At 41.3% G+C, this 144179-nt stretch overlaps 1 long non-coding RNA gene across 1 annotated transcript; it reads left to right on the top strand.

Moving 5' to 3' along the window:
* Positions 1–60051: 60051 nt before the first annotated feature.
* LOC106019368 (uncharacterized) lies at positions 60052–135039 on the top strand. The gene is made up of 4 exons (XR_005263832.2): positions 60052–60550; positions 62886–63036; positions 131465–131527; positions 133828–135039. It is a non-coding gene; the product is annotated as an uncharacterized lncRNA (long non-coding RNA).
* Positions 135040–144179: the final 9140 nt, after the last annotated feature.

Raw genomic sequence — 144179 nt, 5'->3', positions numbered from 1 at the left:
AGCAAACTTCACTTCAGATATCCTCTGGGCCTCGGCCTTCTACAGCTGTAGAAGGAAGTCTTTGTCTTTCCCCACCAGAAGAACTTTTATTAGGAGAAATAAACTTGGGGCAGTTCCCTCCACTAACTGAGGTAATTGAACCTGACTGCCACAGAGTAGGTGAGGCATACTCTGCCAAGTGCCAAATAAAAGGGAAGATGTTGCTTCCTGAACCTTTGTGCCGGGTTTCTCTGTGTGTTTTGCCATATGTGGTCAAGATACATCTTGAAGTAAATAATTTCTAGCTGCTGAGTGCTGTTTTCTTTACCTCATGTATGATTTTACTAAACATGTAACTAACATCATGTGTTAAAGGGGGCACCAGCACAAGCAGAACCAACCTCCTTATTTTCTCCAGGTATTTTTTCATACCTGAGATGCTCTTTTCCCATACATAGGCAGAGGTGCCTTCAGCAGGATAGAAGCCCAGTCTGTCTCTGTACATGATGAGAGACAGAAATAATGCTCTACCTGGCATTATTTCCTCCTCTGTGAGCAAGAAGTCAGGCAAGTCCCAGGTTTAAAGCTAGCATCTCAAGTGCCACCTGGAAACCACTGCTATTACCTGCTCTTGAAAGAATCACAGAACCACAGGATGGTTTGGGTTGGAAGGGACCTTAAAGCCCACCCACTTTCAACCCCCTGCTGTGGGCAGGGAGACCTCCCTGCAGCCCAGGTTGCCCAAAGCCCCATCCAGCCTGGCCTTGAGCACCTCCAGGGATGGGGCAGCCACAGCTTCTCTGGGCAATGGTCATGTTCCCCGTCACACCCTGGCTCAATGGCAGGGTTTCTCAGAAGGTCGATGCCTCACCATGACGGAAGGCATGAACAGACAAAAGTAAGGGCTTGTGAAGAAACAGCTTGCTAAACGGGGCAGGGGAAACTCATGGGGATGGAAATAGACCTTTGCCTTCTCTAACAGGGATTCCAACTCAATGAGGTCTAATCACACTAATGTGTGACTAATGTTGTCCGCTTGTATTTTGACAGAGTGTGCTTTCTTGCTCCACTGCTTTTTAATCTGTTTGGTCCCCCATTAATTTTGAAGACCTCTTTGTAGGCTTGAAGTAAATTGTGCCCTTTAGTGTCTGCTGAACTGGGGACACGCAGCACCTTCCTGCTCTGGGCATTAACATGGAGCTGAAACAGGTGGTAAATGGTGAAATGCAGACATTGTCCCAGCCCTTCCGAGTTTTGCATTATCATGATGTCTGCCTATTTCTACCAGCCACATGCAAAGGAATGCATTTGTCATTCGACTTATTCTTTGCATCTCGGTGTAGGAAATTGTTTCTCGGAAGTAAGCTTCCCACAGAAGATTGCATTTGATGGATTTACTCCAGAAATTTGGCCAAGATAAATTTTGAAAGTGAAGTCATAATTTATACATAAAGTTTCAGGTACAGAACCCTTTTTCAAAGCTTCATTGCCATTTAAAACTTAAGTAAAGTTTTGTGCTTATTTAATTTAGCTTTGATGATTGACTTAAAGGTATTTCTCTTTCTGGCTGTTTTGGGTTGAGCAGTGAGAAAAATGATTGAGGTGGAATGTCTAACTGTGACGTGTGTGTTTATTTGAGGGGGGCGTGTGTGTGTAGGGGAAGACACATTTAGGACTAAACCCAAAACCAATAATAAGACACGTGAGACATGTTTGGAGGGAGATTTTGTCCCATCAGCCTGCCAGAGTGCATCATTCCCCATGTGGAATAAGCTGGTTGAACAGTCTGCAGGTCCTGCAGGTTTCCTGAGAGACCAAGGAAAAATATATACAGAGTGATTCGCTGCCAGGAGGATTGGCACCAGAGAGCCCTTCGTAAGAAGGGGGCTCAAGCTCTGGGAGAGGCAGCACGTGTGGTTTGCTTGGATGACCCTGGTGCAGCTCCGTGCTCTCCTCCAGACCTCTACAGCAAGGCAGGGCACAGAGATGTGAGGAGGTTGCTGTACAGCAAGCAGTGATGGTGCATCCTCTGATGTCTGCAGGTCTCATCTCCCAGCCCACCACTGGAGCAAGGCAGAGAGCAGCGTGGCCTCTGCACTGGCACCAGTTTCCCACTGGGCAGTGTAGCGGTCTCCCTGATCTGGAGATTGGAAATTCAATCCCTTTCCGAGGGATTTAACCCTCTTACATTATTTTTGAGATTTGAGGACCCTTAGATAAAGCTCTGAATGAGTTGGAGAGTTGCAGCACGCACATGGGCACCAGAATACAATCAACTTAGCTGTCTAACTATGCTTTTTCCTTTCAGCTGTTGCACTTTTACCTCTTGCTAGGCAGAAGCACAAATTCCAACATGAAGCATCTCCACAAGTGTGTCAACACAAATCACTCATGAATTATAGTGGAAAACACAGCTGTGTCCATCAGCAAAATTTCTCCAGTGGGTCTCTGTTAAGACAAGGAAAGGAGCAATGTGCCTGACTCCTGGTTTCCTAACGCTGCCTTAGGTGAAGCCTTGTGCCCAAGAGGTGAGACTGCTGTGTTAAAAGCACCTGAAGATGCTTTCTCCTGCAGGCAGGCACAGTCCTTTCTCTTGTTTTTTAGGACATGAAACCAGTAAAGTGCAGGTTGTTTGATTTCAGGGGATCCAACCAGCTGCTGTGGTAGATGTGCAGATCAGGAGGATATTGCCACCAGAATAATTTCCCTTCTTCCACTGTTTTCAGCCAACCTTTGAAAACTTTTTTTTTTTCCCGAATTCATGCCTTCTGAGTATTGACTTGCTAAATAGAAAAACAACGGGGGAATATATTTCACATAATTAATGGGAAACTAACACAGGAGTAACAAACATCACATTTTTTTCTGTGCTTTCTGTTACTGTAAAATGGGACTGGATGGGAATCCTGAGGACAGTTTAATATTTCCCAGATACTAATAGCAAGTGATCCAGCAGCCTGTGGTTCTTAAGGTTGCAGGAAAAGCAACAAAAGACTGATTTCTTCTGATCCACACCAACGTGACCACAAACCACCCATCTCCTAAAAAGTGGTGCATCCAGAAAACCTACTAGATGGCTTCATGAAGGACTCATTATTTTTCAAAACAAAATGAATGTGGAAAGAACTCTTTTTGGCAAATAGTTACAACTGTAATGGAAAACATACTGCCTCATTAAACTGCACTCTTAATCTTCCTCACTTATTTATCAGCTTTTGATGGAGCAGAGACTGGGATTTATATTCTGTCCCATGTCCCACAGAACTTTTGTCCAGTAAAAAGGTCATCTGTAAATCTTACATAGGCAAGTGTAACATTTTCCTACCATAACATCATCTTAAAAAAGGGGGAAAAAAAAGACACGGTATTAAAAGTTAAAAGCTGCCGTAAACCTAAGAAAATACATTTGTTCAGCTGAGCCCACATTAAGCTTGATTTGCTTCATTTGGAAACAGCTGAAACTGGGTAATCTAGAGCTTGCAGTGAGAAATATCAATTTAACATGTATTTGGTGTGCTAAAGGCTGCCCTGCTCTAATTAAAAATCCACTGTGTTTTTATGGCGGTATTCTGGAGGCTGTCTTGATTTGCTGATGAATGCTGACAGGACTATTAAAGCTGTGAAACAACATCACTTGAACGTGGCACAAAATGAAAGGAAAAGCACTGCCATGCTGCTCTTGGGTGTTATTATCCTGATTAAAATTGGAGCCAAAGTGAAAATCATCCCTGGGCTATGCACGTTATTTATTTATTTATTTATCCACCTAAAATGACTTCACGGTATTGGTAGCTGTGTTTCCCCACAGCCACCCCTCAGGCACTGTGATTAAGTGAAGGAACGTTTCATGTTAACCCCTCCTGCTTGTGCCTGGCAGCAGGGATGAAGAAGGGCACGGTGTGCTCTGCCTCAGTATGAATATGCCATGTGGGCAGCTGGACAGGGACCCCCGCCGCCAATGTCTCCTGACGTTGCTGGTTATCAAAAGTCCTTTTCTTGTTGCAGTTTTCAGACGTGTGTTAGCACCCTTTTGAAATTCCATGATAAAATAGTCACCTGGATAGAATATGGCCTTTAACTTGTTCCTTCAAATTACCTATGATGAGCAGACAATGTCTATTTTCCCATTGTTAGCCATGTTTTCAAAAATTTAGAGTTTTGCAAATAACGACTGGCTCCACAGACAAAGCAGCCAAGCAGGCTAGTTAGGAAATTCCTTTGAGTCATCCCAGCTTGGGGTTTGAGGCCACATCAAAAAGTTCTTACTCCTTTCTTCATGAGATGGGGAAGCAGGGAGTTTGCAAACATAACAAACTTCAACACACCAAGCCCTCAGAAAACTTTTATTTTATATGCATACAGATTGTAGGGTGATTTCAGAAAACCTTTTTCCTGTGGGTGCTGCCCCTAACCTGCAGGACATGTGGCACTGTGAGGAACTGGGGGCACAGAGGGACACCAGAGACACCAGCTGGGGATGGTGCTGCCCCCAGGAGTGGGGGCATCCCTCCCAAACTTGTAAGGGCAGCAGATCCGCCTGATAACCAGGGCAGAAGTAGGAACAAACAAATGCGTGTTTTCAGCTAGTCAATATATCAAGATAAAATTCATCAAGGCACAAAGAGATATGAGGAGAAAGAGTGTTTAATTGTCCATACAACAGTGCTCTAAACCAGGTAATAAATCTGTCTGCCTTGCCATCACTGGATGCTGCCCGTGGAATGCAAAAATCTCTGAATGCAACCTATTTAGGAAGAGTCAAGAGGGGAAAGGGAATGGTAAGATACAGAAGACAGGCTGTTATCTCTCTCTGAGTCACTGGATATCCCTCTTCTCCTCCTATGTTCGTACTCCAGTTTTGGGGGAGTTGTGGTCAGAGGACGTGGTGCCATGGAGAAAACGATGAAGGGAGCAGAGCATGACGGCACAGATTGGCCCTGGCAGCTGGCGGTTCCCCTGCTGCATGCACTCCATGCTTGTACAACACAAAATGTCCTTCTCCCAGATACTGACATCTGATAAGATACTGTCCAAGCAGATGGGAGCTCCTGGCTGACACAGCTGGTGGGAGCTGGGCTCGACATTTCTGCACTGTGGAGAAGCGATGGGTGGATGGATGGATGATGGATGGATGGATGGATGGATGGATGGATGGATGGATGGATGGATGGATGACATTTTTATCCTTAACAGCTATGGAAACTTTCAGAAAGGATCTTGTGTGTGTTGCTTGTCATTGTACATTCATATGTAGAAGAGTGGCATTGATGGGCATATGGCATCCAGCTCTGATGCTCATCATCAGAAAGGGATGTTGAAGCCTGGAGAGGAGATAGAGAAAATCCATTTAAATCATTCGAGTGTTGTAAGAAAATGCCTTACATTAATAGAAGTAAAAATCTGAGCCTGCCAAGGTATTTTGTGATGTGGATGCACATGGGAAAGAGTCTGGGTATGTCTCTTGCAGTCCTGCATTCTTGCTGTGGTTCACATGAGGTCATGAAAACAGCATTGAATGCTTTTCTGAGAGAAAACACGAGATGCTTCTAATTAGTTTTCAAAAGAAATCACAAAATCACAATAGTGAGTTTCTTCAGTGCATATTGTGTATGAAGCGTACTGTGTGTTGGAACGAAAAAGTCCTGTAAATTGCTGGAAATTTCAGTCTGAATGATAAACTGTCTGTCTCATTCTGTCTACATTAAAATATTGTACACTTTTCAAGAGGCACTGAATTTTAAATGATTTATCATTTTTGGAACTGAATAGTAAATCAGATTTAATATTATTGAATAGAAAATAAATAGTCACACACCATGATTAGATCACAAGTGTCTTATAACCAGATTATGATTTGGAGACAGAATAAACTCTAAAATTCTTATACTATAGTGTACAAACAGGCTTGATTTTAAGTAAGAAATAAGAAGTCTGAAAGCTTGGTAATAGGAATAAAAATCACAAGAATAAATCAATGTTTGCAACCACCAAAGACAATAAGAACAAGTTTTGGAATCTGAGAAACAAAAAGAATATTGGCTATTGAAAGAAGAAATGGAAGAAGTGTCAATTATAATGGAGAAATAACACAAGTGTTAAGTAAATACTTCTGTTATGTGTTTGGGAAAAAGCCATATGAATTAGTCATATTACATGCTGATCCTGATACTGAAACACTTTCCAGTCCAGCAGTTACTTGGAGGATGTTAAACAGCAGCTACTAAAACTAGACAATTTAAAATCAGGCGGTGTAGATAATTTGCATCTGAGAGTTTTATAAGAGCTTGCCGAAGAGCTCTCTGGCTGATTAATGGTACTTTTCAGTAAGTCTTGGAACAGTGCGAGGTTTTAGAGGACAGAGCAAAAATTAAAGTTACACCATACTAAAAGGGGCAATGTTGAAACCCAGGTAATTTTAAGCCTGTTACCTTTACACTAATCATGTGAAAAAAATGAACTGTTGATGAAAAGCTCAACTAGTGAAGAATGAAGGAAGTTAATATAATTAATCTCCAAAACATAGTTGTTATTTTGGGAAAAAATAAATGAAACTAAGATTTATTAATATTATTACTATATATATATATTTAGAATGACTTATGAGTTGGTTGAAAAAACAAGTCTTGTAAAATGTTTGATTTAGTACCATGTAACATTTTAATAAAGGACAATGTAATTCCATCCCAGAAGTATTCTTGCTAGATTAGATGCCATAATGTCAAAATGAACAGATAATCATAAATAATCGTAACAGAATATCTATATTTTTATTGGCATCTTGTAGTTCTTGGTATTGATTTTTTCCCCACAGTTTTTCTAATTGAAGACAGGAAAGGAAATCATTCCTGGGTAGGTTTGCAACCACTGCAGAGACTGGGGAGGAGTAAGTAACAAAGGCAAGTGGCTAATGAAGACAAGTCATCTGACTCAAGTGTGTTGGTAAAAGTAACGTCACACTTCTATTAACACAGAGAATGAGCCTTGCTTGTGAGATAGGTAGCTCTGACTTGTCAGAAGTAACTCTCCAAAGGATGCTGTCAGGCAACACATTCTACTAAAAAGGCTGATCAGATCCTTCAATGTGCAGTGTAGGTGGCTACAGGGAGACCAGAGTGGGTGAAAGACCACATATCAGAGGACGTGCTCAGAAAGAACATGTTGATGAAAGAACATGTCCTCTGTTGAAAGACTCAGAGGGGTCAATATGATTATTTTAATCAAAGGAGAAGTTAGATTTAAAGGGGAGGAAAATCTTTAAAGTACTCTTGCTACTTAGCATTGGTGGTTATGTTGGATGAAGGTTCCAGTTAACGAATGCTGAGGTAGTGCTCTGGTTTGGTATGGCACAAAAAAAAAAACAAAAAAAGAAAAAAAAAAGTGATGCAATCCAAGGCCTGAGAGTTGCAGCTTGAAAATTTCAACCAGAAATTGGGACAAATATTTTGAGAGAGTGCTGTTAACCATTTGAGCCACATAACACACTTGTGGCACATTTCCTTCAATGGACACTTAGGATTATTTCTAAAAATTAGGATTTTTAGAAAAAGATGTTGTCCTTATTCAAATAATTATTGCAGTGAAATTTTATGTGTTATTTTATAGAGAAGATCAAAGCAGAAGAACATAACAATCCCTAATGGTGTAATAAATGTATAAATCTATTGGATGAATAGTTGAGGTTAAAACACTGTTTGGGAGGCTAGGATTGATGGGGAAGGATTTGGGGACTGGGACAAAAAACTAGGGAATCTAGAGGAGCAACAGGAGCATATCTGTTTTGAGCTGAAGAGAGAGACTGGACAAAACATGTTGGGTCAAATGAGGTTATGCTGGGTGCTGGTGACCACCAGAGTATGCTGTGAAGCTATGAATTGACCTGTGCTTTACACAGTTTTCTCACCATTCCCTGCTGAGGGAAAAAAAAACAAACACCTGTGAAGTGTGGTAGTCATTCCTGGTTGCATTTTGGTGTTATCCTAGTGGAACAGGTACATCTGATTCTTGATCTGGTTTGTTATCCTTCATGTCAAGAGGTAGAGAACTTGCTCTGAAGCTTTCATTCATAGATGGTAGCCATTAAGACTATTGATACCATGCTATTTATCTTTTTCTCTCCCTTGAAAATTCAGGCTGGCAAACAACCGGTCAGTCATCCATGTCCCATCCTGTCCCTTCAATTTCTCAACCAAGTGTTGCTGAAGTAACTTCACCTAACACTTAAAAACCAATCACTCCAAATCTTGGAAGTACTAGGAATGATTTGCCTCCTTTGAATCTACATGAACGGAATCAACCTATATTAATGTATTGTTTCCCACAGAACACTGCAGTGGTCAGGACACGGTATTGTCATGCCCTTGATATGGATTGGGGTTGTTCAGGGAAGGGTTCTCTACTCTGTAGGGCACCAGTTTCTCTGTATGAAGAAGTTAGAAGTTGTAGGGTAAAGGCTACAGATAATTGCAGGAAGAGAAAGGATAGTTCTTTGATGAACACAGCTGAGTGCTGTTCTGAATAACTGCTTTCTACCTTTCGTTTTCTGTGGGAGACTTTCTAACTTAAGTCTTTTGCAATCATCATCCAACTTCAATGGAGTTCTGGTGCATGATGGTTCATAATCTACACTGGAATACAGCAAGAAGAAATAGAGTGATTCTCAGCCAAGCATCAGGCAGATATCTATGAAACAAGTTAAGCTGCAGAATTGCATCTGTAGGGAAGCAGTTGAAGATTGTCGCTTGGTTGAAGATTTCCTCTTGAGACTGCTGTGACAGTCAACCAATTAGTGGACAAAAAGCTCTGTCGTAGGAGAATCTTCTTCTGTCAACAAGATAGAGCAGATGAATTAATAGCCCTTTCTGTGTATAGTGATTTGATTTTTTTTTTTCCCCTGTGACATGGAGTGGCTCTCCTCACGTATGGATGAAGATACAATTGTATATGAAGAGGATGTGTTAAAGAGCACTTTAATTTACAGCTCTTGGCATCCCTGGGAAACCAGCCATGTCATTGGCAACACTTTGAACGTGTGGGTGAGAAAAATGGAAATTAGCTGCTAGGGACATATATTTGGATATTAATGAGGGAAAAATGGAAGCCTCGGGCTGAGGTGCCTTTATACTTCCACTAGGCCTATGATATTGTTTTTCACTAGGATGCCTCAGGCTTCAACAAGATGTAATTTAATCCTATAAATAATAGATTTGTTAATGGTGTCTCCTTCCTTCCCTTTGTGGTAGAGTGTTCAAATTTTATCCAAGCCATTCAAAATAGGTTGCTTATATATTTCTATACCTTAGACGTTTTTCCTTTGATCACTGCACAAACATGGAACAATAATTTAAGAGTCTTTTGGCTTTCTTCTAGTGTGAGCTCCTTTCCTCCCCTATATCTTTCACAGAAAAATATTCTCAGTGGATCCTATTCATGGTGAGGGCACAGCAGTGCATCCTGGGAGCCATTCTGCCATCCCAGGAGATGAGGTCTTGCCAAGAAATGCAGCCACAGATGAAAGTGAAGACAGGAAACAATTTGCCTACAGCTCCCATGAGACCCTGTCACAACAGTTCAAAGTGCTTTTAATATATATTTTATATGTAATAAATTTGTTAATTTTCTTTGTTTTGACTCAGTGTCCTCCTGACCACCTCTTTTTCTAATGCATTTTTTCTATGATTAAAATGCCCTTATTCACATAAATGTGAATGCTCTTTTAGACACAACCCCCAGACTTTCTACCAAAATCAGTTGCCCATTTGTGAAAGAGAGGGGAATGCTGAAAAGGCTAGACTGTAGAATGTTATTACAAAACTATGAGCCTGGAACAGTAATTAAAAAATATCTTCCCTGGGCTTCTCAGGCCACTCATGCTCTCTTCTGGCTTGTGTACCAATTTCTCACCCCACAGCCTTGTCCATCAGTGTAGGGTCAGAGGAGCATCTGCTACTATGTCCTATCATGCAGTCAGGGTGGGCATTGGGTTACATTCCTCAGGAAATGGGACATGCTCCCAGGTGCCACGCAACTGATGTGTTGAAGTTTCATGCCAGTGGATAAAGAGGTGCTCAGAAAGTAGAGCAGAAGGTCCCATGAAAGTGCACCGACACCACCAGTAATCAGCAAAGTGAAACTGCCTTTGGAGATTATTTAGACAGGTCTGTGCTGTGCCCTGCAGTACTGAGTTTACACAAGGGCCCAGCCAGAAAAGCACTCTACACCCAGATATCATAACAAAAGTGACACCCAGGGTAGTAAAATAAATATTTAATTTCTTCATCTTCCCATATCCACCCCAGACATCCAACTAACTCTAATAATACTTTGCACTACAATACTTCACTAATACGAGTATGCTAAATTAATGTAAGTGTTTTGATAGATACTTGTGAGTTCATTTTTCACTCTCTGCCCTCTGACGGTTTTCCAGCTACAGGACAAAGTATGGGGAGATGGCTTTTTTTTTGCACGCTGCAGATGTATCAAGCCTAAAAGCCAAAGTAGCTTTTGAAACACTAATAATATCACTCAGTGCTTATATTACTCTTTACATCTTCAGAGTCTTTTACAAACAACCATCAATGAAGTATGGTAATAGCTTTATTGTATAGTAAACCTGCCTTGATATTTCTCCAGCTGCTTCAGCAAGTCTGGTCTTGGTGCCTGTGAGAATAACACGGGGATGCTCCAGATGGCTAACCACTGAGACTGAGCTGCAGGCACTTGTGGGTTTCCCTGTGTCTCCCCCAAGAGCAGATTAGACATTGTGTAATAAAATTTTGGAAAGAAGGCTCACTGTGACTCTGTGGTGACTCTGAGAGTGGATGGGTGCTCGGTGCAGTGAGGTGCTGCATCCTTATGGGGCCATGGCTGTCCCCAGGCACCCCCGGTCCCCTCCTAAACCCAGTCACCTCCACTTGGACTATGAGGTCTTTGGGTGCTGATCAGTGTCTTCCAGCTTGCTAGTGTCCAGGGCTGTCTTGGCCAATGGTCAGGAGCTCCTGGGAGTGTGAATGTGAGTTACTGTAAATTGCTGTCATTGAAGATTTTCCTAGGTGTTAATAGCAGCAAAAAATCATAGTGTTTTATACTGTGGGGGATACTCATATGATTTGACCCCGTTTTGGGGCTCAGCTGCTCACAGACATACCTGTCAGTGGAGGTCTCCCACTGTCCTGCTGTCTGAGTAATGAATGGCGAAGGGCAGCTGGGGCTGGGGAAAGGCAACCGGGGTGGGAAGTGAGCAGCACCCCCCCCAATTCCCCAACACTCCCTTCCTGAAGGTGAGGCTGAGCTGCATCTTCCAGCGCTGTTCCATGGGCTATGTCCTCCTCCCAGCCACAGGAGAAGCATCTACTCACATGGGATGGAAACCAATCTCAACTGCTTCCTCCTCCTGAGGTCCACAGGCACCCTGAGGATGTGGCCCCATGGGCACTGCTCCTTTGTGACAGCCTTGTCCCCGTAGGGCCACTGAGCGACCTGCCCCATGTCTCCCCATGTCCTGGGGCCATCGTGTGGCCTGCCCCAGGAGGGCCATGCTCCATAGCGGCTGCTGAGCTGCTCTGTGCCTCGTGAGCACGGCGTTTGTATCCCGACAGAAAACTGGATGTCAGATACATTTCCCATCTGGCATCTATTAAAATAATGTGTGCGCGCGAACGCCTGTGTGTGTATATAAAACGTGGATGCACTCTCTGATTTCAAATACGGAACAAAATATGTGTTTTAAACGATGCTTTCATTTTGTCTTTTTTCTTAACTGGAAAGGTCCTTTATTTTAGAGTTTGTGCAAACTATTTTACTTAACATATTATCTGTAACAGATTGCATAAGCATGACTGTTATCTGCATTAGTCATCACTTTAGACCATGGGATATAACTCATGGCAGTCTGGATTTAATGAATGTTTGAATTAACCTATACCTAATTTCTTGTGTTTTAAAACCTAAATCTCATTGAAAGCTGAGCTTTGTTTACTTCCCAAAATTGATCTGAGGGCCATTTGGAACACTTAGTGTATTCTAAAATGTGATCGTATCAACAATACACGGTCTAGTTTGTTTTAAAGTGAGTTTTTCTTTCTTAGTTTACATAAATCATTTTAAAAAATCGTTCACTTTTTTGGATCATAATGTACTCACTTGGCTTTTAGACCTACACAGCTTGCAGGCCAATTTTTCAAACAGGATTCTAAAGCTATTTGTGGATTACTTTCTGTTTGCTACTTGTAATCTGCATTCCTGAGGTAAGCATGTTAAAAAGACTGAGGATTTTCATCGAGCTAAGTGATTATACTAAATAGGGCAATTTTGGGTGTTGCTAGCTTCTGTGTTTAAAAATACAATGCAGAAGAAACCAACACCACATTTTCTGTTAAACCACAGAGGGCACTGTTTGTTCTTCATATGAAATGACCCCATTACATAGACTGTTGTTGCTCTTCATTAAGCAATTACCGTAAGAGCTTAAAATTAGCATTATTTTGATTTTGATTTAAAAATTAACCAGGTGCATTATACTTATGTACACTCTCATGTTCTTTCCGAGCTTGGTACCAACTTTTCTGTATGATTCAGAACTTCCCCCTTTTCTTCCCAGATGTTGTGTTGAGTCAGATAGTTTCCTTCATAACTGTGGATCTTGAGATGTAGTGCAAGTAACTGCCTTATGATTGTTTCATGCTTAATTAGTACTCTAAACATTAATTTTCTCCTTTTGGTTAAGATATTAGCCAAAATTCACATAAGAAGAAAATTATTTAAGAAAAAAAAATGCATAAGAAGAAAGGGAGACAAGACAGCACTGGCAACAACTGAAGTCCTCAAGCTTCCTTGAAATTTTTCCTCTGGCACTTTCAACCAGGATGCAGTAGAAGAAATACAGCTATGTGATGCTTAAAGTCAGCTGGCTTTGCGAGTTTTGCTATTATTGTTTATTTATCCACTAGAGTTACTTGGAATATTTTCAAAACATATTTCCATCAAAAATAGGATTTTGATGACATTTTCAATTTTCTCAAAAGAAAAAAAGATCTTCCCCAAACTTTTTGACACAGAAAAAACAATAGCAAAATTTAGTTAAAAAAAAAAAAAAAAAGCATTCTTAAATTCCATAATCATGACCTTGTTTCTATTAAAAATGCTGAAAAAAGTCCTGATTTCCTCTCTCCCTCTTAAGAGTGATCCCTATAGACCTTATTGGCCATTTGCTGAGGTTGCTCTATATGATCAGTGTCTTTCCTGTACTGGGGGAGTGGGACAAAACTGGACACAGTATTCCAGATGTGGTCCAAGAAGTGCTTAGTAGAGGGGGATAATCACTGCCACAATCTGCTGACTCCTGTTAATGCAGCCCAGAACATTGTTGTCCCAGGACAGATCCCTGAGGATGTCTTGTCACTAGCTACTATGTAGGGTACTACTCAGTAATCTCTACCCTTTGACTGATAATCCAGCCAGTTTTTCACCAATTTTGTAGTCCATCCATCAGGACAATGTCTCGTCTCGGATATAAAGATGCTACAGGATATTGCACCGAAAGCCTTGCTAAAGGAAATGTTTCCTCCATTGGGAAATAACTCACTGGTGAGGTGCTGTTCTTGGGGCTACACTTAAGAGGACAAATTGTAAGACGACTACTGGAAATTGTACAGAGAAATGGAAATTCCTCTGCGGCTTCCTAGGGCTTTTCCTTTCAAAAACGAGATGGTGTTTTGAAATTCCCTTTGGGGAGCAGTTCAGTGTGTAGCTGCTAGTTGGGAATATGTGACCACATGAAAGAACAGGGAAATATTTCAGGCTACTTCTGCCTCTAAATCTCTGTCCTGAAGATGTGCAGTGCCATGGAGTGTCCTATCTATGGAAGACATCACTCACAGAATCATTCTGGGGCAGTAAGGGGGGGGGGAGGATCTCCACCTTCTGCTTCTTCTGCTTCTGTATGTGGGTCTTTCAAAGTTGCATGCCAAATCTTCAACTTAATCCTCTGTTAACTGGTTTTAACACTTCTAATACTCAGACACAGCCTTTGATTAAATTTATCAACTCATCCCTTGCAATACAAGGTGAAAGGTGATATATATTTTTTTTAATTTATTTTTTTAAATATACAGTAGTAAAGGCTTGAACTCTTGCTAAAGCAGCCTGAATCTGAGATCACCCATACCATCAAACAGGCAACCAGCAAACAAGCAAACTCTTCCACACAACTGGAGAGTTATTTTCTGTGAAGGCACTGCTAGAGACAATGGCATCATCCTGGAGTTGAGGTTGCCTGTTTGTGTATGCATTTTAGGACTGGGTCTGCATTTATCGCAAGATAGTTATAAAAACATATAAATAGTTTTGCAGAAGAATTTGATTTCTCAAAATGTAGTCCTTGCCTGTCTGATTTTCAAAACTGGAAATATAATCTGGGAAATAGGGCCACAAAGTCATTACAAAAGCCCTGCACAGCACAACTCTTGCTGTTTTTGGCTTTTCTTTCACCTCCATATGCCAATTCATTCCTAGCTATGCTTATCAAGGGATCATAAGCATTTTCCATCTCATTTAGTTTTTGAATCCAGAGTTCAGTATTCTGCAACATAGACTATTGTAAATGCTTAGTTTAGGCATATCTTGAATATCTAAATATCATTAAACATAAGGTTCCTTTGATTTTTCCTTTTAAGTGACATAGAATGAATTTTGTAGAAGAGAAAGCAGTACTTAAGTTATCCATAATGCATCTGTTTATGTTTCCAACTGGTGTACTTTATCACCAAGTCATTGGTTTATATTATAAAATGATGGTTGTGTAATAAGTAGTTAGCAGAAACCACAGGAACGTCTTTGAAATAACACTAATGGCCATTTTTGATGAAATATATGAGACTTTGTGAAAATGATTTGATGAAGAAATGTATTTTCTTTACTTCCTGTTAACAGTGAGCATGTCAAAGCCCTTTAATCTCTGCTACACAACTAAACTTTTTTTTTTCTTATTTGAGATTAGTTTGAACTAGCAAGCACCATTTAATAATCAAGGAGCTTTAAAGCAAGTGAATTTGATCAGGAAAGCACTAATTAACAGTACAAAATAATAACAAAAAAAGTCTATATGTAATGGTTTCAAATAAAAACACAATTAACTGGTAACCTTGGGAATTAGTGATTCTGCCTCTTTCTATACTCATCTAGTTTATATTACTAAGGATCTATCTAGTTTATATTACTAAGGATCTTTTGTTGCTAGCTGAGCTTGTATATATAAGAATCAACAAATAATAGTAAATGATAAAGCATGCTGGAAGGCCCAAGCATGATGACATTTTTAAGACTAAGTTTTGCTCTTTGGGGATTAAATCTCTGGTTTTATATGAAAGGTGCAGCCAGTCCTTAGCAATTTACAACACTATGCATTGGATAAGTTTTCTGGCATTTCACAAGTAAATCCTGCAACCAGTTTCAAAACTAAAATTAGATTTAAGTTGGATCTGTATTTAAAGATGTGATCTTTGGACAAGTTTAGCATTTATGTCTGTTAAATGCTTTTGCTTAAAAAAGATACTTCCTCTATAGGTCAGCTGTAATGCATTGTGCAAGATGATATTTTGCACAGGATACATTTGAAGAAACAATTTATGATTAAGTTTTTATGCACTGTTACATTTAACTGCTATTACAGGCCATGCTGTTGATGCTACATACTTTCAATCTTGTTCCCAGAAAATTTTGCTAAACTTTGACTCCTTTTTCATATTTTTCTTTCTTTTTTTTTCTTTTTTTTTTTTTCCTCCCTACTGAAGCGAAGATTACTTGCATAATGTATGGAAATGGTTGTCTTACCAAGTTGTTTTGCTGCTTTAAGAAATCAGTTCATAAATTTATTGTTCATATTTTTGATATTTTGGGAAAAAAAAAGTAAAAAGATACAACAACAACCTTAAGTCAAAGTCCCACCAGGCTTCAGTATCATGATTTGAAATTTGGCCTTTGTTTCATGACTGCACATTTGATTATCTTCATGACAAAATTTGTTTATATTACCAAGTTTTGAGAAATCACAGGTTTGTATATCCGTAGTTATGATGAGAGACTTCTTTGACACGAGCAGCTAAAAATCATTTTTGACTGAAGATACATTGTCGTTATCTGCTTCCCACAAGCAGAAACAAGATGTTTCTGCTGAGCCTGAGACCATGGTCTGTGTCATCTCTCTGGTCACGGATAAAAGTGGTGAGAAGGTTCTTCCCCTCCATCGCTGTCCCCAGCATGGGGATGGGAGGCTGGGGTGGCTGGAATTAGGACAGGGAGTTTGGGTAAAGATTTGGCCAACAGAACCTGAGGTGGTCAGGACATGTGGACAGGAGCTGTGAGCAGGGCAAGAGACTGGGGCAAGAGGACAGGTGGGAAATGATGGTGGAGCATGAGCGGAGTGCTGGGGCTGAAAGGAGAAGCCAAAAAGTGAGAGATTGGGATGTATGTTGAAAAAAGGAAAGAAGATTCAAGGGTGGAGAAGAGCCAGAAGCAAGCCAGGGCAGCTCTGAGGGAGCAGAGGAGGATGAGACAAGCCTGGAAGTTCAGGACAGAGAAATTTACACCAGATAAAATCCTACTATGGGAGCCAAAATAGAGGCAAGAACCTCAGGAGTCCTGTGTTATTTTGCCATGAGTTTTTCCATATGTAGTCTTATATGATTTATTTTTTTTAAAAAGGAATTCTTAGAGGACCATTATCAAGACCATAAAATGAAGCATTGAATAGCCAGTATTAAATACCAATATTAAGGGCTCTTACCCTTCATTTGCCCCCCACTTTTTTTCCCATATACAGGTCCAAATTTCTTGTTCAAATGATCCATCTTCTGCCTCCTTCTGTGCACACAGTAAGTGCAAGCTCTTAATTGCTGAGCAGTCAATAGCATTGCTACATCCCTTCATTGCTCTGCAAGTGGCCCCACACCTGATTTATTGCACCCCATTCCACCTCAGCTCTGATGGCAGGCAGGTCCATTTCTGCAGAGATGTTTTCTAGGGGTAGCGATGGGCATGAAACAGATGTATTTCTTCGTATTAATCCATGCATCATTAAAGCAGTGGATTCTGTGGTATGAAGGGGATATTGGCCCCGTTGTAGAAGTGGGATAGTGAAATCCATAGGAGCAGAGACCAGAAGTGATTATTTATTTTGGTTGCCCTTCCTGAGGAGGCAAGGGTCTGCAGAGAAATGTAATGTTAGATGGACTTACTCAGCTTCCAGGGACTTGTATCTGGGAATGCTTAGAAGTCAAGTGCCAGATCTTCTGCCAGGCATTCAACAAATGAAGTCTTCACAATTAGTGACCACATGTGAAATGTCTGGCTGTGAGCTAGAGGCTGCAGGCATGAACTTCTTTCTCCTTCTGCAGTTCCCTGCCTCATTCCTTTTCCGAATTCTGCAAGGAAGGAGGGAGAAGCAGATAACAGTCTTCCTTTCGTAATCCAGATCCATTTCTAAAGCATGCCTGCCCTGTGAATTGAATGGGATAAGGGTCCTGCGGGAAAATACCTGTACCAAAACCAAACCAAAACAAAATGAAGCAAAACAAAACAGTGAAAAGCTAGTTAAATATCAGTTATGTAAACAAGCATTTTGTATGTTTCCTGACTATTGAATGCTTCATTATTTTAAGCCAAATTAACCAGATTTAGTAGAAATAACAACTTCGCCACTGTTGCACACCTATAAGCTCTGTGAAGATGTTTGACTTGAAATGGGTGGCTCAGATGGGTGCTGCTGCAGGAGGAAAACCTGAAGACCTGCTCAAGCAGCATGTGCAGCCAGCCCCAAGAGCCAGCCCCTGCTGCTCCTCGCTTGCTGGGGTGTCCCGCACAGCAGAGAGGGAGGCTGAGATTATTGTGGTGAGGAGGAAGGGGACACAAAGGACACAAGTCTGTAGAAAACCAGACTTGTTGATTCTCTTGGCAGTGGAGTAGTGTGTGTTAAGCGAGGACTTAAGCTACAAAATCCTCAGGGTCTTAGAGGTGACGCTGCCATTCACAGCCTTTAATCTGCAGATAACGTGGGTACAGTACCTCTGGGAGGGAGATGGCCAGGGGTTTCTCTTGCTTGAACCACACCATCCCACAGTCAGAGAGCTGCTGCAGGAGCACAGCCAGAAGTTTGGATGCTGAGATTCTGGCCTCTTCAGCCTATCACACACTCTATTTACAATAATAAGGTTCAATTTACAATAAGTTTCTGTTTACAATAATAAGATTCAAAATTACCAGCAAACTCTGGCCCCTTTACTCATCAGGTGTAACCAATAAAAGGCCACATCAACTTTTTGGCTAGCTCATGAAGTTCTGTGTGCTTTTAATGCAGCTATTTTTCTATTTCTTTATTTACTATTTTTTAATCTGAGAATCCAGACCCATCTTTCTGCTGTCAAGGAATAACATGGGAGTAAGATTCTGTTCATTAACAGGAGCTCTAGGAAAAGAGAGATTTAGGATTTGTTGGATCTTATTATGGATCAGGAAATAATAGGAATAACAAAAGCAACATGGATGCTATTTTTACACAGGGATGCACAGACAACATTTCCATATGTAGCCTTTGGACTATATGATCTGCTCAGCATGGCTTAATGGCAACAGGAGTTTTGCTATTTGACTTCCTTGTGGCCAGGGATTTTGGCCTATGTAATGAAGTGTTTGTTACCCAAAACTACTGCATTAGTGCCAAAATTGACACAGAGGAGTTATAGGGAGCTCCCTTCAGAAAGCTGCCACTGGTGATGTGGGCGCTGAATATCCTCGGGGGAAAGAGATTCGCTTTGAGGGAGTCTTGTCCGTGAGAATACAATGCAGGCGCTCCCCGGGGTCTGTGTGCTCGCATGAATAGGAAGGATTAAAGGTTCAGGCTTATAGTCTATTTGTCATGAAATCCTCTAATGATGACAGAAACTGTAGCCCGGCCTCATATAGAATATCTGTAAAGAGCAGAGTGAAAAGGATATAGTGAGGCAATGGTGCATGGCCCTAATTTTAGAAGCATTGAAAGTGGGAGAACTGGGGGAGTTTACGACAGTAACAGAATATTTGGGTTCAGTTTCCCTTCCTCCTGCAACTGCAAAACCCTAGGCTGTGTCTTGAAAAGCCAGTATGAGCATCTGGATATACTCACCCTCCATCTGCATCCCCAGCACCCTCTAGGAAACACAAAAATGTTAGTAAAAAAAAAAAAAGAAAGTTTCTGAAAAGCTGCAATATGTAGCAGGGAGAATGCAGCAGAATGCTGATGCCACGCAGCAGCTGGGATGCAGGCGGTGAGAGCTCAGTGCTGCTCATGTCCCTTCACCTTCGCCAGGATGGGGAGCAGTGCCAGGGGTGGCCGAGATGCTCGCTGAGTGTTGACAGTCCTGGATCAATGGACTGCATTGACAGTCCTGGATCAATGCCAAGGCTTGGGGCTTCTTGGATAGTCCAGGACTGGTGTGGCCAGCTGCTCTGCTTGGTTTCAGATGGAAATGTTTTGATTTTCCCTCCTTGAAAAAAAAAAAAAAAGTTGGAAAATCAAAATTTTGTGCTGTGGCCCCAACTCAACTGCAGAATTTCCTGCAAAATGGAAATTCCCAGTCTTTGTCTGGTTGTAATCTGATGGACTTTTGGGGAGTTGCAAAAAGGAGTTGTAGATTGATCTTCAGCAGAGAAAATGAGTGTGAGGCTCTTCTGTACAAATAGAGGTGTATTTCCCAATCTGAGCATTGTTATAGCCAGCAAAATCATGCTCTTTGCATCTTTTTGCTGAACACCTGGATTTTTTTCACAGGGGATATCTGTACCAACCGGATTTAGTTCCAAGTCTTCAAAACACCAATGGCAGCAGGGGCGAGGAAAGGAAAGTCAGGTGTTTCAGGACACAAAGCAGCCCTCCAGGATGCCTGTTTAAACTGTAGGATAATCTTTTTTTTTTTTTTTTTTTTTTTTTCCTGGATGCACTGTGGTGTCCAGTGTGCTGCTAGATATCAGTAATAATCTTTGCCTGCCAGGCCCAGCTTTTTCACCCCATTCTTTTTTCTTGTGAAATCCTAGCGTGGAGTTACATGCCTCTACCCTGCAGCTGCAGAGGGAGTGTGGTTGCACGGCTTGGCTGTTACTAACATGCAGTGGCTATGGGAGCAATGTGAGCAGTACCCCCGTGAGAATCAGTCTGGCAAAAAAAAGAAAAAAACAAAAAACCTCCACCGATTTGCCAAGAAGATTGAGCACAATGGCTGAGACAGGACTCGTGGGTATTTATCAGATTATTTACTGTGACAGGAGGCATACCTCACTTCTCGTGTTCTCAGATAACTCACATGTTCTTGAAATTATGACCCTTCAGGTACGGAAATTTTTAAGTGCCCGCTTTAAAAATGATCTGAAGGAAGTTCCAGAACAGAAAGTGTAAAGTGTTTATTCTGTAGTTTTCCCTGTTTCTCTTAACAGATGCCTTGTTGTTTCCGAAATCTCCGAATAGGAAATGCCTCCATTAACTTAATTCAGATAGCTCAATTTCAGTGGTACCCGCTGCACTTTGCACTTAGGAAGCAACATCTGGACTTGTCCCAGTGCAAATGGGATTTCCTGCTGTTAATACATTTATTGTATTTCCTTATATAAATATTGCTTTTTTAATAGAAAGAAATCACGTTATTAATCTTCGCAGTGTGTCTGGACTGTTGATTCAGGCATGGAAAACAGGGCCACTTCCCAGCGCTGGAGGTGCCTGAGCCCAGAATTTGCTGCTAAGTGGCATTGAGGCATTGGCTCTGAGCAACCTACAGCCTGTGTATGTTCACAAGTCAGCAGCTCTTTTGGACGGGAGAGAGCTTAGAGCACAATACCTCAACCCGATATTTGACATCTCTCAGAATCTCAGTCTTTATGGTTTACCATTAAAATATTGTATCTGCGGGTTTGCTGATTATAAAAATGGATAATTACTGAAATGCGAGTATTTGAAATCATGTTGCTTGTATGATTGTTAACCAAATTTTCTTAAGCAGATCACCAGTGCTGACCATGAGCAGAGGGTTATTTAAGCAGCTATCCTGCCTGATTTGGGGGACTGGATGTGATGCATCTCTAAGGTTTGTTGTGCAATGTAACCTATGCCGTTGTGCAGTCCTCAAAAATTGTGCTTTTTTTACAGCCACAGCCGATTAGAGCTGACCTGGCAAGGGACCAGAAAGCCTTTGGGAGGATTAATGCCTATTAGTGTCATTGCCTCTCCTACTGTAAAACCAGCAGCGACATTACGAGCGGCCGACCAGGCGTCTGTTGCCCGTGCACACCTCGCCCTCTGCCAGGATCCGCGTTGCACTTTTGGCCTCGCTCCCTAATTGCAAGAGAGAGCCGGTGCCTGGCGGTGCAGCCAGCAGAGCCCTTTCCCATCGTGTGGCCAACATCCCGACGGGGTGGCCGCAGGAGCCGGCCCGTCACTCATCGCCCCGCTCTGCAGCGCTTTGTCTCCTTTCCTCCCCTTCCCGCTCCGCTCGCTGCAGCGCAGAGCGGGCTGGCGCTGAACTTTTTACCTTCTTCTGCTGGAGACAATGGCCATTAAAATGATTTGTGAAATAAATACTATCACCAGGCAGGTGTTGGACCTGTAAACAGTTAATTACCGGGGCTCTGCAGATGCCGACTGTTTCTTTGGAGATGTCTGCCAGCTAATATTATCTGATAGCAGCTCGTTCAGCTGATGAGTCTGTCGTTTTGTAGGTCAGCTACCAGGATGTGTGCAATGTCGATAAGCTTGCATGCCTGCATTTGGAGGAGCTTCACAGCCTGCAATCATCTCAAGACATTTGAGCTATAATGCAATTAGCACTTTACTGTCATCCTGACAAGGAAAAAACAGCAGAAAAATCATAACAGGTTAGTTTTCTACACCTTTGAGCCTCATGCCAAACTTGTTTTTACGTCATTGTAAGGAAAAAAAGAGCCTGGGCCAGCCCAAGGGTCAGCAAACAGCGGAAGATGGGGCACATTGTTCAGAGATTTAGCCAGTCCTTGTTTGTAGAAACTTGGTGAAATCATATTTGTGCTCAACATCTGTGTCCATACCTTTCCAGCTGGTTCGTGCTGTGGTAATTATTGCAGAGGTTTGCTGCAGGTAAACAAACCATGCTCTAAAAGACACACCTGATAATCAAAAGTGAACCCGGGGTTAACTATTAGAAGAAAGAGGGGCATGTGTTTGAAATGGACAGGATTCCTGCCTCCTTTTGTACTGATTTTGAACTGTTCAAATTAAAACCATTTTCCAACTGCAAAGCAAAGCAATACTTGTGAGCTGGTCCACGGAACACACTTTTCTCCGTTTATCACATTCAAGTAGATCTCAACACCCTCCATAACCATTTCAGCTATGTCTACTATTTTTGCTATTTGGTAGCACAAAAGATGATTTGTACCTGCAGACAGTCCCTTTAATCCATGAACCTAGAAAGTGTTTCAATGGGAAGTTATCTCTATGAACACAGGCAAAGAGAGAGAGGAAATAGCTTTGTTTCAGAAAAATATTAGCATCAAGGATTTTTTTTCTTTCTGGTAGAATTGCATTTGGAATTGCATCTTTTAGAGAAAGCCCCCACTAAAGCAGATAAGTGATTTTCTGTGCAGTCGGGCTGCTCAGGTTTCCCCCTTGATGTTGGGGCTGTGGGGACCCTCCTGCAGGACTTTGTTGCTCTTGGTGGCTGTGGCCGCCCCATGGATGAATGGGGAGGAGTGGCAGGAGGGTAAATGGGGGAGCTTTGTGTTTTTAGACAGTTCTTTCGCTTCTCAGAAAGTTAATTAGGAAGTGAAACCTTAAGCAGTTGACAGTGCGCATTGTTGGCTGCTAGTGCTCTGTGACAAATACCACTGAAAGGTACTTCACTTTCTTTTGTAAACAGAAAGGTAAGGAATTTGCACAAAAATGTATTGGTGAAGATCTGCTTTTCATCATGGCCTAACCACATAGTAAACAACAGGAATAACTTGTTTTAATAAAGTATGGTGTTGAAACATTTATCAGCAAGCTCTTTCTCTCCATTTCAAAGGTATGTTTAGGTAAGAGGAACTGTTGCCTTGAAGAAACCCAATCTGAAATTTTGTTATAACATTTTCTTCAGGTCAAGGTCAGGAAACTTAAGGAAAAGTTTGACTTTTGGGCCATCATACAATTACGCCTGAGTTGATTAATACAGTATGCTGAAACAGCCATCTAGGAATTCCTTACCATTTCAAATGTATCCCAAATAGTAGTTACTCATGTAAAGTTATTCTAGTAGTTACATTATAAAAACCATGACTTCATTTTTATCATCAGTTTTTGCATGTAGCCATGCGCAGTTATGAGGCAAGTGTAATAAGCCATGCATTTTAATGTAACAATAAAAAGATTAACATACCTTTCTCTTATGGGCTAGGTTACCTTGACTGGCACTAATATAGGTCTCTGGAGAATTAATAAACCAAGCCTGGGGACTTCAGAGTTAAAACATGTTAAAACAGCCCTATGTAGTACTTTGACTGAACCAGACTCTCACAGGGTACCTGTGAAACTGGATGGAGAACAGTAAGGAGGCAGCTGAAATGCACAATAGGTGACCATTTCAGAATAAAGGCAGCTGTATTTTGCCCTAGTGCTTCCAGCCCTCTGCAGGTGGAGCAGCTTGGCACAGTTTTTTTTCTCCTGAGCTTTTGCAGAGTGAGCCACACAGAGTGACATGGGAGAACACTGATTGTGTGAAGACTCCATAAAGGGCACAGCGTTTGTGGAAGTCAGGTTTGCAACCCAACTAGTAGTCACAGATCCTGCTCCAAGGGGCTGGAGAACATCAAGGAGGGGATGGCATTGAGCCTTTATGTATGAGAAACGTGCATTCAGGTTGATGCCAATACCTGTTTATACCGCAAGTGGTGCTAAATGTATTTTCTAAACAAGCCCTGGGTTCTTGCAGCCTGGGGCAGAGATCTGTCTCTGCATCTTCCAACTTATCCACACTGTCCCTTTCCAATCTACATTCAACTCAGTCCTCGTGGTAATGCCACAGTTTCCTCAGCCACACAGATTTTTTACAATGACTTTCCCTTTTGCCAGTTTTCCCTGCAGAAAGGCAGAATTCAGCTCTCTGTTTACACATTCCCATGAAGTGATGCTTTATTTGTTTTTACAAGGCTCTGTAATACCATTTAGATGTAGTTCACAGAGTATTTTTGAAGATACTCAGACCATCATTCTAAATATTGAATTATTCAGAAGCTTCCAGATTTTTCCATAGAAACTCCCCAAATATTATTATATTTAACATTTTGAGTTGCTTTTAGAGATGAAGGAGAAGGATTTTTGAAAGTCCTCAGTGCTGACCTGAATTTCTCCCTGCTCCTTCCTAATGCTCTTAAGGGTGCAAATCCATTATAGTACACCCTTAAAAATTACACTGACTTAATAATAATTATATTGTATTTTCTGCCATGCATGGTTAATTTATCTGCAGCAAAGCCTCCAAGGCATTTGTGCCACCTCCGGGACATGTGGGTATGCAGAGTAACTATGGAGTAAAGGGCCTTGAGTAAAATTAAGTTATTTTATATCAGAACATCTCCTCAGGCTCTACAAGTGACACCAGGGCTGGGTGACACAAGGCTGAGGATGTGAACCTAGTGTCCCCGTGGTTTTTCCTGCTCCATGCCCATTGCTGAGCATGGGTAGGGTTGGAAACAGGCTTCCCACCTGTGGGCAGAGTGGGGTTGGGGAGGAAGATTCCAGCGTTATCAATGCATCATGAGATCATTCCTCATTTCTTGATCAGAGAGGAATGTTTATTCAGCTGACATGGTTTCTGGAAAAGTGGCTAGAAGGAGACACCACTGTGGCAGTCTTCCTCATCACCCACAGGGGTGACATACCATGCAACAAGTATGGTATGGGAACGGATGGGATGGGGAAGCATGGACAGCTAGAAGGGCTGGACCAGGGAAAATGAAGTGTTTAATGCACATGGGATTATTACCTTGTTTTTCTGCATCTACAGCAGTTTTAATCTGAATTTAGCCTACAAAACTAATCAAAATAACCTTTTTTTTTTTTTTTTTTTCATTTGAGCACTTGATTACCTCCCAAAGGCTCCATCTTTCAGTGAGTTTAAGCAAATTCAAATAATATGTGTGGAGCATGTGGTGCTGATCTACACCAGAGCATCTGTTAATAGCGGTGTCATCGGGTGAGAGCATGGGGAAGGGCTGGGAGCACACCATGAGCCCTGAGCCCAGCATCAGACCATCAGGGGACAGCTGAAAGCACAGGACTGCCTTCATGCTCCCAAATCCTTGCTGTGATTGCTAAGTGCTTCTGAGCCATCTGAGTGACTTTGCATGGGAGCAAGAGGATCTGGCAGGACATGGTTAGCTTGGTGGGAGGGTTGTACAAGGCTTGGTGCAAGCTGAGGAGCAGCCCCTTGTCTGATTCCTTCTGCCGGCTGCTTCTCCCTCCCCAACTGCAGCCCTCCTTGCTGCACCTCCTGAGCCTTTGCAGGCGTCTGTATCTGTGAAAGGATCAGTGGCCTTCGGCTGCATCTCCTTATGGAAATTGCTTTGACCTTTATTTTCATTTGCTGGCCTGACCGCTATCCTGTCCCCAAAGCGGAGTGTGGTTACACCTTTCTGCTTAAGCTGGCATGTTTAGTGTAAAAACAGAAGAAATTAGAACTGCTCAGCTTTCTAGAAATAACTTTTCTCCTCTTTTTATCACCTACAGAATGCCTGGAGAGTTTCAAACTAATAACAAGGTTATGTAAGAGAATAGGAAATAAAAACATACATATATTTTACTTCTGCAGAAACACCCCTGTTGCATTTACTCTTCCAACACAGTAAATGAGCCTTCTGTATACTTTGGCACTACAAAGCATTTCAAAGATACTTCTGGTAAACACCAATACCGTATCTATCCTTCGAAACCTCAGCCTTCAGGAATGTATATATTGTACAAGTGGAACAAAAAAGTCAACTTCAACATTTTGAGCAATCAGTTTGATTCTGGTCACGGCAATTACTCTTTCTGTCAGCAGGAGTAAAATTTACAATCGGGAAATCAAAAAGTCAAATGTATTCCCGTATAACGCAGCATAAGCGGCACATAAATTAGATCACCTCGCTGGAAAACCTGCTTCCTCTTATTTGCCTGAGCAGAGCTGTGCAGCCCCGGCATGCCGTGAAGGAGCAGGCAGGTCAGTCCTGCTGGTCGGTGGAAGGAGCAGGAGTTACTGGGCTGGGGCTGATGCAGATGCCCATGGGCTCTCTAACCTCTAAACACTGATGCATTTTCCCCAGGAAGAAAGATGCTGCTTGGCTTGGCTGCCAAGGGAGAGCTAGAAGGAGCATGAGTGCCTTGTCTGGGCATTTGTGAGCCCTTGTTTGAGGTCTGTCTGGCTTGACTTCCCAATTACAAATATGGGGAAAAAATATCCTACATGGTCTGGGTTGTTGGTTTTTCCCCAGCTGCAAACACCAGTTTAAGCAGATGGGCTTTAAGAAAACAAAATTATTGGGATGAAGGAACTGAGGCACTCCAGAAAACTCCTCTTGTTCTCCTGCAGATGCCAACCAAGCACTCCTACCTCTGCAAAAATAAATCTGTGCCAATATCCATCTCTCTTCAAAGTGGGATTGTGCTCTGTAGTGCAGAGCCACAGGGCTCAGAGGACTAAAGACTGGGTGAGGAGGTGGCCAGAGCCAGGAAGGGCCACCGCTGCATGGCCCGTGTGAACCCTACAGCCCTCACCAAGGGTCCAGCACACTGCCAGTACTAGGGCAGAGTCTTCAATGGATAACAAAAATGTGCTGAAAGCCGGCTATCTGAGTCATCCTTGTGAATTCAAAACACAGGGCACAAAATATGTGAAAAATTATCCCTGCTTATAGTTTGGAGCGGCATGGGAGAGAAGGAGCAGAACAGTAACCACGTTAGGAACTCTGTGGTTACCTGCTGTGCCTGGAGTTTGTCTCCCTTGCCAGCCCCAGCCAGCTGAGAATATTCCCTACATTGAGGGTGAGTTCCCCTTGGGATACCTCGCTGTCTTAGCACTTTACCCCACAGAAGCAGGAGGCATGCACAAACTTCCCATTTTAAAGGTGCCCACATCAGCTCTTTGTCAATTTTTATCGGCCAAGTCCCTCAAGTCCCTCTCACCCAGAGGTAGTACGCAAGCCTGGTTCCCTCTGAGCTCCCTCTCAGGCCCCTCCTGGACCTGGAGGAGAAAGCAGAAGAGCAACTGGCACAGATGGAGCAAGATGCAAGCATTGGTCCTCCTCCCCAGCCTCCTCCTGCTGCCTCCCCGGAGCAGCCAGTCAATCCCAGACATTTCTCCCCTTCACTGTCATCTTCACTTCAAGGGGCATCCAGCTAACTTCCTGCCTTCAAGGCATTTTTTTTTTCTTTTCAGGAATTGAATGTTTTTGACAGTTTCCCTCCCTTATTTCTCCCATGGGTTCATTGGGAATGGCTGAGGAAAACAGGAGGTTTCAGTGACCAGCCGATTCATGTGACACTCTTTGAGATAAACGACTGGGCAAGTGGGACTTCTGAGGCTGGTCTGGACAATGTAATTAAAATGTTCCTTGGGTGGCAGTTGTAAGCTGACCCTTGGCAAACAACCTGGCTGGTCATAGCAGGCTTTGGAAAGAGCATTCTTATTTCTTAGCATGGATGATTCTGCATTTTAGTGATTCTGTCAAATTTCTTTCCCTTTTAGAAAGAAAAATCCAGTGTTATTTTTTATAAAATAGTGTTGATTTTGAGACACACACTTCATCTTCTTTCCCTCAGTTATCTTCCTCTACAAACACTTCAGAATCAGAATTCTTTTTTCCTTTCCTAGAGTTTTTTTTTTTTTTTTTTAAGAGAGAGAGAGGAAAAAAAAAAGAAAGAAAATAGATCTCATTTCAGTTGACAAGAATCAGTAAACTGGTTCCCAGATCTGGGAACCTTTCCTTTTGGTAATACATAATCCTCTCTGACCACATTCATTTAATTCTTCAAGCCCACTCTGCACTTCGGTGTGTTCTCAGGTTTCCACCTCTTCATAGCACATTTTTAACACATAGAAATGATGTCTGAAAGCTAATTACATTAAACAACTTCAAGGTGATTTCAAACATACGGGGTCTTGTAGAAAAATTTATGTCTAACTTTAAAAATAATTTCTGCTAATGATTATACAAGGATTGTCATATATATTTTTACTTTGCTGAACAGGATTTTGCCTTCAGAGAAATAACATTATGATTAACTGTTTTTTATCATAGCAGCAAAAAAAGAACCAGGCGAGGTTAAACACTGGAGTGCTCAGTCTCCATACTCACAGTCACTCATTAGTGCCTTTCTCCTCTAAATGCTTATCATCCAAGTTGATGCTGTGGATAAAAATGATAGGGTTTCAGTTTTGCAGCAGTCACTGAGAAGGGAGGCACCTTATCTTCCTTCCTTCCTTCCTTCCTTCCTTCCTTCCTTCCTTCCTTCCTTCCTTCCTTCCTTCCTTCCTTCCTTCCTTCCTTCCTTCCTTCCTTCCAGAGGGAATATTCCAAAGGCAGTGGAAGATGCCATTCATTCTGTTCAATATGTACATGTTAGTATATTTTAAAGTCATTTTAGATTTTTTTTTCTTATATTCTATAATGGCATGGCTTTCTACAATTTCTCTCTCCCATTCTTTTCACTTGTGGTTTAGTTCTGTGCAGCTCAAGATTTTCCAGTGAGAATGAAGTTCAGCTTTTGTTTTTTGTTTGTCTCAGCAAAAGGAGCCAGATATGAGAAATGCACCTGACATGGCCTAATTTGTTCTCATATATTGAAATTATTTTTTGAGGTAGTAGGTTAAAAAACACAACCTGAGATCATGAAGAAATGTGTGGGAAACATATCTGGACTTACTTATAACTTTGGAAGAATGTGAGAATTCAAGTTTATTAAGCCAAAAAATAATAAATTTGCGATGTAAAATACAACTCCAAGTAGACCAGATGATAAACGTTTTAATGCAATGCATGCAGCTGCACCACTCTGTTGTTTCCAGTCTTTTTCTGCCTGGTCTATTTACTTCCCCTTAATAGCTGCAGGATATATTTATTGGGACCAAAATTTTCCCTAGCTATTTGCAGCAAAACTTTCTGGTCCAAGGAAAGCCTTGTTTCTTTGAACTGTTTTTCTAATAAAAGCAGAATGCACAGCACATACTAAATGGAGAACCTTATAAGCACATTGAAAAGCGAATTCACTCGGTTTCTAGTTTTTGGGAAGATGAAGAGGGAACTAGATAAAGAAATCATGGTATGTCTCTGAATGACTTGCTGTGACCCTAAGGACAACTGAGGAGTGAAAACCCCAAGGCACCAACTACTTTGTGCCAGAGGAAAAGCAAAAGAGTGAGGAGCAAGTCAAAGCTGTCAAAGGGAAATTCAGGCAGTGGCTAAGCTGAGTTTGACTTTGGTGGTAGTTGTTTCTGTCCTGTATAGGGCAATTGGGCCTCAGGTTACAGATGTTTCAGAAAACAAAGCCAGTCGTTGGGGGAGTATACGTGCAATATTATATGTTGTTTTGGAGACACTCGCACTCAGACATATGAAGACAATTTTTATGTATGAGGGAGCAGATAAACAACTCTGCTCATTCAACAGCATGGAAATAAAGGTAAGGTGACAGGAGCAAAGGGACATTTGTCATGTTTTTTTTTTTTTTTTTTTTTTTTTTTTAAAGAAAAATGAGAGGTTGTGGCATGCCCCCCACTGCCAGTTATGTGAAAGAGTAGTATGGCTTTTTTAGGGGTACTTGAGTGGGACACATCATTCACAGCATGGACACCCATGACATTTGCCTTCACCTCTCCTGGGTGATGGGGCATGAGAGGAATCAAAGATGATGTGATCCTGAAAAACAAATGCATAGGTGTAATTGTCCTGTATGTCAATTGCAAATGCTGACACAAATCAGCATCCTGACAACTTCCTTCAAGGCAGCAAAAAAAATGCTACTTGCTACTGTGGGAGAGCCTGGCCAGCTCTAGGGTATTTAGCCACCATTGCTGGGAAAATGTGCTGTATTTTATTTTGTGCACTGGGGACAGGAACAATACAGTGCACTCTGTACAATATGCTGCCCTTTGCTTTGATAGCACCAGTCAACTTTCACTGGGAAAAACTCCCTCTTTGTAAGACCAGGGAGCCCAAATACTGACCCAGAACAATAAAATGCTCCCTGTGAAGTGCAGAGTGCAAGGGAATTAGTTTAAAAACACTGGCCTCAGTGAAGGATGAAGAGGGAATATGATAAGACACTGGACTTAAGTAGGGGTCAGGGCACAGGTATGCAGAGCTTTGAACGTGAAAATGGAAAGCACCCAGGTAACGTGATATCCCTCAGACGAGCATATCTGCAGCTTTCCAGCAGTAGAAATTTCAGCCGTCTGTGGCTGTCATGCCCCTGTCACAGGCTTCAAGCTCCTGTGTGAGCAGATGAACTTGAAGAAGCAGCCCCAGCTACTGCCTGTATAAAGCATGCTTCTGATACACTAATAAAGCCCAAAAGATTGGGACATATCCTTATGGAAAGCCAGGCTGTAACAAGTGGAGCCCTAAATGTTTTACTCCCAGCCTGCACTGGCATGTCTCTGCTTCTCAGCCCTCCCTCACTTTACCTCCACAAGCCACTGTGATGCATATTCCACACAGCTTTCGAGGTGTGAAATTCTTAAGCAGCAGATCGGACTCAGTATGACATGTCTAACTCCTCAATATATATATATATATTTTTCATAGATGTGGATATTGGATGGAGCAAAGATGCAGATCTGATTCATGTGGTTTCAGAAATGCTTCCACGAGTTTTGGCCAGGACTTTTGATCTAGTGACTGTGTGGCATAGCACATCATTGAGCTCGTTGTTTGCAGGAACAGGTGGTAAGACAATCTTGTGGCTGAAATGATTTAACCTGCTTTGAAATGATTTAACCTGCTTATAGATGTTGTGTGATGGACCTGCTAGGTGTGCTTTGGGAGGGATAGAGAATCAGGTCAACCACTGCCCAGTGGTATCAATAGGATTTTTGCTATGTACTTTACCAGGGACAAGCTGGGCCTTCATCTCACAGATCATTTCATCAGATTTGAATGAGCCGATCAAACACCAAGATCCTTTTCAACTGCTTCTTTTTGCTGCAGTCACTGGATTCACAAAGCCATTTCAGATCATTGATGTGTCCCATACGTTTCTAAGATGAATGCAAACCAGAAAGTATGCCCTTTTGTGGTTGTTGGAGGTCTGGGGATGGCTTGTTACATAGAGCACTGCCTATTGTTTATTTTTTTGGAAGGGGATGAGATGGAGATGTTAAGAGATAGGATGGAGCATTATCTTCCTGAAAGTGCAACAGCCATAACAGAGAGGATGAAGGTAGAATATCTCAAGTTAGTATAGTGCCAGTGCTGTCTATCATGTGTTCGTACACATTCCCTCATTCAGCTTCAGATTTACTGTTTTCTAATCCACGTGCTTGCTTGCAAGGTTAAGACTTCCCATAAAAGCCATCTGTATTGTCTCATGTCTTTTTCAAACTCTCTCTCTTCTGCTGTGCCTCTGGTTCCATTTATCAGTACAGAAACTGGTAAAGGAAGAAACATTTATCATCAGGTTTGGTATTCGTTCAAATAAAAATTGAACTCTCTGAATACAATAACTTAAGATTTTAACCCGAATTGAATTCCCTCAAAACAAACAAAAAAGCCAACCAACCTACCAACCAACCAACCCACTAGCAAAACAAAACAAAACAAAATGTTGTAGAAAAGCAGCTGAATAAGGCATGCACTGAGGAGAAGACACACTGCTATCATTCCTGCAACACTCAACAACATCCAACACACTTACCACAGGGTGGGGAGAGGCAGACCTATTTTTTTTTTTGAGCTGATACTTTAGCATTCACATGGATTTTGCTTAGATTGGCAGCAACACTTAAATGAACAGTTTTGTGAAGAAATAGACACTAAAGATAATGTTATTCTTGTTGTTTCCAAGGCAACGGACATGCTTGATGGAATATATCCATCACGTGTGCTCTGTAACCATCTGGTTTCACGGTCCTCATTTCAGACACTCTAGGAATGAAATGTAGGTAAACTTTAGTCAGGTTTGTAATTACTGTTGTCCTTACAGAAATTTTTTAACATGATTTTGCAGCTGCCTCATCATAAGGCCCAAAGGTCTTTTTAGGGTTTTATTGCCACTTTTAAGGAATATTTTAAGAATTGTTATTGTACTTTAGCTACAGATGCCACTGTTTCTTCTTGGTTTCTGAAACTGTGCTATAATGACATCACATTAAGATTTTTTTTTCCAGGCTCCAAAAAGGTCACAGTTATTTTTTCCAAATGGCTCTGTCAAACATAAAAATTAACCATACTTTGAGCTGGATTTTCTGTATTTGTAATGTATGTTTATGTTAGAGTTTCTGTCAAAACAGGGATTAAAGATAAATGTAGCTAATTAAAAGAACATTTGCTTAGAGCTCCTGGTAATAGATACCTCATTGTGGGGTCTTGAGGTAAAGCTTACTTTAACAACTGATTCAGTTTATGGGATAGTGTTTGAACATTATAGAAGGTTATTTCAATTTTCCAAATTGTGCATATTAACCTGAGAACAATCAAGTTAAGTCTATAAGTAAATTGCAGAAGAGAAGTCAGGGTGTACATGCTTGCTATGTAAAATGTTCTTGTCGGCTCTACTTCCTACACTTCATCATTTCAAATAATGCTTCCCAGCAGTATATGTAAGTGAAAACTTGTTTTACAGAAGGGAAAAAATCTATCTGGCACTGGATGAGTCAATAAGTTGCAAATTGTAGTGTAAGGTAGGGAAAAAAAATTGAAAAGATCCCATATCAAATTAGGTAATTGCTTCTTTTTATCTTACTTTATTTTACTAAACAGCTGTGCCCACAACATTAATTTCATTGCAAATGACATCTGTGTTATCCTAGGGACTCCTGTGCTGGGGAAAAGGTCAATGCCAACTGCAATTGCATCAAGTTTCCATAAACTTCAATGGCCAATAATATTTTGTGCTTTATAAAAAGCAAGTAAAAATAATAATGTATTTGCGTAGCGCCTTTCATATTAAGGGATTTCAAAGAGGACTACAAAGTGTAGGCCCAATACTTTAGTCCTTATATAAACAAAACTCCCATTGATTTAAGCAAACTTATGCCAGAATAAAGAGGACAGAGGAAAGGTGTCAGGACTTGGCTCAGCATACTACGTGCAGCAATCACTTCATCCACTAATAAAGTTTGGTCACCTCTTGGATGGGACTTGGCATGAGTGGTTGTGAGCTGACAAGTTCTCTAATTAAGATTTCAGATTTTGGTGGGGCAAACTTTGATAAATTGAGAGAACTGGTTAGGAAAGACAGCTGGGGCTGAGGAGTTCAGTGTCTTCCAAGTAGAGAAGATATGGACCTGCTTCAGATGCTGAGGGATGTATAAAATTATCACAAGCAATAGTGACAACTACGAAAGGAGATGTTTCAGACCTGCCTGGGGAAACTATTACCTCAGGAAGGATACTGGCAATAAGTAGGGATATGGAAGCTCAAAAAAGGACTGTTCTACAAGGAAGTCCTTGGTATAAAAGTCAATAAGGGTGGGAATAAAGGGAGACTAACTAATGTCAAGCTGAACTGATCTTAGAAGGAAAAAAAAAAGAAACCCCAGAGTTTTTCCACTAGAGGTACACAGAAGTAGGACTTCAGTCCATTAAGAATGGGATTGAGACTAAAGGTATTGTTGACCTGGAGACAAAGCATGAGAAATCCTTTGTCCCATTGCTTCGCAAAGATGACAATAGTGACCATGAGGACAAAGGGGAGGGGATCAATGGGAATGAGGCATCCAAGTGAGAATTTCAACTGGTTGGTGATCTCAGGAGACAGGAAGATCTCCTGCTGAGAACTGCAAGCTTGTCAGCAATTGCAGTCGCCATTTGGTTCAAACGAGCACTGGCACTTCAGGTCAGGAATAGCAAGGAAAATCTCTATATTTGAGTGTGGGAAAAGGTATCCAGACATGGACATGTAAGTCTAACCTAAATGGGATCTACAGTAGGCTTTGAAAGAGATAAATGAAAAACAGTAAGATGCAAATAATAGTTTTAGCAAAGGTAGATCATATTGAACTATTTCTACTTAATTCCTAATTTGCTGGACAAAAATAGCATGGTAAACATCAACAACCAAAATTTCAGGAAAGCATGCTCTGAAAGCAAATGGGAAGCCTTTACTTGTTATAATGAGACAAATCAGGAAAAGAATTGTGAAGTAACAGGAGACGTGATGGTGTACAGCAGCAGGGCCTGTGAAAATGGAATGGATCAACCAGACTGCAATAGTTATTTTCTTTAATACTTTCTTTTGACTTGACACAAACATTAATAGAGTACTGAGAAGGTTTACTGATATATGGAGTTTGTAAGCATTGTTAATACACATCTTTTGGAAAGGGCAGGGTCTAATGACCAAAGTAGGAGTGGGATAAAATACAGTAATAGGATTAATAAAAAATTATGCTAGAATCTCAGAACTCATATGTTAGTAAAAATTTGTGAAAGATCCTCTCTTACTCATTGATCAAGGACCGTCTGAGAGCCATCAATTTGTTATAACCATGAAAAAACAGACGTAGTTGAGACTTCTCCAGTGAAATTATTGTCAGTGGGGACACTCTTCTCAAGTGTTATGATCTTGTTTGCCCATTCATGGTAAAAAAAAACCCAAACACATTTGAAAGTCTAGCAGAGGCAGGTGAGAATTCAAGAAGGTTCAAAAGGAGTATCTTTGTCCTGGTAAGAGGATGATAGAAGAGCTTGTCTTGCTTACTCTGGGAAAATGAAGATAAGGAGAAGAGCATAGGGGAAAGCATCAGGAAAAAAAAAAAAAAGAGTCATTTAAGCTAAATCAAAATATTTTCACATGTACAATGGGTGTAAAATGAGGAGAAATGAGTTTAAGCTGGAAATGAGAAGGCAGCTCCTCATTGTTAGAGCAAGTGCACTTTGGAATATTCTCCAGTTGGGTAACACAGGCCAAACCCCAACAACTTCTTTTATGTTGGAGCCTGAAGATTGTATGAAAGAAATTATACATTGTGTTTGTTTGCAGTAACAGGGGAATCAACTTAATGGCCCAGAAAGTTGCTTGGAGCTCTGTGTTCTGATATCCTCTGCAACAAACACTGTTGCTGTAGAAGAGATTTGAATAGAAATTAAGTGCAGTCCTGTTGAAATTGAAGTGGGAATTTAAGTTCCCCGAGAGTAATTAACCATGCTGTGTGTGGTCGGGACATGGAAGAGGCATTTAATGGCTGTAAATATCAGTAGGTCTTTAAGGGGTAGAGGAGATTATAATTACTGGGAATTTCATGCACTAATATTCTCTTAAGTTCAGAGGATGTGTCCTTTTGAATGCCACCTATTAATACAGTGTTGAGATATTGGTTTAACATTCATCTAGGTGACAACTGGCTGAGTATGTCTAACTGTCCTTGTCTGTATCCCAGATTTGGAGGAACCAGAAAATAACACAGCTTGTCTTTCATTCAGCAATAGAAAATGTCCTGTTTGTAGATGTTTTGGAAAACACAAAATGCTATCAAAGTAACCCACTTGTTAGAATTAAAGAAACATACAACACTGCTCTCATGCAACAAGATACTAAATATAGCAAAGAGGGGAGCTCAAACACCATTTCCCTAAATACAGACATACTTTTCAGCAAAATCATTCAATTAATTTGGTGAATGTTATTAATCTATTGTTTTAATATTATACCTACAAATACCTACAAACTTAAACTGGATTGGAGAGAGGTATCTTGAGATTTACTCTTTGAAACATCCTGAATGTAGGTGAGCTTTCACCAGCACCAACACTGCCTGGTTTATGACATTTGTTGAGACTTGTTGTCTAACAATATGATAACATGAAACGCTCAGTGATAGCTCTCTTTTCCTAAACTAATAAAAAACATTAAGAATGAATTATGTTTGAGGCATGCCATTAATTGTGGTGTAATTTTCACCATGTGTATAATATTTAACTGCACATTTTGTCACAGTACAATTATAGGAAATGTTTTTCCAAGATGTCTCTCTGACTATATATACATTGTGGTTGCTGTAATTATTTTCCCCAGTGATAATGTACAACATTCCCAGGGTTCTGTCTTATAAAATGTTTGCTGATAGACAGGATACATAAAGAGCAATGTAGTGTAGTTTTCTCCCATTTTTATACTTATTTGAGGAAGAAGGTTGAAAAAGTTGTACAGCTTATGTACATACATTTGTCTCTGCTTTCTCATTTATACTACACACATGTCCACTACTTTGTTTTCAGTGCTATGATGCTCCAAGTCCCCCAAGACCCTAAAACAACTGAGTGAAATTAACACTGAAAAAATATATGATAATTTGTTTCAAAATGGCCATTGCTATTTAAAGTATGCTGTGCAGTGTGGTGCTCTGAATTTTCACCCTCATTGCATATGTGGATGCAATAATGATGGGCATGCAATTAGTCAGCAGTTGGCAGACACTGCACAAGTCACTGCTCTACACTTAATCTCTTCCTGGAATCTTGGGAGAATAATATTTGCATTGGCGTATAACCAAATATCATCTTAAATACAACTTGATTTTGTATATTTTACCCAATTGTATAATTGTATGGATAAAATGTGTATATATTAAATGGCACACGCTACGTAGAATTTTCCCAAGTATAGTATTAGCTGTTTTAAAAAACATTTTTCCTGACATATGGAAAAATAACATGGCCAACACACCTGTCTGGCTGGATAGGAAAACTGCAAAAGAGAAATAAAAAATGATCTGATTCTTCTTTTGCTTCCACCTGGCAGATCAAGAGAGATTTCACTGATGTCATTATTGTTATACCATTATATGCTTAGTGCAAACTGGAGAAGAACCTTGTCTACTGCTTTATCAAGGCTAAAGTAATATTTTTCTGATGTACTTAAACTCCCCCACCAAACAGAAAAAAAAAAAAAAGAAAAAGAAAAAAAGTTAAAAAAGGGAAAAAAAGGGAAAAAAATAAAAAAGTGTGTGGGGGAGAGATCCACATCTTTAATGCTGTGGATTAAATTTTTAAACTTGAAAATCTAAAAGTGTTAAGATAAGAATTCTTAGCTATATCATTGGAAAAATGAGACTTTTAATTTCAGTATAGTTACAATTTGAACAAAATTTGCACTCAAGAGCTTTGAAATGGCAGGCTGATTCTACTCACTAGGAATTTAAATTCTGATCTGCCACCTTGGTAAGAGTCAAATAAGTCTGAATTAGTCAGCCCAAAAACTTGTGCTTCATTGGATATCTGAATTCGTTCCTTTTCTCAGTCATATTTGGTCCCCAAGTTTATCTTAAGCCCATCTAAATACGCAGACAAATATACTGTAATGTAACCCTGTCTGAGTATGCAATGAAAACATACAACTTAGAAGACTTGAGATCTGCTCTGCTCAATTCCATTGAGAGTTTTTCATGTATTTTCCAAAGACTAGGGAGGCTTCCTACATCAACACTGTGACTGCATCTAGCCCATTTGCATGGGGCCCATGGCTGTCTCCTTCACCCAGGAAAACACTAAGAGAAACCTGGTTGTTCTGAAAGTGTACGGTGCAGCCACAACTACCCAGTCTTAGGAAAGCAGTTGAGTGTTTCATCAGTCTTCCTATCTATAAAATAGTTTCATGTGTGGAACTCAAAAATGTCTTCACACTATTGTTATACTATTATTGAACAATTTGTTATTATGAAATCAAATTACAGTGGTTATAAAATTCCAGAAAATGCTTGCAATGTAATGTAACCTAACATAAAACAATTTCTGAATGCATGAAGAAAAAATATTAAAATAAAAAACAAAGGATTTTGTTTCTCCACAAAAATGGTGTATATTAGTTTGTTAACTTGTAGATTCAGTTTTCTTCATACTAACAAAGAATTAAATCATTGAGGAAAGACAAGTGTAAACCAGAACTAACCTAAAGATGTTTAACTGTTCTAATTGTAATATCCAGAGACCACTGACAGCAGCAGTTCACAGCTGTTCATAAATTCATATTTCTTCTTCTTCCTCTTCTTCTTCTTCTTCTTCTTCTTCGTTTTCTTCTTCTTCTTTTGATTTATAAGACTTAGCTTCAGATATCAAAAGGGTGAAATGATATATTTTAAGGTGATGAGAGCATTGCTTCAAGCTGCTGTATAGGAAGAAGGCTAAATGTAAATGGGGCTTAGGAGGAGGACATTCAAAATAAGCTTCTAACTTTGAGCTCTTTGGAGATGTTTTCCCAGGAAAAAAAATGAATTGCTGAATTCTTGAGACTTTTAAAGTTGATCTAGATGAGACATATAAAGTGCAGGAAACAATCTTTCATTGGCAGGAAAAGGGCGAGATGACTTTTCTAGTGATTAATTCTGCTATTTTAAGTGGTTTCTCCATCTAAAGGGCACAAAAGACAAAAATCATGATAAGCTACAAGATAATGATACCAGCCCTGTTTTATTGCATGGTGCTTTTTCTCTAATAGGTATCAAAAAGAAAAGAATTGAGAAAATGTTGCTTTAATGCTTTATTCATGAAGGACTTCCTGATGATGAGCTTTGTGAAGAGCATCCCTTGTGCTGCAGAGACAGATGTTTTCTGTGGCCCTGATTCAATAAAACAATCCTTTTCAGGAAAGTGGTTAAGCCAGAGAATATCCCAACAACCTGAGGATGAGAACATGACAAATTTTCAGTACTAAAAAGATCTAAAAACGTATGCTTTAATGTGACTTCTTTGACTGACATTCAGCTTCCCTCAGAATTATCCAGGGAGGAATCAAAAACAGGTTAACTGGGAGCCTGAATAGATGTTTAAGCTTTTATGGATCTGATTTTTCCATTACCTACGAACTGCACCAAATCTCGGACTAACTTCAGGTCAGATTATTGCAAATTTGGCAATTATTTCTCCTGATCCAGTTCTAAATCTCCAGCTTGAGGCCTTCCTTTACATGGATAATCAATGTCCAAGTGACTTGTGACTGCAGAGCTTCTTACTTTGCGTTGGCTCTTCTGAGCCCAAAATCAAGAGCTGGATGACTACACACACTTCTGTGGTGTTGTGATTGATTGTAATTCTAGGACCTGTGTAGGGATCTGTGCATATATCTATAGAGTTTTTACTAAACGTTTTCTCATTTTTATCTTTTGCGCTCTGAAAATCTCAGCTGCATTGCCACAGCTGTAAGAGGACCAAGTCAAAGCATGTCTTTGTGATTACTTCTCCAGAAGAAATTGTGCCATTGACTGAAAGACCTCAAAAGGAGATGACACAGCCAAGAGCCAGACCAAAAAAGTTTCTGAGTACCTTTTACTCCCAGCACCTGCTTTGGAGGATGAAAATATTCAGCACAAGAGAAGGCCTTTTCCTTTCCATAGCTTGTTTGTGGATTGTCATTCTTACCACTGTGGAACATATAAAACACACAATAATCCCTTTCCCTGCCTTAAACACATTTGCCTTCTTATTTCTATGAGCCAGAGCTGATGCACTTACTACTGCCAAGTTGGAAACATGCTGGCAGTGGCCGGTCTCGATGACTGACCTCTGTTCTGTTATAAACTCCATTATTTCATACGGGGTCCATATGGCAGTTTTCTTCCCTCCCCTTCCCCCTTTCCTTCTTCTGACTCTCCAAAGGTCTGGGGTTTTGTATGTCTTTTGCAGTGTCTCCCCATGAGTATTTCAGTTCTGTTGGCACTTTCCATAGCAGTATTAATAATGACATTTTGCTGGCACAGAGCCAGCTGTAAAAGTTTATGGAGTAATTTTGTAATAGAGCTGCAAGAGCTTAGCAAAAACCCAGCAGGTGAACAGGCTTTCTCCCTCACTCCTTTAAAATAAAAGCTCTCCCATTCCACAAGCTTTGCAAAGCTTTTGCACCACAGTTTCTTGGAGGCAAGATGTGCATATTTTAACATGACAGGTCTAGCAACCAGCGTTCTCCTGTGGCACTCCCACCTCCAGCTGCAAGGCTGTACCCCTGGTCCCCATCCCGAGCCATGCTCAGTGCAAACATTGAATATAAAATTGCTGCTTTCCCCTTGCCCTCCACCTTCCAGCTGCATATTCCCACCCTGGTTCCCTGCTTGGAGCAATGATTTAATAAATATATCTAAAATAATCATCAGCGCCTCTGTCTGCCCTCCCCCTCCCAGCTGCAGTTTCCCACCCTTATTTCTCTTCTCTGCCATGATTAGTACATATGTTTAAAATAAAACTCATCGTCTCCTTCTCCCTTCCTTCTCCCAGCTGTGGATTCCTCCCTGCCTCCACCTTACCCAGATTTTCAGTCCTGGTTTGTAGGCATGTTTCACAGAAAAATTGAACCTCTGGCAATGCTGCCCTTCATGCTGACTGCCATCTCTCCATTTCGATTTGAACAGTGGGCTTTAATATGAAGTCAGGTCACAGCCTTCAGTGGTGTTGTCATCAAGCCCATGAGCAATCTCAAGAGAGCAGAAAGACTCCTCTGTATTTGACTTTTTTCTGCCAGTGTCTTGGCTGTGAGATCCCAAAAGGCGAAGCTGTAGCTTGCATTGCACGCCTGTGTGAAGGATGTCAAGGCTCTCCTGAAACCTCTTGTTTCAGCTGTAGGTGACCGATTTACAGAATCACAGGGTAACAAAATAGCTGTGGCTGGCAAGAACCTCTGGAGATCATCTGGTCCAAAGTCATGCTTCAAGTGAGATTAGCTACGGCATGTATCTCAGGGCTGTGTCTACTCAGACGTAAACCCAATACATTTCCAACCCAAGCCATTCTATGGTTTCATGATTTCCTCAGGGCCCACAGATGCATCTCATCAAGTTCCATGGACTTGCGCACCTGCTGGTTCTTTAGATGATCTCAGACCTGATCTTCTCCTACAGTGGGTGGTTCTTCGTTCTCCCACTCCCTGTCTTTTCTTTTTGAGACTTGGGCATTGTGGCTAGAACACTTGCTGGTGAAAACCGAGGTAAAAAAGTCATTGAGTACCTCAGCCTTCTCCATATCCTGGGTAAACTGGTCTGCTGTTTCCTTCTGGAAAGGGCATTTTATGTCTTTGAGTACTTAGGAACCTCCTCTGATCACCACGATCTTTCAGGGATAATTGACAGTGGCCTTGCCATAACCAGCCAACTTTATGAGCACCCACAGATGTATCCCATTTGCTTGTCATGTCCAAACTGTTTAAATGTTCCCTAACCTGATACTCCTTTACCTAGGATTAGTCATGACAGAATACAAGAGAACAGCACAAAGCTGTGCCAGGGGAGGTTCAGATTGGATATTAGGTAAAATTCCCTTACTGTGAGTGTGGTCAAACACTGGAACAGGCTTCCTAGTGAGGTGGTTGATGGCCCATGCTGGCTGGTGTTGAAGACATTAATGTGCTTTCATTTTTGGTTAGCCCAGATGTGGCCAGCCAGAAGTACTTGATGGTCTTTGTAGGTCCCTTCCAACTGAATTATTCCATTCTTCCCATCCCATCCCATCCCATCCCATCCCATCCCATCCCATCCCATCCCATCCCATCCCATGCTGGTTTGCCTTGTAATCCTGACCCACCAGCTACCAGGTGGTCATCATCTGGTTCCAGCCAGAGCTTCAGACAATCCATACTTTCTTGCAGAAAGAGCAACTCCTCCTTCTCACTCTCCCAGCCTGTCCCTGCCAAAAATCCTGCATCCAGCCATGGCAGCGTTCCAGTTATTTGAGCTATTGCCTCATGCCCTTGTGATTCCAATGAGATTGTAGCCCAGCAACTGCATAAAGACTGCTTATTCCTTCTGTTGCCCATGCTGCTTGCATTAGTGCAATGCACTAGTGCACTTCAGAGAGGTGCTCAGTCATGCTGATTCCCCAAAAGACCCCAAGGTCTTTGTGGCAGGCACTGGGATAGTGCTCTGCATGATGCAGATGAATGAGGCAAGTTGCATGTACAAAGGGACTTTTTTTTTGGAATGCAACAATCACTCAGGAATAATGCTGAGTCCACAGAAAATTTGGCTTGGGGTTAGATATGACTGGAATGATTTGGGAGTGTCCCAAAGGGCTTCAGTGCCTACACACTGGATGATATATCTTGTGCTAGTGCCTTTTGAGATCAATGCCACAGAATAGTAAGGAAAGGGCCACTATGATATGTTTGTAGAAATATATTGGTGTTGATGTTGATGATCAGAACCACGCATAATTCAAAGTTCTTCACCCGTGAAGTTTATGTACTGTCCTCCAGATTTTGGGGAACGACAGAGCTGCTGGAAGCATGATCCCCGAACAGAAGCTGGGTGATACCCACTGCTGTGTCCCATGAAGAAGATCTGCTCTGCTGACATTTCTTGGAGTGGGGCCACAATCTCCTTGCCTCCTTTGGAGTGGCCAGCATTCCTAGTGCTGCTAATAAAGAAAATCCAAGACATTTTGTCTGCTGTATTTTATTGCATTTAATCAATGCCTTGCAAAGTAAAGAGGGGCTGAAATTGTACACTGCCAGACAGTGTTGGGTGACTTATTATAATTGTTATTTAAAGGAACTAGTCATTAAGAATTAAAGAAAGAGAAAGCTTCTGTCCCAAAGTGTTTCTAGTGGGCTGGAATAGATCAATGTCTCATCTTTCACCTAAATAGGAATCCATAGACTCCCTCAACTACTCTCCTTTCTGATTCAGTCTAGCTGAGACAGCATTCCAGAAAAATGATAGAATTATCCTTGATCAAAACAATGTTCTTATTCTCTACTCTGGCTCAACAAGCTCTTTGGAAGAAGTGTCTGCTGAGAGAGGAAAAGGAGAAATGCCAACATTATCCTACCTTGGGACCACTCCACCTTCTGGAATGGAGAAAGCTGGAACAGCTCAGTGTCTTGCAGAAACATGCACTCAGTTCCACTAGCCTCTGCTGGCCCTACCTCACCTCTCCCCCAACATCTTTTCAGCACACTGTTCTCCAGACCCTTAACCTGTGCCTGTGGAACAAAGAGTGAATTAGTGAGCAGACTTATGCGGTAAGCCCAGACAGAAAACTGTCTAACATTACACTTTTCACCACAAGAGAGACTTCTGACTGTACAGTCCAAATACAGCAGTAGAACAAACATTCAGTGGATGCAGAAAGCTGCAGGTCAGGGTAACAATGTACAGAAAACTCACCAAATAGTCATTAATCAGAAGCAAAGAGTCTTTTTTCAATGACCAGATCACTGTCATCTGGCAGAAATACTTAAAGTCCATCAGTATTTGTTACTTGTCAGTAATTTGTAGCTGGAAGAATAACACCTGCAACAGCTAAGGATGGAGTGCGGCTCATATTGTAATCTGCTTTATGGTCTCATCCAAAGCCCGTCAAAGCTGGGACGGAATCTTTGGCTTCAACTGTCTTTCAGTCAGGTATTAATCTAATGGACCGTAACTATCTCAAACAAATTATTTTATATCAAAATGATCTCTGAAACTGCCTTTTTTTGTTTGTTTGCTTGTTTCATCACAGTACATCCATCTGTTCCTGTGCTTGTATCAGTAAAATTTGACCCAGACATTCCAATGGAAAGTTGTATGCATATATGTGAGAAACAGCTGAATCAATTTTCTTCAAACTTCCCTTATTTTAAATCTAATGGCAATGTGGAGAATGTGATTTTCTTGTCCTAACTTAATTGGCTCACTAATTTTAAGATTATTAACAACGGGCTTTTTCAATTCTGCTCAATATGTTTTGAATTCCATCTCTTTGCTTATTAAAAAAAAATGTTAAGCAATGGGTTTTTCTGAATTATAAATGTCCAGCAAACTTTAAGTACATATTAGGATAGCACAATGCAAAGAGAAAGTGGCAGTGATCTCTTCACTACTTCCAGCTGCTATTGGCCACATGACATGATAACAATAATAGCTTGCATTTCTGTAGAATATTTAGCTTCAGGAAAAAACTTGAAGGATGTTGGGCTGCTCTTGAGTAATTTATGAATTCCATATGTTTATAAGTGTCTTTAAATACTGTGAGGGATTTACAGTATGAAAACGTGTTTGGTCCTAGGAGGTGCTGACTGTCCATGGGCAAGGAGAAATACAATTGTGTTTAGGACTTGATGCAAATGCCATCTGCTTTGATGTCGTACATCTGTGCAGCTGTTGAGTTCAGCAAACTCTGCCCACTGGGGCAGGATGTGTCACAGGCAGGATATGGAGGAGAACCAAAACTCCAGGCAACTGAGTCAAACAACTTCTGAAGGAGACAAGAAACAGGATTAAAAGAAAGTGACTTGCTGGGAAAATTAATAAATGCCATCCAAGTTCTCTGCTGAAAAATGGCAAACTTCTAGATAATGTAGGCTGTCTGTTGTAATCTACAGGAAACCCACAGCTTTCAAAACCTTTTAATCTTTTATTCTAAATGATTAAACTGTGATGTGGTGCTCATACCGGCAGTATTTCATGGTATTGAAAATTCATTGCCTCCACACATGTATTGCTTGAAATGAGGAAACGCTTTATTTTGATGCTTTCAGTGAACGTGTTTCATTGTTCCTGTTCTCAAACAAAAACATTTTGGTTTGCTGAAGAGCCTAGACCACCTGAGTTAACATTCACCTGCATTTCTGGATGATACACGGAGTGCTGTAACATGGATGTTGCAGGCTGATGTTCACCACTGTGGTTTCAGGTACCCGGCCTTGTGCTTGGCCCTGGAGTCAGTTGGCTCCTGTGGGTCACCACAAGAACATCTCAGAGGGGAGACTTTTCCCATTGTTGGGAGGGTGGTCTGGACAAGGGGAGCCTGTAGTTTGGGGGAAACAGAGTGTAAGCCACCCGTTGTTGTACATTATACATGACAGAGAGATTACACTGAAAATATATGCCAAATGTGGTATCAAAGCCGTAGTGTAATGTGAAATGGAGATGTCTTACCCCATGCTGCACTATGGGACTGTTGGAAAAAATGGTGGAAGTAAAAAGGGGGAAAATAAGAGAAATGGGAGAAATTCAGAAAGCAGTATTACTCTAGGAACTAAAGTATTCTGATATTGGAGACTGCAATGTTACTGCAGAAGAGAGCAAAAGGGAGATGTAGATCTGTTAAGAAAAACAGAATAGAGGAGACAGAGAAAAACCAGAGATGATCTACTTTAAGTTTCAGGTCAAATGACGTAGACAAACATATTTCCATCTACTTAGTAGATAACAGCAAAAAGTATCACCTATCTTTTTTTTTTTTTTTTTTTTTTTTTTTTTCTTGAGTATGCTCTGTGAATAGATTCCTGGTCCATGAGTACAGAGGTTTGGCTGCCTTGACACACACTGTTCCTACCCCTGCTTCCCTTGTAAAATTAATTCTGTCCTCTCCTGGAGGCAGCCACAGAGCTGAAAATACACAGAATTTGTAAAATGATGAGGAAATGCCAAAGACAACTTCCTAGACAATGCAGAGGGAGCTGGCTGTCATCACAGGTTTGAGATCTGAAGGTTACCTAGCATGTTCTCCTGTGCTATGGTCATGGTCCTCAGACATCTTTAAATTTAATTTTCTTCTCAACATCTTGTATGTGTGTTTTACATATGAAATATTTTAAAAAGCATGAAAAAAGATATTACAAAGCCTTGCAGGTAAACTCAGGGTTTACTTGGACAACTAAGGATGTCTCCAGCTCATCTTTCATCACCTCTTGCTGGAGTGTGGCACATCTGCTCTCCTCAATTTGGTATTTTTAGGGTGCAGAGAGGGCACTAAGGCACTGGTGAAGATATTTTCTTATGACTAATCTATTGCATGTTAAGTCAATCTATGTCCAGAGGGACACAGCTACTAGTCAGTCTTCTAAAACTACATGGATTAGCAACAGATGTTTTCTCAGTTGTACAATGGAAAACATTTTTTTTTCTTCTTCTTCTGAAGAAAAGGACATATTTCTCTGGACTTGGTACAGTCTGTTATGGTTTGGGTATGGTCTTCATCCACAATAGCTTTGGTAACAACACATATAATATAAGACAACAATCTTGCCTTCAGTTATTTAAAAGAAACCTGACTCCACTCCTGAGACAATATAACTCTGGCCAAAGGAAGTTCAGTTGGCTTCTTCTTTCTCTGAAAAACAGACCACACAATTGTGGTGGATGAAAGAGTAGCCAAAAAATTAAGAGATCATTTTCAGACAAATATCTTTTTTTTTTTTTTCTCCCCAATTCAGTATTTTTTTTCTCAGTCCTCCCACTCTTGCAATATGAACTACTGCATATGCTCCATGAAATTACCATCTACTGCTCAGTTGTTTATTTTTGTAATCACTGGATTTTATTTCATTTGTTTGCCTTTTGACCTCTTTTGATTATTGAGAGATTTAATGATCAAGGGATCTCTAGATTAGAGGCTCTTTAATGCAATATGCTTCCCACAGAAAATGGCAAGAATTTCACTGACAGTATTGATACTCTGATTTATTCCCACAATCAAACAAGTACTAAAGTTACAAGCAAGGGATTTTGAGTCCTCTGCTAACTTTTATTCTGATGCTGTTTTTCTATTTTCTATTTCTATTTTCTATTTTCTATTTTCTATTTCTTTTTCACTTCTTAGCGAAATTCATTTAAAACTTGAAACCCAATCATGTGGTTTATCTTTTTTTTTTTTTTTTTAAAGCTATCAGCTTGGTTTCTTCCAGTAACTTCATTGCTGAGTCAAGTTTGTTGACTCTTGTAGCTGCTTTTTGTTAAAAAATCTGCTGAATTGTACAATGCACATTTGAGCAAAATGTTAGACTTGAAATGCCACCAAGTATATTCTGTTTCTGAAACACCCTGGTATTCTAAATCACTCAGTGATTTGAAAGTCAATGGAATGAAGCTCAGGAGAAATGAAAGAACTAGATTTACTGTTAATCTGATATTTGGAAGTGACATTTCATTCTGTATGTGGATGCTGAAAAAGCTGCCAAAACCAGACTTTATTAAAACATCATAATTACTAGTTCCTCTAATCCCCAAATACAACATTGTTTGATGAAAACAATATAATCTTCAGTCCCCTCACTCCACCATCTATTGTTTTATACCAGTTATTTATAAAAGGAAATGTCTGACTTTTTAAAATGGAATAGTTGGGTCACTATTTGATTAATTTCTTTTCCCTCTGCATTATCAGTCTGGATTTAAACAGCAGGTCATTGTGCTCTGATTATCTCATGTTTTAATCCTTTTCCTTTGGTCTTTTCTCTATCAAAATGAACCTCATTTCTCCCCATTAGAAACTCTATACTCGCTACACCACTGTGCTCAAAAAGTGACCCTTGTCCTGTTTGGCATACCAAGAGGAGCCCTGGGTGAGATGGAGTCTGAGGCATGTCTGGGTGCAGATGTCCGTGGCCAGACCCATTGTCTTGGCTGGAAATCATTCTGACCTGAGAAGTCTAACAGGTCGCTTCCTTCAGTGCTAGCTGATAGCACTGTGTGATATGGGCTTCTGCCCAACAAGAAAGCTGACTCCGACTGAATTCTGCAAGGGATTATTAAAGGTAGATAAAGATAGGCACCCTCTTCCTCCACCTACTGTAAAAATTACAAGAAGCAAAATGTAGATAATACAAGATGTCAGGCAGCCAACCAAGCAGCACAGATTAGTTAACCTTTGGAGACTGTGGTGTTGTGTGGAGACCTCTGTACCATGTCAGGCTGTGGGACACAGCTATCTGAATTCAATTTTGATATTGATTGTACAAGACTCTCTTGGGGGAGACTGTCAACTCTTTGCCTTACACTTGCTCGAGGCTAGTATTTTTAAGAAGGTCTCACCTGACCCTGAGTAACTGGTATCTGATGATATTATTGCTCTATGTGACCAGTGCTTTCTGCCAGAAATAAAAGGTCATGCTGATGTTGATAGAAGGGCCACACAGGTGACTTCTCCTGCAGCTCTCACACTGCAGTTCTGGCCCTCGTGGTCTCCCTGAAAAGAGACAAGGCTTTGACTCATCCAGTTGGATATTACATTGGCTGTTTCAGACTGAGGACCTCCACATTTTTGTCATATGCTCCAGACTATTCCCAGGCTCACTGGGTTTGTGCTCAACTGCAAAACAGTGCTTGGAAGCTGAAAAAAAAAAAGCTCTGTTTGTTCTTGGTGAAGGGCTTGGCAGGGCATAATTTGTAACAGCAGCATATTGTTCTTGCTTTGAGCAACTTCTTCCTCGAGCAAGCATCTGAAACCCCAGAGCTTGGGATGAAAGATGATGGCCCTTGGACATCTGATGGTGTTTGGTGGTGGTTGTGGCCTGGAACTGATCATCCTCCAGTCTGGACCTGCTTGCTGTGAGGGCACTGGGCCAGCACCATGTTCACACACACTGGCAAGTCTGATGGACATTTAGTGCTGGGCTGCCTCAAAACAGAGCTCCCTCTAACAAGATCAGTTTTCCATGTTTTTTTTTTTTTTTTTTTTTTTTTTTATTATTTATTTATTTTATTTATTTTTTTTTTTTTGGTAACGTATTTCAGCCATACATGCATTTCCAGTGCTCACTGCTATGAGGAATCTGTCTATCCTCTGCTCGCTGGGGCAGGCATGTTAGTGACAGCCCAGCTACACTGAAACCTGTCTGCATGCTGTGCTGTCAAAACTTCTCCTCCAGGTATGCTATTTTCATTATATAGCACTCAGATTAGTGTTACTGTATGTTTAATTTCTTCACGGCAGATCTAGTTATTTCCAAATTTGCTTCGAGCCTTTTGTCTTGTTATTTTACTATTTCTCCTCATCTGCTTAGGCTTAAGCACTCTGTATATGATAAAAAATTGTTTTATTTTCCTGTAAAACACCTTGGATACTGAATACAACCCATATGGCAGTTTGAGGAAACAGCATCTCCCAAAGAGGGTGTTGAATGTGCACAAATATGTGCTTGTTTTTTGCTAAGGGCACCTGCCAGAACCCTGCTGACACATCAAGTGTAAAAAAATATTTGGCACCAGTCATCTCCTCCAAAATTTCCTTGTAGATATTGGAAAATATTCTCTTTTATGTATTTATTTAATTCTGCATGATATTTCCTGGTTCTCATGGCCACATCTATATTGGAAAAGCTAAACGTGCCAAGGCACGTTTTCTGGTAGCAAGGCCAACTGGGCTGGTATGGCCAGAGATTGTGCTGTTGAATTTGCTGTCCCTCAAAATAGTGGCAAGCTAGTAGGGACGGATCCTAAAATGATTAAATCTGTTTATATAAACATAATTTGAAAGGACTAAATCAGAAGTCAGGCTGGGCACTCGTTGGATGCCTTATAGCAAGAGGCAAGTGGGAAGAGCAAGATATAGGTAGGAGATGGCAGAAGGAGAAAGAAGAAAATGAGATGTAAGTGGCATCCTCTCCTTCTCCTGTGTGGCAACCCAGGGCAGCCTCCATCACCCCAAGCATGCTCATGATGCCTGCACATGGCAGGTGGCCTGCTCCACCATGGGAGCAGCCATATATAGGTACCATCAGGTCTACGTAGTGACACAAGGGACAATATAGGCCGGGGATAATCTGGGCAATGTGTAAATTCAGCTCTCACACCAGTCCTTGTATTTATAGCTATGGGAACTTTCCTAGGGCCTGGCTTGTGATGTTCCTTCATCTTTGTTTTATGACATTACATCCTAAAAGTTTTCCTTAATTTCCTAAGATTTTTTTTCTTTGGCCCCTTCATTTTTAAGCCAATGAAGGTTTGACCAAAACACAACATATTGCAGTTAGATTTGATAAACTGTTTTAACTAAAAAGTCGAGCTCTGTTCTGAGTGCAACATTTTGATGTTTTGCTTTAAAAACAAAAACAAAAATGGAAACAAAATGTATTCAAAAATAAAGTGAAGCGCAATCAAAACAATCCATATTAAAACAATTTATTTTCAAGTTAGAGGTTTGATCTAAAACATTTGTTACAGCTTTTAAAAGTAACCTTGAATACTTTATGCAAGACTGACTAGAATGTGAATAGGCATTGATTTAAACATTAACTTGTTTCATTTTGTTTCTATTTTGTACTTCTTCTTGTCTAAATGCCTCTATATAGATATTCATTCATATTGTTGGCAATCACCAAGTAAGGTTGTAAACCTACACACAACAGAGTTACACTTATTTAAAGTGTCTACTTCTAGCAGTAATCATTTAAGTAATAGTAGCTATTACATCTAGCCACATATTTTTTGGGTATAGCCCCACATGATGACATTCAGCATCCATATTCAAGGGGCTGGATATAGCCCAGTAGCCCAGTAAGGAATGCACTCCAAGCCCATCACGTACAGGCACCTGAATCCTTACTTAAGGCAAGCCCCAGAAAGGCCTGTTTGCTGAAATTTAGGTTTAACACTGTGTTGTGGAGTCAGCTGTCAGTGCTCTCTGGGCACAGGGGGAGCAGGAGGCTCTTCCCAAAATACTGCATCCGTTCCAGAGTTAGACTGAGAGCTACCTTGTGTCAAGCTTGGGATCACTCCTGCACTGTGGCTGCAGATGCTGACTCCTCTCCCTGGAGGGACACCTGAGGTCCCTCTGGGACAATATCCATCCACAACCCCTTCTCTGCCCCCCTACTCGAGTGTGGCCAGCAGAGTAGGCTGCAGCCTGTGGTGGCAGTGCTAAAGGTGACATAGGCTGTGCAAGCTCTGGGGCTGGAAGCAGCGCTTGGAAGGCACAGCCCGGTGTGCTGGGCTGCCCCTCCTGTGCCATGCTCAGTACAGGACAATGGTGTGCATTTTCCCTCGCTCTGTTCCTTATGCCATGTTCATGTTTCCCATACATGTTATCCGTGAGGAGACATCATCTTTCTCTGACTGGTATTTGGAATGGTTTCAGCCTGGATGGGTAAATGCATTCTTCACGGAGACCCAGGACTTTTCATGGAAACCCGCATTGGCTTCTACCTACTAAATCATAGATAATAGGTGTAATACTAAACAACTATCAGTACCATCATCTATTCCTGACCCAGAGTAATGTGAGACAGGAATTTAATCCTCCCCTGCAAGCACGAGCTGCTCCTCAGCCCTGTTACCTCCACTGCTGGGCTCGGAGCAGACTGCCGAGCTGCGGCATGGTCTGCGGGTCTCTGTCTGGGTGTCTTGTCCAGCCGCCAGCATTCACTGACACTCTCTCCATAACCCTCAGCAACACATTCAGCTCTTCTGCTTTTCTGGGCCCTGGTTGCTTTGATGATTTAGTGTCCTCTTTGATTCTGGCCCCAGGCTTGGAAAAGTGAATGCTGCCAACCTGCTTGGAGCCTACAGGGTATTTTACAATTAATAGCATCCCTATTGTTTCCTCAAAGACACTTGGTATTTTCAGCCTGAACTTATCTTTGCCATTGTTTCATTTCCTCTTTGTTTCCCCTAACAGCCTGTTTTGATTTAACTCTATGTGGTCAGGCATGACATGGATTAAACTGAGTTGTGCAAAACATTTGAAAAGAGCACGAACAATTGTCTTTATGTGGTTGCATTTTGCACACTGATACCTGCTTTGCATATTACTCTAATTGAATTGACATCAAACCCGCACCTGTACTTCAGCTCTAGCTGGAAACCTGTGCGTTTGCACCTTGAAATGCCTGGCACCAAGCAAAAAGCTGAGCTAGTCAGTGTTTGGGCTGATTGCTTTCTTTTAGCACTTTTTCTCTAAGGAAAATTGGCTTTGGTCTAAACATTTTCTGGGAATGCCTGCTTTTTTCAGAGACTTTTATTGAAGTTTATTTTTCCCAGTTTTCACCACCATTACTGCTCACTTTCCAACCAATATGAATCACCCCCAACTAAAAATACCGACCTCAGCCCTAGAAAGCATACCCCCTTAGGTGTCTTCTTTATGAGCTACGAAAATCTGCATGAGGTTGCCCAAACATATGTTTGTGTATTTAACATCTTTCAAACCCTGGCAGATGTTATCCGCTCTATCATGTTACAGTGCACAGTTTTCAGGTGCAATTCCTACGTCTGGAAAACTTTCCCCGGCATGAAGTGTGGGCTTGCAGCAGACCTCAGGCTGATCCTTTGCTTGCGCGATCTAGTGCTAATCTCTTGGCCCACGTCCACGAAGCTGACCAAATTGCGGAGTCCTCTCTCAGAGTTATTTAGTCTGTTTCTTTAGTGAGGGATAATTAATAGGCTTTGGATTCCCACCAGACACTGGAGTGAATAGAAGGGACAGCAGGAAGTAAGGATGAGTAACGCCAGAGTCAGAAGTTCTTAGAAAGAGAAGTCCTCTTCTGTTCCGACATCGTTTTGGTTGCTTATCGCTTCTTGATGTACAAAAACTGGCTTCCAAGCTATGATGCTAATAAAGGGCTGCATTTTTTTGTGCCTCTAGCTCCCCTGGCTTTTCCTGAACTTCCACCAGGGATTAATTTGGCCCAAAGCATCCACTCACAACTCTGATGGTTGCGGGGGTAGGCAGGCTTTCTGGCATGTGCTCTGCCGAGTCATTACAAATGTGGTCTCTGGGACACAGCTGTGCTGGGGCTGCTGCTCTCTCTCACAGACACTTCATGCTGCCTTAGGCTGCTGACACTGCTCGCCTCCTCATTGCATTTCTACCTTGCGTTCCCTTGCTGGACCAAAATGCAGTTGTCCTGCTTTTTCTCCTGCCCTTCTTCATGGTGTCAGCAGCACAGATTGCAGGGCTCCTGCACTCAGCCAATTTCTGAGACAGCCCTTTTGTGATATAATTAATTTTTATATGGAAATCCATGATGATCTTGATAAGAAATAAGTCATAATTTGAGCAATTTGTTCCCAGCACTAACAATTCTAGATTAAAACAAAACAAAAATGAAACCCTTAAAAAGTTTACTGCTATAGTAAAACTCATTAGCTCTTCAAAAAGTAAACAGCCCTTCATATTCTACCAAAATCTCTTTACCACTGGGGTGAAAGGAGGGAAAGATGAAGGAACGGTATGGTACTTCAGACATTTACCCTAAGTTCAGTGGTGGGGAAAGAATAGAATTAAAAAGTAACCAACAGTACGTTTCCTTGATCTGAGGGTTTTCGTTAGCAAAATTGTAAGTTCTTCCCAACATTTTTTTAAATTGCCATTCCACAATTTTATCTACTTCTAGTTTTGTATCTTTACCGTTATAAAGACAAATTTTGGTGGTAGAAGAGAAATTACAGTGATTTCCCCAGACTTTCTCAGATGTGCAGGTACCACCATGATGACATCCTCTTAACTAACCTGTGAGCCATGATCTCCTCAAGTCATGGGTGTTAGTCACCACTATATATTGGCATGTGAATTACAACAAACACAATTTATAATAACACTTTTCACAGAGATCATGGAAGAGAACAATGCTGCAGTCTCTGAAGCATACCGTTCCTTTCCAGGGCACTAATACTTTTGCTTCATCATTAGACTTTGTCAAATGACTTAATGTAATGAAGATGGTAGGACAGGGTTCTCACCTGTGCATGTTGCTTATGTAGCTGTGTAACATCTAAAAGCCAACCAGCTCCTATTTTGGCATGCAATTCTCACAGTATGTCTAGCTGTAAGAATCTAGGAAGCTTCTCTGCAATGTATTTGTGCTACAACAAACCATCTCATTCTCTTTCCTCTTCCTCCATCTAAAATACAAAAGGTCCATGCAGCCCCAGTGTAAATACCCATGGCACCAGGGCCACGGGCTGCAGGCTACAGTGGCAGGCTGTGAGCAGCACATTCTGTTTTCCTCATTTCTACTGCGCAGAGATTCTTTGAACAGAGTCTGTGCCTCCAGAGTAAAACCGAAGATATGTCAGGCTAAGTTAATTTGTGGGCTAGACAAGCTTAAAAGTATCCCTTTAAGGATTTTGCACAGAATGTACTGGTGTCTCCAGACTTGGAAAGAGTTCACTTTTCTGAGTCAGGCAATGGGAGCCAAATTCAGATGTGAATCTGAGTTCTGCAATTCTGGAGGGAGTCTGTGTTGGTGTATTTTACACCTTCTTCCGCCTCCCCTCCTCCCAGGAGTGCATTACACTGACCCAGCTTCCCTCAGACTGAGTTTTCATTTATGTTCACTGAGATGCACTCAGGCTCACATCCACCAGCCACAGTATAAATCCCTTGGCTTCTCACACGAGCTCTGAACCTGGACTTCCAAAGCTGCATTTAAGGAATTTAAGGAAGTCTTAGGTTAGTTAACCCCCCACCTAATGGGAGGGAGTGGAGTGGAGTAAGAAGATCAGCTAATAAGAGAGCATAAGTCAAAATTTTGAGGCTTCCTGGCTCATTTACTCCTGAACACTGGTGATTGAGTATTGTCTGGCCTAGGATGTTTGCATTTACTTCTAAAAGTATTCTAAGACTTCTTCTAGAAAGTGGAGCTGGGGACCTTTCTGATGTATTTTTGGGACCCTGGTCCCGTGCTGACAAATACCAAAGCTCCAAGACTATCTGGAGTGGCAGAGGAGAGCTCATCATGCAGTCTCCTCCCACCACCCAAGCCAGGATGGGCATGGGTTACACACCCCAGGGTCTCAGGGCCCATGATTTAGTTCAAGATTAATCATTTCTGTGTTCCATGGTGATATATGTTTGTTAACACACACATCATTATCAAGAATGTTGTAATTATCAACGCTGTTCACATTATCAATGATAATATCATAAATTATTATTATACATAATTGTCAACATACCACTGATACCCTGAGGACAGCTATTTAATCACTTCAGTAGAAAAGAGAGAGCTATTGAAGAACACATTTACAGGTAGAAACGTAGCATATTAACTGGTGGAAGGGGACGGGGAGCAGGATGTGGCCCTCACCATCCACAAAGAACTGGTTGGTGACCTGCTACGGCACTTGGATGTGCACAAATTGATGGGGCCGGACGGGATCCACCCAAGGGTACTGAGAGAACTGGCAGAGGAGCTGGCCAAGCCCCTATCCATCATTTATCAGCAGTCCTGGCTATCAGGGGAGGTCCCAGCTGACTGGCGGCTAGCAAACATGACGCCCATCTACAAGAAGGGCCGGAGGGCAGACCCGGGGAACTACAGGCCGGTCAGTTTGACCTCAGTACCAGGGAAGCTCATGGAGCAGATCCTCTTGGGAGTCATCATGCGGCACTTGAAGGGCAAGCAGGCGATCAGGCCCAGTCAGCATGGGTTTATGGAAGGCAGGTCCTGCTTGACGAACCTGATCTCCTTCTACGACAAAGTGACGCGCTGGGTGGACGAGGGAAAGGCTGTGGATGTGGTCTACCTTGACTTCAGCAAGGCTTTTGACACCGTCTCCCACAGCATTCTCCTCAAGAAACTGGCTGCTCTTGGCTTGGACTGGCGCACGCTTCGTTGGGTTAGAAACTGGCTGGATAGCCGGGCCCAAAGAGTTGTGGTAAATGGAGCCAAGTCCAGTTGGAGGCCAGTCACTAGTGGCGTTCCCCAGGGCTCGGTGCTGGGGCCGGTCCTCTTTAACATCTTCATCAATGATCTGGATGACGGCATTGAGTGCACCCTCAGTAAGTTTGCAGATGACACCAAGTTAGGTGCGTGTGTCGATCTGCTCGAGGGTAGGAAGGCTCTGCAGGAGGATCTGGATAGGCTGCACTGATGGGCTGAGGTCAACTGTATGAAGTTCAACAAGGCCAAGTGCCGGGTCCTGCACCTGGGGCGCAATAACACCAAGCGGAGCTACAGGCTGGGAGAGGAATGGTTGGAGAGCTGCCAGGCAGAGAAGGACCTGGGAGTGATGGTGGACAGTCAGCTGAATATGAGCCAGCAGTGTGCTCAGGTGGCCAAGAAGGCCAACGGCATCCTGGCTTGTATCAGAAACACTGTGACCAGCAGGGCTAGGGAGGTGATCGTCCCCCTGTACTCGGCTCTGGTGAGGCCGCACCTCGAGTACTGTGTTCAGTTTTGGGCCCCTCGCTACAAGAAGGACATGGAGGTGCTTGAGCGGGTCCAAAGAAGGGCGACAAAGCTGGTGAGGGGCCTGGAGAGCAAGTCCTATGAGGAGCGGCTGAAGGAGCTGGGCTTGTTCAGCCTAGAGAAGAGGAGGCTCAGGGGTGACCTTATTGCTCTGTATAAGTACATTAAAGGAGGCTGTAGCGAGGTGGGGGTTGGCCTGTTCTCCCATGTGCCTGGTGACAGGACGAGGGGGAATGGGCTAAAGTTACACCAGGGGAGTTTTAGGTTAGATGTTAGGAAGAATTTCTTTACTGAAAGGGTTGTTAGGCACTGGAACGGGCTGCCCAGGGAGGTGGTGGAGTCACCATCCCTGGAAGTCTTTAAAAGACGTTTAGATGTAGAGCTTAGGGATATGGTTTAGTGGGTACTGTTAGTGTTAGGTTAGAGGTTGGACTCGATGATCTTGAGGTCTCTTCCAACCTAGAGATTCTGTGATTCTGTGATTCTGTGATATGTAATCAAGAATACAAGTGAGAATAAACTTTAAGGCACCTTGGATGTTTAGACTTAAATAACCTAATGACCATTATCATATATTCTGAGTCATATTTGCTTTGTCTTCACATCTGTGCAACAACATTGTTATAAGTAGAGAGAAGCGTTTCAGTCTACGTATTGTTTAGCAGGTAGAGGATTCATTGCAAATAGTTGAGCTGTTTGTTGATGGTAGTGTTTGAAGGGGATTTGGAAACATCCTGCACAGACTGCAGTTGTCCTTTACTTGATGTATGACATATCTAGTTTCAAACACTGTGCATTGCATGCAGCATGTACCACGGTTAGTCTTCTGCAGTACGTAATATCTCCATAGGATGTGTCCCACTGACTTACCAAATATGTGGGTCAGCACATTGTGAAGTAGTGCATCTTCTGAATTGTTTGGATTTTAAGGGGCACCCAAACCCACAAATAAGTTCAACACCAGAGCACATTATTTTTACTATTTTTTCCCATTCAGAAGTGAATTTGAGCCTGAATACAAAGCCACTAAAAAGGTGATTTTGGTGTTTGACTATCAAGCATGGAGGCACATTTAGATGGAAATCAGGCATGTGAAGCATACTAGATGCTTGCATGCTGCACCTGAGCCAGATTTGAATGGCCATTTTGTGGAGCATGACTGCGGATGCATGATATTACTGTCTGAAAATGAAATCTGGACATCATCTTAAGAATAACTTCTTTGGGGGATATTTGACATTAAAAAAAAAAGCTACTTGGAAAGCTTCACCAACCGATTTGTCAGTGAAATAGCTGTAGTCACATTTGCTTTGTTCACATTTTGACTTAACAGTTCTGATATAAAAGTTCTTAAATTTTTTAGGCAACCATTCTTCAGGAACACTACTGGGCTCAGTGTTGGCCAAGTCCCTGGAGAGCGTAGGAATTGTACATACCTTGGGAAGAGGGGGACATACTGTCTGACTGAAATTATTTTCCCATCCACATCAAATATGATTGGCTTTGGTGGTGCTCTACATTATGATTACCTGTGTTGTTCTCACTCTCTGGATGAATAACATGCTTCAGCTTCCTGAGCTGCTAAGCTGGTACCTTTCATCAGCACTAAATTCACACTGAAAAGAAAAGGAAATGAAGCCATTACAATTTAGTTAAGGAAATGTGCCAAGAATGAAAATAGCACAGCCTTAATCCTTTCTCATGACAAAGGGACAGTTTTCACAGGTTGTACGTGATAAAAATATCACTTTACATTGAATATTACTGTCAGACAGTCATATAAAGGTTTTTGTAAAGGGTGTGATTTATTTATGTAGCAGAAAGAACTTTCCCCTCAAAACATGAATTAAAGTCAAGGTTGTATGTTCTTGAACTTGGACCAGTTTTTCTTATATCATCCTCTCCCATTGCTTGCCAAAGTGGAAGAGACAGAAGGCCCCATGAAGAAAACATCTCTCAGCATCAGCCAAATTAGGGAATGCGGGCTTTGAAATGAAGGAAAGGTGATCTCTCAGGGTAGTTTATTCCATCAACAATTTCCAGCATTCTCAGGACATCTGTAAGTAGTGTAATCTCAATTTCCTTTTCCTCAGCACTTTATAAAATTGAATGTACGTGAGGAGAGAAAGAGGGAAGATAACCTGATCATGTTTAGGTGCGATTACGCAACTGCTGTGACTTAATGATTGAGTCTGAACAATGCTTTGCAAATAGCAAACACAACAAGTTCTCTATTACTTTTTTTTTTTTTCTATAATGATTATATCTACCAAAGTTCAGGGGAAAATATTCTTTTCCTTGGTAACCATCAGGTCTGCTTTTTTCATTTTCAGTAAAAAATGGTAAAGTTCATAAATAATTATTCCTTCGCATGTTCTCTCTTTTAATTATATATGATAGAACTTACTACTCTGAAAACAAACAAGACCAACAGGCTTACCCTTTTCTGTTGCTTTTAGATGTCAGAATAAAGATCAATTTGAAGTTTAGTCTAACATGGAAATCAGGTATGTGTTCTGTTCCGCACTGCAGTGTGTGACAAGTCATTTCAACTTGCTGTGGAGAGTATCCAACCCTTCCCAGTTCTGCCTTCTCATCACTCCCTTCCTGCAGATATTACTGACCATTGTGTTTGCTGGTGGGGCTGTTCTGGTGTGCTTTTGAACCTGTTCAAATAGAAAGGCTATGTAAAATACCTTAGTGTTTGCTAACCATGACGAATCAGATGAGGTGGTGCTCTCAAGAGCAGCTCAGCCAGCAGAATTGAAATCCAACAGGCTTGGAGCCTGTGAATATATATATATATATATATATATATATATATATATATTTCACAAATGTGAGCTGGGGAGAGAAAAGTATGCTGAAATAAATGGTAGTCAGGTAGCTTCTGAAGAAGCAAACAGGAAAATGGACCACTGTGGTCAATAGGATAGAGGTCATTCACACCAAAATCAGTCAAACTCAAGTCCAGAACAAGTTTCTGTTTCATACCCTGTTGTGGCTCTAGTCAACTAGCAGCATAGCACTCTTTTTGGTGATTTCAACACCTGTTCTCTGTTATCTTGGTAGCAGAAGGTTTTCCCTGTGGAAGTGAACTGCATTTTCCCACACGCTATTGTGGATAACAACTTCTGGGCCCTGAGAAGACCCCTAACCAGAAATCAGCATCAGAAAAAACACAGCTGGGATGAGCTGCTTCCTAACATGAGTCAATATATGGCCATTGTAAAGCTCAGCCAAATTCACATCAACAGCCCAGTGCATCGTGTGTGAGTCTGCCATACACATACTCAAAAGTTCCTCTGTTCCCATTCCTTGTGCACCGCAAAAGTGAATAAACCTATGAAAATATTGAAACAAGATTTGGATCCTATAGGAGTGTTTTTCACTCCTCCACATCACTCTTCTCCCTTCACAACAATGTGGTGCCTCAGCTCCATATGGCAAATCATATGCAGATGACTGTAAATGGAGTTTAGTAGCTGCAGCTCTGGATACCAGATTCTTGCCTTGCAAGGGAGCTCATATGAGCTATCAAAGGGCAAGAGAAGCCATAGAGCCTCAGTACAGCTGAGCTTGGGATTTCTGCCAGCAGTGGAAGCTGTAGTTAGTTGAGGGCTGCCCAATCCATCCAGACTGCATGAGCAACAACAGATTGGGGTCAGACTCCAGAGTCTCTGAGGTTCAAGGTGAATTGCCAGGGCATGAAGGTTTGTACTGTGGATGATTGGTCAACATGCCCCTGAGAGCAGGCTCACACATCCAGCCAGAAATGGGTCAGAGCCTCCCACACGTCCCTGAGCTATGCATCTTTGCAGGTCCTCTAATCTTTTGCTTCCCTGCCAGTTTCCTACAGTGGAAGGAATGATATTTCAGACATTTGAACATCACTCATGTTTATGAGTAAGCACTCTCCCTCTGTCTGTTATCAAGCAGGAGTTCAATGCTAGGGCTTGAGTCATAGGGTCTCCCAAACGCTTTAAATAGTCAGTTCCAAATCTGCAGCCTGAGCAGCTCAGTCTGCTAGAACAACTGTTTGGTCCTATCAGAGTGCCATGCCTGCCAGACATGCTCTGAATGTATACAGCAGTGCCACGAGAGCTGCTCTTCTCTGCTGAGATGGTTATGGTTAGAATTGGTTTCTAGCACAAAGCCTTAGATACATTTATTTTTTCTTTAAGACAGTATTTTAGGGCTCAGAAACTAATGCAGTCACTGGTCTTGCCCTTCAGCTGCAGCTGAAGATCTTGCAGGGGAGCTTGGGACAAGAGAATGTGCAAAGGTTGATTTATTTTTCCTTGGATTCCTTGATCTTGAGCTAGTTGGCTGTGACCCTTTGTATAACTGCACTAGCCCAATGTGTGCCATAGGACAATCATTTTAAGTCATGTGGATTATATCCAATGGGTTTTCCAGAGTTCAAGAAAAGTTGCATGCTGCTCTGTTGGTGAGTGGGAAATTAATTGCTTCTAGCTGGTTCCTCGGTCACCAGGTGATGTCTCCTCAGCCACGAGGCAGTCCTCCGGTGAGCAGGTAAGAGAGCTTTATCTCTGCTCTACACTTGTCAGCTCTAGGCAACTGTAGTCTGCTAAGAGAAGCATTTGACTAAGAAGTGTGGTCAATTCCAGAGTACTGATAGTTGTGTCTACTTGACATTTGTAACCACTAAAAGGCAGAGGATGACCCGTGCAAAAATAGTTCAGTCAAGGCAGATGAGAAGCCATCTAAATCACTTCTCATCAAACATGTTATGTAAGACAAGCAAATAGATCAAACTGGTAGACTTCAGTAACGGCATTTTCCAGCTTTCAACTGGTGCATCTTTGCTCTAACTCACAGGAGAAATATGTTCTCAGCTGGAATGTGCACGTATCCTTATTCTCTGTGGTACAGCTCATTCTCATTTGGAGACTTTCTTGCACAAACTGGAAATGGTCAGACTGAAAAGCTTCCAAGTGTGACACACTCCAGGTTTTTCTTGTGGTGTGTCATTCTCCTCTTTTCTTCTCTTTTGATTACACTGCCCACTTTTTCTAATGCTTGAACTAAAAAGAAGAAAATAAAGGAAGAATTTTGTAATTTTGATAATGTCAGAACAAAATGTTTCACATTTTCAGAATTCCACTTTCCTCCCCCACATTGTTTGGCTGAAACAATTTGCTGAATTCAATCCAAGCTCCCAAATAGCTTCAGTCATCCTGCATTTTTTGGCGAGTAAACTATTTGTCTAAAAATTTTTTGTCCAGCTCTAAAATTTATCTCAAAGTTCTCACAAAAGCGATTTAAAACAGAGCAGTTACCACTGCCATATTTGGAGGGGAAGAACGACCGTCCACTTGTGGTTGTGAGCATCATGCAGCGGGGACCCCAAGTGCTTTGATGTTAAAGGTGATAGCTCAGCCAACCATAGCGTAAATAATTATAGGCTACCTGTTTATGTGTTCTTGAATTTTCATTGACTTCCATCCATCCTCTGAAGTTGTGTCATTGCACTCCTACTTTTGAATATGTGCTAATTTCCATCTCAGTGGGGTCTTACAGAGCTTTAGTTATGCATCCTGTCTATCTCTCTAGGTTATGCAATATACAATTAAATAATGCTTTTCAGGTGGTTTAGGCTCCATGAGTAAAAGACAATAGAAAAATTCAAATTGTCATTCTCACGAAGTTTATTACTTTGTATTCATGAGATACTATCTCTGTAGACTTTACTTGCATAAATAATTTTGCTTTCTGTAACATCTCTAACTAATCACAGTTGCAGTATGACAGATCCAAATTGGACAGATGTTTCTTAAAAATAAAATGTCCAAAGGCAATAGTGTTGAAGTTGCCAATGAAAAAACAAAGACATCTGTACTTTTAAACTAAATTTGAAAGTTTTTTCATTCCTTCTCTTATGTTTCTATAATTTTAGGTCACATTAGAATTAGTCTTTTGTCTAGTAATGTCAAAAACTGACAACGAAATCTATTTAATTTGGTGTTACTCTATGAACTTCTCTATGCTTTGCAAATATTTCTTCCTGGAGTGACAATTTCTCATGGACTGTTAGACCAGCAAATGCATATTTCATGTACTTTCATGTGTTTATCAACTTAAACCACAATTCCTGTGAATTTCTGTTTCTATTCTTAGACTGGTGTTCATATTAAAAAGGCATCATCACATTTCTGTATCACATTGTTTGCTCTTTAAGTATGTTCTTTATGTTTTAACTACACTGTTTGTTTATGTGTAGTTAAAGTATTTTTCTGAGCAATAGATTTGATGTAATCCCAAGAGTGTTAACCATTTTTGATATGATAGAAAGGTAGAGGCAAGAGCCGTAATACCTAACAGAATCTGATTATATTCTATTTTCCTTTTTCACACTCTACATCAGTATGATGTAGTGGAAAAATCAATTTATTAGTAAGTGTGTTATAAATGCCTAAGCACAATAAAAGTGAAGCAGGAGAGAAAGAAAAAGAAAGCACACTTGTCCCACTCTGTATACACTTAATTGATTTTGGGAGGTGTGTCACGGAAAGCAGACTTGCAAGCTGTCATTTCTATAAAAAAAAGATAATTTCCGTGCAGGATAAGAAAGATAACCAGAGTGATACTTATACTGACATATAAAACATAAAAAAAGTCTGTATATAGATACATATTTTTCTTTCGCTCAGTTTTTCAGTCCAGATAGCATATCTGATTTTTGTATGCATTCTGAAAAGACTAAGAAGAAGCTTATCACAAGATTTCTGCATAGGCTGGAAAATGGATGGACCACTTTCTCAGCGGTAGTCTAACACTCTTTCACTGATGTTTTTTAAAACAGTCTGTATTTTGCTGTTATGTGGACATGCCGCAATTTGCTTTTCAGGGTCTGCCTTCCAGTGGTGCAAAGTCTCTTAGCACATGCAACAGAGGAGTGGGTGCTCTTGCCAATGGGAGCCATTGGTTTCCTGTATTACCAATGCACCCAAACTATTGGCTGTCTAAACTGGTGGAAGCGAAGAACAGCTTACCTTAAGGTAACATTCTTTTTTTTTTTTTACTTAATATGTCACAATATAAATACACTCAAGACACATAGGTATTAATACAGCTTTCTGAAAGCAACACTGACTTTGTTTTCCTTCTTAAAGCTCAGATAAACTACTCACATTTTAAAATATACCAAGGGTTTTTAAACTATGAAACTCAGACACACAATGTCAATTCTACACTAAGATTTCAAATCTAATTAATTGTTTAAATTATGCTTTCCTATTTTCATCATTCCTGTTAAAGACATCTTTAGAGATTGTCTATCAAACTATTAGAAATTCTATGAAGTCTTTGAGAATGGAAGCGACTTGAGTGCTGCATTCAAAAAGCACTAATGGGGTTGGACACAAACTAGTCTTATTTAATGAGGATTCAAGTGCTCATTCTTACTTTGAACATTGTCTTTAGGATAAATTTAAAACCTCATTTGGATTAATTTTCATACTATATTATCAAAATATATAAAAAAAATCAAAAATGAGGTTTTATAAAGATAATACTAATTATATCGTAGCTATCTTTTGAATGACGGCATAATATTTCATGAGATTTTACTGATAGTTAATCTAGCATGATAAATAGAATTAAGAGAACTTCTCAGAGAAAATGCTCATCAGCTACAAGAAAAAAAAAAAAAAAAAGAAAGAGGTAATTAATGTTCATTTATTTAATGCTGCCCTACAAAGAAGACCCTAGAGCTGATGGCCTTATAAATCCTATGTGGTTGGCTCTTTGCAGCAGCCAGCAGAAGAGGACCAAAACTGATTTGGGTTCTGCCAGATTTATCTTCAGTACCCAGCCACTGGTGAATATCCTGTCTATAATTAGGGGCAAGACTAAGTTTGCATCCAACTTTTACCAGAGTTTGATGGCTTAGAGGGGCTTAGGCTTAGGGCTTTAAGTTAGATAATGCTACACAGTCCACAGAGGTTTCTTAGATTTGAGTCTGGAGTCCAGCTCCCCAGGCTGTCAGGATCCTGATCTGAAACTGTGACTTAGGCACCAATTGAACTATTTCGTCACAAAACAAAAAAAGCTAGGCTAGCATTCAGCAAAAAAACTTTTTTTTTTTTTTTTTTCTTCCAGGTAATATAAACACTGTATACTGGACATACTTCTTTCTTTGGCTACACAATGATTCTTGTCTTTGTTTCCCATGACACTTTTTGTTGTTATTTTGCAAGGCTTTCAAAAGAGTTAAATGGTAGTATGTTTACTTGAAACCAAAGGAAAAGTTCTTTCAGGGCTCAAAAATAATTTTTGTATTTCTAAAGAAGCTTTCAAAATATGATGGCCAAAATATTTGAAAAATGTGTCCCTGTGATGATGTCATCCTTAAGGGAAACATACTTCTGATATGAAGTATTCCCATCAGGAATCTTGGAGATCTTACATCTGTATTCTTAACCTCAAGAGGTTATCAAATGATAATAGTTAATTGTAAAATGGGATGTCATCTAATGGAGTGCTGGCAGGCATGTTGGCCGGTAGTTATAGGTCATTGCACAAATATTTATAGAGGAAGTGAAGGCTTCATTTGGCCTTAATAATCAGACATCTTAGACAAATATTCATAAAGTGAAAAATGCTCAGATTCAGGCAGAACCAGATTCTTGCCGATCATTTTGGAGTGGTAAGCAACACATCCAGGTGCACACACCAGAGGGGCAGAAATGCCCTGTGGTTGTAGAAGATACCTGCAATCAAAGACTGCAATGTTGTTCCTTGGTTAGTGGTGATGCCCAGATACACTTCTGGGTCAACTTGACCATCAGACTCATCATATTTAGGAAATACTGACTTGCCTGTACAAGAGTATGGGAAGCAGCTGTCTATGGAAGCATCCATGTGAGTGAGGAATTCCACTGTAGGGAGCACCCTGAAGGCATCTCCCTTGACAAGGCTAAAGAGTACCCATGGGTGTACCTCTCTCCTTTGCCTGAGAAAATGGGGTGCTGCCAGGACAGTTTTCCTCTCCTCTGCTGGAAACCTCCTTGTTTCTCAACAGCAGCAGTGTCAGGTTGTCCCATCTCATGGGACACCTCCTTCTCCCACATCACTGTCCTGGCCCTGAGATGCTGTGGAACCTGCCTAAGGAGGCAGCTGGTGATAAAGCTAGAGAGAGAAGGGCTTTGAGTGTTAGCTTTTGGCAGCTGCCCACAGTGACTGACCTTCTATCACTCCTTCAGCCTGTGGCAGGGAGCACTCCACCTCCTGGCAGTGACAGTGCTAGGGGTAGCAGCAGAGGCTTTAACCCGAATTGGCCACCAGCAGGGCTCAAGCACGGGTAGTCCCTCTGGGAAATTAATCCAAATTAAGCAGAGGTGCAAAGCAGATTTACCAGCTGTAATAAAGCATTCATCTTAAGATTTAGGTTAACCACATTATGAGTGGAATTAAGTTGTGCTGAAATCAGGTCACTGTAATTCTGAATAGCAACATGCACGCAAGAGTTTGATAGGGTGTAACTAATCCACTTAAAGCTAATTCAGACTCTAGTTCAGGGCTCTCCCCCTGCAGACAAGGCTATGCTGTATCTCACAGCATTACTTCAGCAGCAGAGCTGGTGGCAGGGAGTCAGCTCCTGCCCTGATGCACCCCCACCTTCCCCATGCAGCCTTGTCCGGATGGAGGAATCGCGACTACGGGACCGAAGCTGGCCCTAACAGTTGTTTTCCTGACAAAGCAGATAGGAGTGCTCAGGCCTGCCAGTGGCACTGTCCTCCAGCAATGCGAAGCCCCGTGCGACGTGATGCAGCTGTGCTGGAGGAATGCGAGCCCATGCTGAGAGCAACAGCGGAGGCTGCAGGCTTGGCTCCAGAGCCCGCTCCTTCCTCGCTCGCTCGGGGCGACGGAGGCTGCAGTGAGAGCAGGATCCCTGTGACGGCACCAGAAGTTGGATTCTTGCGCTGAGTCACTTAGCAGAGATATCGAACCAGCTCTGGTCTCCGTGCTGCTGGCACAGCTGGCTGCGGCTCCAGGCGGAGATGCTTGTGTGGAGGAATCCAGAGCCACCCAAGTCGCGGCCGTGGAGGAGACCACAGGCACTCTGGGTCCTGCCGCGTGTGCTCTGTGGAGGGCATCCTTAAGTGCCAGGAAAGTTTAATCTGGGTCCTGGTCAGAAGTTCACAGTCAGCTCTTTTGGCATTTTCACATCCCTTCTTGAGTCCTCACCCCAGTTTTTGGTGTAAGGGCTGTGAAGCAGAAGGGGCCTGCAATCTGCAGTGCAGGGCTTGGGCTGCTGGGTGAGCTTGCACCTCTGGGCAGCAGTACTTGGACCTGGCTTTGCTTACCTGGCTGTGTTTTCTATGGGCAGAGCAAGACAGCCCTCTGGCTCCCATCTCTGTCCCTGGAGGTGGGTCTGTGCCTGGCCCACTTGCAGCACACTGCTGTGGCCTCGCCCTAGGGGCCTCTCTCTCTGGGCCACCTGGGTCGCTGTGTGTCATGCATGGGAACAGCCACCACTGCACGCTCTCCTCCACGTCAGAAGGATCCCTGATCAGCAGCACACCGGTCCACCAGACCAGCTCAAAGTAGCTCTCTCAGCTCAAATCCAAAACCTGAGCTGACATCTGTCAGATAGACAGCAGTACCTACCCTGGGTCTGAAGCACACTGTGCTCCAAGCACCTCAATGTCCTGGCTGCACAGGTCATGTCAGAAGATGTCCTGGTGATGGGGGAGAAGAGGTGACTGCAGAAGCAGCAAGTTTTGTTAGAGGTTTCCTTGCAATGTCGTAAGAGCTGCCAGTAGGCAGCGCCATGGCAGGCTTGAAGAGCTGACACAGCAGCCAGGCAGCTGGCAGGAGACGTTTAATGGAGCAAAAAGAAATGTGATTTCCTGGGGCATCCTGGCCAGGGATATTTCCTGGTACTGCTTCTTGAATCATATGCATGTCCCTGCTCTTTTTTAACTCATTCTGTGCCAATTCAATCCACCTATTAGCCTGCGTAAATCCAAAACTTTACACAACTCATTACATCTGTAATAAGGAGAAGTCTCCTGGTCGTTGTGGGTACCTTCAGATGTGCAAATCTGATGCCACCTCATATCTGAGACACTTGCACGGCACTTCTGTTTTCACCTCACCAAATGTCTCCTAATAGCTCCCCCACATCAGGAGGAAGGGACATAAGCAAACCTTATGGCAGGAGTTGATTTGTCATAGGATTCATTCCTTAAGTTAATCAAATGAATTACATGTCTACCTCATTAGTAGGTATCATACAGATAGATGTCTTGGCTTCCAATCTCCAGAGGAAACACACATAATGGTTTAGGAGGCTGGACCTTAACCTTAGATTGTTAAACCCCATGATTTTACCTTAGCAAGGCCTCGTTTCAATAGACACAATACCAAAGAAATGTGTTTTTTGTACCTCACTTATATTAGTTTATTTTATGGAAAATAAAAAAGCAAAAAGCATACTGGTGGTGGGACTTTAGAAAATTTATTCCTACAGACCTAGAAGAATAGCATTTTAAAATCTTAATTGTAAGGAAATTTCTCCATTCTTCCTCATTTCTGAGATGCGCATATATTTATTCTTGCTATTGAACAGACACTCTGATGTTTATCAACAACATGCAGAGACATCCATGTACATTAATCCAGAAACCTTAACTAAACCAAAGTGCAATTCTTTTTTACATTGTAAACTCTTAAGCACAGCAAAGCCTTGAATTGTCAAGATGGCTAAAACATATCAGAGACTGATGCATGCAAAGAACACGTAATAGCTCAAGTTTGGGCTTTTTGTATATGTTAGGGATAGTTAAAAATATATCTCATCATCAGTTACTGTAAATCTCTGCTGGAAGAAGGCCTCAGAAATCACAAATGTGTCACTTCTCTACTTCTGCACATTCTGCTGATTCATCCATGCAAGTAACCAAACTGCCCTGTATAATAAGACAGTGACACTCACAGCCTTCCAGACTCATCCATAAGATCAGAGCTCAGTTTGTTTGACAAAAACAGAACAGACAAAACATGTCTGCCTTCCTTTTTCCCATTTGAGGTACAAGAGATGCAGCAAGTCTCCTTTATTGGGCATCTCATTTTTCCATGCAATGTGTACAGCTAAAAATAACCCATAAGTAGTATTGCTGATAGCTGTCATCCCAGATGCAATCAGTTAATTGCTGTGATAGTCACATCACCGACATCACTGGGAAATCTACTTACATGTCTCTCTCAGACTTGGAAAAGCAAAAAGCAGTGAGTTAAGAAAATATGAGATTTTGATTCACGGAAATATGACATTAAAGACATCTTGTATTGTATATATGTGACCAAGGGAGACTGCCAAATCTAATGGCTTTGCCACGAGGTTGTCCAGCCTTTTGGAGGCTGAGCAATTAGGTGCTAGGTTTCAGTCATGGCAGCCCATGCTTTAAATACCAAGTTGTGGCAAAGCATTTGAGGAGCTGTTTGGCTCTTGGAATCCTCATGTTGCACTATCTTTGCTCTGGGTTACCCTTCAGTCCTTGACATGGCCAGCAAAAAAAGGCAGTGGGCTAGGCAGAGCTGCATGGCATACCAGATGCCCTCTGATGGCTGCCAACAAGGCTTTTTTGACCTAGAGAAAAGGATCAGAAATCCCTGAAAAATAAAATCTTCTTTTGAAAGCTAATATAGAAAGCTAATTCACAAAACAAACAAAAACAAAAACAAACACAACAGCAAAAACAAACACAACAGCAAAAACAAACAAACTAACAAAAACACAAAAAATTTTAAAGAGTACAAAATTGTCAGGCTGAATTTATGTTTCTGGTAAGTAACAAAGTATTAAAAAAATATTTTAGTCACATTCAGTAAACCACTGAAATTATCTGGATTTCTAGCCTATAAGTTAGGAATCATTCATGCAGAACTTGACTGTTGTAATCATTATTATTTTCAAGAGGACCTACAACTTCACTCTAGAAATTTATTTTCCTTAAAGTCACGAGTCATGTCCGTGTTAAAAGTATCTTTCCTTTCCTTTCCTTTCCTTTCCTTTCCTTTCCTTTCCTTTCCTTTCCTTTCCTTTCCTTTCCTTTCCTTTCCTTTCCTTTCCTTTCCTTTCCTTTCCTTTCCTTTCCTTTCCTTTCCTTTCCTTTCCTTTCCTTTCCTTTCCTTTCCTTTCCTTTCCTTTCCTTTCCTTTCCTTTCCTTTCCTTTCCTCGTAGCAGAACAACCTGGAAGTTGTATGTGAAGAGTTTTTCTCCTTTTACACCTTCATATTACTAAAATTATGAGTAAAATTTTTGCACTGTTTGTCTTTTCAAAGAATTACTGGAAGGTACAAGGAGTGTTTACTATGACTCATAATACTTAAAATTGTTTGACTCTTAGTTTTTCAATGAAGTTGTCCCTTCTCAGTGAAGTTAAATGGGAGTAATAAACTATAAAAGCCATTTTAGTTACCTTAAAGTACCTGTCTCAACAAATTCTTCAATGGTGTCGCCACTTTACTAGTCCTCCAGTCACAACATCTTTCAGCCTAGTTGGAATACGAATATCTAACTTTAAATATATATATTTAAAAATCTGAACCAAGCTAAAATATATTTTTCCAACATACATTTTCAAATAAAATGGAAAGAAACAAGAAATCAATACAAGTTTAAAGTTCCTTTTTTCATCTTTAAATCACTGGTATGGAGATGCTTATGTTTTGGAAAAGGGTCATTATTATGTCCAGATTGATTTGTTCCTATCAAGTTGCAATTTTTGTGATAGGTAAGAAGTGGTAGAATTTGATTCACCTCCCTCTTCAGTTCAGATGTTACTGCCCCCATCTCACTCTCACCTACTCAGAGAAGGAATGTCATGTACAGCATGCTATTATTTTTTGCTCAAGTGAAAGGACATGTTATTTATAAAACATACTCACTTTTCCACACCTAAAGGGCAAAACTGAGCCTTTTGACTTTCCACCTTTCCAGATGTGAAATTCCAGATCAGACACCAACCTAGAACAACCTTTTTTATGGGCCATCTCTTCACCTCTCTTCCATTCCTTTTCGCTGCCAATAAATTGCATAAAAAGCAGTTCTGGCTGTCTGAGGACTCTGTCTTGGAAAGATTGCAGCAAGTCTTGAATGGCCTTTGACTTCTTAGTGTTTCTTGGTACAGAAAGATTCAGCTTAGACAAAAAAGAAAAGAAAAGCAAATAAACAAACAGATAAACCTATTTCCTAAATTATTGGACAGTCTCATAAAGGAACAAGTCAAACGTGATCAACCCCCAGAGTTAAAAATATTTTTGTCCAATTGATCCAAAGTTTCTAATTTGAAGTTCTGAATAATTCTGCTTATGCCTCAAGCATTTTTATGATGTTGAAAGTCATATTCCATTAGACTGCCCATGTTGTGCTGTCTGGCAATATAAATCAGTCAGTCTAATTCCAAACCCCCCTTGGTCATCTGTGGACATCTTCCAGTGGCTGTTTCATATTGTGGTCAGCTTCACTGATATTAGAAATATGCAGGAGTTTTACATTAAATTCTAAAAATAGCTTGTTGATAAGAACAAAACAGGCATCGGATTCAATTTTCATTCATTCTCTGAAGGACAAATGTTATCTTCTTCCTTCTGGTTCATTCACATTCCTCCTCTCGGATTCATGTCCTCTCAGAGATCAGAAAAAAAAATGATATTAATTAATATTTTGCAGTACTTTTTGTCCACCTTTCATTCCATTGCGCTTCCTCTGTGGTGGTGCATGCCCTTATTCTGTGTGGCAGACACTTTAAGACAGTATTATTATGTGTTCTGTGAACTCATTAGAAAAGGTTGCCTTGGGATAAAAACAATAAATGATACTTAAGGGCACCAGACTCTCCTGCCACCACTGCCAAACTATATTTGTGCCAAACTATCTTTCTGTGTGGTGATTCCCAATGATTGCAGCTAAAAGCAGGCTGCTACTTTTGACTGTTAAGGACCACAGAAACTCCACACTGTGCCCCTTTCAAGGAAACATCTCATGGTGCTTTGATAAAAGATGTGATGGTGACACAACATGAAAAATCTGATATAAATAAATTTACTGTGTTTCAAAATCACAAAACACCCACAGCAGAAAGAATTAAAAGCAAAGTTTTGAACATTACTGAATATTGAAAAGTACCAAATATTGAAAGATATTGAGCATTTTATGTATTGAAAGTTATTTAAACGTGAGCCATTTGGGAAAGTAGATTCCAAACCATGTATCTTCTGGCAGAACAACACCATGGACACAAACAGTTGGAGAGGCTTATGGAGGGTAGCAGGGTCATTTCTTGGTAGAGGTACTGGGTGGATCAAGCACGGGTTATGCACAGTTAGATATGCTGTTACAAACAAGAAGGAATTGGTTGGGAAAGTGATAATTAGTGGCAACCACTATTTTAGTGCCCACAAAATAGTGGAGTTGAAGATCCTGAGGGGTGTGAGGAGGAAGAGTAGCTGAATAGGGGCAGCCAGAGTTTGTCTAGCTCAGGAATTGGACAGATGGGATCCCATAGGAAGAGATCTGAAGGTAAAGAGCTCTGCAAATCTGGCAGGTGCTAATGACAACCTTCTCCAGACTCAAATATGATCCCTGCCAACACCCAGGAAATCAGGTAGGTGTATCAGGAGGTTGACTTTGCTAAACAGAGAACACAAATACAAGCTTCTGCATAAAAAAAAACAAAAAACAAACAAAACAAAACAAAACAAAACAAACAAAAAACAACAACAACAACAACAAAAAAAAACAGCACACGGGAAGTGAAAGCAGGTACAGGCCACAAAAGAATTTGGAACCCATGCCCAGGCATATAGGGGAAGTGCTAGGAAAACCAAGGCTCACCTATAGTTGATGGTTGCAAAAGATGTCAAAGGCAACAAGAACATCTACCATTAGCTCAGTAAAAGGCTGGGCAGAAAAAACAAGTTTTGGTTGCTGAAAGGGGAAGGTGATCTATTGCCAGCAGATACAACAGAGCTTAGGTACTTGCGGCCTGCTTTGCCTCTTCATTGGCAAGGCCTCCTAGACATCTGTGTTTATTGGATGGGTTCAAGAGTGTTAAGAATAGCCATCTCTGGATGAGGATCTAGTCAGGAACTATTTGCAAGAACCCAACCTGTACAAGTCTATGAGACCAGATGAGTTGCACGGTAGCAGGACAAAAGACAACAGACAATTTTGTTTTCAATTAAATTGAAAGAAATGAATTTCCAACTGGATACAAGACAAAACTCTTTTCCCATGAGGACAACCAAGCAGGGGAACAAACTACTCAGGGAGGATGTGTAGTGTCTGTTCCTGGAGGTTATCAAGACCTGACCTGAGCAACTTGAGTTGACCAGAAACAGACCCTGCCTGGAGCAGCAAGTTGGGTTAGCAGCCCCCTGAGGTCCCCTTACACCTGAATTATCCAGTAATGTTCTGAATGTGGTGGCAGTCTGGCGGAATCAGTTGACTGTGAGAAGATGTAAAGCCAAAGCTATCAGCTCTGTTCCCTCTGACTCCCAATGTTCACCTTGATCCAGCTTTCTGGCAGAATAGCTGTACACAAATAATTCACTTTTGAAGATGATAAACAGCCATTCAAATCTTGAAAACAATGAAAGTGGTAGGAAAGAATCAGTGGGGGTCTGTCTTTTATTAAGGAGATTACAAGTGAAATTCTTCACTTGGTTGTTGGGTGAATGCTGTGACTGCTAGACTCTTTTGTCAGGGGATTTGGAAGTGAGTCTATATCCACTGCTCCAGGACAAGGAGAACCAGCTGCTAGTGAGACAGCTGTATCTCTGGCTTTCATAGATTTAGGTGTTCACACACCAGACTGTTACTGTTAGTCACTGAGTGACTGTGTTATACACCCTCAAGCAATGGGTCAGACAGGTTGAGTGTTTCAGTTGCAGTCCATCTCTCCATCACATTTTCATGTGTGGAGATTTTCAGATCTTATATTGACTCACCACCTGTAAAAGCAGACAACCTAATGGAAAAAAAGAGCAACACTTAAAATGCTGTTTTTCTCCACAGCTCTGTAGCATGAAGTTATAAAAATACTTGAAGCAGGACTTGTTTTTTGTTGTTAACTCTTTCTTGTGCCGTCACAAAGTCATCATTAAAGCACAACTAGGGATAGACTAAATAAATATGGCATGCTTTGTTTCTGAATGTCACATCAGCAAGTGAGGCAACTGACTGTCAATCTTCCCTGCTTGTTTGCTGAGGAGTTACTGTAGCAGTGAATTCAGCACCATTAGGGAAGTAGGGGCAAATGATTCTGAGCACTCCAAGCTCATATTGGAGGCTGAGATTAGAAGTTTCCCAATTTCAACAGGTGGAAAAGAAAGAAGTTTAAAATGGAGGGAAAAAATAATTCTGAAAACCCCAGGTTTCTTAGGTCTCTTCCAACAGTGTGCAAGGCTTTGGAAAAGAAAAGGTACAAGTAAACAGAAAGTAGAATAAAAGACATAAGGGATATAGCAAAAGTGGATCAACCAGACTTAAGGTAATGCTTTCTTTTGTGATGTGATGCATATCTGGAACAAGGAAAACATGCATGATACCTTTGTTGTTTGCTACAAAATTCTAGGATGGAGATTCTCTTTTTTATGAACACGTTTTTTATAATTTTTATGCTAAAACTCTAAAAAACAGCTAAGCAGACAATGTAATCACTAGTTATATTAAAATTGTTGGGAAGATGTTATTGTCAAAGGATATGGAAGATACTTTTAAACTAATCTTACAAAATTTTTTACATTAATGACTTTAACACAGAGACATAAATGTATAGATGGCACAGGCTGATAACAAACCGGGAAGCATCATCAGCTCAGAGGAGGTCTGCAATAAGAGTAAGAGGTTAAAATAACACAGGTTTTATGGTAAAGCCACACCTTTATTTTAAAACTACAAGAATTTTCTGCTGTTTTAAGACTTCATAACTATGAAACAATAGAAGAGAAGGAAGACCCGGTGGTGCTAGTCAACTACAGGGCATCTGTGAGACCTCAGCATGGTCCTCCAAATGAAAGAGATTTACTCACAGAATTTTCAGTAGTGGGATGGAAGGATCGATGCTGGTGGCAAAGCCACCTACAAAGACTGTGTGAGAGTCCTCTAGTGCCACAGTGGCAGGGATGGCTGGAGGAGGATTTGTTCTTGTATGAGGTGAGATAGGGCAACAAAGCTGGTGAGGGGTCTGGAGAACAAGTCTTATGAGGAGCGGCTCGGGGAGCAGGGATTGTTCAACTAACTTGGAGAAGAGGAGGCTCAGGAGCGACCTTATCACTCTCTACAGGTACCTTAAAGGAGGCTGTAGAGAGGTGGGGATTGGCCTATTCTCTCACATGCCTGAAGGCAGGATGAGGGGGAATGGGCTAAAGTTGTGCCAGGGGAGGTTTAGGTTGGATATTAGGTTGTGAGGCATTGGAATGGGCTGCCCAGGGAAGTGGTTGAGTCACCATCCCTGGAGGTCTTTAAAAGATGTTTAGATGTAGAGCTTAGTGATATGGTTTAGTGGAAAACTAGTTAGTGTTAGGTCAGAGGTTGGACTCGATGATCTTGGAGGTCTCTTCCAACCTAGATGATTCTGTGACTCTGTGATGTGGGCAGTTAAACCTCATTAGCTCAGCAGAAAGAAGAGTGGGAAGAGATTTAACTAATCTGTAAAAATATATCACAGAAACATCAGAGTGGGAAAAACATTTTTTGTTAGAGGAAACTGTTCATGTAAGAACAGATGGGAATACGCTATACACATATAAGTATTGGGTGGAAATGAGAAGAAATTTCTAATGGAGATATTCTGAAACAGACATCCAAACAGAGTATCAAAGGCAGATGGCTGGTCTAGTTTTATATTTCAACAAATATGTCTTTCAATCAGCACTCAGATTAGAGGCACACACAAATTGATGTGTTGGCAAAAATAATTGTGTGTTTTGGATGCTTATTACTGCAGCCTTTCTCACCAGCTATGCCCCTTTCAGTCATCTCTTATTCTAAATGAGCTCTTATTCTAAATGATTTAGAGCAGTGACATGGAGGTTACTTTGTCAGATTTCAAGTCAGTGACCTAACTACAGGACTATTTTTTACTGTGTAGGTATTTTCTTGATTTCTGTTGGTCTTCCTTTTCATTTCAGAAGGTCTTGATTTCCCTCTTCTTGTGGAAGAATAGTGAAAAATTAAAGTATCCACAGCAGCAAAGGTGGATATAAAACTGTTTTCTGTCCAACTCCAGCCTGAGAATTGCTGCTGGGCTCAAGGTGTGCTTACTGATATCCCATCTGCTGCAACTCCACCTGCTAATGTGACATGTCAATGCAGTTTAATTCCTTGGGGAGCACTATGTAATTGCCACTGCTGAGGCTGGACCCTTGGAAAGCACACACAGTGCTGCTGGTGGCTGCTGCTGGTGGGATTTAATCACTCACTCTCTCGTCCATTGATACAAGAGTGGCTGGTGCTGGACTTAGACAGTCCTTGCATATCATTGCATATCACAGCCAATGAACCATCTGAGTAAGGCCTAAAGTTTCCAGTGGAAACTCATGGCAACATTTTCATTATGCCCTATAAGAGCTGGTGATCTGATAAAATAATCCATACGGCCTTTTTCCAGATAAGTACGAGATTATCTTTTCAGTCAATACCAAAGTTTCACTGAGTAACAGGCAAGCTTAAGGAAATTCCTGTGATTTTTTCTTTTGTGTTGATATGTGATTTTGTTTTGATCTCATTTTAAATATCTTTTGGAGAAATTTGTATCATAAACAGTGAAAAGGGAATGAAAATCTTAATGCCAGAATCCAGCAGAGTGAAAAATGAGATCTAGGAATCAGAAATCAGGACCAATTCTCTTTTACCAGATACTGAAAACTGTATAAAAATGCACAGGAAGCTTTGACAGCTTTCCACTGTCTGACTCATTAACTTAAACTTTCACTTATGAGTAGGATCTTATTCCTCCAGAGTATTAAGATTACAAATTTCCAGAAGAGAATGGCAAGCCCTTAGGTAAGTATAACACTCTTAGAATTTCTAAAAGATTTAAAAATATATTAATACTATTCTAAAACCTGTCCACTTCATTTAAGTATTAAGACTGCTTGGCAAATCTAGCTCCACCTGTGCTGTCAATACCCTTTGCATCTGATTCTCCAGTTCTTCCGAACCACAATGAAGCACTCATTAGAAAATAAAAATAAAATAAAAAATCTTGATTTGGATGAATAACTTTATGTTTGTGATCTCATTTGCTCCAACGTCACCTACCACTGAGTGCAGTCCAGGAGCATGCTGTTGAGTTATGGCCCTCTGGTACTGGTGTTGGTTCCACTTCAGCTATAAATTAGTCACCAGCAGAGAGTCATTATATGGAAATAATCCTGCAGGCATTCACCCTGTAACATCACTGGGAAATAAAAGTATTTGCTGAATGTCAATCTTCACTTCAAAATTTAGAGCATTATTTCACTTGTATGTTCCTGTTAAAGGTGTGGCTTATTAATTTTTCTCAAATGATCTTCTCCTGGTAAAATTTAAAGCAATATATCTGACAGCAAACATTTAACAGTAGCTAAGAAGCAGGAAAGTTAAGACTGAATCCGTGTCAAAGTCACCAATATCCCCTGGAGAAACGCAGCCTTTATATCAGCTATATATTTTTATTACACCCAATTTCAGTTTTCTTGTTAAAAGAAGGTCTCCTTAAGCCCTTGCATTTCTCCTGCTCCATTCCCCATGGTTCACAATAGTGAATGTAAGCTACAATAAAAAGGTCATTTTCTTCTTTCAGCAACAGTAACACAAGTGGCTGCATTTCCTGATTCTGGATTAAGTTCAAGATTTCAAATACGACTGGGCTCGTTTCTGATTAGAAAGTTTGATATTTATCACAGACTTTCCTGTCTTCCATATCCAGTGCAAGTGAGACTGTAAAAAGGTAAACTGAAAGGAACCATTCTTTTATTCAGCAATTAACCCCATCTGAGTAAATAATACGATGTTGTGCACTTGAGCCTTAGCTGTTATGCACCGAATTCAGAATTCAAAACGGCTTCAAAGCCGCGTTTGTGAAATGATGACAAGATGCTGCAGAAACAGCTTTTCATGTGGAATATAATGCAAGTATTGTGTTACATAGTACAGTAACAAATAGAGTATAGTTGTAATGATATAGCAGATAAAGTGTCTGGAAGTACTTACCTGAGGGAAACTCAATCTTATTTTACTTCAGGGCCTGAGGCTTATAAACACAGTGTATGGTCTTGGAACTTAAATATTAGAAGAATCATTTTATTGGGGGGAGGAGAAGGTAATGTTTCTGATTACAGGCAAATAAAATCTCAGTGCCCAAATACAAGGCAGAAATAGTCCAAATTCCTTCAGGCAGTCTCGCAGTGTGACTTTTTTTTTTTTTTTTTCCACAGCAGGCACACCAAATCCAAAAGAAGTAAAGCACCCCTACCAGTGATCCAGACAGGAGGAAAGCCATGGATGGGCACAGGGCTCCAGCAAGGTCTGGAGTGTCCCATCAGCTGCAGGGTGCACAGAGCTGGTAGGGTGAAAGGGTCTGTGGGAAGGATTGTGCCTGCAAGAGGTTCCTGCGGCCCCTAAGGAGGGTCCCACCCGCCAGAGCATCTTGCCCCATAGCCACAGCATCCATGGAGATGCCTCCAGGGCTTTAAATTACCTCCATCATGGTGTGAGGGCACTTTAAGCACAGATTGTGGCAGCAGGAGATGGCAGCTGCATCTATTGCAATAAATAATGAAGGACAGGGGTACAGGCTTCCAGTGACACAAGTTGTTTAGTTTTTTAGACATACCTCAGCATAATTTTTGGCCTGTTCTGTCCAGCCATAGACATCTATCTCCAGGGCATTCTTCAAACTTAACATATACCAGTGACCTGTGCTGAGAGAGGCTCTGGGCATGGCTCTGCTGCCAAGGAGGGGACGTGGAGCAGCCGCATAGGAGCTCACACAGGTACTTGCCCATCAGTCACAGAAACCACACCAGTCTGGTTTATTTAATAACAGAAAGAGAACCCCAGTGTGCTGTCTTTTCCCTCCCTCTCCTTTGTCTCTGTACTGAGCCAAACATCACCTGCAAGGGAAAAAACATTGGCTGAAAAACTGCAAAAGCTGCTATGCCTGCTTTGAGTGTGAAGAGAAGCAGAAGTACACTGTGTGTCTGTATGGATATTTTCAGGGCACGTCCATGGCTGCATACATCTGATGGGACTGACAGAAACCCCCACTGGGATTTCCCCTGTGGCTTTCCCAGAGTCAGGTCCTGTAGTGTACACTTTTTTTCCTTAAGAGTATCTCAGGGGTGTGTGTGTGTCTCATGGCCTTTCTGGGAGCATTTTTCTCCACAGAAGGACATCTACCATGGCTTGGCAGGGGATGCTGCTCATGCAGACAGGATACGTACTATCTCCTTCATGTGTATGCAGGCAGGCACAGCAGCAGGGGTCAGCACAGCTAGAGCTTAATGGACAAAAGCCTGGGGACGCAACTGCATCACCTAAAATATAACAGATTAGATATTAGGAAAAATTTCCTTACCATGAAGGTGGTCAAGCACTGGAACAGGCTTCCTAGCAAGGTGGTGGATGTCCAATGCTTGTCAGTGTTCAGGAGGCATTTGGAAAATGCCCTCATCAATATGCTTTAATTTTTGTCCAGTCCTAAGGTGGTCAGGCAATTGGATTTGATGATCTTTGAAGGTCCCTTCCAACTGAACTATCCATCCCATCCCATCCCATCCCATCCCATCCCATCCCATCCCATCCCATCCCAATTCTATTCTATTCCAACAGCTTCCAGCCTCTTCTTGCTCCCTTCTGTTCATAATCTGCTGGGCTTTCTTCTCACTTTCCTAGTCAGCAGATGAATACACACAGCTTCACAATTTTGTTATCAGAGGCCACAGGCATGCTTCTGGGACTGGCTTGCTAAGGAAGTTGTATTCAATACCTTGCACAATGTATTGAATTGTATTCAATATTTTATTCAATACCTTCCATATTCAAATTGTATTAAGTACTTTCAATTGAAAACAATCATTGTATTCAATTGTATTCAATACCTTGTATAAGGTATTGTTATACCTTATATCAAAAGTATTTTATTGTAAGGTCCTAGTAGATCATTCTTTCTTAAGCCATACAAGGCTTTATTTGGGCCTACGTGTGACCATGTAACCTCTACCTGTGACCTTATAAACATCAATTTAACTGCAAGGAGGGATAAGATCTTTTGAAATATAGTGACAGTAATTCTCTTTTCAATTCTCAATCCTTGTGAACCCTTCAAGATGCTCTGCTTTGTTCCTCTCAGTGTAAGCATCACTGTACATGACAGTATATAAATGCACAAAAGAAGCACAGAAAAAGAAAGCCCTCAAACCTTCATTTGCAAAGGCTGTTATGGTTTAAACTTGCCATTATTTGTTCTTTTAAATGTCATATAGATGTTAAGTAAAATAATATTTTGTATACTGGATGACAATCGATACCCTAATTTTCAGATACGATGGGACAAAACTGAGGTGTTAATGTTTTCAATCTTGATTACTAAGCATGCATTTTACTGGATGATTTAATATGTTTTAAGAAGTTGCATCATCCTCCTCTAATTCAGGCTGAAATCTGTGGAAAAGATGTTAAAACACTTTCTCTGCAAACTGAATCCTTGGTACCTGGCACCTACCTAGCAAACTGAGCTGTATCACTGGCTATTTTTCAAAACACAGATATATGCCAAATTTTTGACATATAACTTGGAATGGTTCACACTGTGTTTTGAAATGCCCCATGCAAATGGTTTCTTTAGATACAGATAATGGAACATCTCAAAAAGAAAAAGGTGAAAAGGGTGGGTTTGAGAGCAGCATAGGAAATCCAGCCAGGTGGAAGAGTAAAAATAGCCGTATAGGAACATTTTGTGGCTGTTGCCATTGTAGCTGGGCACTATCTAACCAGGGTCTCTTGCAGACATTTGGAAGAGTGCTCCCGTTGAGTACTTATCAGGTCCACCAGAAACAGTGTCCTGGCACACTAACCTGCTTTGGTTGAAGCAACAAAGCAGCTTGAAGGTAATTGATGTAGACACAGGACACCAAGTGAGTCCTGGCTTTGGGTGATGCGATATTGTCCAGCTCTTTGTGGCACTTCACATCTCTTTGAAGGGAGGGAGAATTTTGGCAAAATGTTAGTTACAGATGTGATCTCCCACACAATTGGAGAGAACAATCAGTTTGGTCTCTTCTGCAATTGTCCAAGCTCCAGGTTCTTTTTTTTTTTTTTTTTTTTTTTTCCCCACAGGGAAGCTTTCTGCTTTCTCTGCTGACTATGTATGTAATCTGCTCTACTAGGCAGGGCTGGAGAGGGGCTGGAACATCAGGGCAGGACAACTTGCAGAGGTTGTACTGACTTATGACTGCCTTTGGCAGTCTGGATCATTTTGTGGGAAGTTATGACAACGTTACTATTAATGGAAATCAAAGCAATTTGTTTTGGAGGAAAATCATGAGATGCAATCCTTTTCTGTTACTTTATGAGATGCAATCCTTTTCTGTTACTTTGTGCTTAGGATTTTACAGGAGTGAAGAATAATGATGAATAAATGTGGCATCTCATTCATTCCCTCACCTCATTTAAGTCTTAGCATAGACCAGTCTACTTCCCAAGATGTTTCAGACAACTGAAATGTCCCTATGTATGTTGTTAAATATTCATTGAAAAATGTGTTTCTCCCCTTGAGGCATTTTCTAAGTTTGAAGTATCAAGATTTAAAAATATATTGTAGCACACAAATAAAGATACTTAATACCTGTGTAATTATCTGATTGCATCTTCTAATCTTGTTAAATTCTTGGCATCTTGCAATGATTATAGGCTATATATATATTCTAAGTGCCTGAGAAATACTCAGAAAAAGGCTGCCTCAATTATTTAGATATGGAATATTATTTCATGAATGGATCCAAGCAAATAAGTCACAAAGAAAAACACGCTCAAGGAACACACAAAGGGAAATTCCATTACCTCAAACTTCTTGTGAATTCATTTCTCCCATTAACTTGTTTAAATAGTTTGCTTTACTTTCTAAACCAGTCATGAATTCAAGTGTTAAATCAGATTCCCTGTTTGTGATTTTTCATTCATCAGCGTTGTTTACTTCAGAAACACTGAGATATGTGACTGAAATTTTCTTTCCTAAAGTATTTTTCTATGAAAACCTGAGTACTAAACTCTGCAATACACAAGCAGAAGGGAGTGAATGTAACTAAAATAAAGTCACTAAACCATGCATGTTAGATTTATGCTCAGAATAAAATGTCATCTCCCAGAGCTTTTTTAGGATTTGAAAATTTGCCTTCATTTTGAAAGGAAAACAAAACTAAACAAACAAAAAACATACAAACAGACAAAAAAAAAAAAAAAAAGCTGTCTAACTGCAAGATTTTGATTTATTGAATTGTTTTTTTTTTTTTTTTCATTTTGAATTTGGAAAATGTTTTAAAATGAAATGTCAGAAAGGATTCATTCAGAAAATATCAAAACTGTCTTTTTCAGCATTCTCATCACAGTTTCTTCGTTTAATTCTTAACAATAGTTTCAAGAGAGCTGAAATGGTTCTGTGAAATCTTTCTGTTTGGGCAGATCTTCATTTATTTCCGTGGAAACCGTGTCTATCCAAATTTCCTTAACAACCTTACTTGAACAAGTGTTCATGGAGAGACACATTTTGTTATTCATACTTTTCAGTGAAAAGGATTTCAGGTGGTAGATAAATCAAGCTACTGTCTTTGTGTCCTGGTTTCAGTTAGGACAGAGTTAATTTTCTTCCTAGTAGCTGGTAGAATGCTGTGTTTTGGCTAAGGATGAGAAGAGTGCTGATAACACCCCGATGTTTTAATTGTTGCAGAGCAGTGCTTACACCAAGCCAAGGATGTTTCATCTTCTCACTCTGTCCTGCCAACGGGCAGGCTGGGGGTGCAGCAAGAGCTGGGAGGGGACAGACCCAGAGCAGCTGACCCAAACTAGCCAAAAGGGTATTCTGTACCGTCTGTTGTCATGCTAAACAATACATAGGGGGATAGTCAGGGGTATGGGGGCTGGTTTGCTCGGGGTTAGGCTGGGCATCAGTCAGTGGGTGGTGAGCAATTGCATCGTGCATCACTCTTTTTGTACACATTATTATTAGTGGTACTATTGTCATCATTACTGTTGTTATTATTATTTTCCTGTCTTAATAAACTGTCTTTATCTCAACTCACAGGCTTCACTTTCCCATTTCTCTCCCCCATCCCAGAGAGGGAAGGGGGAAGGTGAGCGAACGGCTGTGTGGTGTTTAGCTGACGGCCGGGTTAAACCACAACACTTTGCCATAGCTTGTTACCCTGAACCTGACATATCAACATGTCCTACATATAATCTACAGTTTTAGTCAGTGATTATGCAAACTGGTCTATGAACACAAAATAAATATTACTCTACTTTTTTATTTTTTTTGCTTAGGCAACACAAAGCAATTGTCCTTGTGCTGACTTATTGCTATAATCAGCTCTGGTCTGGAGGAATGAAAACATTTTCATTCCATACTTGTTCTCTCCAATGAAGTTATTGAAAAGGTGTTAGATAGTGACTGTGAGCAGTTCTCCAAAAACTGAACAAACATCACCATTTATTTTTTCTTGCACTCTGGAGACAGCATGCCTGTGAGCCATCATACAACAACGGCATTAGCTCATTTCTGGACAGAAACAGGCTTCAAGGAAGGCCTTCAATGTAAATCCAATGCCTCTAGTTACCAGTCCTTGAGTCACACAGCCACTGGTATCTGGATCTGTTTTGCAGCTTCAGGTGATTTTACAGAGAGGGACCCAGACCTCTCATCCTGCTAAATTCCAGATGTGGAAATCACAGGTGTTCTTAAAAAATAAATACATCTAAAACAAAAATATCAAAATAAGATCCTTTATGTGTATGAAATAATTCTACCCAGATTTCCAAGGTGTTTTGGTTATTCTTTTATATACTTACATTGTTGGCCAATATTTTACTTCCCTTTTATCACTTGTCCAACAGCTGCTGGGGACCCTGGAAAGGGGCAAGCACACAGTTCCCAGGAGAGCACCAGTAAAGCTGGCAGTGGAATGCCTTGCAGATGAAGGCATAGCAGAGCATAAAGCCTGGAAGTTGATACTAGGTGAATTCAAAGTAGGAATAGGGTGAAAACCTCTAGCAAAAACAAGCTGGCTGCTTTGTATGGCTTGCAGCCTCTAAGGACTGACCACGACACAGGTGAAGGTGATGTTGCTGCTTCTGTGATGTGTGTGGAGGTGCCCCCAGAATGAGCATGGCTGCAGTCACAAAGGCAGGTGGTTAGCAAAATGACGTGGTGTACACTGGATGGGAAGAGGAGGGAGAAAAGGACTTGTTTGTCACTGTCTGTTCCTGGAGTGAAAGGAGAGGTGATGTAGCCAGAGGTGGGACAAGTCCAGGACTTCTGATTCCCTTTCCCTCACCACCAAAGGATGTATGAATGCATCCTATGTCTCAGCTCCTGCCCTCCTACAAGCAGTTTTGCCTCCCACCTGCCCTTCCTCTCAGATAGGTGCAATGAAGGCAACTGCAGGTCTGTGTAAAGACACAGTTTTGGGCTTTGCATCCTTCCCCAAGGGCTTTTACTTGGCTCCTCTTGGGCAAAGGCAGGCAACGGCTGGGTCAAGCTTCAGTGAATTAAGTGCTATGATTCTAAATGCTTGGCGTTGGGATTTATAAAGGGATAAACCTCTTACTAGGAAAACACATAGAGGTGTGAAGAAGTAAACTACTGAACAGCCATGTAGCATGAAATGATCATCCTACAAAAGACACTGCAAAATATTTTTAACACCTAAAGATAGGTGCCCTTACATAATTTCTTCAAACATGTTATCCTGCTGAAATTCGCAAAATACATTATTATTATATTTATTTCTAGTGCTTACTTACTGGCTGCTCCTCTTGAGATTAAAATTTGTAGGATTATATATTGGACTTTTCTACCAGAGTTTGTACATGCGATTTCTCAAACTCAGCAGAGCTGGAGCAAATTCTGTAGGAGACAAAACTATTATATACATAGCCCCAGCAGGGGGGCATGCAACAGGCATGTTGGTGAAAAATATGTACTTTTCCTAAAATAAATGATGCTAATTGATGCTTTTAGTGCTGAAATTTAAAAACATATGAAAAAAAAGTCCATCCATTTTAAGGAAGAAAGAAGGGGAATGTCTCTATCAGTACAGCAAGGGTCCACCCATTTGAGATGAGGCTATTTCTATATTCCCAGTGAAATGGAAATTCAGCTAATACTGAGAACATATTTCTCCAGAAATCTGTAGAAACACTATGAGAAGGTAAAAAGTATGTAACCTGTGCCAACAAGTACTTGAGCATGTTTGAATGGCTCGACTTGGGGTGTTGGCAAAGGAATTTAGCAAGAATCAGACAAAAAAGTTGTCTTTTCTGCAACTTTCTCTTTTGCTCAGTACCACTGCTAATACTGTGAACATCCACATGGTTCTGGTGTGCTCTGATGAAGCTGGTCCTAGCACTGCCAGGTATTCTCTGAAGTGAGCAGGAGGCTTGTCCTACTTCACAAAGAGCTTTTCACAGTGGTTTTCCTCCTGGTGTTTCATCAGGCAAAATGATAAAAGCTGGAGCTCTTTTGGTATATCTCATCTCTTGAGTCTCCAGATACTGAGAGATACTCCCTCATCCTCCTCTGTTCTTTGCTTGTAGCAGCATATGGTTAAGCTACCTGAAGACTGCAATGGCTTAGTTTAATCAGTCTTTGTTCCTAAAGAATGGAAAAGGATTTGTGACATCATCTGTCTTGTGAACTAACAGAAGACAGACTTGTCTATCTAATAATTGCTTCTGGCTCCAAACTCCTGTGAGGTCTATATCAGGGGTTTTGGTTCCTCTCTTGGAGTTACATAGGGCTGGGTTGTCCTCGTGGACACGTGTGGAAAATGGCCTCCTCATGCAGGTGGGAAGGAAGAGCAGGCCTGGGTAGGAAGAGCAGGCCAAGCCAGCACTTCTGACACAGCAGTACTTTCTTTCCAGCCCATTCCAGCAAATATGCACTCACTTTCTGGAGGACAGTGAGGCAGTAAGGAAATCCTACCTTGGGATTCACTCTGCCTTAGAAGAGTGCCTTACAGTACAAGCAGATCCATCTTGCAGGAGGTTCGTGTCCATATGAAGCATGCAGAGTCCTAGGGCTGGGATGCCCTGCAGGTGGTTGGGTAAAATGCTTCCGCAACAACACCATTCAATAGTTTTTTTCTCCTTCATGGGAACAGGGTTAAGAGAGAGCCTTTTTTTGAGTCTGGTCTAGGACAAGTTTCTTACTAACTGCTTGCTCTTGTGGCGTTGCAAGGGATGTTGAGACCTTTTGATGCACGTGCAAAAGGGAAAGACTTCCAGGCTCTCTGCAGCACTTTATCACTTAAAGGAGGTGTTACCTGATCCATAATCATAAATGATCTGGAGCCACCTCTCCTCTCTTGAAGCCCATCCATCTTGATATCTGCAGTTCTTTCACAACTTACTGGTGATGCACTGGTAGGTAAGTCCTGTTTTACTCCAGGAGTGGCTCACAGGGATGGCAGACCGGAGTGCACAATGCTCTTAGAGCTCTTCTCTCACAAATATGCAGCACTCAGCAACATGTTCAAGCTCATCACTATTACTTCCATGAAAGTGTCACCAGGGGACAATGAGGAGGGTTAAACACTAGTTTGATACTTGCGTGGGAGTTGGATTTTGAGCTCAGCCCAGGCCACTAGTGATTAAAAAGATCTAGCTGAAGGAATAATGATATAATGGTTTTCACTGTGACACTGGCAGGCAATTTGTAAAACAAGGATAATGATAATTCAACCTTTGTAATGCACACAGGGATCTTTGCATGAAATGCAATTTGTATGTGCGATGTATTTTTTACTAATAGAAGATACAGTTCTGTCAAACACTGGAACAGAATACTCTTGTTTTCTTTGCGTGCTGATGAGAGATTGCCCATCTCCAATGGCAATAGGATGAGTGATTATGTTTGTAATGCCTCTTTTGCACGGGTAAATTTGGAGTTAACACTTGGCTTGGAAATAGAACAGCCACATAATAGGCCGTGATTTTTGAGAAATGAAAATAGCAAACTATATTTGAAAGATGCAGTACAAAAAATGGCAAACAGAACATGTGCTAGTTCTGTTGTTGTGGTTTGTCATAAGATGAACAGAGAGACAGAATAATGGGAATAGGCAATGATAAATTCTTCCTCTGCAATGTGGGATCCAGGAGTGTTTCTCCTGCTGGGACAAGACTCAGATGTGCACCATTTCCAGGCAATCCTGGCTAGTTTTGCAGAGGAAACCCAGGCTCAAAGTCAAGAGGGAGCCTCAAAATGCTCCAGGAGGGCCCCAGAGCAACCTCTCAGGGGACCAAAGCTGTGGAGGACACCTGCCACGCAATACAGGCCCCGCCAATATGACCAAAGAGAAGTTGCATTTGCATTGCTTGGGTTTGGCAAAAAGTGCATATCACTTGACTGAAAATATCATTATCTCGAATATAAAAGTGTTAGTGTTTGGAACACTCCCAAGTGATCGTGCTTAATGACAAACTTTGGCAGTCTCTACTAGACATAACATCTCAGCAGTGACCCTTTGCTGCTAGGACAGAATAATGAAAGAAACAAAAGCTTTTGCATGATTTTCCCTGAATCTCATGAAAGAATTAGCTTTCAGTTAAAAAAAAAAAAAAGTGCAAAAAACAGACCTTTCAGCTGTTCCTTACCTGGAACCTGAACCTTTTCCCTTGGAAGCTGATGGCAAAACTCTGTTGACTTAGGTGGGAGCTGACTCAGGCACTGAATTCTCTGGCTACAGGAACTCAGTATTGCCAACATGAAGGAAACGGCTAGTTATTGCTTATACAAACAGTCACATTCTGCTAAACAACAGGCACAAACTTACAGATTGTTTTAGTGTCAAATAAAGTTATCAAAATAATTACAACTTATTTCCCTTGATAAATCACTCTTGGTGATTCTTGCTGGAATATCAGAAATAGGAAGGAAATTATCAGCCACTGAAAGAAATCCTGCTTCTATTTGGGGAAAAATGTCATTCTTCACAGATAGAGGAATGAAACACATGCTTGGCAAGGACTAGCTAAGAGATAAAGAAATTATGAGGTAATCAGACAGTAATGCTTCAAAGGAATATTTTCAAAAAAATACATTGCTTCCTTTTTATTGTGATTAAAGGCTTGTAATAACAGGATTGTTTTAACCCTGCCAATATGCTGTCAGTGTCAATTTTATTTAAAAGAAGGAAATAAAAAAGGCTATTATTAGAAGGAATTCAAGCTGAATTGTTGAACCTTTATTGCTTATATGACTATATTTAAAATTAAAGCTTGCATGTCAAAGTGAAATCCTGGCACATAGTCACACATTTCATAAGAGCTTTTGGACTTGACGTATGTATCCCTGTGACAATAATATTGTCGAATAATGGAAATACTGTATATCTATTAGAGAATAGTAATTTAGTAACAAATTTATATAGACTTATTACAGACTGTCAGAAACAAGAGTAATGGACATAGTACAAATCCAAACCATATGTTCCATGAAAGAGTATGTCCTTCCAGCATTTTTTAAAGCTATAAATTATCTATCACACTACCAATAAAGTACTGTAGAGGTAAGGTCACCGACCCCGAAGCACTGACATTTAGTTCAAGATCCAACCCCTGCAGCTTAGCACTTCATCCAAATTTCCAAATGTGGAGGGGAACTCTTTTTTCCTTTTCCTGTGATGTTTTCCCACAGGCTACTCTGCTTGCCGATGTTTCCATGATAATATTCTTTGCATTCTGTCAATTTACATTTAGTAGCTGTACTGCAGTAACAGGAAACTTTTAGATCATCCCCTCTGTGCATACGTACGGACCCTGTGTATGCTCTGTGTCCTCATAAGCATTCGCTTGGCTGGACCACTGGAAAATTCCCCCACTCGCAACTAGTTAAACATGATAGCCTGGGGGTAGCGGTGCCCCAGGTCTGGTCTTCATATGTGAGGAAAATAGTTGTAGGGAATGGTTTTCCTTCAGCAGAATAAGGGGAAGAGAGGTCCCCACTGCAGCAGGGACCCTGACCTGCCAGGAGCCTGAACATCTGCAAAAGCGGTGCATTGATACCATGCGAGCAGGAATGAGCAATGTGCCCAGTCATCAAATGAATGCAAAGGGAAAAATAAAAATTAAAAATAAAAAAAAAAAAAAAGAGAGAGAGAGAGAGGTGAAAGGAACTGCAAAGGTCTGATTGGGATTTTTCACTGTGTGCAGAAGAGGCCACGGTAACTTTTCTACCATCACTTTTTATTTGTGCTCATCTTGCTATGTCCTAGTTTTGGCCAAATCCACCTGTGAAATATTATGGATCACATTCTCAGGTGGGCAAAATCAGCCTAGCTCCACTTGGCCTATATGGCAATACCACTCCCTGCTGCTGTGATTACCCCAGCATGTGCCAGCATGAGTTGAGCAGCGAGCTCTGAGACAAATACTGAAAAATAGAAGGCGCTGTTTTCAGCAAAGACTGACTTTAAATGTGTCCTGCCTTCTAAATGCTTGAGCCTTTTGTTGCAGTAACCTTAATTGCTCTTCAATTTAAATATTTCTGTGTTACGCATAGCACTGGAGCAGCACTGGTCAAATAATCTGTGGGTTAAATAAGAAACCTAAACATAGGAACAGAGACACATCCAGGAGAATATTGCTCTGAAACTATACAGTTAAGAGATGTTTTGCACCTCACATGCTATGTTTCCTTCCCCCTCTCCAGACATAGTCTACCGACAAGCCAGATGTCTTACACTCTCAGAATTTCCTTTCCTACATGATAACATTTTTCCTTCTCTTCTTGAATTTCTAAAATCCTCCCAGAAGCAGATATTAATGAATGTAACCGTGGATCTGCAACTTTTATGCTGGTACCAATCCGTCATACTCAGCGCCACGAATGAAAGCCCTTCCATCCCAGAAGCGGCTGTCAGTTCAAATCCAAATGTGCATCCCCTCCTGTTAGCCAAAAGAAGACTGTCAGCCCCCTCCAGTTAGTTAGTTACTTACAGTGTAGTATCGTTTTTCTGTGGCTATGGATGGTCTCTTGTGGGAATGACTTGTTTTTTTCCTCCTGACTGTTATTGCACACGATTACCTCGGTTTATGTTGCAGGCCAGGAATGCTCCGGGGGTAGCTCTGAGAACGGTACTCCAGCTTGCTAACAGGATCATCAGTTACGTGCAAGATATTCGGAAGAGTTTTTTGTTGTTCCTTTATTTCCGCTCCTCCCCCATCTTGTTGGTGGTGGTGGGATATAGAAATCTCTGATTAATACAATCTTTGAAAGGTTCATTTGGGGCAACAATAACTCTGTCAGAGAGGTGCCTCTGGAGTGCTTTGGGAGCTGGACACGTTCAGCTTTGTCTCTCATTCCTGAAGCCCAAATATTCACAAAGGCACCATTTGCACAGAGTTATGAGACCCATCTGCACATTTTTCTTTCTTTGGGTGAGGGGGAAGAGACTCAGAGGTGAGGAGCTGAAGGGAAGGTTGGAGACAGACATGGTGAAGAGGATGGAGATGAACAAAGGCTTGTCCATCCTTAGGGCTGAGCCCCTTCATGCCAGCTTGGAATGCGTTGGCTTTTCTTGTAAGGCTTTTTTACCTCATCAGAATGGTGGAAATGTAGATAAGTGTAATGGGGAAAAACATATTTATAATTGCTAGATTACTTTAAATCTATTTCTCTCTTTTTACAGGTTTTGCAAAGAATATAGAGCCTCTGTAATATTTTTTTTTTTTTTTTTTCCCTGAAGAAAAGTATCTTCAGCTGTTGTTTTATCTATGATTTTCCCCTGTGATTAATAACAGAATTGAACTCAGGTGGTCTGGTATAATCTGATTTGGTTTTATTCAAGCTAACGTGGTCGTATTAGGGTTTTTTTGTTTGTTTGTTTGTTTGTTTTTGTTTTTAATTCACATTACTCAGATCAGCAGACATGCTACAAGCACGACACTATTTCAGCATTTTTCATGACCAGTGGTCTCTTGCTCAGTGGTGGGGAGTGCTTACAGACCTCGGGAAAGCGAGATCAGTAGGAAATCAGCATTTCTGAAGTAAGGCTACAAGAAAATGGACACTAAAATCCTGGTGCATGCCCAGAGATTCTTTGATGATGAATAACAGGCAAACAGCTCATAGATTGTAACACATAGAAAATATTCATATAAATAAAACACATCCATATATAGTGAAAATGTTGATGAATAATTTTTGTCGATTGTAGCTCTCTCACGCTTGTTTTAGGTTTCAGCAGAGCTGCCAAAAATTCAGTCTTCACAGGAGTTCATGGGAACATTTTCTTGGTTTTGATGTGTGGGGATTTCTACCCGGTAAACTTCTGAATACGGCAAAAATCACAGAACAAAACTTAGTCAGAGCTCTTGAGCTCTACTCATTTTTCAAACTGAAGCTGACCTAATCTGGAAAATTCATATATTTATTGGTGCACAGCTGGAAAATAACCCAGGCTCTCCTCAAAGACTCAGGAGTCTGGGAGAACATCTTTATCAGCATGTTCTAATTTCTGACCATGTTTTACGAAGTTGTAACCTAAAGAACACTAAATAACTGTAAGGCTCCCTGAATTTCTTAACACCATACAGTAACTTTGTTTCTCAACAAGCATCTTCTGAAGTTATTTGGGAATCTAGGAAAGGAATAATTACTACAAGATGTAAATGCCTCTTGTGTGAAGAACACTCATATAATTCTTTTTCACTGTCTTGGGTACAGTCCATTAAAATTTTCAAAATTTGATAAATTACAGGAATTATGTACTTTTTATTGACATTTATCTTGCAAATTATAAGATGTACTGATCCTGACCACAAGAAACAATATTCTTTAAATCATTGCTTTTGGATAAAATGTCAGAGTATTTTTTTATTTTTTAATAATATGTCACTGGCTTGCCAGAAATGCAGCGCCAGAGCAACCAAATGACATGTGAATTGTATAAAAAGAATTGTGCATGTATGTGTGTGTGAAAGAAATGTTAAAGCACATCACTTCAGTGTCTGGATGGTTTCACTCTAATACTCAATTGATTGGAGCACTTGGTAAATTCTTTGTTATTAACATTTGGAGTGTCTTACTTGGACATGAACTTTATTATGTGGAGTGAAAACTGAATAAAAGATTGGAAACAAATGCTAATGGTAAACAGCAATATACTGAGTCTGAGAGAAATCTGCAGGGATTATAACTGATCCTGATTTTATTTAATGACTTTATTTACACTATAAAAGGAAATTAATTTTTTTATATAAATGCCCAACATGTTGAAGTAGTTAACAAAACGATTCTTAAATTACTGGAGGTTGGTAATGTGTTACCAGCTCTCCTGTCTCTCTGTCTCAGGGATCAGTTGTGTTTCACATGCCTGCATGGTGCTGATTTCCCACTGCAGACCTCTCAGTGCATATGAAATCAATGGGACCTGGGAACTGAGAACCTTTATTACTTTTCTCCTTCCTGTTTTTCTGCCCTGGGCGATTGCTTAGTCTTCCTCACGTGTACACCGGTGAGGACAGAGAAATCCTTTCTCCAAAGGGACTTTCAGGGTTGGAAATACAGGCAGGAAACAGCACAATTATATTCAACTGAGAAAAACAAAACAAAGAAAAAAAGCCAACAAAAAAACAACACACAAACTAATATATCTCAGGAAAAATCATCCTAACTGCATAATCAGCGGGAGGGAAATACTTGGATGCCATTGAGTTTTTAAAGACTTAGGAAAGATAATAGGTAACAAATCAGATGTGACCTAGAAATAACTTTTCATGGCAAAGATGCAGTTATGTTTGTGGGTTATGTGCGCAGAGCCATCTTGTCATTTCTCAGGAAAGTAATTTTCCCTCTGGAGGTGCTGCAAGAGGCTTCCCCATGGGATTAGATGCTCAGGGCAGTTCTGGGATCCTTGGCTTGAGAGTGAAGCCCCTACTTCATTTATGACTACGTCAGAGGAACCTACCAATGAGCCACCAACATGGTCAAGGATAGAGAGAGAAACTGGAAGGATTCTGAGAACTAAATTTTGGTAAGCAATCATTACACATGGTGGAGGGGAGAAGAGGCAGAAAAGGATATGTGAAGCCACTTTAAGGACCCGCAGGACTTACTATGGAGTTGCTCGTTTTTGTACCTTGGCTGCCAAGGATGTTTCTCTCTCCTCTCTTACCTACCGTGACCACCTGCATGTTGTTTCTTCATGGTAAAAGCAATGAACATAAGTATTCAGGATGAGGGACTGAAGTAGGCAGGGGGACTTCTTAAAACATTGTACCCATTCATGCGTGATTTACACTGGAATGGGATTTCTACTCATTGATCACCCTGGTCAATATTTGCTCAGAACAATGAATAAAAGAAGGAAATTCCTTACTGTAGCAGGACAAAAGTAAGAAATACAGACATGCCAACACCATCACAGAAAAGGTCTGTGTCTTTTTATTCTTCCTGCCAAAATCATCACAGACCTTGTGCTCTACTCCATGTGGCTCGGTTGGAAGTAGCAAATGTTGCATAAGTGCTACCTAGAATTTCCTAAAGCCATGGGATTAGCCATGACATTTGGGATGGCCCTTACCACATGTTGAACACAGGGAGGAATGGAGCCCTTTGACATTGCTTAGAAGGGTCTAGCAGAGAAGATCACAATGAAATCTAGAGAAAGTCAGTGACAGGTGGAGGAAAAAGAGAAAAGTCCTGGTGGTGAGGTCTCCTGGAATGATGCCTAAGGAGAGGCCATCAGTCTTATCATTTGGTAAACTGTGAAAGAGATTACACCCTTGGAAGCATCCCAGAGGAACATTGTTTTTATTTCTACCCTGTCCTCCCTAAGAGAAAGGAGACACCACAAATACCTACATTGTACCCAGCCAGGAGGCAGTGTGAGGGAGGCTCGAGGGACATATTGAGGATGTGCTGAAAGAAAGCAGCCTTGGCTGTTGGCTCTTGTCTGTCACTAACCCACATTCCCCATTTCTGCCATTTGTCATGAGTCTTCCCAGATGGGCAAAGATGATCTTTTCCTTTATTCTCAGCCTTCCTCAAGGACATTCTACTGTTTGCTGTACTCCCTAGTGTGACAATATTACATTTACAACATACACTGCTGATACAGTAGATTTGGTGTATATAACTATGACTACATGAAGAGTTGTATTATCTGAACTCAGGTCTTGTGTTAGCAAATTTCAACATATTCCAGCCTAGAGTTACAGATTGGCCAGGTTGGATGGAGCCTTGAGCAACGTGGTCTAGTGTCCCTGCCCATGGCAGGGGGGGTGGAATTAGATGATCTTTAAGGTCCCTTCCAACCCAAGCCATTCTATGATATTCTATGATAACACAAAGCATTCTGTGATTCTATGATTTCAGATCAGATGCTACTGTTTTATCTCTAAAATTAACATCATTGTGCAATTCTATCCCACTCTTCATCTAGAAATGACAAGGACTGCAAAACATGCACAAAAAAATTGACAATTGATAAATATGAGTGATTTAGATAAAACTCCCAAGAAAATCTATGAAGATGCAAAACAAGGTATTTTGACTTCATTTTAAGGAGTCCCAGTTTTGATATTTTTTTGAAAATTCCTGGTGTTAATCTGAGAAGTGTTGCAATACATAAAATTACTAATTCAAAATGTGTGCGCGCATGTATGCGTTATATGCTCTGGTCAAACCCAGAACTAGACAGCATTCAGAATTTCCTAACATCTAATTCTCTTTCTGCACTTAATGCTTAAACTGTCATGATCTAATGGAAAAGGAGTCCCCACACGAATATTGGGGCTGGACTGCGTCTCACCAGCGTCCTTGGAAATGCCAGATGTCTTTTTCCAGCTCACGGCAACACGTCAGGTCTCTGATCTGACACTGAAAGACACTGCAGGAGCAGCTCTGCAGTGCCAGTTCTCTTCTGCAACCCTGAGGTTCTCGAGATGACAGCTGGGAGCCTGGCACCGTCTTGTGCAGATTGGCCTGCATTGTGCTATTCAAACTTGAGTAACACCTGGAGAGGACAGGCAAGGTGGGTTAGATGTTGTATTAACATGCAAAATATGTAGGCAAATTTCAGAGAACAGGAAATATCCCTGCTCCTAGCACTAGGAACTGAAGGATCATTTTCAAAGGAGACAGAAGAGTTTTATAAAAAGCCTGCATGATTTCTTCAAACTCCTTTAAAATTTCAGCTAACAAGGTGCTTCAGCTGTCAGTTAAATCCACCTGGAGACAACTGAAGATACAAGTGCTAGATAATGCTGGAAAACAGAGCTGGGGCAACTTGTCTGAGTTACGCAGGAACTCTGAATTGCACCATCCATATTTTTCCATGTGCACTTGGGTTGGGGTGTAAGTGTTACATTGCTCATGTACAGCACAACATGCTTCCACTAAGAAACTTTATCCTGCACACTTAAAATGTTTGCAGTGTATTTTAAAACGTTCATCTTTGCAAAATGTTACTGATTTAAATAAAGTGTTTCAGTCACAAGAAATAACATTGCCAATTAAACGGCACTATTTTCTTCTACTAACTCTGAAAATATGACTTCAATGGTCAGAGCAAATTTGGGTTTGAAGGTGTTTAAACAAATGCACACTTCAGTTGAAAGCAGTTTGCAATAACGAGATTCAATAAAAAATTCTAATTGTAGGCCTCATGTTAAGTCCTGAAACACATTTTTGGGTCCCCATGTGCCTTGTTTCCAAGATGGTAGCACCTGGAAAAACATGCAGTTTGATTTCTGTAATAGATACGAGCTCCTATGGTCAGGACTGCATTATGCTGCCTGTTTTAGTAGTGGTGGCAATGTTGCTGCAGTTTAAGACTTTTATGCAAGGGCATAAGAACGTGTTGGGCCATGAAAAATAGCAGCCATACACAGTTTCCATGCGGCAAAGTGAAAAAACCAACAGCCTTCTAAATAGCCAAGCCAAAACTTCCTGAATATTGTGCCGGAGAAATGTTGTTGCTTTTTTTAAGCCTGTAGTTCAACTAACTGCCCATACAATTGTATCCACAGATTCCTTCAGGAGAATATGGGAAAAATGGTATGGTACTTTTTAGTACATCCCCAAGTTTACTGACCTCTCTGCAGAAAAAAAAAAAAATGCAGTCCTTATGGTGAATTGAAGTTTCACCATGATTTGACTAATTGGAGGTCTTTTCCAACCCTAATGATTCTGTGATTCTATAATTTTCACATGAAGACTGCCTTTTGCTTCATGTCATTTCCTATGGTGAAAATAATCTCAGTGGTCAATGACATCTTCCTCATCACTCAAAGCTTAAAGCAAAATCAGGTGCAAAGTGCGAGAAGTTAATACTTTCATGTGTAACATTGCTATTTTTTATTTAAATTTATTATTATTATTATGACAACTACTCTCTGTTATTCAGCTTTCTGCTTCTGGTGGTAGTGATAGTGAATGGGATGAAATGAGGGAGATGGGCAGCCCCTCTTGGAAGCAGGTGAGGGGCAACATCTTTTCTAGGGCACTACAAGCTGTAGGATGCTCATGAACCATTCCTGCAGCCCTGTGCCTACAGTGAATTAGTGCAGTGCTTTCATTCTCATTTTCACACCTCCTCCACTACCAAAGCACACACTGTAATTAAACTGGATGATTAGTCAATGTGGAGCTTTTACACTCTATGCAGCGTCTAGCCATGAGGAACAAGAAGCACCAAAAGTGCTGGGAAAAGCTTCCAGCAAGCGGCAGAGCCCAGGCAAGCTTTCCCACACTGCTCTGCCTCCATCCTGATTTACAGCACTCCCGTGGCTCCCCTCTGTGCCTCTTCTGCTCCAGACACTGCCAGGGGTGTGAAACGGCTTTAGTAGTTTTTGCAGGTGGACTCCTCTCCACCAAGGACTGCTCTGACGTGTCTCCAGGCTGTAACATTAAAGGCAGAGCCGGGGAAAGTATCCTGCAGGGACTGATCCTGCTCTCTGCTTTGCCTTAGAAATCCTGAGCAGGTCTGGATAAGCTTCATCATCTCTCCAAATTCCTTGCCTGTAACCTAGGGACGGGACGAGCAACCTACGGGCTGCATAGGCGGGAGGGCGCTGGTTAATTACTGCGTGTTTATACAGTGGGGTCAGCAGAGCGAGTGCTATATGATAGCTAAATATTAGTGTGAAATCGCAGAAGATAACTGCACGTATCCTCCCTTGCACAGCACAGTGATATTTTATCTACTTGTTATTTCGAACCACATTCTCCGAAAGCTGAAAATACTTAGTGTCTGTTTAAAAGAAATATTTCAAAGAACACATGCTGGTTTGGGTTGTTTCCCACTGCGCATAGCACCTGCACACAACTGACACTGGTGAGCTCTTTGCTTTAATAGAAAAGGTAAAATGAAGTGTTACTTCTCTTTAGGCTCTGTTAAAGGGAACACTATTAAAAATACTTGTTCCCTAGCCAACTTCCCTCCCCTCTCCTTTTTTTTTTCTTCCCTTTTTTTTTTTTTTTTTTTTCCTGTAGTCGTATCTGTTTTGGTGTACATCTGTGCCGGAATGTGTTCCTCTTGTCTGTGCCCTGACACACATCTCTCACCAGAGCCAAGAAAGAAAGGTTTATGAGACATATGCCACTTCATTTTGGAAGAGGTGGAGGCTTTTCATAAAAGATGGGGCCAGTTCCAGTTGTCATCACAGCTGATGTAGTGAGTCCCTGCAGGCACAGATGGCTGCAAGGCAGTCGGGGTGGGTGAGTTAAGGTTGATGGGTCCTAAGTTGACTGTACAGGTCTAGGAGTGATAAACACCTTTTATCACACAGTTTGCCACACCATTTTCTGCACCACGGAAAGCAGTGCTGTAGCAGCGGTTGCAGCAGCGATTCCTGCAATGCCCCTCTCATGGTGTGTCAGCTGCCCAGGGGTGACAGTCCTGAGGGTTAAGCAAAATCACATTTTTATTTTTATTTTTTTTGTTATTAAGTCTGCTGATTTGATTCACAGAGACCCAGGATGGCTGAGGCTGGCAGGGCCCTCTGGAGCCAGCCGGTGCCACCCGTGCCCAAGCAGGGACACCCAGAGCAGGGTGCCCAGCACCACGTCCAGGCGGCTGCTGAAGGGCTCCAAGGAGGAGACCCCACAGCCTCTGGGCAGCCTGTGCCAGGGCTCTGTCACCTGCAAAGAGCTCATGCAGAGGAGCCACTGGCAAGACAGTTTACTTTCAGCCTTTCTCTGCAGGAAGTCTCTGTGCCTCTGGTGGAGGTAGAAAAACCAAGAGGTTGCACACCCAGGCCAGTCTTTCTTCCCAAGGGCTGTGGAAGTGACTCAAAGCACAGGAGAACCTGAAGGCAAGACCAGCACACCTCACTGGGGCTGGCACCTGGGGCTCGGAGCTGCCAGCTATGGCATGGCATTGTGCCAACCATCCTGCTTCACTGGGCAGGATCACTTCAGGATTTTTTCTTCAAGAACAATGATCAGGGGAGACCCCTCTTTATTACTGACCTGCAAAGCAGCTCGCAGATCCAAGTCAAAGGCATGCAGCAACCCTTATAGGCATAGAGCCTTGGGGGCTAATATTACCAGCAAAACAGAGGAGACAAAACCTGGCTGTTTTCTGTCTTAGCCATGAAAGGCACCAGATGGACCAGCAGCCTGCAGAAATAGAGAGCAGGGAAGTAAGTGGAACATTCACTTGTTGTAAAGGACTCATTATCACCGCCTGTGGAAGAGCAGACGGGATGTTGTGCTCTACACCTGGTAGAAGTCAAGGAGGGATTATATCAGACAGATGTTGTCCATGCTGAGAACACCATGTGGGCAGACAAGGGCTGGATTTCCTGCCCCTTCCTGGCACAAATTCTGTGGAGAAAGTATGGGAGAAGGACTAGGAGTGAGCATCCTTGGGATGACAGCTCTTCTCCCTGTCCCATAGCAGGAAGACAGGTTCGACTTCTCCCACTCACAAAGATAAATTTTCTTCTTTAGTATTGATGCAAGTCAGCCTTCATTCATTCCTGGACTCTGCTTCACTAGCACACCAGACAGTTCTGCAGTGGTTGCTGCATTTGTATGGCATTTTGCAAATTTGTAGTGTCCCGAGTGCGCTACTCCTCTGTGGAAGCACTCCTCTGTGGACAGCAGTCCTGGATCCATGTTGTCCTCCCAGGAAAAAAGAGTAGGGGTCACTGTCCTTTCCTGGCCTAGCCTGAGGCCACTGCTGTAAACAAGAATTCTGTGTCTACTGCCTCTCTGCAGGTTTTGGACTAAACATGACATCCATGAACAGACTGCTGAATTCAGTTAGAAAGACAAGGAGAAGAGGACTGGGGACAGGAGCCAGAAGAGGTGTAGTACAGATTTTTCACCAATACTTGTCTCAGGTGAAAGATGAACCTGATTCCATCTTGCTCAGGATCCTCGTGGTCACTTGCTGCAAGCACAAGATTTTACTAGCTTGAGAAGTCTTCAGGAACATCACTGAAGTACAACAGACTGAAGAATGTCAGGCACTGTGAGAAGCTGAGCTAGGTTCCCCAAGCATCCCCATGTAGGGCAAACATTCCCCACTTTCTCCTCATGTTGGAGATCCCCCTGCCCTTGACTCCTTCCCTTCTCCTCCATCAGCTGGCAAGACTCCTTGGCACCCAGGCAAGGGATGGAGAGGACACCTCGCTGGCACTTACACTTCTTGGAAGTGGCAGCTCTCAGGCTGATTTAGCACAGAAAATAAAGCCTGAGAATTTGTAACCTGTCCACAGAAAATCCACAAAGAGGAAAAAAGGCTGCACTCCCCCAGCACAATCTGAGCAGCCTCAGCCATCTGGATCAGGCACAATAAAATGTTGGAAAACAGTACCTGCAACGCAGTGTCCTGCTCCAGGCCTGGCTTCCCTTATTTTTATATTAACAGGAAGGTGTAAAAGGGAGGAGTTGAACGTCCTGACTACATCAGGAGGATCCTTGCTGTGACCAGTTCTGGAATACTCTCCCCAGCTTTGCTGAACATGTTTTTAAGAAGTTATTAAAAACCAGTGAGGATAGAAAATCTCGGAAATTGCTCAAGTCCCCGGGAAGGATTCCTTCCAGCCAGAGCCCTGCAGAGCAGGGTTGCCCAGTCTGTCAGTGCAGGAAAAGGATTTCACCACCCACTGTGACAGCAGACTGGAGTCAGTGGCCTTGGAGGGCCTGGGGCCTTCTCCCAGGACCACGATCAGTCAGAAAGGTTGAGAAGCGTCTTGTGTACACTGTGTAAGCACCTTTCAAGGGAGAGAAAACTGGGAACATTAGAGCCAAGGCATTAGAGCCAAGGTCTGAGAGCTGCAGACAGACAGGCTAAAATTAGAAATAAAGACTTGGATTTTCAGCAGGAAGGATGACTGGCTAGTCTGGGAAGCTAGCAGTGCAAGCAGGTGTTTTTTCTCCTGGTTCCCTTCAATCACATTAGAGGTACTTCTGAAGTGAGTTTTTAACCATATCAAAGTTACTGGATCTGGTGGGATACTGAAGTTTAAAGCCTATGATATAGATGCTCTTTATGCCCTTGACAGCAAAGGCTTGGCCTTGTTTCCTGGACATCTGTGGAAGGAATAAACCTGTTCACCCTGGCTGATAGGGCGGGGAGGCTGGCAGAAGAAACCTTCTGATGGCACTGTTGATGGTGCCACCACCTCCCCTCTGCAAGTCTTTGGGAAGAATGAAGAGCTTTGTTCCAGGGCATATTCACCACTACAAGAACATGTATCTACCAAGAATATCAGCTGTGATCCCCTCAGAAGTCAGCTAGTTTTCAAAGCTGTCACCGTGGAGTGGAAACCTGTCCCACCAAAGCTGCTTCAGGTTGCTCCAGAGAAGCCAAGAGCAAGTGTCTCATCCCAGTCAGGGACATCCCCGAGATCCACAGGACCCAGTGTCTAGGAGTAAATAAAACAAAAAGCTCACACAGAAAATACATACAGCAATAACTTTATCTTTTATAGTTCCAATACAGAACTTTGCTCAGCTGTGAGCAGATGTGTATTAATGGTTGGATTTAAAATGGCTAAGCTCAGACAGATCACAAAAGTATTTTGGCAATGTAATCCACAAAGTAATACTTATGACAGAACATGCACAATAACACTAATATTTCAAGAGGGATTTAGAAATAGATGAGATTTACTAGTTGAGAATGAAAAATAAGATTTGATATTTAAATGTACAGGGACTTAAACATTTGGATGAGGAGGTAGGAGTAACACTGTGAAAGGTTTTCAAAGTTCAAAACAAAAGAATCCTGAACTCAGCTCTTCTTAGCAGGATAGGCCGATGTGAGTTATGTGTGCTCATGCAAGTAAAGTGATTTCTGTACATGTGCAAGAAGTCAAGCTGTTGCACATTTGTCTGCACTTGTGGTCCGTTGTGGCTTTTGCTGGTAGCAAATTTTTTGATGATTCTCAGTACCTTATAGATACCAGTATTAACAACCCAGAGGCTGTGTTGGGGTTACCTCTGTTGAATAAATATAAGTAGCAATGAAATTATCAGTCCCAAGTAGTTTTAAGTCTGTATGGATTCCTTTGCATCAGTAGAGTGTCTGATCACCACCTGAACAGGAAAAATATTTAAGTCCTAAAACAAAATTCAAATAGTGTCATCTTTTTGGAGAGATGAAGCTAGAAATGGCTGGAGGGCCATGTCAGGAGAAAGTCCAGTTACAGAGATGTAGGGGTAAGGTTAGAAGGACTTATGCCAATGGAACTTGTATACATGTATTCATGGTATGTGGCATGTAAAAAAAAAATAAAATAGATAATCTCCTTTAAGAAACATAGATATAGACATCAGAAACAAACAAACAAACATTTTAAAATATTTTTCAATTGGGTTTAACAGGCCTGAACAAATACTGCAAAACATATTCAAATCTTTGTCTGAATTTCTTCTGTCTTATTTTTATAAATATACACTTCTGTCTGTGCTGATGTTAGGTATTTTATGCAAAAGATTGACTAGCAAGTGCTTTCATGGAAATAATGACTGTTGATGTGTCTGCAGCTACCCGGAAGAATTAGTGTAAGTGTTAGGGCCTGTATTCCTTCCACCTAAATTTAGGCAACTAGCATGAAGTCAACCAGTTAAAAGTTCAGCTTCAGTAGTTGACCTCAGTTCCCTATGGAGAGAGGTGGGTTGCTCTAGGAAAATTTATCTAAAATTGAGTAGTTCTGAGCACTTGACTCTTCCTGACACATGAGAACACAGGGTGTCTCCTTGCAACTTTGAAGCAGAAAGGTTTTCTGACTCACTGGGGGTCTGGTCCATTAGTTCAGACTGGCTAGGAGATAATTATCTCCCTTCTGCATATTGGGAAGTCTCCTGCAGCCACAGGTTAGACAGCACCAGCATTTCTCACTTTGGGAGCAATACTGGGATTGACCTTACTCCAAAAGCTACCTCCATCCAGATCATTTCTGCACTCTTTCTGACTTAATTCACACCATTACAGTTATGAATCTTGTACTTTGCTACTCACAATAAAACTAACCATGAGTAGGTCATGTCCCAAGAAGTACTCATGGGTCATTTAGAAAACCATTTTGATTACAGAATAGCATGAAGGAAATCCTAAGCATTGAAAATCTGTGAAAGAGCATTAGAAGCAAACCTCAGTTAAGAAGGCAGTGCAAGCTATTCTCTTCCCTCTAGACTTTACAGTGCCTAGGCAAGCAGAGCCACACACCACTGGCAAGAGGTCCTCCAGTGCACCAGAAGAGGAATTCCATCCTAAACAAACACCTTTTCAGGGGCTTGAGAAAGATTAGTAGCCCTTGAGTTAGGCAGTTTGATGAAGTGGGCTTTGACTAGCCCTCATCCTTGAGTTTAGAAGGAACCATGCATAAAAAAGAATGATGTTTCTACTGATAAATGTAGGAAGGTATTCCCATTTGCAAGGGTTAGAAAATATGGCTACAGTATATGTGATTAGAAAGAGGCAGCAATAAACCAGTGTATTCTGCATTATTGGTAAGGATATCAATGTAAAGACTTTAAGAGGACTCAGTAAGTGAACAAAATAAGAAGTGTAACATCATTAGAGATGGCCAATATGGTTTTATGAGGTATAGGTCATACTTAATTGAGTGATTACTTTTCAAAGATATAGTTTCCACAGTAACTATGGAAAAACAGAGACGTTATACAGCAGAATTTTCAAAGGCATTCAGTAAAGTTATTTCTCATATTATTCATGAATGTACTGAAAATAGACTGTTCAGAGGAAAACTGGCTCAAAAGGGTAAGGTATTATTAAATAATCCATTTACAGGCTATCTGGAGGACATACTGCTTTTAAAAGGTCAGAAACACAGTTATTCAGTATATAGTTATTAACACATTTTCAACTTGTTCATGTTCTCCCTTAATATTGTGAGGGCACATCTATTTACACAGCTAATATCAATGGAAAACAGGAGTTTCAGAGAGAGATGGTCAGGATACATCACTGCTCTGGGTTTTGATGGAGTTCTGAGATTAATCCCCTCATGTTTCACAGGTCCTGGTGTGCCCCTTGCCTGTGGTCTGAACACTGATTAGTCGTTGTCTTCTCTCTGTGGTGAAATAATGCCCCCAGTAGAAAGCAGAGGTCCAGCCTGGCAAGAAGTTGAGTTGAGCAGTGCCCAAGAGAGATAGATGTCTTTGCCCACAGTGCATGCTTTGGTCTAGCTACTACCAATGTCACCCACTAAACCGTGTCCCTAAGCACCACATCCAACCTTTCCTTGAACACCCCCAGGGACGGTGACACCGCCACCTCCCTGGGCAACCCCTTCCAATGTCTGGCTACTCTTTCTGAGAAGAAATGTCTCCTAATTTCTAACCTCCTCTGTAGTCATGTTCGCTCCTGTGTCCAATAAGGAATGGAGATCCTCTTTGGTCCTCCTCTTTTCATTAATATATTTATAAAAACATTTTTTATTATTCTTGACCATAGTGGCCAGATTGAGCTCATGCTGGGCTTTGGCCTTCCTGATTTTTTCTCTTCATATCCTGTTCCTTGTACTCTCCCCAAGACGTGGCTTACAAGTCCCTGGTTCACTCCTTACAGTGAAAATTAGAGTTAAAATAAAATAAGATTGAAGAAATAATATGAATTTTTAGTAACTGAATATTATTTTTCACAGTCCCAAACAGATAGTGAACCTAAATGCTAAATGGAAGTTTAAATACAGTTGTTATTAGAACAAAAAGATGAATCAAGACTTTGGAGTTTAATAACAGTCCACTTTTCCTTGCATTTATTCTGAACTTTGCCTTGAATAGTAGCCACTTTCTAAAATACTGAGCAGAAAGTTTCCTTCCTGTCATTTATTTTATACCTGCTTTTCTCAGACAAGTATTTTACAGATTTTAACATCCAATTCTTTAGCTATTTCCCACCTGATTGACATTTTACAGTGTTGGCTAGCAAAAACTAGATCAGCTTTTTTATTTTTATTGAACAGATCCTCAGTCAAATCAACAAGAAAACCTTATGAAAGATAGCTGAGTGGTAAAAGGCAGGAAAAAGAAAAGTATAACCTTCCTTCATTAAAATTCTAACAACATTTGGAAAATCTTAAAAAATCAAAAATTTGGAAATATTTTATAATATTCCAGACCATGAGAAACGAGAAGTGGATATAGAACTGGTAAAAATTAAAGCAGCTCTGTTTAAATTAATCCAAATTTGTGACATACTACAATCTGGCCCAGAAGTAATATCTTTTAAATGATATTTTTTGTATTTTTGTATGTGGTGATGAAATCACAGCTTTGTACCAGAATCGTAGAATGGCTTGGATTGGAAGGAACCTCAAAGATCACCTTGTTCCAACTCCCCTGTCATGAGCAGTGATGCCATTCACTAGATCAGGTTGCTCAGGGTCTCGTCTAACCTGGTCTTGAGCACCTCCAGGGATGGGGCATCCACAGCTTCTACGGGCAACCTGTGCCACTGCCTCACCACCCTCCGAGAGAAGAATGTCCTCCTAACCCCTAATCTAAATCTCCCCTCTTTTGGTTTAAAACCATTCCTCCCTCATCCTGTCATTATCCAATTGAGAAAAGAGTTGCTTCCCATCTTTTTTATGAGTCCCCTGAAACGTTGCAATGAGGTCATCCTGAAGCCTTATCTTCTGTAGGCTGAACAGAGGATCAGTTTGGTTTGAAATGAATCCTTCATTTCACAGAAGGAGGCATTGCATTAGCCCTTTGGATTCCTGCAAGGTATTACACTTTACATTGCAAAGTAAAGGATGAATTTGGACCCTGGTACAGCTTGTCAAATAAAATGGCAAGCAGAAATCTAATCTGTTATGATGATCAGACAGAGTATCAAAATGATGAACAACAATTTTACAGTCAGGAAAGACAGTGACGTTTATTTAGAGAACTGCTTCCAAGGAGATACCCCTGGCTGGGAACTACCCTGCTGTTGGGGCTGGGCTCCTTCCCAGTCCTTCACAGATTCTCATCAGTGATGAGACAGGAGAAGAAAGTACAAACTATCTGGCAAGGCTAAGAGAGGTCTCTTTCCTAGCAAAAGAGAAGTTTTGAATGGAGTTATGTTGGGAGTTAGTGTGGGTACAGTTGTTGGTCAACAATGGTCCTCTCACATCTACTACAAATATGTCAAAAAATGAGCAGTGATGTAACTTTTTTGTAATATGATTTGCATACCACCCTGGAGAGACATCATATTGTGAGGAAAACAAGCTTCATTTAACGTTTTCCTCTAGCTGTTAGATTAAGGTAAGTTTTCCCCATTTTCACCCACATTGCACAATAAGTATAGAAATGCAGGGAAAATAAAAAACCATAATACAGTCCATGAAGACACGTCAGACAACTTTAAGACATTTACCTGGTAATTTAGACAAGCTATAAGTCTAGATACAATCCAGTTGGACTTCAGTGTGTCATTTGATAAAGTCATGTTCAAGAAGATGGGAGAGATTAGAACAAGAACAGTGATCAAGCTGGGAAAGTAGCTTCTGAGGAGATATTAATTGCTTGACTATAATTAAGTATAATTAGAGACTGTTGGCTAGAAGGTGGCACCATTTAACACCATAGGCTCAGGATACTATGCAAATAGCACTAACAACATGCAGAAAATGGCACAAGGAGAACACTAAGGTCCTTAGTACAAAAAAGCACAGTCAGATATTCAAGGATGAATATGAGAAGCATGTTAAAATTGGAAGCTCATGGAATGGGTATTACATCAGGCAAGGATGATGAATCAGTTCCAGAATGATCACCCTGCACTAACATAGTAACATCATGATAAAAGCAATGATAATGCATTTGCAGGAGAAGTATAAAATACTGATGGATTGTACAGGTGTCTGGTAAGTCTTCACCTAGAGAGAGAGCATACTGCACAAGTGTGTGGGGGAAACACTGAGTACACTGCACAAATCAGGGGCAGGAGACAAAGGCAGATATTGTAAGAGGATACTTAGAGCAACTTGGGTTTATTCCTGTTGACACTACTGACCTTTAATTGGAAAATACAATTCACTTTCAGTTTTGTGGAGGGTTATTTTAACAGCAGAAAAAATGATGTTGTAATGAAGTCCTTTGGACATGGAAAGGGCTAGGACATAAATCTTCAGTTGGTACTGCATAAGAATTTGATAGACCTTACTCTGAATTACAGAGTTCAGCTCAGGCCACTGTTCGTGAAACATCACATCAGTTTGAAACCTTTCACACAGAACTTGCGCTCAGTGATACATTGTAAATCTGTAATAAATATATTGATTTCCTTGAATATACTTATTCCAGAGTACTTCAATGCATGGGATGACCTGCAATGTCTATACTTATGATAAAGAAAGCTTGAGGAAACTGTGCTACCCCTCCCTTCCATAATTTTGAGATGGCCTAAATGAACTGCTGTTTTCAAAATGATGAGTAGGGTTTGATAAAACTGGTTGAGATGATGCTGAATGTTGCAAATCCATCTAGTCAATCGGTTTATATTTGCTGTTCTTTATATTGTACTCATTAGATTTCTCCATCCTCCACCTTCCTTTTCATGCTTTTTGCATGCAGCTATAAAGTCTTCCCATACAAATCAACTCTGATTTTGGTCTTACTTACATAGTATTCCTAACAGCTCAACTCTTGACTCCACGGTGAGATACAGCTATTCACACATTACGTAGCAGACCTGTGGACCTGGTGAAGTCCCAATGGTATCTTGATAGCTGAAGAAAGAAAAGATAATTTTAAATGTGCTTTCTCAGGCAGCAAATCTTTTAAATTATGCAACCAGAGCACCCCTGTGATTCAAAAGGGTAACCATTTCTCCCACATAATTTAAAAGGAAGAACCTTCTGTAATAGTAAAGAATTTTTTTTTTCCTTTATTTTTTTTTCCTTTCTCCCAGTTGTAATGTTCTTTGTCTGTCAAAAACCAACTAGTTAGTGATACAATGATGCTTCTAGAAAGTCAAAGAAAGGACTAAAAATGGTCTTTTGAATGAGACATCACTCAAGGGACATGGTTCTACCACAGAAATAAGGCAAGAATTCAAGACCACAATTTTAAGGGCGAGTTCGTGAATTTTGAAATAGAATTATCCTTCCTTGGATACTTGTTTGCTCTTCTGCAGACTTCTAGAGCTCTCAGGAAACTGAAGTTTTTGCTGAATGGGAAAGCTATATATACTAACCTGTCACCTGGAACAGGGACCAGGCTTGGTTAGAGGATTTGGCTTGCCTGCACTGAATAGATATTTTATTTTAACTTCAAGACACACAGAGACATTCTAGCTCTCCCTTACTACCAGTGTCACAAACTCTGTTGCATGTATGAGTGGAAAAACAATGCTCTAAGCCTGCCTGACATGCACTGAGTTAGTTTGTAACTGTGATGTTGTGTCATGTTGATGCTCACTGACCATTCAGCATTACAGGTTGAAAACATGAAGCTTTGAACCCACCTTTATTTTGGTTAACATCAGCAGCATAGAAGCTGGATATTAAACAGAAATTTTGTGAATGAAATACGCTTCTCATTGGCAAAAAGTCTTCTAAACTGCGTACAAGATCATTAACTACTGCATGAGGAGGAACATTCAGTCCTCTAAAATGAAAAACAAAAAATCACACACACACAAAAAAAAACTAATTTCATAATTTCATCATATAGATACTTGTTACACAAATCATCCCTGGATATTGACTGCTACACAGTGAGAAACCTGAGCATGCTTCCTGCAGGACATTTATGACAGAATGCATAAGACTGGAAGTGGCCTGTGTAAGACAAAGACATGCCAAATTCTGGGTATTGAAATAATGCATTTATTTATTTATTTATTTTTCCTTAAGATTAGCTTTTTAAAATATTCTATATCGTATATTTTTGGAGATCTGTTCTAAACAGGACAAAACATTACTATAATAAGACTGACAAGGCTTTGGTTTTTACCCTTGACAAGCTTGTCTTTCCAATGAGCATCCTAGCATAAAAGAAGGTGTCTTTCTCCCAAAGCTATGTCCATCTTCAGGCTTTTGCTTTACTAATAAATTCAGTTGCAGCCAGTCATTCCCTTCACCTTTGTGCCTGCACTCCTGTTTGCCCCCTGAGGATACTGGGCTTCTCAGGCAGAATCTTGCTTTGGGCAGCAGCTTCCAATTGCTTCTGTTCTCACTATGCAGAGGCTCTTAATTGCTGCTTGCATTTAACACAAGTGAAAACTAATTTGCATGACTGTGACTGATCCCTAAAATTAAACCATATGTTTAGCAGCTGCCATTAGTTGCTTTGAGCTAGGCAGTGGAGTAGTTTAGGTGAGGTCTGGGGAAGAAGTGACTATGCAATAGGGAAAGAAGGAATGTCCTCAAGTGCCCCCAAGTCCTGTATTGATTACTTTATGGGACACGCACTTTTAAAAGTGATGCTGACAGCTCAGAGCATGCACCTGGGACAGCGTTAGCCTCCTGAGCAGCTGAACAGGACCGATAGCCTGGAAAGTCCTGGTCCACAGCAGGCTGGGCTTGCAGGCTGGGATGTCCCCAGGGTGAATGGAAGTACCAGGCTGTGTGTATGGGGTGACAGCAGTGGCAAGGTGTGCGTCTCAGGACAAAGACCTGGTGAGGCTGTAATGGGGTTTTCCAGCCCAGGGAAGCAGGCTGTGCAAACTGTGGCTGCAGAGCTCAGGCTCACACACCGGTTACAGCACCCTAGCGAGTCACTTCCAGTGCTCACAGAATGTGTGTTAATTTAAGTTATCTTTGTTCACACTCAGAGAGCTCTTGTAAGCAGTCACCTCTCCTTCCTTTTGCCCTGGGTTAGCAGCAAATCTGTCAGCAGCCTGCTGCTCAGCTGATGTGTGGTGCCTTGCTAATCGGTGACTCCTGGGTGACTCCAACAGCCTCAGTGCCATGAGGTCTGCTCTGTCCCCAAAGCCACCAGGCTGATGAAAGAAGAAGTAAACTGGCCCTTAAAGACAAGTACTGCCATTCCTTTACACATACAGCTACACATTTGTTCATATATTATATTTATGTAAGACATCTATTTATATAAATTTACATAGAAACACAGAAACTCACTTTATGTGAGTACATATATGTATGTATGCATGTGTGTGTGTACGTATGTGTGCATGCATATATAAAAATGTATGTGTGCACCTGCATAGCACATGAACTAGATGTTCAAAGTGTTTGGATTCAGACCGTTTGAGCTAGGAGTTAAGTTAGATGAGGATTTACATTTATCAGCAGTTCTTGACTACCCTTTTCCATAGGAATGAGAGCAGTGCTTGGCTAGAACTACTAGGGTTAACTAAGCTGACTGCTCCTCTGAGAAAAGCTCAAGCCAAAGAAAGTCAAAAGGGGGTGGAGGGATGGAGAGGAAGATATATGAATGATTAAAATATCTAAAAGGAAATCGGTAATTTTGAAAAGCCAGAGCTGGAAGCAATTAGTGGCTGGCTGGCAACTCGCAAGAATCAATAAAAGAAGGATGCAATTTCTAATAACTCAAAAATAAAATCTGCTGATAAGTTAAGAAGGAGCTATAAGGGAAAAAAAGAGGTGAATAGGAAACCAAATCTGTTAACAATTATTGTCAGTGCCAACACTGCCTTGGAAGAGTCACGTTTGTTCTACCACCTCCACCCGGCCAATTATAACAATATGTATTCACCAGGCTCTCATGACAGGAGCACCCACCAATCCCACCAGCGCTAAGGAGCTGCTGGCATTTGTTTTTATTTTAATTTATCACTCAGCTGTTTCGAATCACATAAAGCTAAAACTTGGCTTACAAGTTGTCAGTTCCAATGCTAATCTTTTATGCTTACTGCATATGCGTGTGTGTGTGATATGTATATTTTCTGAACTGTAAAACTGCCATGGAAATTTCCCAGTCTGGGTATGAATTCTCCTCTCTGTCCCTTTACTGTGGAGACTGATCATGTTAAAGATATTGACATGTGTTTACTTCCCAAACAGGAGCCTGCCAGATGATGCAAAGTAGCTGGGTCTATTTCTCTGTCCCTTTACACAGGTTTAATAAGCTAATCCAGAGTAGTAGATCAGAACCTGTAAGTGTGGGGTCATCCTATTCAAAGTGATGATATCCATGCTATTCCCTTAATTTCTCTATCAAGGTCATAAACACCACAGCCACATGATAAATTGCATTTATTTTTCACCTTTTGATCTCCTTACATTTTCTTTGCCCACTAATCCATTTCCACTGGGACCACTTCTGGCACTGCAAACCTCTGAGCAGCACTCAAACAGCCCATGCTCAGCCCTGAGCCTATGCTAAAACCCTGTCACAGGAAGTTTCATTCTTTCCATTATAAACATGGAGTTTCCATTCTTATCCCCCAGCCCCAAATTACACCAGTCTACAACAGAGACCCGCAGTAGGTACAGGGCACAGGGGTCTGGCTCATCAGCCAGATCTGGGCATGCCTGTTTGAGATTCTCAGTTTGGGAGTACAATTTTTCTGTCCATGCAAAAGCAATGGACATGAATCTTGCAACTCCCAGGATAGCATCAAAAAGTTATTTTAGGGCAGTTGGAAAAACTCTTTTTTTAATTTCAAGGGCTGTATATAGTTCATAAAAGCTTCTGGACTTCCCAAACATACATAATATCAATAAAAATGTATAAACAGTAAATATCTTGTGAAGTGCTTTCTCCAGAATGTGGCAGAAACAAGATATATGATGGCTGGTGCTGGTATAAATATTATGTTACAAAAATCACTCATGTCTTCAATGCTCCAGAAGAATTTTGCTGGTTTTGGCCCCAATCCTGCAATATGCTCTGTATGGGCAAGAAGTCCTTCCTCGTGGACTAACTGAATTGAAGCTGTATTTGGACCGTGCAGTTGAAAGCATTCAGCTGCTTCTGAGCACTCATTTCAATTACATCTAACATAGCTGCAAGTTGCACTGTAACTCATGTACTGGGAATTTGCATCCCATTTGCTCTAAGACAGAAATGTGCCTCACTGGGGTCCCACAGCCCAGAGGTAGGGATGAACTGTGAGCCTCCAGGTTCCTTTTTCCAGTGTTGTACTCTGAATCATTTCATTTCCCTGCAGTGTAAGGCTATTTATCTCCTGATCCTGATGTAACGAGGGAACCACTGCAGTAATATGAACTTGCAGCAAATCATTGTATGCTGTGCTAGGTAGGTAGGTAGCAATAATGCTACTCTGGATGCCAGACACACTGTAGCTTGTGAGTGGATTATGCTGCTGGAGTGACTGCATACATATGATATGACCCATAAGTCTGCACACAATAATGCCAAGACATACAGATGCTCTGCTCTGCCCACCTTCTGCCCAGCAGAATGTATTTTCTTAAATGAGCTGGTAAAAGCAAGTGTTTTATTCAGATAGAACCAAGTGTCTTATCTTGAAGAATCAATCTACACTGAATTGCCCAGCAACAAATACACAGGCTTTGGAATTTATCTATCTATTTATTTATTTTTTGAAAGATTCACACACCTCTCGCCCTATCAATAACTCAGCAAACACGCAAGAAGCAATAGGCACAACCTGGCCCCCAGGAGGCTCCCCCTGAGCACCAGGAGCCCTTCTGTGCTGTGCGGGTGACGGAGCCCTGGCACAGGCTGCCCAGAGGCTGTGGGGTCTCCTCCTTGGAGCCCTTCAGCAGCCGCCTGGATGTGGTGCTGGGCACCCTGCTCTGGGTGTCCCTACTTGGGCACGGGTGGCACCGGCTGGCTCCAGAGCTCCCTGTCAGCCTAAGCCACCCTAGGAGTCTGAGAAACATCCAAAACTAAACTAAATTACAGTGACCTCATGTGTATACTTCTTGATCATGGTTTCATCTGTGCTCCTAAGCAGTCTATGGTGTTAGATTCACTCTTGCACATGGCTTATCTTTTGAACTATTGGTTTCTGTTTCCTGCCTCCTTTTGCTGTTTCCATAATTAAGGCAGGCCTTTCACCAGGAGCAGCTTCAGCCTCATCGGTCATCATCACACACTGGTCTCCTTGTTCTTGTGTTCTGTTCTCCACTGTCAGACCATTTTCCTGAAGAGATTCCAGAGAACAGTGGTTGCACCTTGCATGCATCCATGCATTTCCCCGTGTTGCTTCTGTCTGAATGGTGGCATCTTATTCCCACATTTTCTGGGCTAGGGGAGACGTGTCACAGGCAGTCCTAGCAGGGTAAGGCTGATTCTGCCTAACCCATGCCATAGGAGGGAGCAACATTTTTGTAAGATGAACTCTTACTCACAAGATTTTATGCATACAGGCTCCCAGCCAGAACAGCACTAATTCTTGTTGCGCTGAGGGGAAGTTTGCAGGAGGCTGCAAAGTTAAGCGTTTTCCTACCTGCCTATAGACTGGAGCACATTAAGGGGAGGAAATACATGCATTGACCTATAAGGGCTTTTTTTTTTTTTTAGCTCTGATTTGTTAAAGGTCACTCAGCATGAAACGATTAAAAAACAGCTCATGTCTGATAAGTGTATTTGGATTTTTGGAGGTACACTACCCCAGCTGGATAGACATAATTTCTTTGGATTTCAGGAATGCATTTAGTGTTGTACCACACATCGGTGCAATCTCCGTAAGTCAGAAAGCATTAGAGGGATGGTGAGACAGGAACTGTCAAAGGCAACAGTTCAACAGTGGGTTAGGGCACCAAGAACCCAGAGAACACAAGCAAAAGTGTGAGATATTCACAGGCTTTAAACTACAGAATCACAGAATCACAGAATCACAGAATATCCTGAGTTGGAAGGGACCCTTAAGGATCATCAAGTCCAACTCTTGACACCGCACAGGTCTACCCAAGTTCAGACCATGTGACTAAGTGCACAGTCCAATCTCTTCTTAAATTCAGTCAGGCTCGGTGCAGTGACCACTTCCCTGGGGAGCCTGTTCCAGTGTGCAACCACTCTCTCTGTGAAGAACCCCTTCCTGATGTCCAGCCTAAACTTCCCCTGCCTCAGCTTAACTCCGTTCCCGCGGGTCCTGTCGCTGGTGTTAATAAAAAAAAAACTAGATCAACATCATAACTTTACAACATTATATAACCCACCTACTGCACAAGATTTGGAAAAGGAGTTTCGCAGACTTGGACCCAAGCAGCAATTCCTTGCATGTCAGTGCAAGGAGAAAAGTCCGAGGTGCTGCCCAGCTCCCCGGGTGAGTGACCTGTGTCACCAGAGCTGGTTGGAGTGCTGGAGGGGCGCAGAGCCTGCCAGCTTCACCTCCAGGCTCCTTCGGCCAGCACTGGGGCAGGCGAGGAGCTGCTAGGCTGCAGCTGAGTGGTTTCTCTCTCCCACGCCTCAGAGGGGAAGTATCAGATTTTCAGGCACAGTCTGGTCAACGGTCTGCTCCTGGGATAGCACAGCCACATGCTGTCCTTATTTGGGCTGGATTGCAGGGTTACGAGCCAGTCCGAGGACTTTTTTTCCCTTTTAACAAGTTCATTTTGGTGAGACATTTTTTTTCCCCTGTAAGGAAAAACCCCCAAATATTTTTAGAGTGGTTAAATTATTTGTTATAAACAGAATGCCCAATGAAATTTGGCCTTTTTCTGAACATGAGTCATTCACAACCTTATTTCAGTGAGTGCATTTGTTATGCATAAATACTAAAGGAATAGCTTACGCAAAGGAACTTCAATCTCTGGGTTATTCCAGAGATGCTTGTTTCTTTATTAGTGTCTGTTTTTCTTGGCACAAGATGGTCTATCTCAGCTAAGAGGCAACACATCTTCACTGTAAATAGTAATAAAGGCCTTTGAACAGGTGAATAGCAGTAAAAACAGTTTGAATGAATAGAAAATCAATTTGAACTAATACTTGTGTTTAAAAACGTTAACATTTGACTTCAGATGTTTTTGTGGATATGGCTGTGGTCATGAAAAACATTGCATAAACACAGCAGTAGCATTCAACAAACCACATCAGGAAAAAAAAGTCTGTACATCTAGGCACAGAAAGATTGGGTTGCAGAGGGCCTGAACACACACAAAGTTTCTGCAGGGCAAAGGAGCTGAACTCCTGTTTAATACATGGACTGACTTTAGGTCTCCTTCTTTGGGCTAAAGTTTTCTAGATCACCAGAGCTTTGCCCTTGCCTCTACATGGGTTGCTTAGAGAAGTCTCTAAGCATTAGAAAGCATCTATCCCCACCTCATCTTAGTGTACGCTCAGGAAGTTCTCAGACGACATCACATTAGGCAGGAGTGTTGACCTGCTTGAGGGTAGGAGGGCTCTACAGAGGGGTCTGGAAAGACTGGACTGATGGGCCGAGGCCAACCATGTGAGGTTCAACAAGGTCAAGTGCCGGGTCCTGCACCTGGGGCACAACCCCATGCAATACTAAAGGCTGGGGGAGAGTGGCTGGAAACCTGCCTGGTGGAAAGGGACTGTTCATTGTTATCCAGCTGAACATGAGCCAGCAGTGTGCTCAGGTGGCCAAGAAGGCCAACAGCATCCTGATTTGTATCAGGAATAGTGTACCCAGCAGGACCAGGGAGGTTATTGCCTCCCTCTACTCAGCTCTGGTGAGGCTGCACCTCGAGTACTGTGTTCAGCTTTGGGCCCCTCACTGCAAGAAAGACATCGAGTTGCTTGAGCGTGTCTGAAGAAGGGCAACAAAACTGGTGAAGGGTCTAGAGAACAAGTCTTATGAGGAGCAGCTGAGGGAGCTGGGGTTGCTTAGCCTGGAGGAAAGAAGGCTCAGGGGAGACCTTATTGTACTTTGCAATTACCTTAAAGGAGGCTACAGCAAAGTGGGGATTGATCTCTTCTCCCAAGTAACTAATGATAGGACAAGAGGAAATGGCCTCAAGTTGTGTCATGCAAGGCTAAGGTTGGACTTCAGGAAAAATTTCTTCACTGAAAGTGTTGTGAAGAATTAGAACAGGCTGCCCAGAGAAGTGGTTAAGTCACCATCCCTGTAGGTCTTCAAAAAACATGTAGATGTGGTTCTTAGGGACGTGGTTTAATGGTAGGCTTGGCAGTGCTAGGTTAATGGTTGGACCTGATGATCTCAGAGGCCTTTTCCTACCTAAATGATTCTATGATTCTATGCTGTAACCATGGGCTGTAACCCTAAGCTGATCCTTAGGGATACTCATCCATCCACAGCCCAGTAAGTCCCACTAGCCCACTGAATAGGTTGGAATCAGTGGTGTTTCACTTGAAGCTGAGCCCATGCTTCACCTTGGTATTAGAAAATAGAAAAATTCTTGGTATACAGAAACAGAGAAAAAGATGTTGCAAAGCTAAATTACTTGCTGGATCTTGAAAAGCACACATTCAGAAAATGGATGGTGATTTTACTGCCAGTGGTAGCTGTAGAAATGGCAGGGGGAGCAGATATTACTGAGGAATGGTGCAGATAGTGTTCATTTCAGGCCAACTGAGCATGGACAGGAACAGGTAAGGAGAGCGATGCCTAGACTGATGGTGCCTGGAGATGTCTTTTAGTGTGACTGCGTGTCTTATGTGCACAACTGCTGCTGCTGGTTGAACTACTCAAGTATAAAGGTGTAGAAACTAACACCAGGGAAAACTTTCAGTAAACTGGTGACTGTATCAACATCCCCACTCGTGCTATGGCTTTGCATGTGTCCTGGACACACACAAAGCTGTTATTTGCGAGCATATTTCCCTTGGAGTGGTTCTCACCTACAGTTCTCATAATTATCAAGTACAGCTCTCGAATCCAAATACTAATACCAATTTCTGTACACTTCAATTATAGCCACCTTGATTACAAGAGGCCTAAATATATCAATAAGAACAATAAACTGCTAAGATTCTCCACCAAGATTTCAGTTCAAATGCTGGCAAAAATATTTTAAGTTAATGAACTTGTAAGCTACTCTTCAGAATGCACAAGGGATTGCTTCTAGCTGCTAATTAAATTACTTCATCTGTTTACTCTTGCAAACTGTATTTCCTTGCTTATTTTTAACCATATATGCTATAAAATCTAAAGACCTGAAAGATCTAAAAGCCTTTAAAAAAATAAAAACTGTTTAAAAGACTTGAAACCATATGTTCTCTACAGCTAAAAAACATAGAAGACTGTATTTATATAGATTTTTATCTTAAAATATTACATAAGAATTAATGGCCTGAGTTTCACCTATTAAACTTGGTAATTTATATATGGGCTGGTCTTCCTTTCCAAAAAGTTACATGCTGAGGGCTTTGTCTAGGATGGAATTGGGTTGGGTGTTCTCATCTCCCGGTCCTGTATTCAACCAGGCATCTTATTTCCCTCTCTCATGATTAAATATAACTTTCTTGGTAGCTTAGAGAAGGCAAATGCTAAAGAAAGGTGGAAGTGGTGTGACTTCATAATTTGCAGAAATAACCAGAAACATGGGCTTGATGAAGAAAAATACTCTGGGGATTGTTTTAATACTTAGACCACCTAGTAGACATCAGAAAGTGTAAGCATCAATCAATGTACACTTAATTTTCCAATTAGGGAATGACCATATATGAATTGTTATTAAACTGTAATGGCATTATTGATGCCCTCCAGATAGTATTTCCCTTAAGACATGTTCCCTTGCCCTTTTCAGTTCAAGTAAACGTGGTGAGAAAAGGACAGACTTTAGAAATATGGATGGCTGACCAAAATATTCATTATGTTAATTCTGGTATTAATTCTTCTTGTTGAAAGTAATGAAAGGTCACTGAGTACATCTCTCAAAATTATTTGCTCCTAGTTGGGTTCAAAATACTGAAAAAATAAAACTGCCTTGCTGCCTTTACCCTGACTTTTCTGCTTCCTGATTTCATAGAATCATAGAATCATAGAATCATAGAATATCCTGAGTTGGAAGGGACCCTTAAGGATCATCAAGTCCAACTCTTGACACCGCACAGGTCTACCCAAAAGTTCAGACCATGTGACTAAGCGCACAGTCCAATCTCTTCTTAAATTCAGTCAGGCTCGGTGCAGTGACCACTTCCCTGGGGAGCCTGTTCCAGTGTGCAACCACTCTCTCTGTGAAGAACCCCCTCCTTATGTCAAGCCTAAATTTCCCCTGCCTCAGCTTAACCCCGTTCCCGCGGGTCCTGTCGCTAGTGTTAATGGAGAAAAGGTCTCCTGCCTCTCGACACCCCCTTACGAGGAAGTTGTAGACTGCGATGAGGTCTCCCCTCAGCCTCCTCTTCTCCAGGCTGAACAGGCCCAGTGCCCTCAGCCGTTCCTCGTACGTCTTCCCCTCCAGGCCTTTCACCATCTTCGTAGCCCTCCTCTGGACACTCTCCAACAGTTTCATGTCCTTTTTATACTGTGGTGCCCAGAACTGCACACAGTACTCGAGGTGAGGCCGCACCAGCGCAGAGTAGAGCGGGACAATCACCTCCCTCGACCTACTAGCAATGCCGTGCTTGATGCACCCCAGGACACGGTTGGCCCTCCTGGCTGCCAGGGCACACTGCTGGCTCATATTCAACTTGCTGTCTACCACGACCCCCAGAACCCTCTCTTCTAGGCTGCTCTCCAGCGTCTCATCGCCCAGTCTGTACGTGCAGCCAGGGTTTCCCCGTCCCAGGTGCAGGACCCGGCACTTGCTCTTATTGAACTTCATGCGGTTGGCGATCGCCCAGCTCTCCAACCTATCCAGATCCCTCTGCAAGGCCTTTCCACCCTCATTCGAGTCCACAACTCCTCCAAGTTTGGTGTCAACTTCTGATTTATCAGAAGTAGGCATACAAATGTGTGTGAGACTGCTGAACACAGATAATTGCTCAACGCTGTCTGACTTTTTATATCTGAGGTCTTTCTAAACTGCAAGTAGCAATTTCTGCTCTATTTTTGGCTGGAGTTGGCTCTTTGCTCTTCTCTTACCATTCAGTCCATCACTGAGGCACCTTCTTACAGTAATAGTTATAGACCATTCCCCGTGAAGACCCTGGAAACTATCCCTAATTCTAGAACAAGGAACCGTAAGAATTCAGGAAGCTTATTTTAAAAGAGCTTGACCCACATGTGCAAGTGTCCTGATGCCTGATTCTGATGAAGTTCACCTGAGCTGACAAATACAGGCAGCTCAGACTCTGAAGCTCAGCTCCTGGTGCAAGTGTCAAGCGTCAAGTGCAAGTGCAAGTGTCAGTATGCTTCAGTTACTATGATTATTGCACACATAATGTAGGTTATGCCCAGTGGAGTGACAGCCTTCAACCTGCCACATAATGCCAGGTCACTGCTTGTTTTCTGTGTCCTTGCTTCTTTCTTCTTCTGCATCAACATCCACAGCAGGCTGCCTGTGACAACTCTTAGAGGTGAGGCCTTGCTCACAATATGTAGTATGCTTTTTTTTTTTTTCAGACAGATTATTTCTAACATGTATTTTCTCCTACCACAGTTAAACATCTTTTTGTTAGAAACTATACAGTAAAACAGACCTGTAGAGTTTCAACTTACATGTTGGCATTTAATCATGTATCAGATACAAATGTCGTGTACCACATCAGATAGTCTTTCAGCCTGCCAGAAATATATTACCTGACTTCTCTAAACCAAGTAGATAGATAATATTTACCATTTCATGTCTTACTTTAACAAGTACCAGTAACAGTCAGGTCTTCTGTACTCCCTATGCTGTATCATTTGTGTATATCACAAATGGGCAGATGCCAGAACAAAGATAGGTGTACAAGTCAAATTACCTGACATACCCACAGCCTCTGACATGCTTATCTTATGACATATTTGCAGGTCTGAAATTCTGTTGAACCCACTGCTACACCAAATAAATCTGCAGTACTGTGAGCAGTATCATGACTACAGCACAAAGATCTTGCTTAATACATCTAGAAATTTGTGCCTGACTGCTTTAAGGAAGGGTTTGGATGTTTTCCAGGTGACCTGCGTACATGCATATAAATGTATATGTCTCTTTAAAGAGTACCTTAGCCTGTGAAGCTGACCAGAGAATCTGTGAAAATGTTAAATTTATTAAGAGTGGGTTGACTGCTCTCTTTAGCTATGTGAAACTTTTATGGATGATCCCTCAAATCTGGCTGCTGGTTGGATTCCAGCTATTATATGTAGCTATGTATGGTTATAATAATGCTGCTACAGGATTTGCTGTAGGAGAGAGATATCAGGGGGGCTGCTTATGATTGCACACACATGTGTCAAAGCTGCAGCAATATGGAGGGCCATGTTCAGGTCCAAATTATGAACCAGGTCGGAGCTACGTTAGCTGTAAAACTGTAACTTCACAGATTCAAGGCAAAATGCAACAGGCTGGGAGATGGTTTTTAGGTCTTCTGTGATCTGCACTTGATGCTTTTATCCTTTCAGTAACTTGAAATGCTCTTAAATAAACATAAATGCAAATAATCTCTTCAGGCTGAAGGATTTTTTGAAGTAGTCAAACATCAGTGGTCCCAGAGTATACCCCTCTGGAAACAGTGTACAGAAGTCTTCCCTAAAATATAGCTATGGCACAACACTCTGGAAGGAGGCAATGCACCAACTTAGGTTAAGATATAGAGGAGGTCATATATACCTGTGAGTTCTGGTGAGCTAAGTTGAAAGACAGTACCAGAAATACCTTTGCTACGTTCATATTTGCCCAAAATTTGGTGTATAGACTCACATACAAATTTTGATAACCAAAAAATGTTAAGAATTATTTTCAAACAATTTTTGCAAAACACTAGTTTTGCAAATCTTCAAATTTGCATTTTATATATGAAAATCTGAATGTGATAGGACTTGAATCAGATCTGTATATTTATACTAGGTGCTTATGAATGCGAACTAAGGCACAAAACTAAAGGCACTTTTCTTGGTCACAAAGTACTTCATTTTATTTAGGTATTAAAGGGGTGCTTTTAATCTGTATTATAACTGAAATGTTCTGGGTATTTCTTTTTTTCTCCCTACCTAGTTATCTTAATAAAACTTGGAAATGTTTTCAGTGATTTCTTGAAGAAGCACTTGGAAGTGATTAAGCCACAGAACAGAAGTTCGAAACATTTTGGTAATGTGAGATACTGAAAAGTTTTAGTGTTATCTTATGAAAGGTTAGTTTTTAAGTTTGGAATAATGGACAATAATTACCTAATTAACTGGAGCAGAATGGAAAGAGCAGGAAAATAACTTTCATTGTAAAGCTGACTCATAAAATACAAGTATTATTTTTGCAAAATGCAAAATTAATCAAATACAATTTTGAATTTAGATTTTTTTTTTTTCCATAGGAAATGACATAAAATTTATCTTTGCTGCTATAAAGAGGAAAATCTGAGAATGAGTCTCCTCCTATTTTTACCAGGTCCTCCTGATATGGCTATAACCCTAACAGCCTCACTGGTGTTAGTTCTGATCTTCAAGACCGTAATGAAAAGAGGCAAATGACTGCTTCTGTCCTGTGGTATGGAACAAAATAAAAATAAATAAAATAAATTTGAGATTCAAACGATCTTGTTGCCTAGCAGGATAATCTATACAAAATGAAATGTCCACTGGGTGCTCCTGGTTAGCCCTAAACAATTCGTCCTCATCCTGACTTGCAGTATCCTATGTCTAGCATGCAAGCTTTGAGAACTGGACACAGATTTCTGTAGAACTGAATACACTACAGCCAAGAAGCTTAATGAATTGGGACCACATAATGTGAAATTTAGGCAACATCTTCTCTGGTATTTTCTAATAATTTGAGAAGATAAACTAGAGTTTAAAATGAAAAAGGTTTCAGCTACATTTTTCTCATGAAACCATTCAATGTATATTATGTTATTGCACAGTGTGGAGCTTTTTAACTTTAAAGATAATGTATGCTCTGTGTGTTTTTGATGTTTTTTATTTTCTAAGAAAATCCTACTGCCTTATGCCTCCTACTCAAAGCTGAGCTACTTCTGCTCAGCTTCAGACCCTTTCTGGTTTTTGTTTGTTTGTTTGTTTTTTACCATAGTTTTTGGACATACTGAACACACTGACCTTGGAAGAGAAAAGTGAGAAAATTTTTAATTCTTTTCCTGATGAAATCCATTGACCTAAAATTCCTAGTAGAAACATAGGAAGGAAAAGCATGGACCTTTGCTTAAACAGAATTTAGCTTTAGGCAAGCAGTCCCTACTGCAGTGACCCAGGGTTAACCTCTGCTCTGGAGTTTTTTTTGCGGTTCATGGGGGAAGGCTGAGGTACCAGAACTGTGGCTCCAGAAAGGTGCTACTGCGGGGATGGAGAGCCTCCATCCCATGGGCCCAAGTGAGCACATCAGAACAACTGCAGTGTGTGGTCTGTGGTCTGTGGTCTCCTCCCTAGTGACATGTGCTGGTAAGACTGGGCTGCAGTCAAATGCTTTTTAAATAAGCTGTCACAACAACTCAGAGGGACTTGGCATGCATTGGAGGGCAGGACTGGAATTCCAGAAGGACTGGAGATTTAGACTGAAAAAAAAAAAAAAAAAAAGAGGATGTTATCAAGCGAGTAGTATTTTGAGATGCTTTAAAGCTGTAATATTATGGATGCTTTCCTGAGATAAGACCACAAATGCTGAAACACAACTGAAAAACAACTGGCTTGACAGCTGTTCTACTGTCAGAGGACTTTAGCCTGTAGTGGATCACAGGATACTTGACAGTGGATGCACCCAGTCATGGTGAAGATCCAGTGCTGCACCCAGACTTTGAATGGTGACTACCATTACTGGGCTACCACACCAGTGTTACTACTGGGCTAAGTACTATTTCTGCTCCTCTCAGCTTTGGCAAAGCCTCTGTGGAACTGCTACCTCCCACTGTAGTACCACGCTTTGAGATAGATGTGGATCAACCAGAAGCTGTCTGTCTGGAGAATGATGGGGGCCTGGAAAACAGGACAGGGAAGGAAGACTGAAGGAGTTGGAATTACTTACCCTGAAGGAGAAAAACTTGAGGGTAGAATATGACAGCAAATATCAAATATAAAAAAGGCTGCTGTTGGCCACAAGGGAATAATTTCTTCATTTTGTGTGTTGTGGTTAGGAAGAGAAGTTATGAATTTAAATTGTAGCAAGAAAGGTTTTGGTTAGAGAGGAACATATTTTTGTCAGTCAGGCAATGAAGCTCCATAGTAGATTACTTTGAAAGGCTTCAGAATGTACTGGGGGAGTTTAAAGAATATCCCAAACCAGCATCCATCATGATGACAAAATGTATTTCTTCCTGTGTTGGAGCTTTGGACATCCTCTCTGGAAGTCCTTTTGAGGCTTCTGAGTCTACCTTGGAGGGAAGAGCCATCTGTGTGCACACATGTTCACGTGAGCCTTCCATCTCTCTCTTGTGGGAGCTGGGCATTGCATAGGACACAGTGCTGGTCAGGCCAACTTCAACCTCTCTGGCCTTGCTCCTAGACCTGATTCTCAGTATTGCTCTGCACAAAGACGTAGGAGTACAGCATTACCCTTGGAAACAGACAGCCCCAGGTCGAATGTTCCACAGAAGAGCCCAAGGATTTGCTTGCACTTGCTCCCTCTGTGCAGCACATGGAAAAGTCCTCTCCTCCCCAGTGGTGTGGCCTTGGTGTGCAAGAAGGTGCACATCTGCCATCACACCTCCCAGCCTGCCCTGTGAGAAGGGTGCTGTCTGAATCTTGCCTTCTTCCAGCTGCACACGGAGTTTAACTTTGGGATCCCACTTATTGAATGGACTCTCTACATGCTGTCCTAAGTCACCAGAGCATTTTTACCCACGGTAACTTTTACAGATTCAGATATCGACTCATAATGGTTATGAAACAGTGCCACATAAAACCTCTGAAAGTGCCTTTCTCTCTTATAATATTCCTCTAGTAAATAAACCTGTATTGCTTCCCACATAGACAAAAAATAAACCTTCAAAAATGTTTCCCAAGTTCCCTTTGTATCATTAATTATCATTAATTGAGTAAAACATGGGCTAGGGTTCTGCCTTTTGTACCTGTTGTTTCTTGTCTCCCCAGGCAGCCTGCACTGCCTAGCCTTGGAGATTTGTGGGCAAGCAGCTTAGATGTCTAAATAATGTATGGATCAGTGTACTGGGTCTTTCATGTGAAGTCTGTGTTGTAGGCAACAGTAGCAGCCTAACACAGGCATTCAGGAATTCTGGGTTTGCTCATGTCTGCTGCTTTGCTTGTTGCCTTTATGTGATTGCGTGGGATTTTCCTTGGCAGAGAGTGCTGTGTTAGAGATGATGTATTAGCAATGATGCAACTTCTTTAATCATTTGAAAAAAATCCCTGAAATTCTTGCCCTTATCTAGTATAGCGTACAGTATGTTTTAGTAAGGAGCTCCTGGAAGAGGAGCTGGGAGTGTTTGCAGCTGGGTGATGGCACATTTCAGAGGGCAAGCAGCTCCAGCGTGGGCATGACTCCCCTGACTGCACAGAGCCACCCCAAAGGAGCCCCTGAATTCTGGCCCCAGGTCAAGATGCCACTTAAATGCATACCTCAATGCAACAAAATCCTTGGATTCTGTCCCAAATCTGGATGGAATACTCGTTTAATGCTAAAAACACAGCCATTAATATCGAGAAAGTTTATCTGGGAAGAATGTCCAGTCCTTCCATACGTCTACATATTTCACTGTGGACATATTTCCTGGACCCAATATTTTCCTCGGCTAAGCTCCACTTCACAAGTTAGTAACTCTTAAAACCTATCTTTCCCCCAGCCTTTTTCAGAAGGCAGTGAATTCCTATGGCTACTTTTTAACTTGGTTTCCATTCTGACAATATGATTTATGCCAATATTTTTGCATAAAATAAGTTTTTGGAAATAAGTCCCAGCCACTACTGCAGAGAAGTAGTGTGAGCACAGGGGAAAGTAATAGGTAAAATGAGTAAACACACCCAGTAATGATGTTCATGATGCCTTTGCAAAGTCAAGACATGACTCTCAGCAGGACATCTGGGTATCTGAATTTAAAGGGGATTGATAAAAAGGACTTTATTGAAACCAGAGATTGATAAAAAGGACTCTGTTGAAACCAGACAATGCTTACTGCAAATATGGGATGAGATTCAGCAGCAAAGGTGATATAGGAGCATCTTTTTCAAGACCAAGAAGAGTTGAGATGACAAAAATATTTATATATTTAGGATAATTAACACCCTTTGTTCTTCTCTGTAGCTATGATTAATAAATTAAATCATGTCAGTTAGGAATGTTTTATTTGTATTGTTGATTCTCTGAAAGTCAGATACAGAGAATGCAAGGGCAGAATAATAATAAAAAAAATACTACCAATCCCTAAGTATGAACACATGCAACGTTTCTGCTGACTTAAGGTCAGCCGGTCAAAATCAGCCTTGCTATAAAGAAGCACAGTGGGAGAAGAGCATGTGTTTGTGAGTACATAATCTCATCTCCAACATATTTTCATTTGAGAAATATGAAACTGAAAAGAATGACAGCCTCTTGACAACAGATTCATCAAATCACATTTACAGTGCTATCAATGAAGAAGGGGGGTAAGAATTTTAATACATAACAGAAAGGACAAGGCAGGTAGTGAAATCTGTTTAGCGTACCCATCAGGAGTAAGCATAATAGTTGGCTTAGTTTAAACCCACAAATTTAGAAAAATGAGCCCTGACAGTTTTAACAATGAACATAAAATGCCTTTTCATCATAAAAGAAAATATTTAAAATTCTTAAATGCGATAAGGCAGTCTAATGTCTTGATTTGTAAGTTTTGCCATAAAGTTCCGGCTTGCCCCTGGATATACGAAGAGTGTCAACAGGCTAACCTGGGTGGGAGCAACAAGGGGCAAAGCCTGGAGCTTACAGGAAAGGATCTGCAGGTAATTCCAGCAAGGGAGTCTGAGGATCAGCCCCTGAATTTTACATTGCACTTAAAGCACAGTTCTTGCACTGGTACACTTTGCACGAGAATCTCGTTGGTTCTGTGGTGGGTTAATGAAAGACCAGCTGTTCAAAGATGGTTGAAACCAATGGGTGCGTTTCTGCAGATCCTGTCTCCTCTGGTTCAGTTTGGATATCTGAACCAAAGGCTTCAGTATTCCAGGAGATCCTGCTGCCTTCTTACTCGTGTCTGCCTTCATCCCTTCCTTGAAGGGCAGACTCTGACCCAGGAGTGATTTGGGGTCTTGGTTGCTCAGAGATTTCAAAGGGAGAGATGTCTGGCCAAATGTCTCCACCTGAGTCTAGGAAGCTGCAGGATTCATGGTTGCAAGGAAACTGTGTCCGGGCTGGATTAGGATTGGTCAGAGAAGGTGTAAAAAGGTGAGACTTGAAATAAACTGGATTTAATACAAACAAACAAACAAACAAACAAGAAAACAAAAAGGAAAACAAACAAACATGAGAGCTTCTGTAGCCTTTTATGAGGCAGATACATCATGCAAATGCCATATCAGGCACATCAGTGGGTCATAGACCGACACATCTCTCTGCATCTACCAGCACTTGTGGAATGTATAAAGGTCTGTGATTTGTGACAGTTTGATAAAATATTCCTTTTAGTTAGAAAAAGAAAAAATAAGTAATGATTTATTTCACATAAGGGTGAGGAGGATGGCATTACTGACTTAAACCAAAGACTTTCCATAGTAAAGAGGCAAAGCATTTTGCGATGTTTACTTGTTCCCATTGTTCTGTCTTCTGATTCTTTTTTTTTTCTTTTTTCTTTTTTTTTTAATTTATTTTAAAGGAACAAATTTAAGCTAGTAATGCATTTATTGTGATTGATAATCAATACAAGATGACATTTTTGATGCGGAGAAAGCATTTCCCATCTGGTGGGAAGAGAGAAAATATATTGTTTGACTAAAACATATCTTGTAGTCACTCCGATAGACATGTATGCAGTAAAACAGGAGAAAACACTTCCTGATGGAAATAAGAGCAAAATTATGGATAGAAGTGATTTCAAGTGCACACACCTCCAGCAAACATGTTCTTGATTTGTAAAATATAGACCACATTTATTAATATTGCCAAGTGCAATAAATTGTGAGGGATTTCATGTCGATTTGTTAAATGTAACATATTTTAAATAGCGCTTAATGATATTTTTATTTATGCAAGGCTGAGTGAAATGGAGATCTGGTTCTCCTTTTGGCTGTGGCAGGCACAGCGAGAGTCAGAGGCATGCATACAAATCAAGAGAAAAGAAACCACTGATGGGGTGCTTTCCTGCCTGAAGATGTGAATCTGTTCATGCTTATAAGAGTCAAATTAAAGTAATAGCACATTGAAGTTTGGCCACAAGCACAGCTGCACCATGAGGGTATTTTTGGGTTCTTGTTTACAATTCAGAAATGATCCTGTGAGATGTGGGAGGGCTTACTGTAATCTGAGCTAGAAATTCATCAGGCTTAGTCAGACTGGGCAGCAGTAGAGTGGCTGAGAAGAATGAACAGGATTTTTTTTTTATTGTTTGCAGTTATGGGCAAAGTGCTTCCTTTCAATATTTAGGGTCCAGAAATTAAGAACAGGTTGTTAGGAATGATTATTTATTTATTTATTTTGAGTTTAATTTTGAGTTTAAGAAATAATCTTTTTTATCTTTTTTTTTTTTTTTTTTTTTTTTTTTTTAAATGAGTGTTTGTTTTTTGGTTGGTTGGTTTTGAATCATCAGAAGAAAACTGCCTTTAAAAACAGAATCACAGAATCACGGAATGGTTGAGGTTGGAAGGGACCTCTGGGGCTCATCTGGTCCCATGCTCCTGCTCAAGCAGGACCACTTAAAGCAGGCTGCCCAGGACCATGTCCAGGCAGCAAAAACCCCCAAGGGTAACTAACTCCAGACAAAAGGTTATTTCAAACCTAGCTTTAGAATTCTTAAAAGAACAGAAGAAACATTAAAGATGTGCCTTGAAAAATTTCCATTCTACTTTTTGTGGCACATTTTGCACAGCCAAGGGTACTGCAGATGTACCGTGCAGCTGACTACTTACAGAATTGCTGATCACTTCCTCCAGCTGATACAGTTTGACTGCATTGCTCTAAATCTGCCTGGTCCTTGTGCTGGCTGGCTAAGAAATTTTTATAAATATCTGGATAAGGTTTTGGATGCCTTATTCTTAATGTTGGGAATCTCTGCATCCTCTCAAAATGTTTCTCATCTGCTAAGTTATATCACAGAAATATATTGAAAACACATGAAGAAATGGGGAACCATCTTTCTTCACTCAGGTAGTGCAGTTTGAGGTAATTATTGCTTGTCTTGATTGCAAAATATGTGCTATGGGTTTTGATAGATGATTTCTATAGCTGGTTATTTTAAGTGGGAGCTAAGAAAGATGTGATCTACCACTGAGCTCCTCTCCTGCAAGAGCACAAGGTCAAGTTTGGCTCTGCAATTAGCAGAGAAAGCCTGTTGCACCAGGGAAAGAGCTTTCTGCTGAAATGTGGTCTGTAGGTCACAGGGAGAGTACAGACACCTTTTCAAGGGCCTGTCCAAGCAATCTGAGTGGAAAACGAAGCAGATCAGGCCTTGGTTTTCAGAAACATTTTGCAGTGGCCACAGCCTGGACACTAGGCTTTGCTTTCACATCAAGCATGACTGCAGAAGACATCTTGATGGCATTTCCAAACAGTGTTGGCCATGCTGGTTTTCTGCTAACACAGCAATTAGAAATGACCCCTCAGCTCAGTGATAAAACTGTGAAGCTGCAGTCACGTCCTAGTGTGATGGAACCATGCTTGTCCTCGTTATTTGAACACAGCTGCAGCTAGTATCCATAATTCAAATTAAGTGCTATTTAGGAGGGTGTTTGGAAACCCAATTAATGTTCCAGCATCGAGATTTATTGTTTCCAGATTGGCAGAGGCTTTTGGTTTAGTGTTTTAACAGTTTAGGGTAGTTGGAACAAAACATCAAGTATAGAATTTAGTACTTTAAAATGTCTGAATAGAACAAATAACAAAAGTCAGACTTACCTAAGTAAGCCTGGCTTTGCAATTTCCACTATTTAATCTCCTTTATATGGGCCTACAGTTTCTGCCCACCATTTGCCAAGGGACCTTGAGGGTGCACCTCTCTGCAGAATGGCTGATGAACCAGAACACAGGAGTCTCGTAAGCCCCCAACCCAGACCTGGACTGTCCTGGTGTCATGCCCACCTTTTGTGCACACCTCTTGTCCAACAGTGGATAAACAAAGTCTGGCAGGAGTCATCTCAGTCACTTCTACCTGACTAGAAACTAGTCACTAGCACTCTTCGGTACTAGGTTAAAGGTTGGACTAGATGATCTTAGAGGTTTTTTCCGACCTAAAGGATTCTGTGTTTCTACACTTGGGAGATCTGTCAAAGGAGCCCAGATTGGCTTACATCAGACTTTACTTTTTAAGATAGCTGAAGACCAAACCTGACAGTTTTTATTTCCCCATGTTGAGCAAGAAGATGAAAGACTGAATGTCACCTGCACAGGTTACCCATTCTTCTGTGCAAGGGAGTATCATGCTCTTAAGTTTCATAGCATCTGTCCCAAAAGCTTGGATCTCTGGGCAGGATGAAGGACTGTGAATGCAGATAGTGAGAATTAATTAATTTACCAAAATTAAACTGCTTGGGTGAAAGGCCAGGTGGCAGTTTCCTAATCTACATCAGCAATGCAAGGGAATTGCTGAGGAGCTGGAGGAACAACCTGCCCTGTTTATGGGATCAGTTTGGCATTGGGTGTTGGACTTGGGATTTGGATCCCTACAAGAAAAGCAGGACAGGGGCTCTTCACACTTTCTGTTCAGAGCTCTAGGTAGAGATTTCTTGATGATTCAAAAAGAGATCCTGCTGATGGTCTCCCGGCTGTCAAACTCATTGTGCACTGAGTGAGGGTAACATGTCCTGATGAGACAGAAGCCAGAAAACAGACATGTAAGGAAGAGAAGCTATTACATATTCCAAAACAAACAATAAACAGAGGTCCCTACAGCAGCCAGAAAGGAGAAATGAATAATAGCAGATTTTTTATTTACTTTTTTTTTTTTTTTTTTTTTTTTCCTATGATCTGTGTTTGGTTATCCAGACAAGATGGAAAAAGATGGAAATATCAAAGGAGGCCAGTTTGGATGAAAATATATCTGCAAATTTGCTTCCTCTGGCTAAATCAGAGTTGAATTATAATTGCAAAATGTGTATTTTTGTTGTTCATTCCTCACCCCCCTGAAAATAATTTAGAAAGCAAATGTGTTGTAATTTCTAAAGAAAAGGACATGAGCAAGAAATGTTTATAAAAATTTACAGTGTTGTTTTTTTCCACAGCAACCCCGGGCTGCAACGGTCAATGATACTGTATAAATATTTGTTTGTCTGATTAACATCTTCAGCTGATTTGCAGCCCTGTCTGTCAGAGGAGGAGAGGGAGTCTCAACAGGCTCTCCAGCACCATGTGCCCAGGGAACAAAGCCCATTGCTCTGGCAGGCATTACTCACTAGCAGATTTTGACCACTTGTCTGTGCTCACTGGCTGAAGACTCGAGAAGAAGTTGGTATTGTGGGGATGGGCTCATGCATGAGGGCATGGAGAAGTTGTGCAGGTGTAAGGTGGCTGAGAAGAACCATGGAAAGTGGACAGAGGTCTTTATGGTGCTACATCATTTTGATTGACCTTCAAAATGAAGAGGAGAGGACACAGACTGACACACAGAGCCCTCTGTGAGGTCTTGCAGCGAGGGGTACATGTTCACACCCACAGCAATCTTTCTGTGTAAAGAGATACTCTTTCACACCAGTGCTTATGAAAGAGAAAATAAAATGGCTAAAACACACTTACATGAAGTGGCTTTTAAATGTGGTGACAGAGAACTGGAAGGGACCCTGCTTTATTACTAAAATGAGACTCCTCGGGGTCACAGTCAACTACTTGTTGTAATTTCTTTCTCAGCTTATCAAGTTCAGTACTAACAGGATATATTTATGGCCCTCCACTATGCTTCCTAGAAGTGCTTTCTAGAGTTGCTTTTTCCTGTTCGTAGACCCACCAGCTATGGCTCATAAGTGGTCTTTAGGATATGTCCAGCTCTGCTGAGGAGTTTGAAAGACAGTTACTTTAAACATATTTTCTTACTTGACCAGATTACATTTCCTCCTGTCCTTCATGCAAGATTCCCCACTGATTTTGGCTTCTATGCTTCTGGAAAAACAACAGAATTGAGTATTTTAGGCTGGAAATCTTTCCTCTTTTTAGCAATTCCCTTCCACTGAAGAAGGAATGGTTCCGGTTGCTGTTCTGGCTAGAAGCCATGCCAGCTGTAATTTCTCTGAAAGCAAAACCACGGAAAAGCTCCTACCTCTGCAGAGAAACTTTCTCCATGTATTTACTGGCAGGGGAGGTGCTTTTGACTCATGAAGAGAAATTGAAATGATTGCTTAAAATGGCTGTGATGCAAATGGTGAGGAGGGTCAGAGGGGTGAGGATTGTGGGGAGATGCTCAGGGTCTTTTGAATGTGATATTTGGAAAGAATGTTTCTAGGGGCTGCATCCCTTGTACCATCTCACATTTTTGTAAATCATAAAATAAAGGCTGCTTAAATAGTACTATCTCCATAGAGTGAATTTAGCTTAAACTCATACACAGATTTCATTAGTCTAGCTAAAATGACCTGTTAGTAAATGTTTTAAGGACTAGATCATACTGGAAAGAAAACCAAAGGCATATTTGAGTTTATAGAACTGCCTAATTTTCCATCACTTAATGAGTATCTTTTTTATCTCACAACTTATGTTATTCATCAAGTAATTCATGACATTATTTACTGGAAAGTAATGGCACCATTTACCAGAAAGCTAGTTTAATCTGCTACTCATTGTTTTCATCCATTATATAAAATTGACCTTTCATCTTTAGCATTGTGCCTTTCATGAAGCCTTGCCAGAGGAACCAAGAAATCTGTCTGATCAGACAGCTGTGAGGCATCCGACATAAGTAAAGGGTGGTGGTATCATCACCATCACATTCAGTGATAAATGAGTCCATTTCACAAAACCGCAGAGCTAGTGTTGTTTGCATGAAGCCAGCAGCATATAAATGAATGAGGGAGGCTCGTGTCCTGGCTTGGAGTTCATTTAGGAAACAGTTTACTATGTATCTGAAAAGGGTTATTGGGAAACATTCAAGGACACTGTAATAAACTCACACAAATCTGAAGTTGTCTTGGAGGGCTTCAATACAGTTGCAGATTAGGCATTGCCCCAGAGGATATGGGCATTTTGGGTGAGTCAGCCTCCTTGGATGAACACAAGTCAACGGACCCGACTCTCCACCGCCCTTCTCTGAAGCAAGTGGAAGTAAAGAAAGCAGGAGAAACTGCCAAATCAGCAACGTGACAGCTTATATAATCATCCGACTAAGCCAGGACATTGGCACTACTGCTGGTGAAATGACGTGCTTCGGAAGGATGCAAGGGCAGGTTTTACTTTCCTTCTCTACTAAAACTGAATTCACGCCAATGTATGAACCAATATATTTTTTGTGTGTGTGTGTCATGATGTAAATCTGAGCCTCCATTGATAAATTGTCCTAGAAACAAAACCTGAGCAGGAAAACAAATGGCAATGTTGCAGAAAGGCTGATTCCAGCCCCGCTAAAGTCAGGGAAAGGTTCCATGATTTCCAGGCTGTGGATCCACCTCTGAGTGGGCAGGCTTTCACTGAACTCTGCAAAAGCCTTAGTAGCTGCCTTATTCGCTTTGTTAAGAGAAAACTGCATGGCTTTTACACTTCCTGTTGCTTTAACTTTTGTCTGAGGTGAACTAAATTTTAAGTATTCATTTCAGGCATAGTCTGAAGGAGCTTGAATATTTGTGCAAATGGAGAAGTGTAAACTTTGAACCCAAAAGGTAAGAAAAAATATAGTAATTATTAATAGAGAGATTTCATATTTTGAAGGATATGAGTATATAAAACAGGATTTAGCATGTCACCTGCAGTATAGACAGTTACCATATCTACTCCACTGCAGTAGGCAGGGCAAATACCTGAGTCATTCAATGCCTCTCATATATTGGACGAAATATCTGAAAATTAGATTGTTCATGCAAATCAGAAAGCACTAGTTTAATATTAAGTATAAGAATTTTAATGTAGTTGCATTTCTCTATATAGTAGCTATGTTGTTTTGTTCACAGTGACAGTCCACAGGTTAAATCTTACTTTCAACACCAACCTCATGTCTGGGACCATGAGTTTTTCAGAGGACTGAACCCAGTGGTCTAAAAGGAGATGTGGGGTGCAGCTCTGTGTCCCAGCATTTCCATTCGGGTATTTCTCACAAGCTCCATGTTTCCTTCCCTTACTCCTCCAGCTCTCTAATCCCAGGCTGATCCAGATGACCTCCACTCCGCTAGAAAGGGAATGGAGACAGCAATCCCTGTGCAGTGCTGTGCAGGTCTGTCTGGGGTAGTTACAGCTAACATCCCATACTGCTCTGTGCTGGTGCGGCCTCACCTCTCGTACTGGCCAGTTTTCAGCACCACAGTATAAAAAGGACATAAAACTATTAAAGAGTGGCTACAGAGATGGTGAAGGGTCTAGAGGGCAAGATGCATGAGGAGCGGCTGATGTCCCTCGGTGTGCTCAGCCCCGAGCAGAGCAGGCTGAGGGGAGGCCTCATGGCGGCCTGCAGCTCCCTCACGAGGGGAGCGGAGGGGCAGGCGCTGAGCTCTGCTCTCTGGGGACAGCGACAGGACCCGAGGGAACGGCATGGAGCTGGGACAGGGGAGGGTCAGGCTGGGGGTTAGGGAAAGGGTCTGCACCCAGAGGGTGGTCGGGCACTGGGACAGGCTCCCCAGGGCAGTGGTCACAGCACTGGGCTGCCAGAGTACAAGAAGCACTTGGACAACACTCTCAGATATAGGGTCTGAATTTTGGGTGGTCCCATGTGGACCCAGGAGTTGGACTCAAAGATCCTTGTAGGTCCCTTCCAACTGTGGATATTCTGTGATTCTGACCCAGGCAACCGATCAGTCGAATGACAGCACCATGTTGCTTCCTCTAGGTAGCCTAGGTTTGTAGAGCACTGCATTGGACAGACTGATTTTCCCCCTTAAGCTGACCTAGACAGAAATAGCTTGGATATCTGTCACAGCAGTCTGCAGTGTGCAGGTTTGCACGGTCTGGGTGAATCCTGCCTGTGATGGAAAGGCTGTGCAGCTGCACGGTCATTGCCCTCTCATACCACATACTGCAGCAAGCAAGGCAGAATGGGGCTAGCCTCATTAAGGGCTATGTTCTTATCAAGCTCTTTCCAAACTGAAATTATAGATATTTTTAGCGTAATTAGAAAAAGAATCTGTCCCGTACCTGGACTGCACAATTCAATTGACTCCAAGACATTATGAAGACACCTGCTGTCCCAACTGTAAAGGTTCAATACTGCTTTCTGGATAAATCATAGTAATGAAATATTTAGAATAGTACAAAGCCACATTGTTCAGAAATTGCATGTATTTTTGTTACATGTCAAAGTAAATATTTTATTAGACTGTAAGTGTGCACCTCAGAACTCAATATTTTAATTTTCATTGGGAAATGCAAAATCATTATTTTTACAGCTGACCAGAGGGATATAATATGATTATTGCTGTTCAAGGAACATTTCTTGTCATGTTGATTTCCTTACTGGAATCACTATAGCAATTTATTTTGGGGCATTTTCAGACTTTTAATTGACTTCAGTTGGAGCTTTGTGTGGTATAAAGCACTTTTGACATAAGCAGTATTTGCACACAACATATGGATGAAACATATGGGTATGATGGGTGAAAGTTTTGGAAGACTTCTGATTTTTTTTGTTTGGTTCACCATGTGTACCAATAGCAGAGCTATTGGTTATTTGAACTTTGCACTCTATATACTTTAAGAAGCTTTAATTAAAATAATTGCTTCATCTGTTCCAGTTCACACTTTCAAATTTTGTGTGCAAATGCAACTCAGTTGAACAGTTCCCAATAAAAGAATAAATCCAGATGACATATACATGCAGCATGGCATATGTTTCAAAATACCTTAAACATCTTATAGAGTGTTTCTTTCATTAAACAGTCATCCTTTCTGATTTTGGACTCATTCACTGAGTTAATAATGCTTTAGTGCCTCTATATAGGGCATAATATTAACCAACTTTGCTCTGCTGTGACAGTTTTTCCAGATCATTGGGAGAATTTTCCTATCCTATGGATGACTGAATAGATTGGAAGAGATTACTTGATGTTTCAGATCCTCCTGGGAAGATCTTTGTGCTACTTCATCAGTGTGAGATGCCAGTCTGCATAGCCTCTGTAAGTTATCTCTGGAGATAGAGGCAACCAAGGGCAATTCAGACCACCTGGATTAGACTGCTTCTCTGACTCACCCCCTTAATCATGTGTTCTGAATAACCTGAGACCCATGAAATAAAAGACAAACACAGAGAGGTAAAAGGTATGTATGTCAGGTCTCTGTCAGCAAAACATCTCGTGCAATCCAAACACATTGTCTCTTATGGTGGTAAATGTGTCAAGCAATGGAGCAAACAATAAAGATCAATAAAGGTCAATGAAGATCAAAGATCAACTGATCCTAAAGATCAAAGAAAATATTTCTGAAAACATCTAAAGTGAAATCCAAGTTCTCATCACTTTCAGAATTCTGCCAAAGTTTTGAATACAGCCACTGGGACCAAGTTTGGGTCTAGAAAGTGGTAACGTCCAAACATTTTTGGTTAGGTACTCAAGTATAGGAGGTTGATGGTGTGGATTGTGTTTCTGAAATACAAAGCTATTAACCTAAGACAGGATCTGTGCCTTTTGCCACAGCTGGTGGTGCTGCCAAGCAAGTATTTTCAAACCAAAAGCTACATCTGAGTGAAAGCAGTGACTGCCAGGAAGAGCCAGGACAGATCTGACTGTGCGTGTGCCTGAGCCTTCAAAGATGCCTTCACTGGAGTTTTCAGTCCAACCAGCTGCTTGCTTGAGTGCTGCTACTTGAAAGCAATTCACATGAATTCAGTTTGAGAAGCACGCATTATCCCTGGTGCTAGGCAGAATAACACGTTCCTTACAGTCCTTGAGGACGTGGATCCAAGTGGAAATTGGCTCGGCATCCCCTCAGATCACATAATGAATTATGTTTTGAAACTGTTTTTAAAAACAAGCAAAACTACTCTGAGGGTGGGAGTACTTACAGTCTCATACTTTAATATATTAATTACATTCATTTGTCATCACTTGAACCTAAATATCCTTGGACATCACTAAAGTTGCCAGAATCCCATTCCCCTCCCACAGCTGAATGTCCAGAAGTAATCTGCTTAAAGGAAAATGAAGTGAGAGACTTTTGGAGTCCCACAAGACCCCGGGGCTACAAAGGTGGAGAGGAGGAGAGACTGCAGTAGGACTTTGATGCATGAAACTGCTGCAGGGCTGCAGAAATAGCAGCAGCGTTAGAGCCTAGCACTTACACTAGTGCTAACACAAGTGCTAGAGGCACTGTCAGTGCCTTCAGGAGAGCAGTGACAGGGTCAGTGCCTTAGGACCATCAGTGCTAAATTCTTGCCAGGCACCATGCACAGGACAGCAGGTTCCTGCCATGCAAAAACTGTTGCACAGAGCATTTGCAAGAGATTCATTGTCAGCTTTTATTCAAATAATTTACCAGCAAACACACTGCCTGTGTCTATTCTTTCTCTGAGCCCAGCATTTTGAGAATGGTTACCACATGCTCTGCCTGCATGTATGTACATCTGTATTAGTTTCCTTGTCCCTACCATAACATTGCAACCAGCATGCTGCTGGGAGGACCCTGCACAGGCTGATTTGGGTGAAGCTGGTTTGTTGCTGTCTCATTCCCAGTGATATTCTCCTCTCACAATACGCCTTGCTTCCCACCACCCCCGGGAAGGATCTCAGGGCAAGTCCTTTCTCGTGCCTCTGTGCTGTTAGTCCAGCAAACCTGCATTTCTCCATGAGTAAGGCTGACAGTGTAACACCAACCAAATTTTCTGAGAAATACTTAAAGCATTGGCACACAGATAGAGCTGGGAGGGCAAAATTCTTGCTCTTGCAGGTTTTTTGTAGGACTTCAGCAAGGCTTTGCAGAAAGAACAACTCTGATAATGACCTTTGAACACTGATGTCTCTTCTTCTGTCTACTCCATTCTGCATTTATTGTACACAGTCAGCTGAATGTGCTATAAGTACATGAGACCCAGGCTTACAGAGAAACACCTTCCCAGCTCTTCTGTCCCTGTCCCTCTTTGTTCAGTCAAGTATCCAGCAAAAAGTGTCCCATAAATAGGTCTGCTCACCATCATGTTGCTCAGCTCATATTTTACTTGTGCCATATTCATATTGCATATGTATCATCTTAATTGTTTCATAATGTTGTAAAAATTGGCCGGTATAATCAGCAATGCTGGATTGCATTACACCAAGTCTTTTTTGAAATGTACTGAAATATTAGTTCCATATGATAAAATCCATAAAATACAATCTAGATGCCAATGAGATTAGGAAAATGGGCTCTTTTCCACTTACCTAAATACTGGAAAGATACACAAGTTATTAGCTTTATAACAAACTAATGATCCCTTGAGACTCCGGTGAAGGATTTAGGAAGTGGGTAAAAATGAATAAGTAGTACGTAAAGAGACACAGCCTCACCTCCCACCCTCATACACTCTTCATTACACACACAGACTCTCCGAAGAGCACTGAAACATTCTTAGGTCTAGGCACAAAAAGACCCCGTGACATGCACCAGGTGCTTTAACACCAGAGATATTTATCACAGCCCATTCAAATTCTGCGCTGGCATCTCCAGACCTGAGTGCTCCCAGTTTCAGGAGCTGCTCAGATACACAATTCAGATGTAAAATTTCAAGTATTCATGGAGGAGAGACATTGGAAGTGATGTGTAGGGGAAAGGTGGCAAGAAAAAATAACTTATTCCTAAGGCATCTGGTCCTGATGAGATAAAATGTACCTGGTCAAAACAGGGCTAAAAGATGCAGGTATTGTATAACACTCATATTGCTCCTGATCGTCCCATAGGGATGGGGGAAGAACAAGTTCACGCTTCCCACACATGCAGACCAAGCAGTAGCTTTTGCTGGAAGCATTTAAAAGCATATGGGATGCAGTGGCAAGGTGCCCTGGTCATTTATACATTCCTGCACCTCACGGTGTGGAAAATGAACCCTACCAGCCAGAGTTCTTCATTTTCCCCCATCCTGGGCAAGCACTCATCCAGCCAATACATGGGAACACAGCAAGGTTCATAACAGAGGACTTTCTCTATGAATTATGATCACTGAATATTTCAGCTCTGGAATCCAAGGATCTTTCTTCATATCCCCTCTAAAAGTTGTCAAAACCTGTATTTCTCTAAAAGTTGTCTAAGTTGGCTTGGTCAGCTGAATTACACTGTTGGTTTTGTTGGAAAAAAAGAAGTGAGATATTAATAGGTTTGGGTTTATAAATACAAAATAGTACAATCCACTTCCTCCTAATGAAACAGAGAGACTTTGAGAAAATTCAGCTGGTGAACAAAAGTTTTAAAATGGAAGGCAGAGGAAAAGTTTGCCTATTTGCAAGAGAATTTTGTTAAGAAACATGTATATTTCAGGAAACATTAAAAAAAAATGAAGGTTTTTCACTTCATTCAAAATAGATGATGCAGAAGAGAAATCAATTCCAGCCCCATCTCTCCAAGCCTTCTTGGCTCTCCCGCAATGACAGGAGTAAAAAGCTATTTTTGTCCTCAGTCTGCAGAAATGACTCAGTGCATTCAAGGAATAGCTCTGATGAGGAAGCCTAGGGAAATTTGACATGGTTACCTCTTAGACTAGAACTGACCATTATTAGGAAGTCACTATTATTCTGATACTGAAAAAAATGAGACTGTAAATCCAACTTGAAAGAAAATTCAATTAAGAGGAGCTAAATGCCACATTTTGCTTTATTTTTTCCACTTCAGGCCATTAAGACCAAATGGTACAGTGTCAGTGTTGCACCTTCAAGGCATTCTCAGGTTCTAGAATACATTCAGGACTAACATCAATGTTGACCTTTAGGATGATTCTTAAAGAATTATAAATACACATCAAACAGATTTCAAGTCATTCCATTTTAGCTAATAGCATTTTCTTTTAGATGAGAAATATAATTAGTGTTGCTAGTCCAGCTGTGTTCTCAGAATAGAATATGAGCTGCATATAGATAATTCCATGAAAACACTACTGGAAATTCAAATGCTTATCTAATCTTTACGTCTGGCAACCTATACTACATTACTGATTGTTGGTACCAGTGAAACATAGTATAGCTTTTACTTCCAAAGGAAATTAAGCCAAGAAAAAGAGTGCCATTTAGTTCAGAGGGAAGATGTTCATACATTTTTATACTTTAAATGACTCCATTTGAGAGCTTGGAAAATTAAAAGGGCACTCAGCCAAAAATAGTTCAATGTAATTCTACTGAATGCAGGCTAAATAAGGATCAGCCTTATCTAACTTCTCAGAGGTACATTAACCAGAGACACTGTATAAAGTTCCAAAACTATCATATGCCTAAAAGGGATTAGGGGATAACTAAAGTGAAGAAAACCAATTTATTCATAATGTGAAACAACAGGTCATAGAAACTAGTGCGAGATAGTTCCAAGAGAGAGAGCAAGAGCAAAACAAGAGTGGAGTCCATTTGTTTAAAAAGGGATGAAATAGCTTTATGTTGAATCACTGGACAAAACGCCCTGGTTTAAACTGAAACTATTTCCAGGTGCACAATGTAAGTAGGGAAAGGAAATTTTGATAATCTGCTTTTAGTAAGGGACAGGGAAAAAAAAATAGAAGGAAAAAAAAAAAAAAAAGACTCTATTCTGTTCCTTTACAACTAATAACCCACCAAGAGGGGGAGCCAAACATCGCATGTTCATGTGGTTGGTCTCTCCCCCACCAGAGCAAAACTGGAGAGCTTGGTTGCGAGTGGTGCCCACTGGGTCGCCCTCCCACCTGCAACTGGTGCCTCCAAGTTGCCCTCTCTCCTCTTACCTGGGATCTCACCCCCTGTAGGATCTGCTCGCTTGCCATCGCTTATCATAGGTTTCATAACTTGGTGGTGCTTTTATTAGAGGTTCTCTTTCTGTATAGAAGACAGCAAGATTTTTGTTGAGCTGCATAAAATTCAGATTTTGCATGCACAGAATTTTGCAAGAAAAATAACAATTTCCTTAATGTTTTCATTTAAGGTTGAATTTCTACCTGGAGAAAATGGCTAGTTTTATATTGACAATGACAGCCTGGCACTATTTTTATATTTTCTTTGTGAAAGTCATTTCTGTTCCAAAAGGAGCGTGATTTCACTTGCTTGGGCTTTTAAACTGACCCATCCCCGCATGAGAAAATGATCTGGTTTAACTCATAAAGGAATAATTAGGGAGCCTTTTGCTGAGTTCCAGCAAAATAGGGAAGCAAGGGAAGTGTGATAAGCATCACATTTCCTAACGGACCTTTCTTTGTGAAAGGTCAGATATCAAACAGTAAAGGGATACTCTGTTGGCAAAAATGTTTATTTTATAGACAAAAAGGGGTCAAAATGAAGATTTAGAAACATTTCTATGAGGCATTATCGTGAAGAAGATGGCCCCCAACTACTGAAGATGATTTATTTAGAAATAGTGAGAAGTCACTGGGATTATCTTTTCAACCATGTCCACAGTGTTCCCCATTCCTGTAGCAATGTGTGTGTGAAGTGGTCACAAAATATCTAACATATTGGCACTGCAAGCTCAAAAAATTTGAATAGTCTATACATTTTTCTTTTAAAAATACAAAGATTGATAAATATTTAAAATACAAAGGTTGAAGTATAGCAAGAATTGCACATGAAACAGAGATTTTATTTAGAAAAAAAATAAATAAAAATAAAAGCAGAAGCACCTTTACTGTTTAGTCTAATCTATGCTTGCATGTCTGAGGATTTCAATGTATCGTTCCAAAAAGCAACAAGAGCCTGGATAGATAAAGGTATATTTCTCTATAAGATGCCTTTATTTAAAACTTCAAGGGTAGAAAACCCCACTATGTACCCAGTTAATTGCTAGTAATTACCTAATAAAAAAAAAAAAAATAATAAAAGTCACTTTTCAATGGCTGTGTATCTCTATTCAGTTTCCAATGCATGGATTTTTAATATGAAAAATCAAATCTCTACCTGACAGTTACAAACCAAGGTTTGGTTTAGTCATGCCATGGTCCCATTTGATCTTCCATAGCTCATATGAAGTCTTTTACCTGATCCCTTTTTCACTCTGTCAGTGCTCTTGGATGCTATTTAACATCAGGTAACATGAAGTGCAAACCATACGGGGAAAGGAGTCTTTTTCCTTTGAATGCATGTGAGAGGTGGACTTCTGAAGAGAACAGGAGATTTGCCACTGATTTCAATGAGGCAGGTTTTAAACCAAATGTTGTTTATACATGAGCAAAGGAGATCAAGGCTGGGCTCCAAAGGAGAGCTCTATGAATCAGGCCAGGGACCCATTTACTGGGATCAAATGGTTACTGCATTTTGCCAACCAAAGCAAGTGCTGGAAAGATGCATTCCCTTTACAAAGCCTCATCACTTTTTGTTAACAGGATGCAACATGTTACTGCAGTGAAGAAATAACTTAAACTTTTGGTGACTCCAAGTCCAACAGAAAGCCAGTGAAGTAAGTGTGAAAGCAACTGCAACCCTCTAGGACTATGGTGCTATGATACACCCAGAAGGCTTAAGAGAGCTTGTGTTTTTGATGCCAGTGTGATACAATCAGTCTTTGCTTTCTCATAAATCATCAAAACACAGGGTAGGTAGAGCTGCCAGGGTTCTTATGGTGCTTAAATGTCTGAAAGGAATTGTTCACAGGGCTATCACAAAAGCAACACCTTAGTTTGATGGAGGAATGTATTAGGAGGAAGTTGCTTACCTTGCAACAGTGACAACGAGGAATACTAAATTTGCAGTGACCCAAGATTTTTCTAATCCCAGTCTACGTCTTCTTGGCTCGTACAGGCAAACTGTTTAACCTTGGGGTCACTGCAACATCCTCCATGTGTTTTATTAGATCATGAAGCCTAAGGGCTCCATTAAATCACCACTTTGGTCTATCTATTCAACTCTTAAATACTTTGTTTCAGAAGTCATTTTGTCAAAAATGAGTTGAAATAATTTTCTACAGAAATGTTTTCTGATTCTTTTCTAATCCAAAGGGACATAAACTGGGTTGGGTGAATACTGCCTGTTTGGCCTAGAGAGCCATATAGGCAATTAAGGAGAAGAGGAAAGGAGCAGAAATCATGGAGCCAGCTCCTGCCAAACCAAAGTGAAGCACACAGCAGGGAGAAGGACAGAAGTTGGCAAAGCTAATTGAAAAGAAAAAACAGTCATCTGAGATTAACTTTAAATGGTTCCCTAAACTTAAAAGGGAAAGATCTGTATCTTTTTGAAACTGCAAGACCTGGTTTTAAAATCTTTTTTAACATTGTTTTAGAGGTGACATTTCCAGTAGAAAATATTGTTCTAAATCCAAATGTTTCATTTCACAAATATCACAACCAAATAAAACATTGTGACATTCTTAAAACATGTCTCCCCTTATCCAACAGGAACTAATCATGAAATTCAACCCAAATTCACAAATAGCTGAGAGCTTTCCTAATTTACTCTTCAGCAAATAATTGCTTTGTTTTAACCCCAAATATTCTAATGCTATGTAACAGGGAAGAAGGGGCCAATTTTTCCTCCTCCCTGCTCCACAGAGAGAAAGCGAATGCCAATGAATAACCTGCTTTTGCTGTTCCAGAGCCTGTGAATTGAAGTCTTTTCTCACTCTGTATAAATAGGCTTTGACCCCTCCTGGGAGGCTGGACTTTGCAGGGGTTCATTAGTTTATTGGTTGTGACCATACTTCTGGCTGATTAGGATTTGGATGCAGCTCACTATCACCACTCACCACTCACGAGATACATCATTTACAGTTCAGATGAAAGACAAGCCAAGAATATTCCTTCCTGGCACTCCTGCATTTACACAGGGTTTACTTTCAGGGGAATAAAACTCCCTCCTCCTTCAGTGTCAGATCTCATATGGAGCAGCTGCCTTGGCAGAAACACTCAGCCTCCCAGGCGGCAGAGCAGCAGAGCAGTTGGAGATTCCAGGCCAGGAAGAGAAGGGAACATGAACCAAGGCGATGTAGGATCATGGTGTCATGGGATGAAGAAGACCTGCTAGGCCATCAAACCCAAAACTTCACAAGGCTGAGCCACAGTTGCCTGCAGAGAGGACTCCAGAAGGTCTTCCCTGAGGTTTTTTTGTCTCTATAGCCCTCATCTCCACATAGTCAGAGGAACAGCTGGTTGAAGAGAGGCCAAATTTGGGGTGAAATCTGGATGGAGGCTAAGCCAATTCAATGCATGCTGTTGTCTGGCTTTCTTCAACACATATATTGAGCTAGCTTGGACTCCCTTTTGGTTATATTACACTGGTACAGGCATACATAACCTATTCCAGCTCCAGGTGTTGTGGGGAAGATGTTGCCCTCCCAGGGTGTCCCTCATCAATCACCAGCTGGTGGCTGCTGCCCCCACGCTTTGATGGTGGGCAAGTTGGTTTGAAAACTGAGGAAAACTGATACTCCAGCAGGCTCTGTGTGAGACAACCTGCCCATTTGTCAACTAGCCAGCACAGGCAGTCTTCTCTGAGGAGCAGTGAGGAACACCTGAAGAGCAGCAGAGCCTCCAGCCAACAGCTGTCTGCTGAGGGGACATCTGCTCATGACCTCAGAGGTGCATGGCCAGGTGTGATCCAGCAAGGAGCTGAGGAAGAATCACACCTCTCTTCTTCCTCCCCACCAGCCTTGTTCTGCTTGGCTCCCTCACTACAGAGGGAGGTCATTCCCTGCACAGTGCCCAGCATCCCTGTCTGTAGGCACCAGGACAGCACCCTGTTGTATCTCCAGGACCCATTCTGCAGCTCTGCACAGGAAAAAGAAGAGCCCTCTTCTGACCTGTGCTGCATGCCCAGCTGTATGGACCTGTATTCCTATCTAGCTTCATCCACCTATGATTAAGCCATATTTATTATGCGCAGCCCTAGTATTACAGCTGGCTGTTGCGTGGTGCCTATGCCCCATGATTGTCCCTAGGCAAGACACAAAAGTCAGGTCTGCAAAGTTTCTAAGGAAAAGCCAAAGCTGTATCAAGAAGCTCATTCCAGAAGAAGCTATACTCCTCACAAATTTTTTATCTTTCTGCAGAGATCCCAGGAACTCATGGTGTTCTTGCCTGAAGACAGTTGTCCTGTCTCAGGTGCAGAATCCAGCACTTGGTCATGTGGAAGGAGTAGAGGACTGAAGAGCCCACCCCATGCTGAGGGAATAGGCTCTCTTTCACAGGCTTTCTCTCATGTTATTTGTGTCACAGGATAACTCACACTGATGCTGAAGTGAAGAGGATTTTGACAAGTAGACTGCAAGCTATGCTTGTGAAAGTGTGGTGTCATGTATCTGTTCATGACTTCAGTTCACACCCTCTGTAACAAACATAGCAAATAAATCCTGGGCTTTCGGGTGAACTGAGGCATGTCTTCCCTTTAAACTGGCAAACAGATCAGGTACCAGCACAGCAAAAATTGCCTCTTGAGTCTTCAGTCACATCTTGGTGAAGTGCTTTGGGATCTGACAGACTCAGATCTGAGGCACTCCTCTGCCTCCACATCAGTGCTGAGCTCCTCATCATCAGGACTGTTCAGGGGTTTTATGGAGCAGTTAAAAATCTTCAGTGACCAAAGGCTAATAGAGAAGGGAAAGTGGAAAATTTGATGTGATGGATTGGCAGAATCTAAAAACTATCTGTCTTTCTGTATTCTGGAGGGTGTAGAGGATGGGGATATTTTTAGTGGAGTCAAAGTCTGAAAGCTAGAGGCCTAGCACCTTCAAAAGGGAGAACAAACAAGCAAGCAAGCAAGCAAACAATAAAAAAACACCTCTCAGTCTTCCTTGTCTGTGAGTTTGCATGACTATACATTCATAGTACTATTCTATTACAATACTTTCACTCTGAGTTTTCAAGAGTTAAACTCCATTTTGACAAGATGCTAGGCACCTCCATTCCTTCCATGGCTGATCTTAGTGTGGATGCTTTGAGTCTCAAGTTAGTACACTATGTTTGCCAGATCAGCACTTGTCGGAGATCTTTCTTCTTGATTCAGTATGAGTCCTCTTTACAAAACCTTTCAGATTTCATGATCATTCCACCTCAGTGCTGTTTTTTTTCTCATAGTTCTTTAAACGGTAAAAATTAAAAACAGAATTGGTTGGGGGAAAAGCATATTAATATCATTGGCCTATTGCTATTTCATTTTCCTCACCAGATGCTTCAAAATGAAGGCTACGTGAGTTTTGAGTACTGGTGATGGCTTCCTATGGCTTGCATGTTTGTTACACTCATTGCAGAGAGTTTTTAAACACATTTATAAA

This window comes from Anas platyrhynchos, chromosome 2, assembly GCF_047663525.1.
Source record: "Anas platyrhynchos isolate ZD024472 breed Pekin duck chromosome 2, IASCAAS_PekinDuck_T2T, whole genome shotgun sequence".
In the NCBI taxonomy this organism is placed as follows: Eukaryota; Metazoa; Chordata; class Aves; order Anseriformes; family Anatidae; genus Anas; species Anas platyrhynchos.
The sequence above is the reverse complement of the archived record's forward strand: the minus strand, read 5'-3'. Positions and strand labels throughout refer to the sequence as shown.